At 44.6% G+C, this 144,179-nt stretch overlaps 4 protein-coding genes, 1 long non-coding RNA gene and 1 pseudogene across 8 annotated transcripts in view; 2 read left to right on the top strand and 4 right to left on the bottom strand.

Annotated features, from left to right (window-relative positions):
• GASK1A (golgi associated kinase 1A) overlaps window positions 1-41,127 on the bottom strand; it is a 59,993-nt gene extending 18,866 nt beyond the window's left edge. The window contains exons 1-2 of one of the 2 annotated variants that reach the window (XM_030329573.1): window positions 40,763-41,127; window positions 684-1,955 (exon numbers count right to left, since the gene is read on the bottom strand). In XM_030329573.1, the coding sequence (XP_030185433.1) occupies window positions 684-1,955; window positions 40,763-40,765 (1,275 nt within the window). In that variant the 5' untranslated portion in view covers window positions 40,766-41,127. Of the gene's footprint in view, window positions 1-683; window positions 1,956-20,951; window positions 21,128-40,762 lie in introns of those variants that run through there. The other variant, XM_030329574.2, reaches the window with a different exon arrangement.
• A 38,461-nt stretch (window positions 41,128-79,588) lies between these two features.
• ZNF662 (zinc finger protein 662) lies at window positions 79,589-99,701 on the bottom strand. 3 transcript variants are annotated; one of them, XM_030329434.2, is made up of 5 exons: window positions 99,590-99,701; window positions 88,914-89,040; window positions 88,173-88,286; window positions 86,026-86,127; window positions 79,589-85,035 (listed from the first exon to the last, which is right to left on the bottom strand). In XM_030329434.2, exons 2-5 carry the CDS (start codon window positions 88,945-88,947, stop codon window positions 84,005-84,007), a joined length of 1,281 nt encoding a protein of 426 aa, XP_030185294.1. In that variant the 5' UTR covers window positions 88,948-89,040; window positions 99,590-99,701; the 3' UTR covers window positions 79,589-84,004. The 3 variants fall into 3 exon arrangements, with proteins under 3 accessions (XP_030185294.1, XP_030185292.1, XP_030185293.1); XM_030329432.1 differs by lacking the exon at window positions 99,590-99,701 and adding an exon at window positions 90,652-90,741; XM_030329433.1 differs by lacking the exon at window positions 99,590-99,701 and adding an exon at window positions 90,340-90,616.
• A 65-nt stretch (window positions 99,702-99,766) lies between these two features.
• Window positions 99,767-101,609, top strand: LOC116738306. The gene is made up of 2 exons (XR_004344075.1): window positions 99,767-99,880; window positions 100,477-101,609. It is a non-coding gene; the product is annotated as an uncharacterized LOC116738306 (long non-coding RNA).
• An 844-nt stretch (window positions 101,610-102,453) lies between these two features.
• LOC115523413 (5-beta-cholestane-3-alpha,7-alpha-diol 12-alpha-hydroxylase) lies at window positions 102,454-104,583 on the top strand. Its single transcript, XM_030329431.1, has one exon. It carries the CDS (start codon window positions 102,454-102,456, stop codon window positions 103,957-103,959), a length of 1,506 nt encoding a protein of 501 aa, XP_030185291.1. The 3' UTR covers window positions 103,960-104,583.
• Window positions 104,584-104,590: 7 nt separating this feature from the next.
• ACKR2 (atypical chemokine receptor 2) lies at window positions 104,591-143,441 on the bottom strand. The gene is made up of 3 exons (XM_032594657.1): window positions 143,385-143,441; window positions 137,121-137,313; window positions 104,591-110,055 (listed from the first exon to the last, which is right to left on the bottom strand). The coding sequence occupies exon 3, from the start codon at window positions 110,024-110,026 to the stop codon at window positions 108,866-108,868; it is 1,161 nt and encodes a 386-aa protein (XP_032450548.1). The 5' UTR covers window positions 110,027-110,055; window positions 137,121-137,313; window positions 143,385-143,441; the 3' UTR covers window positions 104,591-108,865.
• Window positions 116,328-123,160, bottom strand: LOC115523770 (annotated as a pseudogene).
• Window positions 143,442-144,179: the final 738 nt, after the last annotated feature.

The following is a 144,179-nucleotide window of genomic DNA, read 5'->3' as shown; positions in this document are numbered from 1 at the left end:
CCGACTGCGCCACCCAGGCGCCCCTCCTTTCTTTTTTAAACTAGGCAACCACCTTCAATCCTAGTTGATTCAAGGATATAACGTTATCAACAGTGATGTGCAGATAAATGTTTAACAACCAGCTCTTGGAAGTAGTGGGGAGTCCATATTTGTAGGATTTGCTGACTCCCATGGTGTAAATACTCCCACCCTGGCCAATTTCAAGCTACCAACATGACCGAATATGGAGTCAACAGGAGATGTGCAGTAGCTCACCATCATACAATATTTACTATATAAATGCAAATAACCTAAAAAGCATAGGTTGTAGTAAAATACAGTGAAATCATTAGGAATTAATGGGTTCTGAGCATTTATTACCTTTTTTTCAACAATAACTTATCATATTGTTAGTTGATGGAATTTAATGTTTAATAATGCCTGTGTTTCTCAACCAGCTCACAAAATTCCTGAAAATTTTAGCAGTCAGCTCTTGTAAGCCCACATAAGCTGGTTCCAGCATACCACTGGATGAATAAATGCAAAAGCAGAAAAATAACAAAAACAGGTGCGTGGTGGTCAAAACACAAAGGTTGGAGGGGGAGTCACCAACCATCCTCAAGCGGGCAACTCCAGTGTCTCAATTCATCCCCAATCCCCTGCTTCTGCTGCTCTCCAGCCTCACCATGCCCAGCCCCACCTACCTGCAGCAGGAAGTCGAAGAGTGCCAGGCGTGCCCACTCGGCGTGGTGGAGGCCCAGGCAGGGGGCCTGGCTTGGCCAGCTGCAGCCACGTGCCAACAAGGCCTGGTACTGGAGCCAGCCCAAGGACAGAGAGTTCTGGTCATCGTCTGGATCACCCAGGTGCTGCACATCGGGCGCCCACCAGATGACGGGCCTTGTGCTGCCATCTGTGTATCGGTAGGGCAGCAGGGAGCTCCGGAAGTTCCGGGCCACAGCAGGTAGGCTCCGGTGCAGCCCCAGCACACGGTCCACGTGGAAGGCCAGGACCTCCAGCAGGTCCCCAGGCCTCTTGATCAGGCCGCAGAGCCCCTGGGAGCAGAGATGGCTGAGCCCAGAAGACATGTCCCGAGAGGCACCCGCATTGGAGAAGCCAACCTGCAGCACCTGCCCATGGCCAGGCACCCTGGCTTTGCCCACCACCTCCCCCTGGGCCAACAGCCGGAGCATTTGCACATCATGCTCTGTGAGCCACGGGGGAGCCTGCCCACTGGTCCTCAAGCCGGGCAACAGACCAGGGGTCTCAGCCTCACACCAGACAGATCCTTGCAGCTCCCCAACAGAGCCAGGCCACCGACGAGCCCCTGCAGATGGTGTGGGATGCCCTGTTTGTCGCCCACCAGTCAATCCTGGAAGATTCCTGCCTTCTGCTGGGTGGGACCGGAGGGTCGGTCCAGCGGTAGCTTTCCAAGCCTGTAAAGCCGTCATGCCATGTCCTGTGAGGGGGCCAACCAGGGTGCCAGTTTCATTCTGTGCCTCTCTGATGAGACCATCATGCCAGGGGGGACCCAAGTCTTTGGCTCCTGGACTCCTAACTTCATCCTCCCCCAGGAGCACAAGACGCCGGGTACTGAGTCTCAAATCTCCTAGAGATGCCAAAGTAATGTCCCTCCTGACCCTCCCTGGACGCCTGCTGTCCCCTCCCAGGGACTTCCTGCTTCTGTCCACTGGCCCTCTGTGGCCTTGCTCCCCAGCACACATGGGGCTAGGCAAGGCCCAGCCTCTCCAGAGCCCTAGGTCTCTTGCCCGCTGCCTCCAGCTGGAGCTCAGAGCCTGCCGGCTGTGGGGGCCAAGGGCACCCGTTACCTCCTGGGGCTCCATGGGACCAGGGTCTGGGCCAGTAGCAGGATGCTGTGGGGGGAAGCGAGTGACAGCCACCGCAGACAGAGTCATCAGGAGGCAGAATGCCATCACCAGCCGCCTTTTGCCACGCAGCTTTCTCCAGAGCCAAGACGCCTAGGGGACAGGATAGAAAAAGAGAGTCTGAGACCTGGGAAAACATCTGGCCCAACCCACAAAACAACAGGGACAGTGAACGAACATCTTGGGGGCACAAAGAGGGCAAAGATGGCGGAGTACACCTAGCTGTCTTCGAGGCCGGAATGGGCAACCACAGCCAAGTGCAGTCCTGCTTCAAAGCTGAGCTCTTGCCTTGCCTTCCCGGGCGGCCTTTGCTGATGCCTGCAGGCCGCCTTGGGCTCCTCCCCCTTGAATAAAGGGCCGCTATGACACTAAGAACCAAGCACCGTAAGCATCTTTTTTTCACATCCGTCCCTCACCACTGAGTGCTTGGACCCTCTCTCTTCATCTCCATGTGAATCCTAGGGCCCACTCCGTAAACCTCTAATCGTCTCCCACAAGCAAGCTTTTCCCTTTTCCCTTTTTAGGGCACAGACTGCCCCACTACAGGCGCCATTGCCCAGCCTCTCCTGCAGCCAGGTGTAACCATGTGACTAAGTCCTTGCCTAGGCACTTCTGCCTGCACCACCTGCTCAAAAGGAAGTTGGATGCCCTGGCTTTCTTGGCACATGCTCCACATGTGCGGGCAAGGACACACTCTGGGCAGTGATTTTTTTTTTTTTTCAGTTTATCTACTTATTTTCATGGTGGGGGCAGGGGAAGAAGAGAGAGAGAGGGAGAGAGAATCCGAAGCAGGCTCTGCACTGTCAGCATGAAGCCTGATGCGGGACTCAAACTCATGAGATGTGAGATCATGACCTGAACTGAAATCTAGAGTTGGATGCTTAACCGACTGAGTCACCCAGGCACCCCTGGGACAGTGATTTTTAAACACATTGTTCCTGGACCAGTAGCATCAGTATCCCTGGGAACTTGTCAGAAAGGGAAGTTCTCAGGCCCCACCCCTCTTCTCCAGACTCCAAGGTACCTATACTGCTGTGAGCCAGCAGGTAGGTCTATGTCCCAGGACCATGCAGCCCCAAGGCTGAACACCCTGCTTGAGGCACGACAGAGTGGGGACCAGTAGGCTTAATCGCAGTGGGGAAATCAGATGAAAGCAGGTTTCTGATTTCTCTCCACTCCAGTCAAGGGACACAGGGCAGGGAGACAAAGCCTAGAGAAGATCTTCCTCATAAATGTGGGCTATCAAAACCTGGAGTCCATCTGGAATCTCTCTCCTCTTCATGGTCTACCATAGGCTAAAGGTTGAGGAGAGGACTTTGTGTGCTCTGTATCTCCCCACCCCCACATATGTACACATATATACATAGACACATACATGCATCCATACACACACACTTCCACCAAAATAGCTCTGTGTTCTTTCACTAGGTAGGTTTGGTCCATTTATGTTCCTTGATATGCTGTACATGTTTAGTCTTTGTTTTGTCATAAATTTTTATGGCATATTTTCGTACTTCTAATTTGGAATTCTTTCAGTAGGTTTTCAGTTACCTTTACTTTTGTTTTGTGGTATACACCTTGTTGATCGTTTGCCCTTAATCATCTACCTCTTTGAACAGTAGCTCTGAATCCCTAGTATGAACAACCATAAAATTAGTACCTGCCCTCTCCTCTGTCCCCTACCACTCTGTTGTTATTCAATATTAATCACTTGCATTATCTATTTTAAAAATTTTTTTTTTCAACGTTTATTTATTTTTCGGACAGAGAGAGACAGAGCATGAACGGGGGAGGGGCAGAGAGAGAGGGAGACACAGAATCGGAAACAGGCTCCAGGCTCTGAGCCATCAGCCCAGAGCCTGACGCGGGGCTCGAACTCCCGGACCGCGAGATCGTGACCTGGCTGAAGTCGGACGCTTAACCGACTGCGCCACCCAGGCGCCCCATGCATTATCTATTTTAATGTTTGTCTTTGTACAATTAAATATGCTTACATTTCTACTACATCTGGCAGCTTTAAATGATATCCCTTGGTTCTCAGCTGTTATTAATGAACAGCATGTTTTTTCTTTCTGCCATCTTTTCTTGGATTCCCCCTTCCAAATTTGTATATTTGTATTATTTTTAAATTGTTAGAATATAAAACTTGTACCTTCTATCCCACTAGTCCAATACTCATATGTGTTCAGGTCTTAGCTCTTCAGTGAAATACATTCTTTGCATGCTCCTTTCTCCTTTGCCCCAGTTTTTCATTATTTCTCGGTTAGCTGAAGCCAAAACTCCACAATTTTCTTAAGCAGTGCGCATGTGAACAAAATTCTCTGAGTTCCTTCATGTTCAAAATCGTTTTTCTATAGCATTCATACCTGAAGGAAATCTTGACTAGAAATAAAATATTTTGTCACAGTTTCTCTGAATGGCTTGTGGGTCCTGCTCCACTGAATAGATGGATGTTTTACTCCGCCTAGTTGCCATAAGAATTTTCTTTTCCTCTGCATTTTTTCCAGCTTTATTGAAGTATAATTAACAAATAAAACTATATATATTTAAAGTGTATACTTTGATATACATATACATTATGAAATGATCACCACAGCCAAGTTATTTAGCACTCCTGTCACCTCACATAGTTACCTTTGTGTGCGTGTGTTGAGAATGCTTAAGATCTACTCTCTGCAAATCTGAAGTGTACAATATGGTATTCTTAACTACAGTCACCTGCTGTACATTAGGTCCTCAGAACTCAGTCACCTTACAACTGAAAGTCTCTATATTCTTTGACCAACATCTCCCCATTTCCTCCCTCTCCCAGCCCTGGCAACCATCATTCCACTCTGTTTCTATGAGTTTGACATTTTATTTTTAGGTTCCACATACAAATACCATATAGTATTTGTCTTTCTCTGTCTGGTCTATTTCACTTAGCATAATGGTCATGGTCCACCCATGTTGTCACAAATGGCAGGATTTCCTTCTTTTTTTATGGCTGAATAATATTGTGTTGTGTGTGTGTGTATGTGTGTGTGGTGTGTATATATATATATATATAATATATAAAATATATAAACATAATATATATTATATATATATATTTTTTCTTTATCTGTTCATCTGTCAGTGGACACTTAGGTTGTTTCCCTATCTTGATTATTCTGAATAATGCTGCAATGAGCATAGAAGTGGAGATATTTCTTCAAGACATTGATTTCATTTCCTTCAGATATATACACACAAGTGAGATGCCTGGATTGTCTGATAGTTCCATTTTTTTTTGGCTTTTTGAGGAGCCTCCATTCTGTTCTCCACAGTGGTTGCACCAATCTACAATCCCATCACCGGTGCAGAAGGGTTCCCTCTTCTCCACATCCTCCCAGCATTTGTTATCTCTTGTCTTTTTGACAAGAGCCATTCTGACAGGTGTGAGGTGATCTTCTGTTTTCTTTGAGGTCCAGTGATGTTACTAGAATATATCTTGGTGTTGACTTTCCTGGGTCCGTTTTTCTTGGTGTGATACACTTTGTTAGAAAAGGTAGATTTAAATAGTTTTTTTCGCCAAAGTTTTCTTAGACTAAGTTTGAAGTATGATTTCCATTCCACTATTTTATTTTTATTTTTTTTGTCAGGCTCTTTAATTACATATATGTTGGATCTCTTTCTAACTATTTTCATTTCAGTTTGTTCATGTTTCTCATGTCTGTATTCTGTCTGGCTTATTGTGTTTTCTCCTTGAGTACTTTCTCTCTTTTTTAATGTTTTTATTTATTTTTGAAGGAGAGAGAGTGAGAGACAGAGCATGAGCAGGGGAGGAGCAGAGAGAGAGGGAGACAGAGAATCCAAAGCAGGCTTCAGGCTCCGAGCTGTCGGCACAGAGCTTGATGTGGGGCTTGAACTCACGAACCACGAGACCATGACCTGAGCCGAAGTCAGATGCCCAACCGACTGAGCCACCCAGGCGCCCCTTCCTTGAGTACTTTCTAATTTCTACTTAATTCCAGTTAATTTCTAGTTTTCCCCATTTCTTCCCAGATCATATTTCACCTCTTCCTGCTATCTTACCATTTTTTTATCTCTCTTTTTCTCAGCTTCCTCTTTTTCCATAACTTTATCTTCTAGTTCACCTATTCTCTCCTCTGCCTCTTCAATCCGAGCCGTGGTGGTTTCCATTTTGTTTTGCATTTCATTTAAAGCGTTTTTCAGCTCCTCGTGACTGTTCCTTAGTCCCTTGATCTCTGTAGCAAGAGATTCTCTGCTGTCCTGTATACTGTTTTCCAGCCCAGCGATTAATTTTATGACTATTATTCTAAATTCACTTTCTGTTATATTATTTAAATCCTTTTTGATCAGCTCATTAGCTGCTGTTATTTCCTGGAGATTCTTCTGAGGGGAATTCTTCCGCTTGGTCATTTTGGATAGTCCCTGGTGTGGTGAGGACCTGCAGGGCACTTCCCCTGTGCTGTGGTGTATAACTGGAGTTGGTGGGCGGGCCCGCTGTCCGACCTGAGGTCTGCCCCCAGCCCACCGCTGGGGCCACAGTCAGACTGGTGTGTGCCTTCTCTTCCCCTCTCCTCGGGGCGGGATTCACTGTGGGGTGGCATGGCCCGTCTGGGCTACTTGCACACTGCCAGGCTTGTGATGCTGGGGATCTGGCGTATTAGCTGGGGTGGGTAGGCAAGGTGCACGGCGGCAGGGGGGGCAGGCTTAGCTCGCTTCTCCTTAGGTGATCCACTTCAGGAGGGGCCCTGGAGGCAGCCGGAGGGAGTCAGATCCGCTGCCAGAGGTTTGGCTCCGCAGAAGCACAGAGTTGGGTGTTTGCGCGGAGCGAGCAAGTTCCCTGGCAGGAACCGGTTCCCTTTGGGATTTTGGCTGGGGGATGGGCGGGGGAGATAGCGCTGGCGAGCGCCTTTGTTCCCCACCAAACTGAGCTCTGTCGTCCGGGGGCTCCGCAGCTCTCCCTCCCTTTGTCCTCCAGCCTTCCCGCTTTCCGAGCAGAGCTGTTAACTTATGACCTCCCAGACGCTAAGTCGCGCTTGCTGTCGGAACGGAACACAGTCCGTCAGGCCCCTCCGCTTTTGCAAGCCAGACTCAGGGACTCTGCTTGGCCGGCGAGCCGCCCCTCCGCCCCGGCTCCCTCCCGCCAGTCCGTGGAGCGCGCACCGCCTCGCCGCCCTTCCTACCCTCTTCCGTGGGCCTCTCGTCTGCGCTTGGGTCTGGCGACTCCGTTCTGCTAATCCTCTGGCGGTTTTCTGGGTTATTTAGGCAGGTGTAGGTCTATCTTACCATTTTTTTCGTGAGTTCTTGCATTTCTCTTTTGTAGTGTTCCTTCAGAGAGGATTTTTTTTTTCATTGAATTTTACAAATTCATAGTGAAGCGATTGCTCAAAATTTTCACCTGTTTCAGGGTGACTGACCTTCATCTGTTCATAAATTTTGCTGTTCATTGTTTCCTTTTTTCCTTACAGTGTCTCCATATGGATGCCAAACTCTTCTTATAAGTTGGATGAGTCCATTGAAAGAGGTTCCTATAGACGGGCCTGAGGTGAAGTTGAAATCGTGGCCAGGCTGCTTCCTGCAAATCAGCCTTGTGAGCATGGTTCTTCATGTGTCCTCTCCTCTGCCTCTCTCATCTTAATGGTCCAGGTGGAACTGCTGGGCAACCACAGTCACCCTCATCTTCACAGCCTCTTTTGCAGACAAGACGAGATAGAGACCTTGCTTCGCAGCTATATTTGTATCGGTGCTTTCTGGGATCTGCCACCCCTGGGCTCTCTCCTCCCCTCTCTCACGTTTCCCAACACTGCTCTGCATGAAATTGACCACTTTTTTACACAGCTCCCAAGGATTCTGGTGTCTCCTGAGTTAGCCTTAAAAGGAATTTTCATTTCGTCTTCCATTCTCTTTGTTGCTTTCAGATGGTTTCCAGGAGACAGTGGCAAGTATGCAGTTTATGCAGCCACGTTCATAGTAACAGGCCTTGGTGGCACATTTTTAAGAAGAAAGGAACATGCCCTAACAGAATGCAGTGACTAGGGCAGGCCACAGAACAACCAACTTTTTCCAATGTCTATGGTCAGGAGCCACAGTACCCAAACAGCTCTGGGAAGTCCAAGAGTTTTGCTCCCTCTGTACATTTTCACAAGATCTATTCACTAGCTTTGTGGAAACTGAATGCCTCCTCCAGGTATGCTGACCACTTAGCACCCCCAAGACACCACCCTTAAAGAGTGCCGTGGAACAGGAAGAGAGGTGGCCCACCTCCCACAGATTTCTAGAAGTCAGAGAGAGGGGAAGGGATCACTAGGTCAACCAGAAGTTCTCTACTTTATATAATTTACTCACCATCTCCCCCACCTCTAAACATGTCCCTCCTTCAGTTTCCAACCTGCTGAAAGGTAGCACCATCCCCCCAGATATCCAAGCCAGAAATGTGGGCCTGATCTCCACTCCACCCTTGCCTCTGCCTCCTATATCCAAGTCCTGCAAATGTTCCCTCCTAAACATCTCTTGAATCAGTTCAGTTCTCAATGGCCACTCTGTCTACCTAGGCCCAGACACCCTCTTCTTTACTAGGATACTTAATCGGTCTCTCCCTCCAGCTCTGCTCCTCTGCAATCCACTCTCCACACACTGGGTCACATCCTTCAAAGCCTCTTTGGAGAAGGTCTAAGTGCCTGGAGTGGTTGAGCCACACTGAATGTCTTTCATTTCCTAGACAGTGCCAGACCCTCTCTATCTACACTTTACCCATGCTGTTCCATTGCCTGGAACACTCCTCTCCCTCCATTCTCATTATTTAGGTCTCAGTTCAGACACTACCTCCCTGGGAAGCCTTCCACAGAGGCCTCTCAATGGGCTGGATGCCTTAGCTATGTGCTCCCATAATATGCTGCTCCTCCCTAAGCACACCCTTTCATTCTTTACTATATTTGATCATATAAAGTCTGCTGATTCACACAAGTGAGACATTGGCTCATGTGCTGTTGTGTCTTGGGACTATCACAGTGCCTGCCACACAGGAAGCTCTGTATGAAATGGGCCCTCAGACAAGAGGGGTTTTCAGAGAGGGACAAACACCGCTCCCTGGCCTAGGGCACTGCATGTCTGCTGGTGAGAAGGGCTCCTCCAGTTCTGGGGTTCTTCCCTGCTTGGGGCTCCAGGAGCTTTCTCTCTATGGAAGATGCTTTTTGTGCCCCATGTTATGGTCCTCTTGGCCGACTGATGACTGATTCCAGCTGCCCCCTACAGTGGACAATCCCCTTGCACACTGCCAGCTTCCCACCTCAAGTGCCTGATTCACTCTCGATGTTCTTGCCTGCTCTCAGGGAGGCACAGGGGAAGTTAAGGCCTTTGGTGACAACCCTCAGCCCAAATGGGACAAAAGTCAGTGGATAAATGCCCAGTCTCCATCATTCAGAGGGACAATTCTGAGAGGCATTCTACATGGTTCCACAGAATGTCTCCAGTGGAAATGAGCCTTTTTTCCATGAAACAAATGATTCTTGTCACCCCCTAAGATGTCTTTATCTGATAATCCTTTTGACGTGAGATTCTAAATTTTGTCCTGATTAGATATATTTTAATTTGGTCTTTATTACTATTTAAAAGACACACACACACACACACACACACACACACACACACACACACAATACATGCATAAACACTGTGAAAAACCCAAGTAGTATTAAGACAATCAAACAAAATGTGAACATCTTTTCACCTCCCCAGAGGGGAGCCACAGTCAACAATCTGGATGTACCATCTTCCCAGGTCTGTTTCTTTTCTTTGCATCGAAACGTGCACATATGTCACGGTGTATTAACTTCCTGTGACTGCCATAATCAACATCCACAGACTTGACGGCTTCAAACATCAGAAATGTGTTCAGTATCAGTTTCACGAAGGTGAAATCCAGGTGCCAGCAGAGCCATGCTCCCTGTGGAGGCTCTAGGGGAGAACTCGTCCAGCTTCTGGAGGCCGCTGGCATTCTTCGGCCTGATTGATGCGCCATCACTCTGATTTGTGGCCATTGTGCGCCTCCTTTTCTGTGTGTATCAGATCTCTCTTTGCCTCCCTCTTAAAAGAACACATGCGATGTCCTGGGGGCCTGCTTGATAATAGGCTCCAGGATAGGCTCCCCATCTCAAGATGCTTAACTGAGATATGCAGAGAGTCTTTTTTTCCAAATAAGGTAACAGTCACAGGTTCCAGGGATTAAGATATGGATGTCTTTTGGGAGATTATTTTTTCGTCCACCATATGTGATAATTATTTTGAGCATAAAAGAGAAGACCGATCCACAACTTGCCTGTTGACATAACAATATGTCCTGAAGCTTTTTCTGTATCTGTCTATGTAGAGTTACTTAACTTGCTGCATAATAGTTCACAGGGAGAAGATGCCATAATTTCTTTAATCGTTTCTCTACAGGGAGAATATTTAGATCATTCCCAATTTTTATTAGAGCCAAACAGTGCTGCACCGACCACACAGGACATACAGCTCTGGGGAAACTATGAGGATTTCTATAGAGGAGACACCAAGAAATGAAACCATTGGGTCCCACTTCTTACTGATACTAACTTTTCATCGTGTATCAGTTATTATCTCCTTTAATCCTCATGCAGATGAGGAACATGGGAATTATTTCATTCCTAATTTACAGCTGAGAAAACAGAAAGATCCAGAGTGCTAACACTTGCCCAGGGTCCCACAATTGGCAAGAATACCAATATTTTTAATTAAAATGAAAAAGACAAATGGGCAGAGAAAAAGAAGTCTGTTTGGGTTTTTTTTTCTCTTCTAAAAAGAAAAATATGTTTTCATGTTGGATTCATAATCTGTATTCTTAAACTTTTGGATACCGTTAGAGAAAAATAAATCATCTTTTAAAAAATGTTTGAGGGGCTCCTGGGTGGCGCAGTCGGTTAAGCGTCCGACTTCAGCCAGGTCACGATCTCGCGGTCCGTGAGTTCGAGCCCCGCGTCGGGCTCTGGGCTGATGGCTCGGAGCCTGGAGCCTGTTTCCGATTCTGTGTCTCCCTCTCTCTCTGCCCCTCCCCCGTTCATGCTCTGTCTCTCTCTGTCCCAAAAATAAATAAACGTTGAAAAAAAAATTAAAAAAAATTTTTTTTTAATATTTTTTTTACTATTTTACATTTTTCTCATTTACTATTTTACATTTTTTTAAATTTTATTTTTTATTTTTTAAAATTTACATCCAAAGGGGCGCCTGGGTGGCGCAGTCGGTTAAGCGTCCGACTTCAGCCAGGTCACGATCTCGCGGTCCGTGAGTTCGAGCCCCGCGTCGGGCTCTGGGCTGATGGCTCGGAGCCTGGAGCCTGTTTCCGATTCTGTGTCTCCCTCTCTCTCTGCCCCTCCCCCGTTCATGCTCTGTCTCTCTCTGTCCCAAAAATAAATAAACGTTGAAAAAAAAATTAAAAAAAAATTTTTTTTAATATTTTTTTTACTATTTTACATTTTTCTCATTTACTATTTTACATTTTTTTAAATTTTATTTTTTATTTTTTAAAATTTACATCCAAAGGGGCGCCTGGGTGGCGCAGTCGGTTAAGCGTCCGACTTCAGCCAGGTCACGATCTCTCGGTCTGTGAGTTCGAGCCCCGCATCAGGCTCTGGGCTGATGGCTCAGAGCCTGGAGCCTGTTTCCGATTCTGTGTCTCCCTCTCTCTCAGCCCCTCCCCCGTTCATGCTCTGTCTCTCTCTGTCCCAAAAATAAATAAAAAACGTTGAAAAAAAAATTAAAAAAAAAAATGTTTGAAGAAGGCAGACTGTTTTGATCCTCTTTTCGGCCTTACTTGGCTTCCGACAACCTGGGGAAAGTTGGCAATTGTGCGGCTGTGCACAGAGAAAGTTCAAAACGGCCATGAGCAGATGTCCCCGCAGGGCCACCCAAGTAAAGCTCTGGGAAAAGAAAAGCAGCTTTGATCAAACTGAAAAAACTTTCTGAGAAGAGAAATATCAAGCTGAATAACAAAGACTACGGTAGAGAAGGGGAAAGGGGAATGAAGCAAGATACGCCAGGAAGTCCGCTGATGGGACCCGACCAACGGATGCCCTTGCTACATACTTGCCAGCTGAGCCCGCCCCCAAACTCCCCATCCAAAACACACACGCACACACCCCACCTCTTCTGTTCTGCAGTGATGCTGGCGGCCTGGAAAGAGGAATGGTGTGACCTTCACTGTCTATTTCTACAGCTGCTCTGTTTCTCCTCCCCTCCGCAAACCTCCATTCCTCACTCGTTATTCCTTGGAGAAGATGCCCGCTGGCCTGGCAGTCATGTCCACTCACAGCTGCAGAGGAAGAGGACTGAAAAAAGGGGGTAGCTAAACAGGAGGATTTGGGGAAAACACAGCTGAGTTCTAAATCAGTTTCTGCCCTTTTGAGCTGTGTGACAATGGGCAAGTTATGCAACCTCTCTGCCCTGTTTCCTCAGTCACAAAATGTCAGAGAATGAGATAATTCCTCTCTCCAAGGACTGCCATGAGAAATAAATGAGTCAAAATATGTAAAGGGTCTACTACATGCTTTGGTACATTTATTTTTATTTATTTATTTATTTTTTTAACGTTTATTTATTATTGAGAGAGAGAGAGAGACACAGCATGAGAGTGGGAGGGGCAGAGAGAGGGGGAGACACAGCATCTGAAGCAGGCTGCAGGCTCCAGTTGTCAGCACAGAGCCCGACGTGGGGCTCGAACTCTCAAACCGTGAGATCATGACCTGAGCTGAAGTCGGACGCTTAACTGACAGCCACACAGGCGCCCCTGGTACGTTTATTTTTTAAATTTATTTTTTAAAAATGTTTATTTATTTATTTTTGAGAGAGAGAGAACACAAGCAGGAAAGGGCAGAGAGAGAGGGAGACATAGAATCTGAAGTAGGCTCTAGGCTCTGAGCTGTCAGCGCAGAGCCTGACGTGGGGCTCAAACCTATGAACGGTGAGATCATGACCTGAGTTGAAGTCAGATGCTCAACCAACTGAGCCACCCAGGTGCCCCAGCTTAGTACATTTAAATGAGTCGTGGGATCGATGTTTCTGCCTCCACTCTCTGAACACCCTTTACCTTTCTGGGATCTGGAAAATATACCCATCCCTTTTCCTGCACTTGGCATATTGTAATGTCAGAGTAAGAAATGGGATATTTGGGAGCACAGTTCAAGGCAGAGGCTGAAAGAGAAACTCTTTCATCATAAAACTACAAATGTAAGTTAAGAGGAGACCACCTTGGCAATGGGAAAGGTCTTGTCCATCCAAAGATATCAAGGATGGAACAGGAAGGAATTGCTTGGCTTAAAAACACATTGGAAGGGGCACCTGGGTGACTCAGTCAGTTAAGCGTCCAACTTCGGCTAAGGTCATGATCTCACAGTTCATGGGTTCAAGCCCCACATCAGGCTCTGTGCTGACAGCTCAGAGCCTGGACCCTGCTTTGGATTCTGTGTCTCCCTCTCTCTCTGCTCCTCCCCCACTCTCTGTCTCTCTCTCTCTCAAAAATAAATAAACATTAAAAAAAAAAACAAAACATGTTGGAAGGTGAGGAGAGAAAGGGTAGGAGCCAGAAAGGAAATATGTAGAGGGAGTAAAAGGAACAGACTGAGATTTTGACAAGAGTGGGGGTTTGGGTTCCACAGCAACTGTGGGAAGGAAAGCCAGGAGAGTAGAAAAGAGCTCAGGCCACTGAAAGCCAGGAGAGTAGAAAAGAACCCAGGCCACAGGAAAGTGCTGTGCTGGGGACAGGAGCCACCCCCAAACTCCCTATCACTGCCTCCATAGAGGGTGGAAGATAGCCCTTCAACATGAAAGGCAGTGATATTGGTGATATTTCTTCACTATTCTTCCTTCCTCCTCACCTTGCCACGGTTTCACTGAAAAGAGAGTATACCTCCCCACCCACCGTCTTTGACTTTGGCCACATGACTTGCTTTGCCAGTGGAATATTAGTGGACATCACATATGCCACATCCTAATAGATGCTTCGAATGTGCTTGTGTGGTTTGACCTTCCTCCTTGCAAACTTGTCCTCCAGTATGAGAGGCATAGGCCCCAGATGAGGCACCTGGAAGGGACCTGAACCCCTTCCCCCGCCTGGAGCTAAACCAGCCATACCCACTGGGCCTAAACTACACATAGACCTTGAACCAAGCTGTAGGTGTATATCGTAAGCCATTGAGATTGTAAGGTTGTTCATTATGCAGCATTATCACAGCAAAACTTAACTAATACATATTTTTTAGTGGTTTCTGTTGGGCTCCATGTGTGCCCCTGGTCAGATAACAGCAAGGCAGTTTAGTAATGAAGTGCAGTGCTTTTCCCTTGACTAATAAGGGCGTAGTGCTGTCACTACAGATGGACTCAGGCTGTGATGAAGATAATGACAGTACACCCTGGTCACAAACACATCCCAGGAACAAGTTTATTCCATAAGATGGGCAGATGGCATTGAGGGAGCCTTCTGTGAGATGGAAACCGGAGAGACCTTTGAGAAGGACTTTTTTGAAGAATTCCAGTACAAACTGGTGGCCTTTGCACAGAGTCAATTTCAGAAACAAGGACACTAGAGGAAAAGACTCGATTACGGTTTGTACTGTAACAGCCAGCAGGAGACTTTTTCTCATTTCTAAAGGGTCACAGAGAAAGGAATGTTCTACTTTGAGAAAATCCTGTCAGGATTTACTTTTGGGCCCTAGCCCTCTCTACCCCAGACCACTTCCCAGAATTCCCCGCTCTGAACCCTGACGTCCCCCTGTGCTTAACAACTGTGATTCCCACCGGCTGCTGCAAGGGAACCAACTGACAGAGACAGAGGCAAAGCCATCTTTTCTCAACTCCCAGATGTCAGAAAAGGACGACAAAACCCTGGTCCTCCACTCAACTGCCACGGGTGATGGAATAACATACTGAGCAGGAGAGGTGGAGAGAAGACAGAAGTCACAGGTTCCTCTCTCCATCAAAACAGATAAAATTACAGGGGCGCCTGGGTGGCGCAGTCGGTTAAGCGTCCGACTTCAGCCAGGTCACGATCTCGCGGTCCGTGAGTTCGAGCCCTGCGTCAGGCTCTGGGCTGATGGCTCGGAGCCTGGAGCCTGTTTCCGATTCTGTGTCTCCCTCTCTCTCTGCCCCTCCCCCGTTCATGCTCTGTCTCTCTCCCAAAAATAAATAAACGTTGAAAAAAAATTAAAAAAAAAAAACAGATAAAATTACAAAGTATTTGTAAAGTGTTCCTTGGTGGGAGAACAGGCAGAAGGAAGCCATGTGATTGTGTGTGTGTGTGTGCGTGTGTGCATGTGCGTGTGTGTGCACACGCACCCATGCGCACGTTTAATAAAACTCATGTTTGGCCCTGGTTCCGGAATCATTATTAAAGGTGTGAGGGGCGCCTGGGTGGCGCAGTCGGTTAAGCGTCCGACTTCAGCTCAGGTCACGATCTCGCGGTCCGTGAGTTCGAGCCCCGCGTCGGGCTCTGTGCTGACAGCTCAGAGCCTGGAGCCTGCTTCAGATTCTGTGTCTCCCTCTCTCTCTGCCCCTCCCCTGCTCATGCTCTGTCTCTCTCTGTCTCAAAAATAAATAAAAACATTAAAAAATTAAAAAAAATAAAAATAAAAATAAAATAAATAAAGGTGTGAAAGACCCCTCCATTCTGCCCTCCGACCTCTGCTCTCTTCTAAACGAAACGATCCCTACTGGCTGATCACTGATTCATCATCACTCAGGCTCTGAGTTAAGACTGGCAGAGATTTTGAATTTGGAGTTTCTGTTCCATTTTTTAAAGAACAGTTGAATAATTTTCATAACAAAACCATGAGTAGAGTGAAAGGGAATACATAAGCATATTTTCAGAGGGCCGGATTAAAACCACATGTCAGTCCTGTGAGTCATACTGCATGCTAGACCTGGTCAAATTCTGCTTTCCTTGGCTGAACCCAGAGTCAGGCTCCAGGCGGGGGAAACTGATCTGGCATAAGTCTCTGGGGGCAAAGGCGACAGGCACAGCCCATTAGAACTTCTAGGCACACAGCGTCCCTCTCCCAGTAAGATCTGCTAGGTCCTGGGGGCCTGGAGCTCTTTGTACCACTGTGGGCAGAAGCCCAGGTTGCCTGTCTCCTAAGCCACCACCTAGCCAGGCCCCCTTGCTCAGCTTCATTGGAGAGTTGTGATTTTCCTTCCACATCAGCAACTTCAAGGCAAGAAAGCACTTTTGCCCCTGTAATTTTTGGCCCAGCCAATTTCCAGGAAAAAGAAAAGAAAAAAAAGCAATGATGACTAACATTTATTCAGGGTTCACTGTGTGCCTGGGGCTGTGTGAGGAACTTTACTTCTCTTAACTCATTTAATCTGTATGCCAGTCTTATAAGATAGGTATTAGTATTACTGTCCCATTTTACAGGCGAGGAAAACAAGGCATAGAGAATCAGGGTGACCCAAAGCTCACAGTGCCAGCAAGGACAGCACCAGGACGTGAACCCAGGCAGTCTGGCTCCAGAGCCACTGACCTAATCACTGTGCCACTCTGGGAAGAGGCTGCCACCTAAAGCCTCTGCTCCAGCCCGGGTCGTAAAAGACTGCCTTTGGGTCCCTGGGGCAGGCCCTGCGTTCGAAGGAGGCTCACCCCTTTGAGACTGCTCAGTTCATCTGTGAAATAAGGCTTGTGTGAGATCAAGGGTAGATGGCAGCCTTTTCTCAATGGGGAAAATTAAGGGAAAATAAAAACATTTCCAGGCTACGTTTACTTTTCTTTCAAAGTGAAAATAACTTTATCTCATGTCCTACTTCGTTAAATAAAAGAGTATCAGTGAGAGAATGCCACCATTTGACCCACTCAGATCTGTGCATACTTGAGAGGGAACATCAGAAGCAGTTCTCTAATAATTTCTTATTCTCAGGGCACCTGGGTGGCTCAGTTGGCTAAGTATCTGACTCTTGATTTCGGCTCAGGTCATGATCCCAGGGTCATGGAATCGAGCCCTGAGTCGAGCTCTGTGCTGAGGGTGGAGCCTGCTTGGGATTCTCTCTTTCTCTCCCTCTACCCCTGCTCGGCACTCTTTCTCTCTCTCTAAAATAAATTTAAAAATAATAAAAAATTTGTTTTCCTTAAATTAGGTCTATGGCTTAACCTCAAAACCAGACAGGTTCTAAGCCTCCTGCTCCTTCCAGAACCAGGTGGTGCCCACGTTTCTTCCAGCTCAAGCTTTCTTAGGAGTGTAGCTAGGAATACGCTTGAGGCGAGCATAAGGGATAGACTTGTTGAGGCACAATGGTGGGCACCTGAAACTAACATAACATTGTGTGTCAGCTATATCTCAAGTAAAAAAATAAAAGACTATAGCCAGGAAATTGAGCATATCTGACTTGAGAGGTGAATACAGTAGATTCGATTAATAATAGCCACTCCCCACAGTGTATGTACTAATGTGATGATTTTTACAATTATAGAAATTGTACAGAACGGTAGAGAAAGATTTAGAGAAGGACCTTGCTCAAGGTCACAAAGCCAGTCAGTGGCAGACGGGATTTGAATTTTTCCCAAAACCCACGTACTTTTTCACTCTACCACAGAATGATGAAGGAGGCCCTGGGAGATAGAAGTGAGTTTAGGGAGGGGATAAGCATGGCAAAGGAACCTGGGATTTTGTGCCCCTTTCAACAACGTCCTTTGGCTTCACACAGTCTTTATTTGCAGCAGTTCGGTGGATGTGAAGTCCAATAAGCCAGCTTAGTCTTGTAAGTGGTGGTCTACACAGTGGGTTCTTAAGGACGGAGAAAGGTCCTTCTTCAAAATGAAAATCTCTTTTTATGTCCTCCCACCCTTCCTTAACCTGCCCAGGTAAATGCTCTCCTTGGCACCTTTGAAGAAAAGCATTTTTTTTTTAAATTTTTTTTTCAATGTTTATTTATTTTTCGGACAGAGAGAGACAGAGCATGAACGGGGGAGGGGCAGAGAGAGAGGGAGACACAGAATCGGAAACAGGCTCCAGGCTCTGAGCCATCAGCCCAGAGCCTGACGCGGGGCTCGAACTCACGGACCACGAGATCATGACCTGGCTGAAGTCGGACGCTTAACCGACTGCGCCACCCAGGCGCCCCTGAAGAAAAGCATTTTGAACAGGTAAAGGCACCATAGATATTTGACCTTGGGGGATTTATGGCTGAGATGGGGACTGAAGGTTACTTGGAGGTGACTTGAAGCTCTTGTGAGGCTCGGATTTAAGTCTAGTTCGCCCCAGGCACATGATTCCATGAATGTCTGGCCAGTTCTGCTGCTTAGCTTCCATAACATAACTTCAGGGATGCAATCACCTTGCGATGTGACAGAAACCTCCTGGTTGCACGAATAACAACAGCTTGTGCTTGGGATGGGAATGAAGACCAAATAAGTTGCAACAAGTGATGGTTCTCAGCTAGGAAAAGAACTGAAACAGGGAGAAGGGCCCCAGAAAACACAACTTACAAAAAAAGTAAAGAGAAGAATGTTAAATTTAGAAATGGCAGACATTAGTCCTCGGTGAAGATATGCTAAGCACTAAAAGACCATCTTGGCAAGCCCAGGAAAAAAGGCCTCCGTCACTCATTCTTTCACCCCCAAACACCTCAAGTCCTGCCAAAACTTCTGCCAGCCATGAGGCCGGTAGGAAAACAACAGATTCAGAATCCAGGCTCCCAGAAGTCAAGTAAATTACGGGACCAAAGCAACAGCTGCCTAGTAGATCCTCAAGAATGAATGAATGAATGAATGAATGAATGAATGAATTGCATATATTCAGAAGAGTCACTAACACAGTGGTGGGATTCAATGTACACTAGGGGGGAAATTACCTTCTTTGGACCAGTAGTCTCAAAACCTTTTGATGACATACACTTACTAGTAAACATTTTGAGCACATCCCTCTAATACTTCCCACATTAGTTTACCCAATATTTACAAACTGTAAGCAGGTAGTGCTAAATGAATATGTTCATTGTAAAACATGAACAAGAAATGAAAAATTTGAAAAGGATCAGGTAAAACAAATGTAAACAGAAGTTTTAATATTTTTTTATACTGTAATACAGTGAATTATCTAGTGTATCCCTGAGGTGCATAAGCCCCGCCCTGGAGACCTCTAATCTAGAAATAGTCTGTTTCTTCGTACAAAAAATGACTCTGGCAAGGAGTGATCTGAGTTTGACTACGCTCATCTGTTATTTTTTAAAAATGCATACTTACCCCCCAGTGTACTGAAGATGATTTGAAGGGGATATGGGACCAAATAAAATAAATATTTTCTTGTGTAAATCAGGCAAATCACCAAGATTGAGGTCAACAATCTAGAGACTCTTGTCAGAAATAAATGAATCAGAGAACAGGTACATTTGAATGAGAAAATCAGAGTCTAATGAACACCTGTAGTCCTCAAATGTTCAGAAATGAAAATCAGGGGAAACAAGGTTAGGAAACAAGAGATTGGGAATTGTTGGCTTTGACTATTAAGAATATGAGAACTGGGGCGGTTAAGCATCTGACTCTTGATTTCAGCTCAGATCATGATCTCACCATAGTGAATTCCAGCCCTGTGTTAGGCTCCGCACTGAACATGGAGACTGCTTAACATTCTCTCTCTCTCCCTCTCCCTCTGCCCCTCTTCCCCGCTCACGCACTCTCGTCCTCTCTCTCAAAACGAAAATAATGGAAGAACTGAACAATGAGATTCTGCTGTGAGCCAGTGTTTATTCAACTCAGCACTGTCTAATAAGAATATAATGCTAACTGCGTATGGAATTTTAAATTTTCTAGTAGCCACATTTTAAAAAGGGGAGGGGCACCTGGGTAGCTCAGTCAGTTAAGCATCCGACTTCGGCTCAGGTCATGATCTCGCGGTCCGTGAGTTTGAGCCCCGCGTCGGGCTCTGTGCTGACACCTCAGAGCCTGGGGCCTGCTTTGGATTCTGTGTCTCCCTCTCTCTGCCCCTGCCCTACTTGCTCTCTCTCTCTCTCTCTCTCTCTCTCTCTCTCAAAAATAAACATTAAAAAAAATTTTTTTAATAACTAAATAAAAAGGGGAAAGAGCCAGGTGATACTGACTTTAATAATATTTTTTACTTAGCCAAATACATCTGCAATATTATCATTTCAACATTTTATCAATATAAAATTGAGTTATTTTTACATTTTTCGTAATACATCTTTGAAACCCAACGTGTATTTCACACATACTGCACATCACAGTTCAGACCAGCCACATTTCAATATGTGTCTGGTGGCTACCATCCTGAACAGCACAGATCTGAACTGAGGCATAGATTCTTGGAACCCCAGGAGTCTACAGTGTTAGAGAAATGCTATACTAAAGGACAAACAGCACCGTATCACTTAGATCAACACAACTGTAAATCCAAACACAAAGGCAAGCATACAATTTGTAGTAGGGTGGCATTCCAATTTCCAGGAAAGTTAGATTCTAATAGAGCAAAGTAGGCAAAAATTAAGTCTTGATCAAAATTACCCTTGAAAATCCCTTAAGAAGGAAACTAATACACATCAGTTTTTCCTTCAACATTAGAACAGATGTTGAGTGTTTGGTCTCAAGTTGGGAAATTCTTGTAGCACACTCAGCCTTGAGACACACACCAGACCATCTACAGGGGATTCTGGGAGAGGAAAGTTTGAACATAGACCTACCTCGTTCCATTAACATTTGGAAGGAGATTAGCAATAATTAACACCAGATTTCTAATCAGCAAAGTTTCTAGTAGTAAAAAGAATCCAGAACGGAAAGGAAGGTGTGTGTAACAAGAGAAAAACAGGTCAGGGAGCTGCATCGAGAGCGGCAGGAAACAATTCAGGTGGGAGAGAGGGTGGCTGAGGGGAGAGGCAGCAGGCCTGATCCCTGCAGCCTCCAGGGTAAGAGGACCCAAGGTGCGGAAGCCTCCCCAGCTCTCAGAAATTCTTTCTCCAAAGCAAGTTTGGCTGCCCTCTCTTTGTCACACAAAATTTAAAGTACATGTACGATTGCCCCAAAGGTCCCCAGTGCCCACGGTCTAATTACACCCCCAGAGGCCCACCTGTTCCCACCTTCGCCCCTACCTTCCTCACCTTGTCTAATTTCTCACCGAGGCTTTTGGCAAAAGTAGGTGTTCCTGGAAGTCAGCTATACACCACCAACAACCCCTCGCCTCCTGCAACTTGAATCTCAGTTCTCCTCTTGTGAAAGGGATCGGGTCGATCAATGTTTCCCCATCTGCAGCTTTCTGTTCATAAGTATATAAACAACCACTGTATCCCTGCCCATATACTTGCTAAGGGCTATGTGAGCCCTCTGAGCACAGAGCAGTATTTCGTAACATCTGGCTCCTTTTCCTCTGTCCTGGCCTCCTGCCCTGGTCTGGTGGGGCCAAACCCATTTCGGGGTTGATGTGACCGCATGCTGTTTGGATTGAGTTGCATCGAGTGTTAGAAGGAATGATCTCTTATCCTGGACTGTGTATCCCCACCAAGTTCCACCAAGAAGAGACACTGGAAAGGTTCTGCTCCTCTCCTGTGTCATGAAGTACAACTTCTCTCTGCATATGACCCAGGACAGGCTTTCTGGACTGGTCCCACAATGCCAGAGCTCTGGTCAGACAGAGTTCTGTCAACGTGAATATCCAATGCTGGGCGTTCCCAACACTGGGGCATCTGGAATGGTGTATCTGGTGGGCAGGGGAGGGGCAGAGGTGGAAAGGGGGATGAAGAGCCAAGGAGAGAGCTCTCCCAGGCAGGAAAATGTAGGCTAAACTCCATTTGTCTCCTGTGACAGGCATCTACTGGGTACCTCTACTGGTGCACTGTGGTGCTGTGGGGTCCAAAAGAATGGAAATTTCCCTGTCTTCAAAAAAAAGTAATATTCAGTTCAGGAAATGGGTCCAGAAGAAGACTTTAAAAAGTAAAACTATGAAACCAAGAGAAAGTAGTCTTCAGTATCCTCTCTGCCCCGTTTTGCCCCCCAGTACAACTAAAACTAAATTGTCTATAACCCCAGACACTTGTTGGACGATTATACAGTTAATCTCATGGGAGTAGCACTGTAAAACAACAAATGTTAAGAACGGCAGTGTTTACCAAGTATTAATGTGTTTTTCCTATTTGCATTCCTGAGGACCTGTGTGAAGCTTATCCACTTACCTGGGAGTGTCAGAGCTAGCAGGAAAGCCTCCCTAGCTCTCAGAAATTCATTGTGTTACAGAAGAGATGCAAATGGCTGGACCAAAGTTCACTTTCTGACATGCAAAATAGAATTATGTGGAAATTCATGGACTTGTATGCATAGCTTCTGTCTTGAGAGATTTCCTAGGCTCCTTCACCTCCCTCTTTAGCATCAAAGGCCAAACCTGGAGAATCTAGTTGATTTGACCCAGGGGCCACCAGTTTGAAACCCCTGGATTATACAAGCTCTAAATTATTTCCACTTCTGAGATTCTGCAGCTCCCTGTATTTCCACAGACCCGAAAAGGAACTTAATTAAAGAGCTATAATCCTAACTCTGGAAGTAGTAGAACACAGCATTTATTTGTTAAATAACGAGTAACTATTGATTTGCCTTGTTTTGGTATATGGGAGTGGGAAAGCATCTGAAGGTCACATTGGTCTCACTTGACCCTCAGGAGCACACAGCCCTAGCCCGACCACGCAGGACTGGGCCAGCTGATGACAGAGAGTAACTCACGGTCCTCAAAGTGGAGGTTGGATGACTACTGTGGTAAACGTGGTAATGGCCTCCTAAGATATCCAGGACCTAATCCCTTGAAACTGCGGAGTTTGTGTTGAAAAGGGGGACTTTGAAGAAAAAGAAAGAAAGAGAAAGGGCTTTGCAGGTGTGATTGAATTAAGGATCCTGAGATGGAGAGATTATCCTGGATTACTTGGTGGGCCCTAAACAGAACGGCAAGTGTCTTTACAAGAGGGAGGCAGAGGTAGATCTCACTACAGAAAAGAAGGCAATGTGATGAGTGAAGCAGATAGGAGTGATGCTATCTGAAGGTAGAGGAAGGGGCCACAAGCCAAAAAATGCAGTGGCTAAGCGAAGCTGGAAACGGCTTCTCCCCTAAAGCCTCCAGAAGGAAGCAGCCCCACCGACACCTTGACTTGAGCCCAGTGACACTGATTTCAGACTTCTGACCAGAACTGTAAGAGAACAAATGGACGCTGTGTTAAGCCGCCAAGTTTGTGGTAATTTGAGACAGGAGCAAGAGGAAATTAATACAACCTCCACACTGTCTGCTGTAGAGATTGGCCATATGGCCTTCCTTAAGATGTCTTCCCACTGCAGAAGTCCCTGGGCAGCCCAGTTCTAAGAAGGCCATGTCCAGCATGCCCACCTTGGGAATCTAAGTGTCTCTGTCAGGGTAGGCAGTTGGTGGAGGCAGCCTAGAAGACTCAAAGGACCACCTCCTACCCTACCGCAGATGGAACAGCAGGGAGGTGGCCTTGGCCCTGACAGCTGGTCCAGGTCAGGGGCTCCTGACCACCTTCACCCTGGGGTTGGCTGCAGGTGGAGGGCACTGGCCCGTGGAGAAGCATCAGTGTGCACCAGCTCCGTCCAGAATGCAGAGTAGATGTCAGCAGGGTGGCACAGTGATTTGAAAATGCAACAACAGGCACATTGCCTCCAAAATTGGCCTCATTCCTGGGAAACTAAACCAAGCTCAAGAAGGGGGGAATGGCCATATTAAAATGAGGGGGGAGTTCAATAGACTGTCACCTTGTGGGCTGAAATCCATGTAGTGTCTGGGTCACTATCAGATTTTGTTTTTAAGGAAAGGAAAGGAATAAAAGAGAAAAGAGAGAAAGGAAACATGAGTTAATGTATCTCACAGGGATAAGTATCATTTCAAAAAACCTATGAGTTACACGCATACACACATGTGGAGTCGCAATGCAAAATATATTGCTAAGCACATCAGTAAAAGAAAAGTCTGAAAGCCAATGCGTTCAATGACATAGTTGTGGCAGTCAGGACGCGGTAAGAAACCACAGGTTTTTCCCTGAGTTCATGTCCTAAGAAAGCCGACAATGATGGTAGAGTCCCCCTCCTGAAAATCTGGGCATCATCGATGGCCACAGAGACCAAATCAGGGCCAGTCATGGCCAGAGAGCTGGTATCAGGTGAATTTGCACCAGAAACCCCCAGGTTAGCACCAAAGTCATGGGGAGGGTGTGGTGAACCAGTAGAGAGGAAGAGCCATCAGTAGGAGTCACCCTACAGAGCCATGCGTATCACATAAGCCCTCAGGCCCAGCTGGGGGAGAAGGCCAGGGTGTCCTAGCTCTTCACTTGTTTCTACAACAGTAGAGACAATGGCACCTATCTCCCAGGACTGATGAGGGTGTTTAATGAGCTAATGTGTCTAAAACTCATAAAGAAATCATAGGGACACAGCAACAGTTCAAAAGATGGTAGCTGCCATTATTGTTATCCTGTGAAGAACGGACCACGACAAAGGAGAAACTGGGCTGAAGAACTCCCTACAGGTCCAACCTCTAGATGCCATGCAGCAGCCATTACCTCTCTCAGGAGGACTGGTTTCAGAACCATGCCTGTCCTGCTGGCACTGCCCCTCCCCACCTCTCCCCTGCCCCCCACCTCTTCTGCCCCTCCCCTCCCCTCCCCCTCCCCTCTCCCATCCCCACCTCTTCTCCTACAGCCTCTTCTCATTCTGGGGTTCAGGTCCCCAGGACAGTCCACAGCTGGTCCTTCATCCAACCAACTCCTGAAATTTTGAGTCTTCCAGGTGTTCCTTCTACAGAATTGTGCTCACAGCCAGCGTCCTCCCACAGAGATGAACAACCAGGAGATGACCAGGACCATTTAAAGGACTTCAGAAGTGATCAGTAACAGCACAGCAGTTCAGCACAGAGGCTCCGTCATCCCAGCAATACTGCCTACTTGCTGTGTGGCCCTGGGCAAGTTACTCACCTTCTTTGCTTCTTACCAGGTCCTGACTGCCACAGCTATGCCATTTGCCCGCTGGCTTTCAAACTTTCTTTTCACCAATATGCACAGAAATACATTTGACAACGTGACCCAAAGTGTGTGGGTGTGTGTGTGTATAACTGAAATAAAAGCTTCATGAAATGACACCCTTAAGCAATGGAATGACTCATGTTGTCTTTCTCCCTTCTCTTTCCTTCTTTTCCTTTCCCCTCTCTTAAAAAATAATCTGGTAGTGACCCACTAATATGGAACTTGCCATTTTCTCACCTGTAAAATGGGGGAAATAGACATACCTACCTATAGTGGGTGCTATCCGTGCCTTGCCCATATCCCCTCCCACAAGCGGCTTTGACTCTCTGCCTTCAGGCTTGCTTTGGATGCTGGAATATGCCCGCCAGGAAGTTAATACCCCCCCAGGATCAGCCGTCAACCCATGACAGACAGGAACTGGTGGGTAAAGTTCCCATCTGCTTCAGCTGTCAGGTAGGACGACTCTGAGGCATGTTCTACACAGTCCCCCTGAAGTCCCCAGCAGGAACAAGCTCCAGCCCACAGCGGTAACCTGCTCCTTCCAGCACCCTGCATCAGCTGCCTCCTGGTCTCACTCTCCATTCCCCACCCCCTCAGCCTCACCTGCTGCTGTCTTATACTGCCATCTTCCAGATAAATTACTCACATTGGAATCCTTGTCTCAAGGTCTGCTTTGGGGAGAAGCCAACCTAAGACACGGCCTTATAGGGCAGTTAGGCAAATTCAATGAGACAAATGTCAAATGCTTACAAGGATTTCAGGCTCCTAGTAGATGCTCAATAAATGTCAGCTGGGAGGAGGGGGAGAAGTGTTCCCTGGGCAGTGTCACGTGAGGTTCAGCTGGAGAGGGAAGAGTCTGTGGGGTGAGGGTCAGAGCAGCCCATGGACGACGAGCCCAAGGGAGTGTATTTTTGGAAAACAATGTTGTTGCTCAATCTGAAACACTTCTGTGGGTCACACACAAAACTACATTCCTGTGACCCTCTCACAGGTGGTTGCAGTTGGTCACCTAAGGTACGGATCTTAGAGGGCGGAGGCTGGACAAGAAGGAAAACTTCTGTGCCTCCTGCCCCAAGCAAAGAACCCTGGCTCACGGAGCTGCCCATCACAGGGACCCTCAGCCCTGCCCCTGAGGGAACAGGATTCTAGCCCAAGTTCTAACCTCAGCTCTGACTCACTGCTCAGCATATGAAGGAAGCATGGAATGTGAGGTTCCACATAGGGTTGTAACACATGCAGCCGCCAGGTCTCTGCTCCAGGGACAGAGTGACCTATCTGTCATCGAAAGACAAACAGTCTCTCAGGGTTTGTGCACATTCTCCAGGGACTCCACAAGTCCTCAGGCTCGGTATGGATGGCCCCAGACCACGGGCATAGGCTAAGAAAGGGACTGAGCAGCCCACGTCCAAATGGTCCCCGAGACCCGCACTCAGCCCCTAACCGCAGGACCAGCCCCCAGAACAAATGTGCCCACCACAACCTTTCTCGAGTCCCCAAGCTGTTTGACAAGTGTCCTCTCTGGGCCCAGAGGGAGGCAACCGTTTACCAGGCTGGCCTGCCATCACCAGTCTGTTAGTAACACATGGGCTCGGAGCCAGACTGCCTGGATTTTGATTCCAGCTCCACTGTGTCATTGCTGTCACCTTGGGCCTCAAGTTCCTCATCTGTATAATGGCAATAAGAAGACTACCTCCTTTGTAAGGTGGACGATTCATTAGCTCATTTAGCAGAACCTCCTGAGCCAAGTACTCCTCCAGGCAGAAGAGACAGGCCGTGACGGAAACAGACAAAAGTCACTACCCTTATGATGGTGACATTCTGGTGGGAAAAGAATGTGACTTCGTAAAAATAAAAACACTCCACTGAGCACCGCGAGAGTTATATGAGCTGTTGTAGGCAAAGCATTCAAAACAAAGCCTGACACCTAGCTATGTTCGATCAGTGTTAACATTCTTACTATTACTAGTCTCATAATTTTCTAGCAACAGCCATGGGGTTACCTCCATGGTAGGGCTTCTGGAATCTGCACGGAGAATGCATGCCCTATAGGTTGGGGTGTAAAGCCTCTGCCCACTCCTGAGTTGAGAGGGAGTTAAACATAGTCTTTTACCTCTCCCTCCCTGCTCGCCCTTGTTCTGCTGTCTCTACATTGATTCTACGATGGGGCCTTTGCAGTCCTGCTGGCCCCAGGAGTCCTCTCTGTATCCATAACTGAATTACCATTTTGTTCCAGCTCACAAGAGCACCAGTGTGGGAAACACCACAGGCCAGATGGAATTTTGGAGACCCTGTCATTTGTTAGAAATTTTCTCTGGCTGCCCTTGTATTAACTGCCATATATTTTGCTCTCAGGCCCAGGAGTGGAGCTGGGGTGGGAAAGGAGTAGGGATTTCTTTCTTTTTTTTTTTTTTTTTTTTAATGTTTATTTTTGAGAGCAAGAGAGACAGAGTGTGAGTGGGTGAGGGGCAGAGACAGAGGGAGACACAGAATCCGAAGCAGATTCCAGGCTCTGAGCTGGCAGCACAGAGCTCGATGCTGGGCTCGAACCCACAGACCGTGAGATCTGACCGTGAGCCGAAGTTGGACGCTTAACTGACTGAGCCACCCAGACGCCCCGGGAGTTCTTGCTTAAAAACATACATCAAGTTTTTCTCTAGGCCATCCCATTCCAGCCTTCAAGAGTATTCTACTCCCTGGCTGCTCAGAGGACAGGACACAACCCCAGAGAAGGGGCAGAGGTGGGGGGTGGGGGGGAGTCGGTTTTCCAGACACACTTCTCCCCTCTCTGGCCAAACCCATGACAACAGGGGAAACTGAGCCAACAAAGACACCAAGGGAAGACTCCACCTCAGTCTTGTCTTAAATCAATCCCAGTTGTAGCAGGTCAAATGGACGTCTTCAGGATAAGGCGTAGAGGAGACTTTGTAAACTGGGACCATGGGCCAAATCTGGCCTACAGATGTGTTTTGCCTGGCCTGAAGTATTTTTACTAAATTCAAACCAATGTTTAAAAACCAGGATATTTCACATAAAAAATCCAGATTTGGGGCTTCCCTTGAAAAGAGGAAGTTCCAGCCACAGCTTGGGCCCATGTTCTCGCACAGATGGAGTAGAGTACGGCTCGCTTTCAACAACATGCTCTCTACAGTTCGTTGCAGGCCCCGCCATTCCCTATTATCTCCTAACACCGAGGAGGAAAGACCTTTGCCTTTGGGATCTCACTAGCTTTATTGTCTTTCATAGAAGATAAACACTTCTTTGACCATGGCTCAATAAAACTTGAGAATACAAAGCAGATTGATTTTTTTTCCACTATACCCAGCTTACTTCATTCACTGTGCCAGCAGCCTGGGTTCTATCTGCACATCAGTTTATACTTATTGGTTCAGAGCTGTACCACTCAATATAAGAGCCATTGATCACATGTGACTGTTTACATTTAAATTAATTAAAATTTGAAATCTTCATTCCTGGTCACACTAGTCACATTTCAGGTACTCAACAGCCACCGTGGGTAGTGGCTCCCATGACGGGCAGCACAGAATAGAGGATTTTCATCACCTCCAGAATTTATATTGGACAGCTCTGGAAAGACTTAAATGTGATATATGGGAGGCTACCACCCAATTAAAACACTTGCTGAGCACCTCCTCTGCATCCACACTGGGTGCTACAGGAGAGCTGCTGTCTTCCTGGGGCTCACAAACTAGGCAGAAAGCCATAGGCAGGGACAAGAGACAACAGGAAGTGCCCAGGGGTGCCTCAAGGACCCTCTCAGTGCTCCAGAACAGGAGCAAGTCTCACGATACAAAGAAACACTCTGCTTGTCCATCGCACGTGCTCTTGGTCCAGAAACAGGGATTCCCTGTGTCCTCGTGGAGATGCTGCTTAGATGTTGGGGGCTCGGCCCCCCATGTTCTGGAGGCTCCTCAAGCTAAACACACAGAGAGAGTCGAGTTGGGCTTAAGAGCTCCCCCTCAGTGTCAGGGCTCCTTCGCTCAGCACTGGCCTCCCTTATCCCCAACACCCTGCTCTAACACACCTGTGTCTCCTGCCCCCACACACCATTCCCCAAGGCGGTCCTGCTCCCAGGCCTTCCCAAATCCGCACCCAGCCCACCCTCAGGGCTCTCCTATATTTGAAGACGATATACCTGGGACTCAGATTCTCAGCACAACGCTCTCCACAACGAACTAATTTCCAAGGATATTTCCTTTTAACAGAAAATTTCCAAAGACCAGGTATCAAGGTGAAACATCTAAATTGTGAAAATTTTCAGGCTAATCGATTGGAAACAGTCGCATCGGTGGTTGGAGGGCCCGCTGTGAAGTCCTTCCTATTGGTAACTGTGTGACCTGGCCATTACTCAGCATCAGTGTTCTCTAAATTACTCTATTACTGATCTCTAAAATGGGTTTAATGACACCAGCCTTAACAGTTGAAGGATTAAGGATTCAATGAGATAATCTATAAGAAAGCCACAAAGCCCAGTGCAAATATATGTTGTTATTAGTACTGAGAGGAAATTATATTTTGACACCCAGGAGAGTGCCTAGTACACACAAGAAGTTTGTTGAAAATTATTTTTTAAGTGATCCTGGAGTAGAGGCCGAGAGAAGATACTTTTAGGCAAAGGGGGCCGTTAGCACACTGCCAAGATCAGATCACACAGATGAATGCCTACACAGAAGCAGGAGTTCTGAATCTTTTTAGCACCAAAGATGCTTCTAGTCACCTAGTGAAGCCATGGATCCTTCTCAGGATGCTTTTTTTAAATGTACAAAATAAAAGATATAGGGTTCCAAAGGCAATCAATTATATTGAATACATTGTATTGAATATACTATATGCTGAAATAAAGTTAGGACAGTCACCTAAAAAATAAATGTATGGTATAATAATACACGTTCTTCTTTATCGATACGTTAAATAACATATCTACCAGCACATCTAATAACAAGTGCACTTTCAAAGCAGTCAGGAGAAAAGAATATGCTTCAAAGTCCGTGTCTCCACTGTCATGACATGAATTATCCGTGATTCCTCCTGGTGACAAGGTCACATGTCCTGCTAACACTATTCTGGTTCGTGCCTAGATTCCTTATTAAAGAAACACTGCATTTCAGTTAGGGGTTTCCTTAGTAAAAGTAAAGATGTAACTTTTCTTCAGTCAGGTGTAGGGCTCCCCTGAATTCTATGTATGGACTCCAGGTCAAGAACCCTCGAACGACGTACCCTTTTACTTCTACCACTTGATTCCATCTTTCTCTAGTTCACCACTGTAGGGAGGGCTGATATAATGGAATCCCCTTTATAGCATATACCCCCCCATTCTAGAACCCTTTATGCATTGGAGCTAGGGTCCAAGGCTACTCTCCACTCCTACTCCCCTTGAGGCACTGAGGGATCCTACTAACAGTTGTAGAGGCTCAGGCCTCTGCAGCCCTGTCTGTTGTCTAGGAACTATGTAATCACAGCTCTCATTAATTGCACACTTGGTATATGCTGATGACCATGATATGAAATGCTTTTTCCTCATTATAGCGTCAAACACACAATCTCACAAGGGGATGGTATTATGTTCATGGGGAAACTGAGGCTGAGGTTAAAGGTCCAGTGACTTGCCCAAGGTAGTAAGCAGGGTTTGAATTTAATTCCGATTACAAATCACCTTTTGAGGATACAAAAATACAAATTTGAAGGGATACTTGCACCCCGATGTTTAGAGCAGGATTATCAAGAGCCAAGCTATGGAGAGAGCCCAAATGTCCACCGTCTGATGAATGGATAAAGATGTGGTGTATATATATATATATACAATGTAATTACTCAGCCATCAACAAGAATGAAACCTTGCCATTTGCAATAACATGGATGGAACTAGAGCATATTGTGCAAAGCGAAATAAGTCAGTCAGAGAAAGAAAAATACCATATGATTTCCCTCATACATGGAATTTAAGAAACTCAACAGATGGACATATGGGAGGGGGGAAGAAAAGAGAGAGGGAAACAAACTTTGAGATATATATATATATATATATATATATATATATATATATATTTTTAGAAACAGAGGGCACAAGTGAGAGAGGGGCAGAGAGAGAGAGAGGCGGGGGAGAGAGAGAGAGAGAGAGAGAGAGAGAGTGAGAACCCCACAAGGGGCAGAGAGAGAGAAGCAGAGCTCACCCGAAGCGGGGCTCAAGCTCACCAGGGGGACTCAAACTCATGAACCATGAAATCATGACCTGAGCGGACATCAGATGCTTAACTGACTGAGCCACCCAGGCATCCCAACCATGAGACTTAACAATAGAGAACAAACTGAGGATTGGTGGAGGGAGGTGGGTGGGGGATGGGCTAGATGGGGGATGGGTATTAGGAGGGCACTTGTGATGAGCACTGGGTGTTGCATGTAAGTGATGGATCACTGACTTCTACTCCTGAAACCAATATTGCAGTGTATGTTAACCAACTAGAATTTAAATAAAAACCTGAGGGGGAAAAGCACCCTTTGAACCCTTCGTGCTTTAAAACCGTATCAAGTAAGCTATTGCGACAATTACAGTTTAAACCCATCCACCCTGGGAGTGAGCGCCACTGCAAGGGGGGTGAGTGCATGTGAACAAAGGGCCAGGAGCCTTTCCCCCCTCTCAGTGAAGTGACTAAACAGAGTGGCATTGCCCAGTCAGCCATCTGCACCCCCACCCCAAAGGGAAATGATGGGATTTTAACTAGAGTTTCAAGAGAGAATGTTCTGGGGGGGGGGAAGAAAGGAATACAATAGCGTCTTTGTAGTTGCAACAGGATCTCTAGAGTGCCAGGCGAAGCGAGGGTAGTAGGGGGAGGAGGGCGAGACAGAACTCGGTGACTGACTGCGTGAGCTGACTGGGCCCGGGGCCCTGCAGACAGTGGCTGGTGCACAGGGAGGCCGGGAGGGAGTGCTCAGACTGTCTAGGAGGCCACCCCCGCCGCCAGCCAGTCCCTGAGCCGGGGTCCAGTTCCCCCAGGAGGTACACACTGAGCCTCTGTATGGACAGACAACAGAGCCACTCTGTCCTAGAGAAAGAAGCGTGTGTGCCCTGCCCACCTTCCTCAGGGCACAGGGATGGACGCCCAAATGGCCCATTCACTAGCCACCCCAGCCTCGAGCCCTCACACCGCCTACAGCCTCCACCTCCAGTGCGTCCAGAATCCCAGACAACACAACCCCGAGCCCCACCCCAGCCTGGGCACAGCTTGAGACTTTTGCTCCTCCCTACCTGACCTCCCCCCCCTGCTTCCTTCCATCTGGGTGGTCATCGGTGATCACGTTTTCCCTGGGGCTGGAATTCGCTCATCTCCTTTGGGGAAAAGAGTGAGCCGGTGCCACGCTCGGTGCCCTGCTTTTTGAAATTATGACCCTCTGATATTGACTATATTTGATTTGGCTATATTTGGGTCTTCTCTTCCCACCTCAAGCATGGCACCAAGCATTTAAAAGTACTAAAGCGATCTTAAAAAGTTTTTGAATTATTGCCCTCAGTTTACAGTCCGGATGGGAAGATGGCCATAGACAACACTGCCCGCCTAAGTACTTAGCTGGATTGTAGAGATTATTGAAGGAGGTATATGCTGCTCGTTTATGTATATGAAAGAGTAGATTCACATGGACAATCTCTTTCCAGGAAATGTGGAAAACGAGATATAAGAGACAGAATGTCTTGGCAATTCGCCAGTGCCTGATGCATTGGGAGTGAATGCCCAGCACTGGTGCAAAACCAGTCTGGACGGAGGCAAGGCCAGCCACTGGATCAGCCGGGTTTGCTCTGCTGTTAACGCCCCCGCCCCCGCCCCCCACGGCAGGAGCACGGGGCTGATGCCCGGCATGTGAAGCACGGAGACAGACGGTGTCGGTGAGACTTCGTCGGCCAGGACAGTGGAAAACATCACTGCTCTGCCAGAGGGCAACACACTGCTGAAAGCAGCCCAGGACACCGTGCCCGAGACAGCCCCAGAGCCCTGCGTCCCCTGAGCGCCAGGATCACAGGCTGTGAGGAGCTCTTGCCTGCTCCCCCATGGGGCCAGTCCTTTTTGTCTCTGAGCCTCAGTCCCCTCATCTCACATCCACACGTCTCTGGCGTTGACGCTTCTCTTTTTCTCTCCCTTTCTCTCTTCTAGTCCTCTCCCCTCTGATGTCTTCCACCAGTTTTCTGGCTGATAACATTTCTGAAAGAATCCCTATCTGACTTGGCTTTTATACATGGAGCCATGAACCTGTTGCCCGAGCCAAAATGAAAGCATTTGAATTCTCCAGATGGCTCTCTGGAAGAGGCTGTTTGCTCATTGCAAGCAAACACCCTCGAAAGCCAAACAAAAACTGCCCACAAGTAAACAGCATGTGACATAGCCCCTTCCTGCAGCCACTTAGTAGAAACCCAAAGTCAAGCCCGTGGCAGGAGGGGAAGTTGGGGACGGAGAGATGAAGGAGCCACACACTGGCCGGCAGGGAGCACTGAGGACCACAGGCAAGGTGGCGGGGACAACAGAGCCAACACCATACTCATTTATTCTTGCGACTGCCCCTACCCTACTTTGATGATTATAAGGGCAGAACCAATTTAGAAGGTTAGGGGAGAAAAGTCAAACACTTCACTGTAGGTCTTAGGAATATAACATAGTAATCTGTTTTCTAGAATTAAAATGATTGGCATCATTTTTAACTCAGTTACTTCTACATCATGATTACTTCTGAGTGTGACTAAAGGGCACCATCAGATAAATAAAAATGAAAATGAAGAGAGAGAAAGACGGCAGACAAGAGGCCTGTATACCTACATGCCTGGACAAGAAACAAGTCACTCCTGACCTGCCCAGGCTCCCTATCTGAGGTTACCAAGGACTAGCGGTTCTCCAGCCCAAATATATCCCTCTCACCTGTTCCCTCCCGGCCAGTCACAGGGTCCATCCTCCCTCATGTCCTTCCAGATCACCTTCCTTTCCCAGACACTCCCCTCCACTCCCTGTAGCCTCCCCTCCCTCTGAAACTGCTCTCTAAAATGCAAACCCATCTCACCTCTCCATGCTCAAAAGCTCTTCCATTGGCCTCGCTGCCCTCCGCTGCCCTCCGGATAATTAACACAAATCCACCCATGCCCAAGAGCCAAACTCTGTCTCCAGCCCTATTTCCAGGAGGTTCCCCCTAACTCACTTTCAGCCAACTTTTGACAGCTCACTTTTGCCTCCAGAGCTTTGCACATGCTGTTCCTTCTGCTAGACTGCCTTCCCTTCTTGTTGTTCTGTTATTTTAAGGTACAGTACAACTAAAATCTTTGTGGACAGTTCTAGGAGTTTTCACACACATGTATAGAACCACCACCACAATCAGGAGACAACAGTTCCGTACCTCCAAAGGCCTCCCTCGTGCCCTGCCTTTGGAGTCACAGCCTCTCCATCCCCAGCCCCCGGCAGCCATCACCTGTTCTCTACTACCTGTGGCTTCATGTCGCCCAGAATGTCAGATAAATGGAATCACACAGTAGGTAACCTTTTGAGATGGGTTTCTTCCGCACAGCAAGTGCCTTTGAGACTCATCCCGTTGTTGTGTGTAGCAGTAGATTGCTGTCTTTACTGCACAGTATGGCTGGATCTCACCCTGTTGGTCCAACCTACAGTTGAGGACATTTGGTTTGCTTCTAGTTCGGGGAAATTATGTATAAAGCTAGTGTACGCATTTGGATCCAGGTGTTTGTGTAGACATATGTTTTTCATTCCTCTGGGGTAAATACACAGGAAGAGGGTTGCTGGATTCTGTGGGAAGTGCGTATGTAACTTTACAGGGAACTGACAAGCTGTTTTCCGGTGTGGTTCTATCACCGTACATATCTACCTTTAACGTGTGAGCATTCCAGTTACTGCGCATCCTGGCCAGCACTTGAAATTGTTAGGGCGTTTTGCTGTTTAGCTATTCTAATAGATAATCATGGCTTCTCTTTTCTTCAGCCATCCTTAGACACTCCCCCTGCCTCCCCACTCCTCAGAAGCGCCCTTCTCTGCCTCCGCATCAGAGCATTTAGCTCACAGGACAGAAACATTTCTTTGTGCCTCCCTCTGCCCTGAACTTACCACCTGCTGTGCCCCACATATACACCCACATGGGCACGCACACACAGATGGCATCACCAGAACACATACTCCCCAGGGACAGGGTCTCTGTCACTCGTCTTTGAATTTTCTGCCCTAGCACTGTGTCTGGCTTACAGCGGGTATTTTCTGAATGGATGGATGAACGGCACGGCAGCAAAGAGAGAGGGAGAACACGGATACACTCGTAACAGAAGATTGTGAATTCCTCTTTCATGGCCTTCTAGATGGGCCACTTGAGAATTCCAAAGCCACTGGGACAGACTCAAGCCCTGCCTAGAAGAGACACATGTTCATTGAGAACCAGTCAAGGCCTAGAGAACAGTGTAAGGCTCCTGCTGTTTCCTCACCCTCCACTTCCCCTTCTCCCTCCCTTTCACTCTTAACACCCAGTCACCACTGAATTCACCAGCTGCTATCATAAAGCACTTTCCAGCTTCCACTCAGTGAGCAGTTCCAGGGCCACCTGGCTGGGCCCCCGGGGAATACAGCCATATCCCAGGCCACCTCAAAGAATAGGGTCTGTATCTGTATGTGTGTGTTGGGGGTGGGGGCCCACACAGAGAAGAAGGGCAGCCGGGGGCTCACCCACAAACCACTGTTTTATCCTCACTCTCGGGCCAGATGGTCCTTCAGAGGCAGACTTGTGTAGGCCCATCCAGACAACAGGGGGATGACACCCCAAGCTCCCCAGATGGAAACACATCCACAATCACATCAAAAAGGGATCCAAGCAAAGACGGCCCAGGTTTCTCACAGCACCTGGGCCTTGAAGAACCCTGATGCACTCTGTTTCTACACTGGTACTCTGGGTGGGAGGGAGGGCTGGGCCTCCCAAGTCTGTTCTGAGGGGGCTGTCGCCATCTTTGAAGCCTGTTTGAAGCACATTTCTTTCTCTGGCCCTTGAAACAACTAATGAACTCATCTCTTTGTGAAGCTTATTCCCCACCCCCACTCCCAACCGACTGCTTTGTGAACCAGCCTCTTCTTCAGCTAATTAGGGCCAGTGGATTATTTACAACCCTCTGCTCCCTGGCCAGTCCTGTGCAGAGCCTGGCTCATCTATGCAGCAGGTTACAGGGGTGCCCACAAGAGAAAGGGTATCAAATTCCCCATGGGCTCCAAGGGCTGGAATGTCACTGTTCCCAGTTCTGATTCCAAAATGAGTTTCACCTCTTTTCTTCAGGTGAGCCTGAGAAACTTGGGCCAGGTGATTGGCTGGAGCACCCCAGCATTAGACCTCAGGGGACTGTGGCTGAGTGGGGACTGCATGCTCATCCAGTGTTCAGCAAGGAGGCCCAGGGCACACAAACTGGGCAAATATCTCCTGAAGGCTGGGTATTTCCTCCTTAAAGGAGCAAGAGAACTGCTTTAGAATAGAATCTGTCTGCATATGATCCATAGTTACAGAAGTGTCCCAGTAGCCCCTCTTTGACTAGTCGTGGACGAAAATGCATCAGCAACTTCCTTACCATTTGTTTTATTTAGGTTCTGACAAAAAGAAAACTATTTTGTGGATCTTCTTTAAGGCCCTCATTCTTAAAGCACCTTTGGGGCATCAAGCGTTTTACTTTTGTTGATTCCATTTGCTCCTTGTAATGATCCATTATTTTTTTTTTAATTTTTTTAACATTTGTTCATTTTTTTTGACAGACAGTGAGTGGAGGAGGGGCAGAGAGAGGGAGACACAGAATCCGAAGCAGGCTCCACGCTCTGAGCGGTCAGCACAGAGCCCGACACGGGGCTCGAACTCACAGACAGCGAGATCGTGACCTGAGCCGAAGTCGGACGCTTAACCGACTGAGCCACCCAGGTGCCCCTGTAACAGTCTGTTATTATAAGCCATGCTACAGAGGGGCCTGCAGCTCAGAGTACTGGAGTGCTTACCCAGGGCCGTGTGGTAGCCTAGCCTGGCACAAACCTCATTCTGATTTTAAACCCTGTGTCCTTTCCTTTGCCACTCCAAGCTGCACCAAATGCCTCAAGTACATGAAGAGGCTATGGAGGACTAGGAGAACTGGGCTCTAACAGAGCTCTGAGTAACCCTGAGAAGGTCACATCCCTTCTCTGATCTCAGCTCCTTCCCCTAGAGATTCCCTTCTAAGTCTTAACCACCAGCGATTTTAGCTCTTGGTTCCTTTGAGGAGAACTGACCCATGTGTGAGTTCTCCTGGGACCCTCTTCCCTCCATGGCTGCCTGTCTGATGACATACTGCAGTGTAGAGTGAAGACAGACAAGAGGAAATGCCTCCCACACCCACACTCTGGGCCCTTGAAGGTAACTGCAGTAAGATCTTTTCTAGAGAGGCTAAAATAATTTGTTCTTGTGAGCTTGTCTGATTTCCACTTATCCAGGCACTCAGTCCTGGATATCCCCAAGTCCACGGATAATCAAAAGCTGGCCACGCACCACTGAAAACAGCTCCAAAGTGGGAACAACTTAAAGTCCACAAGCAGAGAGATGATTATCAAAACCGTGGTGCTGAGCATTGAAAGTATGGTTCTGAGTATTTTTTGGAGATGCAGACATGGAATGTGTTTTGACAAAAAGTGGAGTAAAACAAATCAAACTAAAAAACTGCATGTTTGGTATAATCTCATCTCTTTAAAATAATACTCAGGGGCGCCTGGGTAGCTCAGTTGGTTAAGTATCCAACTTCAGCTCCCGTCATGATCTCAGTGAGTTTGAGCCCCAAGTCCGGCTCTGTGCTGACAGCTCAGAGCCTGCAACCTGCTTTGGATTCTGTGTCTCCCTGTCTCTGTCCACCCCCCCCCCAACCTCCCCACCCCCCACTCATGCTCTGTCTCTTTCTCAAAAATAAATAAACATTTAAAAAATAATAATAATAATCAGAGTAGGAAATATGCCAAAATGATACATGGTTACCTATAGAAATTGGCAGTATGGGCATATATATGATCAGGAAGAAAACGGTTTATTTTTATTTTTTTTATTAAAAATTTTATTTAATGTTTATTTATTTTTGAGAGAGAGAAAGACAGAGCATGAGCAGGAGAGGGGCAGAGAGAGAGGGAGACATAGAATCTAAAGCAGGCTCCAGGCTTTGAACTATTAGCACAGAGCCCGACGTGGGGCTCAAACTCATGAACCACAAGATCATGCCCTGAGCCAAAGTCGGATGCTTAACTGACTGAGCCACCCAAGCACCCCAGGAAGAAAACATTTTTTAAAGTTGGCAATAATAATCTTAACTTCTTCTATCAATATTTTTCATCCGAGTTCTGAGTCGTGACACACACCAAGTCACCTGCCATCATTGTAAGGAAAGATAGCAAGTGTCTCCCAATCTTAGACCCACACCCCTTCAGGATGATCAAAAAATACCCTCACAGGTCCTGCAGCTCAGTGTTCACTTTGGCAAAAAGACATCTAAGGACACCAGACTTTCAGCTTTATATTTCTAACCCGGAGTTTCTCGTTTGACGTGCCTTGGATCAGTAATATGACAGTGTTAAGGAATTACTGGATAAAGGCTACCATATTCAAACACGTTGGGGAAGTTCACATCTCGGTTTTAATGAATTATGAGAGGTTTCTCTGTGGAACGATCCTGCAAGAGGGACATATTAGATGTATCATTTGCAGATGAAGTTCACTGACACCTTCTATTTTAGGACTATCTCAAGGGATGGCAGCTCTACAGATTCAGGGATATCTGGGGAAGTGCAGTTCCTATTCCCTCAGCCTTCTAGCCCTGTGCTTTTCAGTCTTGGCTGCACACTAGGGTCACCTGGGCAGCCTTAAAAACAAATCCCTTGGTCTGGTTCTGGTCTGGATTTGGTCTGGGGAGCAGTCTGAGCCAGGGCTGAGAGCCACTTCTCCCTAGCACCATAGCACCATAGCACCATAATTGTACATGTTGAGAAGTCAACATCAGATTGGGATCCAACCTCAAAATGATTCACGTACCATCTACTTTTGAAGCTAAATGGAACTTCAGAGGACATCTACTTCAATCTCTCATTTTACAGAAGAAGAAACTGAAGTTCCCAAAGGATCAGCCCCCCACCTCCTCCAGTGCTTGTTCTGGTCAGTGATGGGCTGTACCTTGGGCCCCCAGCCTCTGGACCACAGGACCCTTCCTTCAGAGGTTGAAGCAAAAGAAACCTTCAGATCTCCAAGGCCATTTTGCTGCCAGAGGTTGCTTATCAGGCCACCCCCTCTCTCTGGCAGGTGGACCCTGACTCAAATGAAATTCGGACTCAAGTCCTCTTCCTAACTAAGGATGAGAAGCCAGGAGACTATAGGCTTGCAAGGATAGGAAGCCCACACGGGCAGTGGAGCAAACATTGATGCATCCTTAGGCTGCTAGAGCAGACAGCAGGTACTTTCTCTCTCTGCTCACCTCACCTCCATCGCAAGCAGCCTGAATGCTGTCACACACACCTTTAAAATCAAGAGACTCCTGCAGACCTGTAACAACCCTCTGAGTTGATGGCTTTGGCCCCTACCCTCTTCTGGCAATACTTTTGCCCCTGAACGTGGAATTTTGCAGTAAAAAAATCTCCATACTTTTCAGTTTCACATCCTGTACCTCTGATTACACCTCCTTTTCTTGTTTTCTTTACGTTTATTTATTTTGAGAGATAGAGAGTGCACACACGTGAGCTGGGGAGAAGAGAGAGAGGGAGAGAGAGAATCCCAAGCGGGCTCCACACTGTCAGGGCAGACCCCAATGGTGGGATTCGAACTTACGAACCATGAGATCATGACCTGAGCTGAAATCAAGAGTCAGACGCTTAACCAACTGAGCCACCCAGGTGCCCCAACTCCCCCCTTTCAACCTTAAGATTCCATTATTTCTTTCTCTTTAGCAGCTTGAGGAAGAAACCTATGAGCATTGGAGAGAGTGCAACCACCTATTGACCAGCTCTTGGCCTCTGGTCCCCACAACTCCAGGACACCTTTGCATCCAGGGGGCTGTTCCCTCAGAGACCCTCCATCCTACAGAAGAATCTCTAGGCGCCCTTCTAAACACCAGGCCCACAGCTAAGCTCCCTGAGAAGCATCTCCAGTGAGCTCTAATCTGACCTCTGTGTGCTTACGAGCGGGAAGAGGGAGTGAGTCATAGCAGACAGAAGAGCCCTGTGGGTTCCTTCAGAGTTCAAACTCATTCTGGTGTCTGATACCCACCCCCCCACCCCAGGCAGGTTGGGTGGGGGCTGCAGGTCGCTTCTACCTGGAAGCAGAGCTAAGCAGCAGCCGGTCCTGAGGGAAGCCCCTTTCCTAAGGCTGCACAAGTAGCCTGGGTCTCACGCTCAAAGGGTCTATCTTTTCCGCCTGTTGGTGTCTGTGAGTTTTATCAGTGGAAAGGCAACGGTTCACAAGTTCTTCAACTTCCTGAATAACATCCCAGACCAACCAGCACTCCCACACCTGCCCTGCGGTCCAGGAGATGGCGCCAGGAACTGGACCCTTACCAGGCCCAATCTATTTCTGCGTGGATTAAGGTTCAGCCAGGGTGTACGGGTCCATAATGAAAGCTCCCTTATTACGGGCATCCCGCCTAGGGAAGCAGCAAAGCTAATTGCCCAGCTTCTCGATGCCCCCCTCACCGCCGCCCTCCCCCCTTCGCCCCCTTCGCTTCCTCCTAGGTGCAGAAATAAGAGCCCTTGCAGCCCCCAAGCCACCTTCCGGAACAATTCCAGCTCCGGGAGGCCACGCAGGCTCCACGAACCCAGAGCTGTGCGCACTGTCCGCGGCAACCTGCCTGGGTGCCCACCCCATCCGCCCACCCGAGGGTCCCCTCTTGAGATTCCTACCATGGCCCCCGCAGTGGCTGGACCCGCTTCTGGGAGCTCTCAGCTGGCTCTCCGGCTCATCCCACCGCCCCGGGGTCGCCACTTGCTCCGTGACTCTCCAGGCTTCCCTAGACGCGGCTTTCCCGGACGGGACGTCCACAGCTTCCCAGCAGCCAAGTGGCCCCGCGACTCCTGGGTGCGCAGCGCGCTCGGGGATGCCCTGCAGGTGGGGTTGTTAGAGGAGCTCCGGGAGAATGCACGCTGAGTCTGCGTGTCATCTGAGGATCTGAGGTTCTGCAGGAGCCGTTCCACAGCCGGGAGCCTCCGCGTTCAACTAGGGGCGTTTGCAGAGTTTGCGAAGTCCCTGCTGTGCGTCCCGGCCCAGCCTCCCCACTTCCCCGAAAGCTAGGGAGGGGGAGCTCCTTTCACAATAAAAGCCCTGACCCGGGCTCTGGCAGCCACAGCCGCCTCGAGCAGGGGCCCAGGTGCAAGGAAGGAATGGGTCCCGCCCGCCCCGCGCTGATCTGAGGCAAGGCGCGCGGAGCAGGGTCTGGCAAGTCGCCTCGATTCCTCCTCCGAGGTGTGAGGGTGCTCCTCCAGCCCGGGCAGTCATGGGAGGGAGAGGGGAAGGAGCGGGGAAAGGGGAGGACGGGGCCGGCCCATCGAGGGTCGCCAAAACTATGCTCTTCCTTGCAAAGCCAAGGAAAGATAAGTCTTTTCCCTGGCGTCTCCTAACCTTATTTGGGCTCAGCCCCAAGGGCGTTTTGGAAGGAAATATGGTAGGAAAATCCTTTTATCACTTTGGACGTTTGTCACAATGGACATTTTCCCCCTTGAGAACTAATCAGTGTATAAGTCGCTGGAAGTAAGCGGCTGATACCGATCCCTCTGCTATGGATGCATAGAGTGTGTGTGTCCCCTGGGCCACAATCGAAGCAGGACCTAAGGGCCTGCATGCTCCTTGTTGGAGAGAAGGCTAGGCTTGGAGTCCATAGTCCTGGAATGGGGGGGGGGCGGGGGGGGGGGCGGTCCCCCTGTTAACAGCTGAGTGACATTTAACAGCTGAGTCACCGTTAACTGGTGCCTGGATGTCTTTGAGACCTCTGTCCCTACGTAGTCCAACATTTGGATCTCAGGATTCTTAAGAGGGAAGAGTCAGCAGCAGCACTGACAGAATCTGGGAACCAGCTGGAAAAATTACCCTCTGAGATGGAAACTAACAAGAATCATCACTAGATGGTCTGAAACCGGCTTCCCAGGAGTCACCTGCCATGCTTTGAGGTTGTCACTGATGACAGTGCTTCTAAAGGAGGACAAATATTGAGAGGGTTTCCTTAAATTGTGTATGATGGTCAGGAAACTAATGGAAGGGAAAGGATTTCTTCAGTCCTTTTTATGTTCTGGATGCTTTCCACAGATTATTTCATTTCATCGTTACAAACAGTCCTAAGAGAGAAAATTTATCATCACCATTTTACAAGTGAGGAAACAGGATTAGGGAGCTGAAGTGACTTTCCTGAAGCCGGATAGCGAGTAAGTCGTTTTTCGCAAACCAAAAAGCCTGTTCCTTAGAGCATGAGAGGAAGAGGAAGAAATTGGTAAACCAGGAACAAGAGGCAGGATGCAGTGCTAAAAACTGCAGCGTTCTGGGGATTAGGGTGTAAGGGGAGCACAGAAGAACCTGAGCCCTGGATGAGGACAGTGAGGCAGACTGTCTCATGCAGACTGCTGAGGAAATAATGTGGTCTTTTGAGTCTCCTTTTCTGACTGCAATGTACATTCTAGGGGCACCTGGGTGGCTCAGTCGGTTTCAACTCAGGTCATGACCTCATGGTTCGTGAGTTCAAGCCCTGCGTCAGGCTCTGCACTGTCAGTACAGAGCCTGCTTGGGACTCTCTCTTGCTCCCTCTCTCTCTGCCCCTCCCCCATATGCTCTCTTTCTCTCTCTCTCAAAATAAATAAACATTAAAAAAAAGAAGAAGATGTAGATTCTTGGCTGTGACTCTTTACACACATTTATGTATAGATGTCATTAAAACCAAGTTTTATAAAACATTATTACATGTGATGCCCTCTGATGTTTTCTATTCTATTCCATTTTAATTATTTGTAACAGTGGGCTCAAATAATTATGTTAATTTCAATAGTATCCACTAATAAGTACCGTATGAAAAACACTACACTAGGGAGTGGAGCAGACATATTCCTTTAAATTAATGTTTTCAAAGGGTTTTGTGGTATTCTTCAGAATTTATCTGTTATGTATCAAAAGAATTTAAGAGGGAGGGATTCTGTTGGCCAAGTTTGAGAACACTGAGCACAGCTAAACAGACTCTCTTTTTGGCAGTAGGACTTGTCAGAGCCTTTAATGCGACTACTATGCATTGAGATTTTCAGAGAAAGGAGGAAAGTGCCCAGTTTTTTCCAGATTTACTGGATGCTAAACTCTTTTTCTGTGGATTCATGGGACACACTTGGGCACAACGGTTCTAGGACCTGCCCTAGCCAGGTGAACTGTCAACATAAGAACAGAGAGTCAAAATCCTGCATTCCGAAGGGAGACTCCCAAGTTCGGCCTTATTTTGTTCACCTGATACTCTGCTCAGCTAAGGAAGCGCCCAGATGGTGAATGTAGGAACTCCATTTGTGAATGAACAACTGCCACTTTTGTAACCCAGACTGAATGGAAGCAGTCAGTAGTCCAGGAAGACCCACAGCCGGGTAAGCAGATAAAACTGAGTTCTGGCCCTGCTGAACTGAGGACACACCAGGATCTGCAGTGACTCCAGGGGCCCTTCACAGAATCCTGCCTAGAAAAAGCACCTCCAGCTCTGAAGTGCTATAATTCAGACCACTGGTCCATAGTACCTTAGATGTGATCATTTACTTCCGTGATAACGTGCTCCTGCATAGGGCCATGCCCATGGCTGTGATTCTGTGACCCAACATGTCTACGTGCTGACAGCCTCCGACACGCACGTTTTTGTTCCCTGTCCCCCCTGCTTCCTCACTCTCCATGCATTATTCGCCGCACACTCTGTGATTGGTGTTAATGTCAAGAACAAGTAAGAGGTCCCACTGCATTAGAAAACTGTCTGGCTATCTACTTACACTGCGTATACATGAGCCCTGTGACCCAGCAAATCCTAGACCTTTACCCAACAGCAATGCCTACACATGTGCATCAAAAGCCATGTAAAGGAAAGTTCACAGCAGCATTATTTGCAATGGTCCCATACAAGAAACAACCCAAATATCCATTAATAGTAGAAACAATATGTAGATTGTGGTGTATTCACACAACAGAGTGCCTTATAGCAAGGGCAATTTGTGAACAACAGTCACACACAAACATTCTGTGGAGGGAAAGAAGCCAGCCAGGAAAACAGGCCTACGTAGGCTTTCATTTACATGAAATACACAAACAGGCAATGTTGATATCTGCTGTTAGAAGTCAGGTGACTGGTTACCTAGGGGAAAGTCAGGACTGGGAAGGAGACATGAAGAGGGCTTTTGTGGCGTTGCTAGTGTTTTTTGTTTGTCAATCTGGCTACTAATTTTGGTATCAATTACAAATGAAAATAAATCAAGCTGTAGCACTTAAGATATGTGCATCTTTCTGTATGTACATGAAACAAAAATTAGCACATACTGTCTCTAGCCTCAAAGGACTCATAATCTATCCTAGGAGGCTCCAAACTTTTAATATTATTCATCTCAGTAGCAATAAGTTTTTGAATATATCCCCCAACATGTGCATTACCTACCTACAAGTTACTTAAGTGTACCACTTTGTTTTCTACCTATTATTAAATGTACAACAACAAAAACAACAACAAAATTTTGAAAGGGTAAGGTTAATATAGCAGAAACAGAAATGTAAATGTTTCTTTTCACACCTTAAGGGGTCTTTCTATAACATGAATGGGCTGCTCACGTCTCATTCTGAAAACCAGTGGCCAGCCTGATGGGAAAGGACAACAGGTGAATATTTCAGTGCAAGAAAAGGTAAATAGGAGAAGCTATGGAAACTGCAAAGAAGTAAGCCTTCCACCTTCTCCCCCACCTGAGGGGGACTTCCCAGACCTAAGGCCTGTGCCTGGGGACAGGGCTTTCCTGCAGAGCTGCTGGAAGTACTGACAGCATCTCATACCTTGAACTTGAGACTTAAATCAGACTCAGCCTTCTGGGCTTTGAAGATTTGATGACAGCAAAAAAAAAAAAAAAGGTCATTTTAAAGTTCTGAACCAAACTTAGTTTTGTGGGAGGTGGAGATTTATAACTCTGGGTCTAACTATTCTTTTCTGCCAGGAAAACAGGACTTCCCTTAAACTCCACACCCCTCAATCTCAAACACACACACACACACACACACACACACACACACACACACACACTACCCATACATATGTACCAATGGAACTCTTAGTCATGAAGCGCTCTCTATGAAAGGGTAGCTTTGGCCAATGAGATGTTAAGTAGAAGTGCCATCACTTCTGGCTGGAAGCTATAAAAGCCAGTGCATGACTGGCCACGTTCCTTCTCTTATGCAGTGACTGAAAAGTTTATGTCAAGGTGGAGCCCCCGTCAGCCTGGGTCTCTGGGTGGCTATGACAAGCAGAGCCTCCACAAGACCTCACTGGATATGAGAGTGAGTGAGAAATAAACTTATGCGTTTAACCATTAGACCCACTAAGACTCAAAAATTGTTGCTATAGTATAACTTAATCCATCCTGGTCACATGAATAAAATTACTTTGGAGAAGAGTTGCTTGAGAGAACAGTAAATCAGGTTTTGTCTCTCCCCTGCTCAAAACCTCCAGAGACTTACATCTCCCTCAGAGTACAAAAATCCCAGGTCCTACAGGAGCCCGGCAAGTCCTTCCACACTCTGCTTGTCTATCATCAGGACCTGCACTCTCTCACTGCCTGTGCCCCAGGAGACACTCTCCTCATTATTGTTTCTAGCATTCTCCAGGCCCTATGCCACCTTATGATCTTTGCACTTACTCTTCCCTCTGACCGAAATGCCGCGTATTTGCTCCTTATCTCCTTCAGGTCTTTGCTCATGTAACCTCCTCAGTGAAGCCTTCCCTGGCTGCTGTATTTAAGACTACACATGTTGATCCCCCTTGGGTTTTATCTTGTAACTTTTTTTTCTGAGATAGACAACTTGTTGAGTGCTATGTTAAGAGTTTTTCAATTTAGATAACCAATACACCCCTCCTTTCTAGAAGCAGCACTCCATATATTACTTTCTTTCAGAATGTAAGCTGCCTGGCAGTTGGCCCTTCCCAGGGTGCTGGTAGGGCCTCTGGTTACACAGTGGATCTTGCAAGTAGGAAACATTCAGCTGAGACAGGTTGGTGCTAGTGGGGAATATTTTTACTATTTCTACTAGAGAGCCCTTCCTACTTCATCAGGAGTGAGTCTATCTTTACCCTCACCAGTTCTAAGGAGTCAGATTTCCAGTTTGCTCTAATGATGTTTTAGGGTCCTTATAAATTTGTAACCCAGGCAGCTGCCCAAGGGGTACACTCTTTACTACGGTTCCATGTCTAGCTCCATTCCAGACTTACTAAATCAGAGTTTCCAATGCTTGAGAATCTGTATTTTTTAAATTCTAAAGCACACTCAGGGCTGAGAACTGCTAAGCTAAGCAATTCTTCTTCCTTGGTTCTCACATCCAAATGGCCATTCTATTTTTTTTATTTATAAAATTTTTTTAAGCGTTTATTTATTTTTAAGAGAGAGCTAGAGTGCAAGTGGGGGAGGGGCAGAGAGAGAGCTCTCACACTCCCTCTCTCTCTCTCTTTTCTCTCTCTCTCTCCCTCTCTCTCAAGACACATGTCTGAAGAAGGCTCCAGGCTCTGAGCTGTCAGAGCAGAGCCTGACGTGGGGCTCGAACTCATAAGCTGTGAGATCATGACCTGACCTGAAGTCGGAGGCTTCACCACCTTGTGCCACCCAGGTGCCCCCCCCCCAAATGGCCATTCTAAATGACTACGGAATCTCCTTCTATCCATTCTCACTACCATTTCTTTGGCTCAAACTTTTGTCTCGTTCACAATACTCCTGGAGAGACCTCAGAACTAGTGTCCCAGGCTCTGCTTTTACTCCCTCCAATCTATCCTGCACATCACAGCGGAAATGCGGACTCACCACTGGCCTATTCCCCTGTAATTCTCAGGATTAAATGCAAATTCCTCAGCATGGCTTTCAAAGTCCTTCAAGGTTTGACTCATAATTACTTCTTTAGGGCACTTACATTTCTAAATCTTCTTAAGTGGTTTTCTCCATCTAAAAGCCTTTTCTCGATACACTCTTATTTCTAACCTGACATACTTCCACCTCTCACCCATTCACTTCCACCCTGAATCTTCTCTATCCTGAAGACGTGGAACAGCAGGTTCCCTGAGATTACTCTATTGCAAATATGATCTTGTTAGTGTCTCTCATGGACCCCGAACTCCCTAGAGGAAGGGACCATTCTGGGTCTTCATCCTCCATTTGCCTAGCAGCAAGTAGTTACTCAGCAAATGCTTCTGAGTAAAAGAATAAGACAGAAGACTGGAGTTCAATGCTGAATCTACTGCTCACAAAGCATAGGTACTCGGGAGAGCAACTTCTCTCCCACAGGCTTCAAAGTTCCTCATCTGACAAATCAGAACCCTTAACCCTGTCCAGTCCACCTCCTTGGGTTCCTGCAACCATGTAACATGTTCATATAAATTACATCATCAAAACAAGGCCTGTCTTGGGGCGCCTGGGTGGCTTAGTCGGTTGAGCGTCTGACTTTGGCTCAGGTCATGATCTCACCCGGTCTGTGGGATCGAGCCCTGCGTTGGGCTCTCTGCTGACAGCTCAGAGCCTGAAGCCTGCTTCAGACATGTGTCTCCCTCTCTCTCTGCCCCTCCCCTGCTCATGTTCTGTCTCTCTCTCTCTCTCTCTCTCTCTCTCTGTCAAAAATAAATAAACATTAAAAAAAATAAAAAATCAAAAAATAAAACAAGGCCTGTCTCATATTAAACTTTGAAAAATATTTGTTTAATTCACGAATGAATGAGAAACTTCTCTTGCAGCAGAGAATTCTAACATCCAATTTACCTTCTCTCTTTTCTTTTCATTCATGGAAACCCTATATTTTAGGGGGGCAGCAGTGTACTCAGCCCCCCAAAATTATGTTTCACGACCTCCTTTGCAAAAAGGGATAGCCAATGAGAAATAAATGGAAGTCATTGAGTGGGGCCCACAGAAAGCTTTTAAAGGAGGTGGGATCCCTTAGGTTACAGCAAATGTTAATTCTCCTTCCTTCTGCTGTGAGCTGAGCATGTATTTTTGCTCCACTGTTGTTAGGCTTGGCCATGGACTCATTTCAACCACTACAATGTAAGCAAACAGAGGTACTGTATATACTATGCAGTATCACATGGCTTTCGTTCTGGTGATTCACCATGTAAAGAAGAAGCCTTGGGTAGCCACTAGCCTCCAGTCTGAGCCTGAAAGCAAGACATGTGGGATAGAACTAAGCTCAACTCACTGCCTGGAGCCAAGCCCATTCAACCCACAGGCATGAGAATAAATGCTTATGGTTGGAAGTCACTGAGGTTTGGAGAGCTTTGTTACGAAGCATTATTGTGGCAAAAGTTGAGTGATATAGGTAGGATGGCTAAGCTTTTAGAGAGCCAACCCAGGACAAAAGCGTTGTCAGGCCAAAAAAAGGTATGTTGCACCCCCCAAATCCCATAGTAACATGATAGATAACAAATAATTATGTATGTATGTGTTATTACTTCAACATAAAAATATGGAAATCGGTGTTTGTTAAAAATTATGTACTATCTACTTTTGTTTCATAAATGCTATTTTGTTCTGGCATTTATTTAATGTCAGAATATGTCCCTTTTGCATATAACAACATGAAGAGACACCTCTACTTGCACAGCCAAAGTCAACTCCTGTCAACAAGCTCTTATAATCAAGACAGAATTGCTACTTTGTGAAGTTCTTTTAGAATCTTCAGTCAATGTCTTTAACATGGTGAAGAATTTCTTTGCCAAACTCAGGCGGAATAAAAATCTTGGCACTCTGGGCTCAGACAGAGCACCTGTGATGCCTGGCGACACATCTGGCTTTGTTGCTTTGGTGAAGAAACATGCTCCTCATCTCAACCTGCAGCCGTGTCACCTGGTGACTCTGCCAGCCATCCTGAAAAGATTGTGTCTATTTCTACAAAGTGTTGTCAACCTCCTGAAAGCCAGGACAGCCACACTATTTCAAGAGGTTTTGTCAAGAAATGGGAGCATAAGAGTAAGTTCATGGCTGCAAAAGACGTTAACTAGCTTTCCAGAGGACCTGTCTGAAACATTTGGTTGACTTTCAAATGAAAGTTCTTCCCAAAGAAAACAAAACACTGATTCAAAAAGATATATATATATATATATATATATATATATATATATATATATATATATACCCCTATGTTTCCTGCAGCATTATTTATGATAGCCAAGATATGGAAGCAACCCAAATGTCTATCTGTAGATGAAGGGATAAATAAGATGTGATGTATATACAAACAATGGAATATTACTCAGCCATACAAAAGAATGTAATCTCACCATTTGCAACAACATGGATGAACCTAGACAGTATTATGCTAAGTGAAATAAGTCAGACTAAGAAAGACAAATATCATATTAGTTCACTCATATGTAGAATTTAAGAAACAAAACGAAGAAAAAAGGAGACACAAAAACAGACTCTTATGGGTGTCTGGGTGGCTCAGTTGGTTAAGCCTCCAACTCTTGATTTCGGCTCAGGTCTTAATTTCATGGTTCATGGGATCAAGTCCCACATCAGGCTCTGCCTATTCTCAGACTCTTCCTATTCTCTCTCTCCTTCTTTCTTTGCCCCTTCTCCACTCGCTTTTTTTTTCCCCTCCGTCTTTTTTTCTCAAAATAAATACATAAACTTAAAAAAAAACCCTCTTAAATACAGAGAAGAAACTTGTGGTTTGTTAAAGGGGAGTTGGGTGGAGAATAGGTAAAACAGATAAAGGGGATTAAGAATATACTTATTGCAGCGCACCTAGGTGGGTCAGTTGGTTAAGCGTCCAACTTTGGCTCAGGTCATGATCTCATGGTCTGTGAGTTCGAGCCCCGCATCAGGCTCTTGCTGACAGCTCAGAGCTTGGAGTCTGCTTTGGATTCTGTGTCTCCCTCTCTCTCTGTCCCTCTCCACTCACTCTCACTCTGTCTCTCCCAAAATTAAATAAACATTAAAAATTTTTTAAAATAAAAATAAAATTACTGCTCCAGAAAGCAGTAACTATGGGCAAGCCATTTACATTTATTATAAAAGCAAATATGAAATGATGCCTTCCCTCTCTATCCCATAGTCTTTGTGAGAAATGAGAGGAAATAATTTACATAAGACATATTCTTTTTTTTTAATTTTTTAATGTTTTATTTATTTTTAAGACAGAGAGAGACAGAGCATGAGTGGGGATGGGGCAGAGAGAGAGAGGGAGACACAGAATCTGAAACAGGCTCCAAGCTGTCAGTGCAGAGCCCAACGCGGGGCTCGAACTCACAAACTGTGAGATCGTGACCTGAGCCGAAGTCAGACGCTCAACTGACTGAGCCACCCAGGCACCCCTATGTAAGACATATTCTTTAAGCTTATAAGTATTTAGGTAGCCAAGGATCCATACTTAGTTTACTGTTATGAGTAAATGAACAGTGTTAATAATTATATTTATTTAAAAATGTTTTTAATTCCAGCATAATTAACACAGGCGTTATATTAGTTTTAGGTGTACAGTACAGTGACTCAACAGTTCTATACATTACTCAGTGCTCATCAGGATAAGTATACTTTTAATTCCTTTCACCTATTTCACCTATCCCCTCCCCCACCTCCCCTCTGGTAACCATGTTTGTTCCCTATAATTAAGAGTCTGTTTTTTCGTTTGTCTCTTTCTTTTCTTTAGAAAATATTTGCAAATGATATATCTGATAAGGGGTTAATATCCAAAATGCATAAAGAACTTATACAACTCAACACACACACACACACACACACACACACACACACACTCCAATTTAAAAATGGGCAGAAGACATGAATGGACATTTCTCCAAAGAAGACATATAGATGGCAACAGACAGATGAAAAGATGCTCAACAACACCTATCATCAGGGTAATGTAAATCATAACCACAATGAGATACTACCTCACACATATCAGAATGACTAAAATCAAAAACACAAGAGAACAAGTGTTGGTGAGTATGTAAAGCAAAAGGAACCCTCTTGCACTGTTGGTGGGAATGCAAACTGGTGCAGCCACTGTGGAAAACAGTATGGAGGTTCCTCAAAAAACTAAAAATAGAATTATGACATGACCTAGTAATTCCACTACTGGTTATTTACCCAAAGAATATGAAAACACTAATTTGAAAAGATATATGCATCCCTAGGTTTATTGCAGTATTATTTACAATAGCCAAGATATGCAAGCAACCAAAGTGTCCGTCCACAGATGAACAGATTAAAAAGATGTGGTATATATATCCAATGGAGTATTACTCAGTCATAAAAAAGAATGTAATCTCACCATTTGCAACAACATGGCTGGACCTAGAGGATATCATGCTAAGTGAAATAACTTCAATCAGAGAAAGACAAATACCACATGATTGCATTCATATGTGGAATTTAAGAAACAAAACAAAGAAAAAATAATTGCATTTTTCTCTGGAATTCTAACTCTAGTTTTCACTCATAAAACAGTCATAGTACAACCAAGCAGAACATAATCACACTTAAAGGTTAATTCCCTGGACTAACCTAAAGAGTGAAGAACGCCAGTATCTTGTTTTTGTACTTATTTATCTAGTGTTCCAAGTGCATGCAACAAGGTAAGTATTGACTATTTCAGTGAATATTAAGGTTTATGATCTTCTCACCATTACACACTTTAGAGACATTGTAATAAAGAGTGTCATTCCATTAATGATGTTTGATTTGCTGATAGCTTTCAAACATGGGGACAGCCCCATCCCTCCCTCTTCTCTTATTGATCCGCAGCTGGACAGGCCTATAAGAAACCCTGCAGGCTCTCTTCCAGGTGACAGTGAGAAGTTCAAACTATGCAAGCCCCTGAGGCATAGTAGGACCCCTCACCCCAACTTTACTCCCCACACAAAAAAAGAGTATCCAAATGGCCAATAAGCAGATGAAAATGGTACTCAGCCTCATTAGACATTAGGGAAATATAAATTAAAACCACTAAGCTACCTCTGTACTGACACCAGATGGTTACTATTTAAAAAAAACTAAGTAAAGGGAGAAGGTAGAGAAACAAAGACTCTCAGACATTGCTGGAAGCAATATAAATCATTACAACTATTTTGTAAACTTTTGGCAGTATCTGCTAAAGCTAAACATATATCCAACTTATGAAGCAAAAATTCCACCCATATAGTAATTAATTAGTTAATACAAATTTATATAAATGTAGATAGATAGATAGATAGATAGATAGATATAGATGAGCAAATAGTTCAGCCAAAGGCATGTAACATAATGTTCGTAGTAGGTTTATTCACAATAGCACCAAATCTGAAACCACCTAAATATCCATCAACCAGTGGTATAGTCAGTTAATTGAATAGTACTCAGCAATTTTCAACGGTTATTTATTTTTGGGACAGAGAGAGACAGAGCATGAACGGGGGAGGGGCAGAGAGAGAGGGAGACACAGAATCGGAAACAGGCTCCAGGCTCTGAGCCATCAGCCCAGAGCCTGACGCGGGGCTCAAACTCACGGACCGCGAGATCGTGACCTGGCTGAAGTCGGACGCTTAACCGACTGCGCCACCCAGGTGCCCCATACTCAGCAATTTTAAAAGCCTCTGTTAACTTCTTACTTGACATGTCTCTGGAGGCAAAGAAAACAAAAGCAAAAATGAACTACCAGGACCTCATGAAGATAAAAATCTGCACAGAGAAGGAAACAATCAGCAAAACTAAAAGGCAACTGATAGAATGGGAGAAGATATTTGCAAATGACACATAAGATAAAGGGTTAGTATCCAAAATCTATAAAGAACTTATCAAACTCAACACCCAAAAAACAAATAATCCAGTGAAGAAATGGGCAAAAGACATGAATAGACACTTTTCCAAAGAAGACATCTAGATGGCTAACAGACACGTGAAAAGATGCTCAACAGCACTCAACATCAGGGAAATACAAGTCAAAACCACAATGGGATACCACCTCACACCTGTCAGAATGACTAAAATTAACAACGCAGACAACAGATGCTGGCGAGGATGCAAAGGAAGAGGAACCCTCTTGTACTGCTGGTGGGAATGCAAACTGGTGCAGCCACTCTGGAAAACAGTATGGAGGTTCCTCAAAAAATGAAAAATATAACTACCCTATGAGGCAGCGATTGCACTACTAGGAATTTATCCAGAGAATACAGGAGTGCTGATTTGAAGTGGCACATACATCCCCAATGTACACAGCAGCACTATCAACAACAGGAAAATTGTGGAAAGAGCCCAAATGTCATTCCACTGATGAATGGATAAAGAAGATGTGAGATATATATATCTGGCTACTATATAAATGCCATATATGTCCTTTATATATATATGTATAATGGAATATTACTCAAAAAGATTGGAATCTTGCCATTTGCAACAACGTAGATGGAACTAGAGGTTATTATGCTAAGCGAAATAAGTCAATCAGAGAAAGATAAATATATGATTTCACTCATATGGGGAACTTAAGAAACAAAACAGATAAACATAGGGAAAGGGTATCAAAAATAAGATAGAAACAGAGAGGGAGACAAAACATAAGAGACTCTCAAATACAGAGAACAAACAGGGTTGCTGCAGAGTGTTGGGTGGAGGGATGGGCTAAATGGACAATGGATATTAAGGAGGGCACTTGTTGAGATGAGCACTGGATGTTATATGTAAGTGATGAATCACTAAATTCTATTCCTGAAATCATTATTACACTAAATGTTAACTAACTTGGATTTAAATTTAAAAAGTAAAACTAAAAAAGTAAAAAACAATTAATAAAAAATAAAAGCCTCTGCTATACACAACATGGATAAACCTCACAGACTAAATGTGGTGAGGGCATTTAAACATTAAAAAGTACATATTAAATGATTTTATTTGTATGTAGAACAGATGATACTAACTTATAATCATAGCAATCATTAGCATAATTAACCCTTGTGGGAGGTTGATCAGTAAGAACCACAAGGAAGCCTCATACCATCTCGATCTGGGTGGTGGGCACAATCCATCTCACTGCCTCCACTGAAGACTACCTTGCTATTCTCAAGCCTCCTTTTTCTCACTTAGCAATATATTGTGAACATTTCCATGTAAATAAAAGTAGCTTTTATCTATTTTAAGTTGCTGTCACCTTTTTTTTTTATTAAACATACTTTTAGGAATCTTATCTCCTTAAGTTAATTATAAATGTTACAGGTGTGGGAGCTTCATCTTGCAAATCACATGAAGAAAAGAGAAGTTGGAGCTGTACAGATAGTCAAACCTAGGTTTAAAACTGCATTTTATCACTTATGGCTGTGTAACCTTGTACAAATAATGTACCCATTCAGCCTCGGTTTCCTCATCTTTAAAATGGGGATAATGTGCACCTTGTGAAGTCTGTTACAAAGTCTTAGACAGTGAATGGAAGGAACTTAACTCTAACAGATGCTCATTGAATGACAGCTTTCTTCTCTTCCACACTTGCCAAGGGCTCATAGAGCCCTCAATAATGACTGATTATTGAGTCATTATTGAGTCATATAATGTATATGAGGATTCTCTTTACCTTGCTCTTGTACCCAAATAGAAGTATAGAGAATGAATGAAGAGCAGGATCAACTCAACATGCGTCCTAATGCCAATCACTGCTTATCAAGCTCAGGAGACTGTTTGGCTGACCACATCATTTAAGGTCTGAAGATGAATTCTGAGAACTCATAGCAATGGATATCCTGAATTGCTCTTACCAGTCATGGACAGCAATCCCCTCAGAATAAATTAAAAGGAGCCAATGCACTGAGCTTCAAGGATGGCAGGCAGGATTGGACAAAGGCTAGTCCCTGAACCAAGAGTAAGAGAGAAACATTTTAAATAATGAGGGTTTGAAGAAGTCAAATAGTTTTACTGTGTGATCAATATTCCATGGGGAAAGCTATTATATGTCTTGAGTCAGCCTTGGGTTTTTTTCTAGCTGCTGTAAAATGTCCTGGCTTCACAAGGGTGGAGACAGAACTAAGACAAATTCGGGGCAATGAGTACAGTTGATGTCACAATCTGTTCCTCCCTCAGAAGATCTGTGCCTTTAGGGCCTCCTACCTTCCTAACAGGCTCTAACTCAACAACCCCTTGCCATAGGCATCTCACAAACCTTACCCTGAACAAGCCCATCCCACTGTTTTTTTACCACCAGCTGATCTTTCTGTGGGATTCATGAAACTATATTTCCTACCAGAGTCCTTGCTTTACCCCATATATGGTTGCCTATCTTCTTATGGTTTTCCTGAGCAACATGAGGACAGATGCCATGACTAACTTATTCACAGTTGTACTCTTGGCATCAATTGTGATGCATGGTACAGAGAATGAGCTTAATAAATGTTTGCTGAGTGAACTAATGTTACAATGATTGAATTGTCCAATATATACCATATCTACTAAGTACAGAAATCACTTCACTCACTCATTTCTTAATTCAATGTTTATTAAGCATCTGCTATGTGCCAAGATCTGTGTGAGGGGCCAGGGTGACAAAGTTGACTAGAACACAGTCCTCTGCCCACAAGGATCTCCAGATGAGAGAGAGAATGTGTGTGGAAGTGAATAATATGATGATAGCTATCAGGAAGAAGTGACCAGGCTGCTCTTGCCACCCAGAGGAGGAAGAATTAAACCTTCCTGACTAGATGAGCTAAAGCGTCTAGGACTTGTGGCCAGTGGAGTGTTTCAGGATGAGTAAAATTTCTCCAAGTGGGCAATAGGGGAAGGGGAGGTATTCTAGTCAAAGGGAACTAAATGATGTGCATCTGGTTGGATCTGGACTTTGCAGAGCAGAAAACTGGGTTTGAATTGGATTTGAAGGACACAAAAGGCCCATCTGCATATGGGTAGCATTTGGAGGCATGGCAGGAAGTGATAGGGAAAAGACTTTAAAACTCTCTCCAAGGGGCGCCTGGGTGGCGCAGTCGGTTAAGCGTCCGACTTCAGCCAGGTCACGATCTCGCGGTCCGTGAGTTCGAGCCCTGCGTCAGGCTCTGGGCTGATGGCTCGGAGCCTGGAGCCTGTTTCCAATTCTGTGTCTCCCTCTCTCTCTGCCCCTCCCCTGTTCATGCTCTGTCTCTCTCTGTCCCAAAAATAATTAAACGTTGAAAAAAAAGTTAAAAAAAAAAACAACTCTCTCCAAAAAAGTAATAATTTTTTTCTTGGCAACTGGGAATATTTGAAAACATTGTCAAAATAACATCTCCTTTTCTTCCTCCCTGGCAGTCTTTTGGCAGCTAAGCCTTCCTGATCCTCCCTCTGTTTCTCTGTTTCCTCTATTTTCTAACCAACTTGCAACTTTCCCTTTCACAGTCTCAGAATCCCTGCAAAGGTCAATAGGAAAGTATTGCTGCCCCAGGTTAAGGGGAAAACACACACACACACACACATACACACACACACACACGCACACACGCACACACACCTGGACTACAGAGGCATGGGGTCTATCCACCCATCCACACATTAATAATGCCTATCCAGACCCATGAGGTGCTATACACATCTGGAGATATAGTCTCAAAGTTTACTAAGCAAACAAGAGAAAATGGACGAATCCAGAAGCACAGTATGAAATTTTAAAATATACCTCTCAATAACTGGCAAAACAGACAAATATTAGTCAAGGTATAAAATATTTGAAAAATACAAAAACAAAGTTGGCCTAATGGCTCTATGTATAATACTGCAACCACTAATTACAAAATAGATATTCTTTTAAAGTCTGGAGTATTTCCCAAAATTGAGTATCCATTGTGCAGTACCAACATATTTCAAAGGACTGAAATCAAACAGAATATATTCTTTGACAACTACTCAACCAAGCTAGCAATCAGTAACAAAAAAATCCTCATGTATTCAGAAATTAAAGAATATACTTTTATGTAATTCACAGGTCAAAGAATATATCACAATATAAATTAGAAAATTATTTTGGGGTGACTGGGTGGCTCAGTCGGTTAAGCATCCAACTTCAGCTCAGGTCATGATCTCACGGTTCATGAGTACGAGCCCTGTGTCAGGCTCTGTGCTGACAGCTCAGAGCTTAGAGCCTGCTTCAGATTCTGTCTGTCTCTCTCTCTCTCTCTCTCTCTCTGCCCCTCCCCCACTCATACTCTGCCTCTGTCTCTCTCAAAAATAAATAAACATTAAAAAACAAACAAAAAAAAGAAAAATATTTTGAACTTAATAAAGATGAAGATAATAAATTTGAAAATGTAAATAAAGAACTGGGAAACTTAGAGCATAAATTCATATACTAGAAAATAAAAGGGTAGAAAAGTCCAAGCAGTCAAAAAATTAAAAAAAAAAGACAAATAACAAAGTGTAGAGGAAGAAAATAGTAAAATTGAGAGTAGAAATTAATGAAATATAAAACGAACATACAATAAAGAGTATTAAAGTGAAAAGCTGGTCTTTTGAAAAGACTAATAAAATTGATCAACTTCTAATGAGACTGATAAAAAAAAAATGAGAAGTCACAAATAACCCACATTATGAATAAAAAAGATATCAGTACAGATTATGTAATCATTAAAAAGAAAATAAGAGGATATTATGAACAATTTTATGCCAGCAAATTTGGAATTTTAACAGGAAAAGGGAAGTTTTCAGAAAACTAAACTTAACCAAAATGAAAACAAATAAAAAGAAAATCTGAAATAGTCCTACTAAATAGGCTTAATTTGTGATTATGATCTTCCTACAAAGAAATCTCCAGATCCAGATGCCTTTAGTAAGTATTCTACCAAATAGATATGGAAACAAACAATGTTAATCATACATAAAATCTTGTAGAGAATAGAAGGAAAAGGTTTATTCCAACTCATTGTGTGCGGCTAATATAATCTTGGCAAGAAAACCTGATGAGGACTCTACAAGAGAAAAAATTTACAATCTCGTTTCATTCATAAACATGGATGCTAAAATCCTATATAAAATACTAGTAAATCAGGGGCACCTAGGTGGCTCAGTTGGTTGAGCAACAACTCTTGATTTCGGCTCAGGACATGATCTCACCATTCATGGGATCAAGCCCTGCAAGGAGCTCTGTACTGATAGCACGAAGCATGCTTGGAATTGTCTCTCCCTTTCTGTCCTCCCTGGCTCACACACTCTCTCTCTCAAAATAAATAAATTAAAAAAATTTTTAAATACTAGTAAATCAAATATAGCAATATGTAAAAAGAGGGAATGAAGGCTAATATATCATGACAAAAATGAGTTTATTTCAAAAATTTTTTTAATATTTATTTATTTTTGGGAGAGACAGAGTGCATGAAGGGAAGGGTCACTTAGAGAGAGACACACACAGAATCCAAAGCAGGCTCCACGCTCTGAGCTGTCAGCACAGAGCCTGATGCAGGGCTCAAACTCACAAACCATGAAACCATGACCCGAACCAAAGTTGGAGGCTTAAACAAATGAGCCACCCAGGTACCCCAAAAATGAGTTTATTTCAGAATGCAAAGTTGATTTAACATAACACATCAATCAATGTAATTAGCACATTAACAGATTAAAGGAGAAAATTCATGACCATCTCAGACTTAGAAACAGCACCTGATAAAATTCAACCTTCTTCTATTTCTTAATTATAAATTAGGAAAAACTTGGGGCACCTGGATGGCTCAGTTGGTCAAGCGTCCAACTTCGGCTCAGGTCATGATCTCGTGGTTTGTGAGTTCAAGCCCCACTTCGGGCTCTGTGCTGACAGCTCAGAGACTGGAGCCTGCTTCGGATTCTGTGTCTCCTTCTCTCTCTGCCCCTCCCCCACTTGTGCTCTGTCTCTGTCTATCAAAAATAAATAAATGTTGGGGCGCCTGGGTGGCGCAGTCGGTTAAGCGTCCGACTTCAGCCAGGTCACGATCTCGCGGTCTGTGAGTTCGAGCCCCGCGTCAGGCTCTGGGCTGATGGCTCGGAGCCTGGAGCCTGTTTCCGATTCTGTGTCTCCCTCTCTCTCTGCCCCTCCCCCGTTCATGCTCTGTTTCTCTCTGTCCCAAAAATAAATAAACGTTGGGCGTCCGACTTCAGCCAGGTCACGATCTCGCGGTCCGTGAGTTCGAGCCCCGCGTCAGGCTCTGGGCTGACGGCTCAGAGCCTGGAGCCTGTTTCCGATTCTGTGTCTCCCTCTCTCTGCCCCTCCCCCGTTCATGCTCTGTCTCTCTCTGTCCCAAAAATAAAAATAAACGTTGAAAAAAAAAAATTTAAAAAAATAAATAAATAAATAAATAAACATTGAAAAAAAAGTTAAAAAAATAAATAAATAAATAAATGTATTAAAAAATTAAAAAGAAAAAAGAAAAACTTGCCAAAATCAGAAACAAAGATATCTTATACAAAATTATAAATTACAAATATAAATCTACAAATATTTAAAGATCATACTTAATGATGAAATTATTAAGATTGGGAATGAGGCAAGAATGCCCACTATAATACTACTGCTATTTAATATGGTACCAGAAGTTAGAACTGAGACTGTTGGGACATAATCAAGTGTACCAAACATGCATCACAAGAGGCCCAGAAGAGAGAAAGGGGCAGAAAAAATATTTGAAGAAATAATGGCTGAAAACTATCTAAGTCTGATGAAAGACATGATCATACACAACCAAAAATCACAAAGAACTACAAGCAGGATAAATTCAAAGAGATCTATAATAAGACACATTACAGTCAAATCATTGAAACCTAAAGACAAAGAGACAATTCTAAAAGCAGCAAGACAGAAGTGATTCATCACACACAGGGGATCTTCACTAAGATTAACAACTGATTTCTCCTCAGAAATATTGGAGGTCAAAGGCAGTGGGAATTCTTGGTTGAACGTTTCTTTTTTTTTTTTTTTAAACCTATATCTTGCAAAACTATCCTTCAAGAATGAAGGAGAAATTAAGACATTTCCAGATAAACAAAAGGTGAGGGAGTTCATTACTCGTAGACCTGCCCTACCAGATTTGCTAAAGGGAGTCCTACAGGCTGAAATGAAAGGACGGTAGACAGTAACTTGAAGCCACAGAAGAAATAAAGAACATTATTAGAGAACTACGTAGGTAAATATAAAAGCAGTATTGTACTTTTGATTTATAATTCTTTCTTTCCTATATAATTTTTAAAAATGCATAAAAATAATTATAAATTTATGTTAAAAGGACACACAATGTATAAAGATGTAACCTGTGAAAATAACAATATAAAGGGAGAGAAATGGAGATGTACAGGAGCAGAGCATTTGTAATATATTGAAATTGAGTTGGTATTATTCAAACAAGATTGTTAGATTTTATTATTTTTATTTTTATTATATTTATTTTTTTTTAGAGAGAGAGAGCAAGAAAAAGTAGGGGGAGAGGGGCATAGGGAGACAGAGAGAACCTAAATAGGGTCCATGCTCAGTGTGAAGCTTAATATGGGACTCAATCCTACAACACTGGGATCATGAACTGAGCCAAAATCAAGAGTTGGACATTCAACCAACTGAGCTACCCAGGTATGCCTTAACCAGATTGTTATAAGTTTAAGCTGTTAAGTGTAATCCCCTACGTAACCATTAATAAAATAAATAAAAATATATAAAAGAAAAGAAATAAGGGAATCAAAATAATATATACAAATACATACAAAAAAGCAGCAATGAAGGAATTGAGAAACAACAAAACATATGACACATAGAAAACAAATAGCAAACTAGCAGAAGTAAACCCTTCCTTATTTGTTAGGGGAGATCATTGAGGGGACTTGACTGCCAGTTGACTTGTGAGCTGAACCCCAATGATCAGAAGCTCCCCATCCGCCCATCCTTGGAATGTGCAACAAAAACAGAAAGAAAAATGGAAAACTCACAAATATGTGGAAATTAAACAATATACACAAACAACCAACATGTCAAAGAAATCACAAGGAAAATAAGAAACTATCATGAGACAAATGAAAATGAAAACACAATACATCAAAACTTAGGGGTTATGGCAAAAGCCAGGAAAAAAAGAGACTCAAATTTCTAACATCAGAAATGAAGGAGAATCATTAAAAACAAATAAAACAGTTAAAAAATAGACATAAGGCTTGAAGAAACACTTCTCCAAAGAAGATATACAAACGGTCGATAAGCACATAAACAGATGCTTGATATTATTAGTCATTAGGGAAATATGAGTCAACACCACCATGAGATACCACTTCACATGTATTAGGGTGGCTGTTACAAAAAAAAAAAGTAAGTGTTTGCCAGGATGTAGAAGAATGATAACCTGCACACATTTCTGGTAGGAATGTAAAATAGTGCAGCTGCTGTGGAATACAGTTTGGCACCTCTCAAAAAGTTAGAATTGCCCTACAACATAGCAATTCTACTCCTAGGTATACACCTAAAGAATTGAAAACAGGGATCCAAATGGATACTTGTACACAAAGGTTCATAGCAGTATTATTCACAATAGCTAAAAGGTAAAAACAACCCAAGTCCCTTCAACAAACAATGAATGAATATAAAAAATGTGGTATATACATGCAATGGAATATTATTCAGCCATAAAAACACAATGACATTCTGATATACCACAACATGGACGAACTTAGAAAACACTATGCTAAGTGACTCACTCTCTAAAGTAGCCCTTCTTCATAGCACTCCCTTTATAACATATTCACAGTTCATTTAAGAGCATATCTTTACTGAAGTATAACAATCCGGGAGATACAAATTACACAGTTCAAATAAAACACAATAACACAATCTTAATCAGCACAGGTCTTACACAAGAAGAGCTCTTAATGGCTCCAACTATCCCTCTGAAAATTTTACACTACAGCCCAGCTTCTAACTCCTGACCCTCTTGTCCAGTCACTACTTCTTTTCCCAAGGCTTCATAGCATCATAAGAAAACTACAGACCAATATTTCTTATTAATATAAATGCAAAAACCCTCCAAAAAATGCCAGCAACATATAAGGATTGTATATTACTACCAATCACAATAAGCAAGGGATGCAAGGTTGATTCATCATACAAAAATCAATCAATGCTATATATCACATTATAGAATAAGGGACAAAAAAACACATGATCACCTATACTAAAGATATAGCAACAGAAATGAGTGCATGTGTCCACGAAAAGGCATATACAAGAACGTTCACTGCATTCTTACTCACAGAGTTTAGTAAAAATCTGGAGACAATCAAAATGTCCAGCTACACTAGAATGAGTAAATAAAATGTAGTATGATCACATAATGAAAACTATTCAATAAGAGACAAGAACCAAATGCTGCTATATCTGAACAGGGGTGAAATTCAGATATAATGTTGAACAAAAGAAGGCAGATACAAAAGAGTACCTGTTGAATGACTCTGTTTATATGAAGTTCAAGAACAAATGAAACTAATCTATGGTGACAGAGGTCAGAATAATGGTCAACTTCAGGGTGGGGCATGAAGTAGTCTTTTGAGATACCAATAATATTCTATGTCTTAATATGAGTGATGGTAATACAAGTATATGTATTTCTAAAAAGTGAGCTATACAGTTCAGATTTGTGCCATAAACAAGTTATACCTCAGTGGGAAAGTAAATTTATATATTTTATAAATGCATATATAAAAGTATGTTACATATATTTTTATATATGCATGTATATTTACATATGTAGGTATGTATATATGTATATAACTTACATATGTATATAACTTATATACATGTATATTATATGTATGTTTGTATACGCATACATGAAAGTATACATGCATATATAAATATATATATGTATATATACACGTATATGTGCAGAGGCAGAGGAAACCCCGCTTATCTGGAGCCTGGCTAGTAAGGACACTGCCATCCCCATCTTGGGGAAGAGTAAGTCTCAGGAGTGAAGGTAAAGAAAGAAGCATTAGTAACAGTAACTCTACTGACCATAACTCCTGTACACAACATCTGACCCACCCCGTTTGAGGCAACCTGAACAATTACTATTCATCAATTACTGCCTTGTATCAGTGGCAATTCTCATCTCACAGTGATAAGATAGCAGGGATAGAGGGAAACACAGAAAAGAAACAGAAATTATCCCAAGAATGTGGACTGAGAAAACTATAATTTTGGTAATCCAGAGAAGACATTGTAGGAAAGAGGACAGAAAAGGAAATTAGGGTAGTCAGCGGATAGAATGTAATGGGCTGAAAAGAAAGCTGGAGCTCCAGTTAAGATCCCTAGAATCCACACAGTACAGTTAGTAATGAGTCATGTACAAGGAATCCATCAAACACCAGAAGACCTCAGGATCTGTTTTTCCCCTTATGTTCTTTAAAATATTAGACAGTTTTGGAGCGCCTGGGTGCCTCAGTCAGTTAAGGGCCCGACTTCAGCTCAGGTCATGATCTCATGGTTCATGGGTTCAAACCCCACATCGGGCTCTGTGCTGACAGCTCAGAGCCTGGAGCCTGCTTTGGATTCTGTGTCTCCCTCTCTCTCTGCTCCACCCTCACTCATGCTCTGTCTGTCTCTCTCTCTCAAAAATAAACATTAAAAACATTAATAAAATAAAATATTAATTTTATTACATAAGTAATAAGTCAAAACAGAGTTTGAAAATAGCATATTAGGAATAACTTTATGTCTCCTCACTACTATTTTTTCCTCTAAATAGACTGATTCTAAGATCTTCATTCAATTTTATAAGTGTTGGGGGAAGATGGTGAGAAAAACAACTTCTTCCATCAACTTCATGGCCTATCTCAAATACTCCAAGTTCTAAATATTATAAGAGAAGCAAAGCAATTTCATTCTAAAGTCGTTCCAACTGCATTTCTGGGTCAGTTAACAGTTCATTAAGAAGTAAGCCTTCTGCCATTCAATAGAGTGAATTAGCAAGGTTTACACATTAATGGTAACACCTGAAATACAAATAGCTGCCATCAGGTCAGAAATATTTAACAAGCATAAAAGTGCATGCCCTTGTAGGCAGACCTTAAAAACAACTTGCATTTCAACTCCATATTTGCTGTAAGTCTCAGGATACGACAATAACATCAGACGAAACACTTTATATATTCAGTACACTGCTCCTTCCTCCACTGACCCTTCTTAGTGAATCCAGAAAGCCATCCAGGAAAGTAGAAGCTGAGGCTCTCAGAGAAACAGAGCTGTCAGGAGACACTAAAAACCATGTTTTGGCAGGGGCACCTGGGTGGCTTAGTTGGTTAAGTGTCTGCCTTCGGCTCAGGTCAGAATCTCACAGCTTGTGGGTTTGAGCCCCGCATGGGGCTCTGTGCTGACAGCTCAGAGCCTGGAGCCTGCTTCAGATTCTGTGTCTCCTGCTTTCTCTCTCTCTCTCTCTCTGCCTCTCCCCTGCTCATATTGTCTCTCTCTGCCTCTCAAAAATGAATAAACGTTAAAAAAAGGGGGGGGGATGGAAACCAATTTGTCAATAAATTTCATAAAAAAAATAAATAAATAAATAAATAAAAAATAAAAAATAAAGTAAAAAAATAAAAAAAAAGGGGGGGGAACCACATTTTGGCAATTACAGGGATTACAGTAAGGAAAGAGTAGTTGTAAGTGCAGAACGTAAAAGAAAACACAATGCAAACACACACAAATAATGCTGGTAAATTTAAATTCTGTCCAAGGGTAATGAAAAGCAGTGACTCATACTGAGTAAATGGGTACCCCTGATAGTTGTGTGTTCTAGCTCTCTTAAATCATACTGTCATCATATCTTTGTAATAAATGTCCCTCATAGTGGATACTTAATAATATTGACATATTAAACAAAAGGACTGAAGCAGAAAGGCCTGATCTGCACAGTTGACAATCTGTGAAGAGCAAATCCTCTGAAAATACAACAGCAGCAGAGACCACCCTACGGAACACTCCTTCCTACTTGCCTAGGAGAAAAACCAAAGCTGTGGACTTGAAGCATAGATAACAAGCTTGGGTTGAGAACAAATCATAAACCAACACACTTCACTAAGGACAGGAACAAAATGTTTAATCTGATTGTTAGGAACCCTAACAATTAGGTTATGACAATGAGTGAAAAGCTAAGAGAATGTAATGAGAAAGTATTTGTAGTGACAAAGGATGTGACACAGGTCAAGAAATCTCTCCATATCTTCAATATTGTATATATGAAATTATACCCGAAACACTGGACACCCATTAGGTGCTAAGCGGATATGACTCGTCACGAGATTTTTAGATTGAACATTCATATGGGCCAATGCAAGTCCAGGGCTCCACATTTTCTAATCGGTGGAGTAAGTAAGTAGCCTTCACCCTGGGGGTAAAAAGACTCAACCATTTCATTATTCTCAAAACTTTGCTCTACGGACAATAATAAGCTTCCAGATGGGGGTTACACCAGGCAAGGCAAGTAAAGTAAGTGACCACAGAACTACTTCCTGGGACCACCCAGAAAGCGAGAAAGAGCATTAAGATGTACACAGGCCAAGGGGTAAGACTGAAGTCTCTACAGCTGGAACAAGAAGGGGCTGGAGTGACCGTGAAGTCATGTTCTCTATTGATAGGGTGTCCTGGAGTGAAGACATTTAAAACTTTTTGAGGACCTCAGGGTCAACACTCGAATTTGTGTCAGTACTCAAATCTGAACAGGCCGCAAGCTGTCCTGGGGACGAGAAACCAGCGGGCAAGACCCCAAGATCAGCCCAAGGGGTTGGGGGAGGATCCCAGTAGCAGCAGTAGTCGCGCAGATTTCCTGCAGAATCCTTTCTGTCCTCAGGACAAGCCGGACCCGCTCATCGTGGGTTTTGGGCAGCCTCTACAGCTTTCCAGGAACAGGTTTGGGACACAACCACTGTCCTCACAGACCAAATGCTCACACGTTAAAAAAAAAAAAAAAAAAAAGGCTGCACAGGAAGTACGTCATCACACTGCTGTCACACTGCCAACCCACACTCCAGTAAAGTTGGAGGAACCCATATCTCGGTAGCCCTCCCTTTTAGTTCCCGTGAGACACTCCCGAGAAAAAGGAGGTGGGGCAAGGTATAGTTCCAGCCTCCTTCACGGCCTCGAGGTCTGAATCCAGGGCCCTGCAACCAACCTTCTTCCATTGACCTCCTCTGAAAGGAGGTGGAGCCTATGGCTAAAGCAAGAAGCGGGGTACTCATTCCATTGGCTATAATGTGAAGGGGTGGGGCCTAGCCGGGCCAATGAGCAGTGGAGCCTGCTTAGGTCATCCTTCCCCTTGGCAGCAGGAGACTGTTCCCTGCCCAGACAGGCCAAGCCCTTGCCTGGCAGACTTCCCACCTAGAGGTGAGTCTCTCTAGACCCTGGAAGAGCAGTCCCGCTGGAGAAGGATCTGAGGCTCTCAGGCCAAGGGCTGGTCTGGACGGGGTGGGAACCTCAGAACAGAGGAGCCTCCAACATGTTTGCTGAATGAATGAAAGTCGATCTTATTGTATACCCAGAAGACAGGATGTCAAGAAGGCAGTGCTTTTCGGTCCTGCACAGTAGGGAGAGCCACCACGAATAAGTGAGGGAGGGTCAGGAACAGGAAGAAGTGAGTCTAGGCCCCAGCTAGGAGCCTAGACTCAATCCTGCATACCTTTCTTAGACTATCTTGATTGGTTCAGCGAGCTTTATTTGTCCACCACTGCTGGTTGTCCAGTTCCTACCATCCCTACATGTGACTCGAAGTTTACAATTCTTTTATCTCACACTCATGCTCAACCATTGTCTCCCACAAAACTACCACACTGCCAAAAAGGCTGGCTCCAGAGGAACTTCCAGCTCTCACCCATAGCCTACTGAAGACAACACTTGCCCAGGATTCGTGAGAACCTTGTGTGGAACCCAGATCACATCTTTTTAAGGTAATTTAATCTCAAGTCCTCAATGGTTTGCATAACCCCAGACCTTTATAAGAGTTCCTCTGATCACTCCCAAAAGACCTTTAAATAAGGGAGAGGAAAGGTCAGGATTTCACTCCCTACTCAGAATAAACTGAATCATCACAAGGTATATGGCTGGGTAGATATGCTACGGCAAGGGGCATGTGGGTGGCTCAGTCAGTTAAACCTCTGAATCTTGATTTCAACTCAGATCACGATCTCTCACAATTCCTGGAATCCAGCCACCTCGGGCTCCATGCTCACAGCACAGAGCCTGCTTGGGATTTCCTCTCTCCCTTTCTCTCTCTGCCCCTCCCCTACTTGCATGCTCAAGCACATGTGCTCTCTCAACATAAATACTTAAAAAAAAAAAAAAAAAGGATATGCCAAGGCAAAATCAAAAGAACCTATTCCATAGTGGTTAGTTTAATATTCATTTTAGAACAGCAATTTAGTTTCAGCAAAACATCACTGTCCCTAATATTAAATAAATGCAATTTGAATACCGATTTGAATGTTCAGTTGTAATTGTCTAATAGCCTGTAAACATAAGGAATTTATATCAAGTTTTAAGAACACACATATCTAAATGCTTTTACATATTTTGCAAATTCTTACCCATCCAATTGCTTTAAATACAAGCATATTTTTAGCCATATAGAGATTACCTGCTTTGCATAACCCATGAAACTGCACCTAACATCTGGTAGCCATAGATAAGACAAACTCTATGGCTATAAAAGATCCCAAACCATTGCTTCCCTTCAAAGCTCTCCAACCCAGAGACTCCCACCTTGCTGCTGAGTGACATTGCCTAGACAGGTAAACCTCCTTTCTAATCTGTCCCCAATTCCCTTACCTGCTGGGTGGTCCCCTTCTGTTAGGGACTTCCCCTCTTTGGCAATCCCAGTGTGGAGCTATCCAGTAAAGCCTGTTGAACAATACTGCCATCTCCTGGTCTTCTTGTCTTTTTCTTTTTCTTTCTTTTTGCTTTGCTTTGCTTTGTCTTTTGCTTGACCAGCCTTGAAATCCTTGAACTCACCACAGTATTGAACAATATAGATCTTTTTGCCTCTTCAGTTCTCTAATACTATTTATTTAATACCAGCTACATCATTACCAATGACATTGCAGCATCATGCCACGCACAAGTATAGGCTTCTAATGATATCGTCAAAGTTTGTTGCAATGACTGCAAATGTAAGTTTTACAAAGAATATGGAGGAAAATGTGAATTGTAACACAGTTTCTGGCCATGTTAAATCTACCATTTAGAATGTTATAGCATAATCACTAAATAACATGTTTTATAACCATGACTTCTCTTTTTTGTTGTTGTTGTTCATTTATTTTTGAGAGAGAGATAGAGAGTGCCAGTGGGGTAAGGGCAGAGAGAGGGAGGGAGAGAATCCCAAGCAGAGAGTGCAGAGCTTGATGCAGGGCTCAAACTCACAAACTGTGACATCATGACCTGAGCCAAAATCAGGAGTCAGCTGCTTAGCTGACTGGGCCACCTAGGCACCTCCAACCATGACTTCTCTTGAACTGCTTGTCTTAGTCTATTTGGGCTGCTATAACAAAATACCACAGACTGGGTAATTATAAACAAATCTATTTCTCATTGTCTGGAGGCTGGGAAGTCCAAGATCAAGGGACCAAAATGATTAAATTCTGGTGAGAGCCCTCTTCCTGGTTCATAGGGTCTCCTCACCGTGTCCTCAACTGGTGGAAGGGGGCTGAGGCGGTCTGTGGGTTCTCTTTTACAAGAACACTAATCCCAGAGAGTTCATCAGAACTCTACCCTCATGCTTAAGCGCCTCCCAAAGGCCACCCTCCTAATACTATCACATTGGTATTAGGATTCCAACATTTGAATTTTGAGGGGGACACAACCATTCAGACTACAGCCACTACAGTAATTACTGCATTCCTAGAATGTGTTGTCTTTCAGTGTTGATCACACCTCTCCCTTCCACACACCACCACCAGTGGGGAAGATAACAACGGGCCCATGAACAGAGTGAGAAGAACAGTTCAATTTACCTAAAAAATGTCCATCCCCGTCCAGGATGCTTAAGGCAGACCCAGGACAGCATAGCATCACTGCATCAGTAAAGATGAGAGAGGACATCTATCCAAAAGCCTATTGAAAGCCCTCAGAGGAGACAGATGTGGCTACCCCCAGGTGGTGCCAGAGCCTGTGGAGGGGGGACAGTGACCACCCTGGATGCCAGCAAAGGGGGTGTCACAAGACAAAGCACATTTGCTATGACCTCCATTGTCCTTGGGTATTGTAGACATAGGCAGCACTGCAGTAGGAACACAGATGAACAAGGCCCACATGCGGCTCATACCCAAGGATTAGCAGCGGACCTACGGTAGCCCAGAGCCCTGGAGTCAACCTGTGAGTGACATGAATTGCTGTCAACACCCAAAATCACTGTCACCATCATTCTGATGGCCCAGCCTCATGTGATCTTGCAAAAGAAAAACCATGTCAGCCACCCTCCTGAAACTGCGGCCCAGCCACGAGACCCTGGAACAACCTTATAGGTGTGTACCTGGTCAACTCCACACACTAGGTAAGAGGTCAGAGAGTGCCCCAAAGAGGAGAAACAGAGCCCAGGGCTTACACAGGTCACAATCTGTTCTTGGACCCAGCCACCCTCAGGCAGCAGTAGATGACTTAAAAAATGTAAAGGAAGTCCAAAGTCCAAGAACCGCTGCATGCCCTGGGGTGGGATCCTGTTTTCCTTTGTCTAATGGGGGTACTGGACATATATTTAAGTGCATGGCCAGAGAGCTGCACATACCATTTCATCACGATGGCCAGAATGTTTGGTCACAACATACCTACAGGAGAAATCAGGAAATTTGATAATTTCTAGAGGAGTAAAGAGAATGGAGACCAGGAGTCTGTACCATGATCATTGTAAGAAAGAATGGAAGATAGACTAGAAAACTGAATGTTTAGCTTCTCCGTACTCTATAGTGAAAGAATGCAACAGAGAAAGGTGCTGTTCTCTGAATGCAACAGAGAAAGAATAGCCCTTCTGGCACCACAGTGCCTGTTAGGAAAGAGTATCCCCTAAACAGATATAATCTCATGGATGTGGACAGGACAAGGGGAATTAGGGCAGATTTCAACTCCCCAGTTGAAGGCCAGTTACGCTTGTCATGACACAACTATCACAACCATACAGGGCAGACCTGAAAATGGCTCTGAGGTCAGCCAACCAGTAACGTCACACACTCCCATCCCTTGTCAACAATTTGGTGCTCTTTCCATACATTTCCCCTTATTAACACAGTGTATTCAAAACATATAGAGGGTCTGATCTCTACCTCCTCCACACAATGAGAAAGGCTCTAACTCCCTGTGCCACTAGGCAAATACTCCAGGGAGAAAGTCTGGGTGAATATGATGTTCATGTTATGTGCCTCCTCTTTCCCCAAAATCGTCACATTGCACTAGTTGCTACTGAGTATCTGCAAACAGCTGGTTAGTGTTTTGTTTTGTTTTGGTTTTAAGTGTGGTCCACTTTGAAAAATAAAAAAAAAATCAAGAAATCCACCTCTTCTCAAGAGGCTGAAAACTGAAGAGGATGGCTGTACCCTTACAACAAAAAATAGCTGGATAATCTGAAAATTTCCCTTGAATACATCAGAGAGTTGAAGCCTCAGGGCAAACAATTTACCTAAAATCTAAGGAAAGAAAGTTACATTGATATCACCATTCTTATGTGGATGACATCTGTCTTTTGAAAGATCTTAAGTTCTTTTTAAAAATATTTAAAATTCAGCAGATAAAATGGTACCTGGTATTAATTGACACCATAAGAAATATAATTGGTAATCTAACATGAAAACACACACAATCTCACAATTAAAGAAATATTTTTAAAAACATACCCTGGAGCACCTGGGTGGTCCAGTCGGTTAAGCCTCCAACTTCAGCTCAGGTCGTGGTCTCACGGTTCATGGGTTTGAGCCCTGCATCCGGCTCTGTACTGACAGCTCAGAGCCTGGAGCTTGTTTCCAATTCTGTGTCTGCCTTTCTGCCCCTTCCCTGCTTGTGCTGTCTCTCTCTGTCTCTTAAAAACAAATAAACGTCAAAAATAATACCCTGAGATTCCATTTTACACTTACTAAATTAACCATCTCTAAAGTAATTATAATATCCACCGTTGGTTGCAAGCAAAAGCTAACTTGCCAAACTGCTGGAAACAGAATAAATGGGTATGAACTAGCCATTGGTATGGCTATGTTATGACGTTTTCTAAACAAAAATCTTCATACTCCTGGATTCATAGTCTCATTCCTAAAAATTCATCCCAGGTATATAATACAAAAGAAGGAAAAGAGCTACAATCACCAAGCTGATTATAGCAATATTAATATTAACAGCTAACAACAAGAATTATCCTAAATGTCCATCAAATAATTTCAAATAACAAGAAGTTACTACCTATAGTGTGTCAGACACTGTGATGGATGTCTTGAGTTTAAAAAAAACAAAAACCAAAAACCAAAAAACTAAGATAAAATCACTGCCCAAAAATTTAATTTAACATTTGATGAGGGGAACAGATAATAAAGATACATCTACTCGCTGACAAATAATAATCATGAAAATCGTATGGAAATGGGGGAGAGGGAAGTTGTCCAATATAACAGTCATTAAAATATTAACATTTTGTTATGACTAAGATTATAAAAATTATGTTTATATATGGGACAAGGACTAAAAGTGGATATATAAATATGAAAACACGATCTCTTGAGATAGTGAGATTGCAGGAATATTTTGTCTTTATTACTTGTGCAATTCTGTGATAATATTTCCCATTGGTATTTAAGAAAATTCATACTATGTGAACAGTCTCTGAAGGCTAAGTCACATGTCATAGATAAGTAAATCTGAAAGGCAAACACTCATCCAAAGACACACATCAATGGTAAATATTAGTGTAACTTTTAGTGAGTCTAGATGGCCTCTTTCTCCTTCTTTGCATATATGCCTGGTGATCATTAACTACTTCTTTGTGCATTAAATCCTAATTACACATACTCATTAATGTGCATTTCAATCTCCAATAAGGATCTCTACCCCAGGTTTGTCCCTAGTGACTCTCCCAATGTGAATACAACGTGCTCAGGGCCATAATGGTGCCATCTGTGTACCTGTTCACTGGCTATAGATTACCCATGCCCTAGAGGGTTCTTTCCTGCTTGCCCAGCAAATATAAACTAGCTCTGGCCTGAGCAAATCAGAACTCTTCTGCCATCCAGAGGACTACAGCTATACTTTCCCCAACAAGGTTTGAACCTCAGCCTTGGAAAGAAACCTCCTTTCCAAGTTTGTCCTTCAAACTTGGAGGACAAGTTTGTCTCCATCAGCCCTATGATACCATATAGAGCTCTCTTCCATCTTATAGGCTACTTTTTCATCATATTTTGATAATTCTTTTTATTAAACTTCTCTTGTTTAAATCACTGTTGGTATCTGTCTCCTAATTGGACACAGACTGGTACAATCCTCACTGGTCATTCCATTCATTCATCCCTTTGAGGAACATTACAACTTCCTGAACTGTCCTGCTCTAGAAAAGCTTACAACAGCAGAGTTGGAAATGATATTGAGTCAACTGGAGGGAAAAGAAAAGATAAAAGTATAAAACAATAACAAAAACTCAGCATATGTATTTGAAATAGAATAAGTCTTTCTTTAAGAAAACAGAGATGAAGGAGGCTGTAGTTTCAAAAGGTCCTAAGGCTAGCTAGGATCAAACAAAGGGGAAGAGGTGGGCAGAGGGTACCTGGGGGAGCAGAAAAAGCAAAGGCCCAGAGGTAGAAACTGAAATAGTACGTATTGCAGACAGAGAGCAGAGAGGAATGGCTGGAGCACAGTGAGCATTCTGGGGAGGAGCAAGAAGTAGTTGGATTGGGATGATCAGGCCAAGAGAGGAGGGCCTGCTAACTTGCACTTGGGGATACACAGACCAACAATTATATTTAAAATTTTCTCTCCAGAGGCACTTGGGTGGCTCAGTCGTTTAAGCATCTGACTTTGGCTCAGGTCATGATCTCACAGTTCGTGAGTTCAAAGTCCCACAGCGGGTGAGCCCGGGCCCCACTTCAGGTGAGCGTGAGCCCTGATTCTCTCTCTCTCTCTCTCTTTCTCTCTCCTCTATCCCTCCCTCTCTTCCCCTTGCTCAATTGTGCCCTCTCTCAATAAATAAATAAATAAATAAATAAATAAATAAATTCTCTCCAGGATGAATTCTCCAATGGTAAATAAAATTTGAGTTCCAAATGAAGATTTCCCACATTCCTTACCTTCATTGTGTTTTTCTCCAACATGGAGCCTCTGGGCCTGCTTCATCCTGAACTATTATTGAAGCCTTCCCACACTCGGTGCACTCATGGGGTTTTGTCTAAGGGTGGATCCACTGATGTTGATTTGAGCTGACTTTGCTTGAAGGCTTTGCTGTAATCCTTACATTGATAGGTTTTCTCTGGTGCTGGAGGAGATGTGAGTTCTGAGTGAAGCCTTTTCCACACTGCTTGCAAGTTAGAATCTCTCCCCAGCATGCAGTACTTGGTGCTGAATGAGCTCTGAGTTCAAATTAAAATCTTTACCACATCATTACATGCATAGGATTTTTTCCCAGTGCATGTCTCAGATGTAGAACAGAGGTAATTGTCTTGTCTTGTCTTTTCTTTCTTTCTTTCTTTCTTTCTTTCTTTCTTTCTTTCTTTCTTTCTTTCTTTCTTTCTTTCTTTCTTTCTTCTTTCTTGTTTGTTTGGAGAGTGAAAGAGACGCAGGGTCAGGGGATGGACAGAGGGAAAGAGAAAATCCCAAGCAGGCTCCGCACTGTCAGCGCTGACAGAACCCGATGTGGGGCTCCATCTAACGAACCCTGAGATCGTGACTTGAGCCAAAACCAAGAGTCAGACACTTAACCGACTGAACCACCCAGGCGGCCCTAGAACAGAGGTGATTTTCTGACTGACGGTCTTGCCTCAGTCCCTGCATCTGAGGGGCTTCCCTCAGGTGTGGAATTGCTGGTGCTGAGTTGAAGCTAAAGGCTTCACTCTTTACACTCAGAGGGCTTCTTCCATTGTGGATTCTCTGGTGTGCAGTGCGGTGGGAGCTGCAGCTAAGAGCCTTGCCATATTCTCTGCACGTGGAGGGCCACTCTCCTGTTGCGGGTCCTTCCAGGGGTTACCCTGCTGGTGAACATGGATGGATGCACTTCTGCCTTCAGACCCAGTTGCAGAGAAGTGCCTGAACAGAAGTAGAGTTGAAGGCAACAGCTTTGCCCCAATCCTTACTCATAGGACTTTTCTCCAGGGTGGATTCTCAGTGCTGCAAAAAGTCAGAACTGCAATGGAGATGTGTGTTACACATAACACTTATAGGAGATCTCTTCACCTGGAAATTAAAGATGTGTTACGTGATAAGAACTGATTTTTTTTTTCTGATTTCTTATGTGGATGACATCTATTTTCCATAGGAATTTTCTCATTATTTACTCCCTTCTTTGCTGAATCTCTCTTATTTTTCTTCATTCCATCCCCCATGAGATTTCCTGAATGTCTATCTTGTCCTGATTCATAGGCGACTTAAAAACTAGGTCCCTGAAAAGGTTGCTTAGATGTTCTTCTAAAAGAAGGCCAAAAGCTCAAATTCAGCTATTTCACAACCTGACTAAAAAAAAAAAAGAAAAAAGTAAACATCACCTCTTAGCAATGTTAGAGAGGGAACCAGGTCATCAAGGATATGATTGTGTCCTATAAATACACAGCTTTTGTATATTTACAAACTGGTTTCACAGAACATAGAGGGTAAAGAAAGACAAGGAAAAGTCCTAGGATTTTAAAAGGAAGGGGCCTTAGTCTGATCCTATGGTCAGAGACACAAAGGAGACAAGAGGGTAGCATTGCTGAGCACAGAAATCTCATATTGAAATGACTTGAGAAGACTAAAACAGAATGGAAACGTGAAGACGCTATTACATTGGGCAGGCTGGTGGGGAGGGGGGTACAAATTGAATGCATTAGTAAGGAGATTGACAATTAATAAAAAAGAAAAAAAAAGATAAAATTAAGTGAGATTCCTATTATTTAATCAAATATCAAATAAAAAATAAATAAAATAACTTGGATATTCCAAGTTAGGGGTACAGGAACAATGTGTAAACTCAGTGCTATCAGGAAGCTTGCATGTTATCTGGAAACATAATATGCAAAATTAGAGAAAACCACATTGGGCCAGGAGAACACAGATCAAACCTGCTAGCTACACCAACTAAATAATGGTAATTGTAAGGTAGCAACATTTTGCCATCACAGTTTAGCTCTAGGACATAACAAAATACCACAGACTGGGTGATATAACAAAAATGTGTTTTCTTATAGTTCTGGAGGCTGGAAGTCCAAGATCAAGGTGTTGGCAGGTTGGATTCCTCTAAGGCCCCTCCTCGGCTTGCAGACAGCCAGCCTCCCATTGCCTCTTCACGTGGTTGTCTCTCTGTACATGTGCACTCCTGGTATGTGTGTCCTAATCGCCTCTTCTTAGAAGGACATCCCTAAGATTAGATTAGGGCCACTCTAACAACCTCGTTTTAACTTAATTATATCTTTAAAGACCTCGTGTCCAAATATAGTCAAATTCTGAGGTACTAGGGGGTTAGGGCTCAACATAGAAATTTGGGGAAGAATAGATCAACCCACCTCCCATATTCTGAAGCCATCCCACTTTTAAGCAATGTTGCCTGTCTTCCTATTTACACACTCCAGGCATGTTCTCTCCTGCCTCAGGCCCTTAGTGTTTGCTCTCCCCTCTGTCTGAAATGCTCTGCTCCTCAATATCAGCACATCTCACTCCCTATTTTACTCTCGTCTCTTGCTCAAATGTCCCCTTATTGGAGTCTGTTCCTGATAAGTCTTATCTATCCCTTTTTACACCTTTTCCTGTTTTATTGTTCTTTGTAGCATTTATCATTACTTGGCATAATCATGTATATATTGTGGGTTTTATCCTATGGTTAAAATGTACTCTGGATTAAAAAAAATCAGGAATGGCAAGGAGACAACTGCATTTGAAAGAAGCTTATTACTTACAATTCCTGAAAAGATGGGGGCATGTCCTACCACACAAGGAAGTACCAAGGTCAGTCAAGAGAAGGAGTGAGCAGAAAACAGGTAAAAGCCTTTATTACTATATTGGGGAGAAGCTGTCAGGTGGGGATGGTCTACTGGGCAGAAAGCAAAACACAGAAGTTGGGTCTGTAGTTGGAGCATTTGTAATATGATTTCTGCACACCCATGAAAGTGAGACAACAGGGGAAATGTAAACAACTTTGGCTATTACTTTGGCCTTGTGATGGATGGATGCCAAACATTACAAAATCTATAAATGTTGGTTAAAGTACTCCCACATCGGGGTGCCTGGGTGGCTCAGTTGGTTAAATGGTTAAGCATCTGACTCTTGGTTTTGGCTCAGGTTATGAGCTCATGTTCATGAGACTGAGCCCATGTTGGGCTCCGTGTTGAGTGTGGAGCCTGCTTAGGATTCTCTCCCTGCCCCTCCCCACCCCCACCAAAATAAAATAAAATAAAATAAAATAAAATAAAATAAAATAAAATAAAATAAAATACTCCCACATTTTTGGTGTTATGCCAATATATTTAAATGCTGCCTAATAGAATAATAGAATAGAATAAGGGAATGAGTTTCCATAACTTCCTTCAAGTACAGTTGACCATTGAACAACAGGGATTTGAACTTCAAGGGACCATTGATACATGGATTTTTTTTATATAAATACAGTAAAGTATTGCAAATATATCTTTTCTTCCTTATGATTTTCTTAGTAACGTTATCTTTTCTCTAGCTTACAACTCTGGGACCATGGCCCTGAGACCACGACCTGAGCTGAAATCGAGAGTCGGACACTCAACTAACTGAGCCACCCAGGTGCCGTTGTAACAAGTTTTTAAAGGCTCAAAGAAATGTCAACAAACTTCCAAATGAGATTGGCCTATACAAGATTTTTCATAACAGCAGCACTATTCGCATTTGGTGCCAGCTAATCTTTGTTGTGGGGGAATGCCTGTGCATTGTCGTATATTTAGTAGCCTGCCTCTAACACAAGATGCCAGGAGCAGCCCTCTCATCAACCGTAACAACAAAAAATGTCCCTAAACATTGGCGAATTGTCTGGGAAAAGGAAACAAAGTCAGCTCCTGATGAGAACTACTGATCAATACAGATATATCCCTCATTCCTTGAAAGAGAAAAACATCGTTCAAAGAAACAAAAAACCCACATGGTTAAACACTAGAAGCAGAGAAATATGGCTGTAGTTGAGATCTAAGTTGGAGACTGATGCAGGAATACAATAAAACCATCAATTAAAGCAAATCAGTAATATAGTTCTGAATATTCACCTAAGGAATTTGGATTTTGTTTTTTAGGCAACAGAAAATGATTACAGGAGTTTTAGAAAGAGAGTGATACAATTAGATTTTCATTTTAAGAACAGCTTCTTGATCTCAGAGACAGGATTGAAAAGACAATAGCTATCACAAACTCTGAGATGGTCATTATGTGAAATAAAGCCAAGGAGGCAGAAGGGAATGAATGGATCACGCCTACCTCTCACGTATGCTTTGAGTTGATTGTCAGTTTCCATATTAACATTGCCATGGGTGGCTTCCCTCAGGTGTGTCTGTTACCTTTTCAGAATACTTTCACTTTATACATCATGGGTTTTTTGGTCTTTTGTGTTATTTGTTACCAGTTCCCAGCATGTTCCACTCCCCTCCTTCTCTATTTCCTCTTCACACAGACTCGCATTTTCCAAAGGAACATCAGAGAATCTGACCTGCCACCCCCAGGGCAGACATATCAGAGGAGCTTAGTCCCATTTGCCTGAGTATCCTTTGAGTCTCCCAGGAAAATAGTAAAATAAACTTGGGGCCTAGTGGTCAGATTCCATGCATTCAGAATTACTATGTTCTCAAAGAGAATGGGGCAGAGTCAAAAGCCTGTGTCAACTTCTCCATAGGGTGCCTTTGGTGGGCAGGAAACACATCTGAAAGGAACAGCAGCCTATAGTATAGGACATATAGTCGAGGATACAGGCAACAATTGATCGTCTGATAGACAAATCTGCATTGTCTTTCTCATTTCTTCTTGTATTATCAACAAAATAAAATGTTATATACTTGAAAATTAGCAACAATTGATTGATAGACAAATCTACATTTTCTTTCTCATTTCTTCTTATATTACTGACAAAATAAAATGTTATATACTTGAAAATTAGCAACAATTGTCTGATGGACAAATCTACATTTTCTTTCTCGCTTCTTATATTATTGACAAAATAAAATGTTATATACTTGAAAATTAGCAACGATTGATTGATCGACAAATCTACATTTTCTTTCTCGCTTCTTATATTATCGACAAAATAAAATGTTATATACTTGAAAATTAGCAACAATTGATAGACAAATCTACATTGTCTTTCTCATTTCTTCTCATATTATCAACAAAATAAAATGTTATATACTTGAAAATTAGCAACAATTGATTGATAGACAAATCTACATTTTCTTTCTCATTTCTTCTTATATTACTGACAAAATAAAATGTTATATACTTGAAAATTAGCAACGATTGATTGATCGACAAATCTACATTTTCTTTCTCGCTTCTTATATTATCGACAAAATAAAATGTTATATACTTGAAAATTAGCAACAATTGATAGACAAATCTACATTGTCTTTCTCATTTCTTCTCATATTATCAACAAAATAAAATGTTATATACTTGAAAATTAGTAACTTTTTATCAACTTTAGTGTGTACAACGTACTAGAGACCAGAATGGAGCTCACTTCTCATTCATGCCAAGCACACTTGAGTTCAGCCTGGACTAGGTATGCTGGAAATGGGAGTGGAGGCTGAAAAATGCAACGCCTGTATCACTTACACCAGGGAAGTAGTTCTTCTCTCGGGGGAAAAAGAAAGTTCAAAGCAAGTCTTTTTGTTTTCTTTTTGCTAAAGTAAGGAAGTAACTTTTCACTTACTTCTCAACCATTCAGCAGAGAGATGACTTTCAATTTCAGAGAATATGCTGTAGGAGACTCTACCTCTCCCTAAGTTTTGGAACACTGTTCAATAAAACAAAGTCTTTGTGGATATGAAAAATATCTGGTCACTTCACAAGAATTTGACGTAAAATATAGGGGACATAGCAAACCCGAATTTCATATACAGCAGGGGAGGGGAGGCTAGAAAATATGTCAGAGACAGGAAGTTATCCACTAGGGAATCTGGAACTGAAAGTATTATATTCAAATTTGGAAGGTATGCTAAGGTATGACAAAACATTGGTCTGGTGGTGTTCATGAAATTAAGTTTAGGGTATGAGAGGTACCTATTTAGCCATGCAAACTCCAAGCAACTGAGATGAGATACAAATGAACAGCTTGTGTGACTACTGAGGAAGAGAAAATGCGACATTAGGTGCTGTACAAGAAACCAGTGCTTTCAAATACAAGCCTGTATCAGTATGACGAAGCTGCAAATGACAGAGAACTCAAATCCAACTAGTTTAACAAAAGATGTTTATTGGCTCACATGACTGAAAATTCCAGAGGTGAGTCTATTTCAGGTAAGGCTTGGGCTAATGGCTCAAATGTCACCAGGGACCCAGTTTTTCTCTGCTTTGCCACTCTCTCCTTTGGTACTGACTTCATCCTCAGGCTCCACATGCTAACACCAGGAAGCTCCAGACTACCTCCCTCTTAACAGAATAAAAGTGTTGTTGCAGTTCAAGGCCTCATATCTTCCTATATACCATCCACAGGAGGACAGAATATCTCCTTTGGTTGCTCTCAAAGAAAAGCCTCTCTCTTTCAGGCCAGGTGAATATCTCCTCAGATCTCATTGGCTCTGTGGTCAACGTAATAGGGTGTTGATGCACCTAGGCTAACCAGGATCCACTTATGAAGTTGGGGGTGGACCCAAACCAGGTGGCTGAGAAAGGATGCTTTCCCAAAGAATACTTGGGTTACTGTTCCCAGACAGAAGAATGGATGCTGGGAACCAACAAAGAGATGAATAGTACAGAACCCTGATTTGGCCGTGACAAAGACATGCTCAGAATTGCAACCACTGGTTTGCAACAGAGTTGCTTCTAAGACAACTCTGTAGCTACCTCGGAGTTGAAAAATAGGGGGGATTTAATAATTCATTCCCCCCAGAGATTCTGGGCAGGCCAGTTAATTTTCACTATGTGAATGACTCTATACACTGTTTTTATATTTCCTTACTTTCCAATCCTATTTTGGAAAATTTGGAAGATAAAAATTTACCATAATCAATTCTTGATTTTAATATATTGCTAGTTGGGATTTATCAGAAAGTATCTTATATTTCTAATTTTTTCCTTTATATGTCTCCAAAATTTAGGAAATGAGTACTAATCATTCCTCTTCTGACTTCAAGATGTGTGGAAAGTATTATTACAAATTGGAAAATCTTCCATGTTATGATTCCTTCATCACACATTACAGTCTTTGATATAGGCTCAGGACTTCCAAGTGCCTGTCTCTGGGTCTCTGGTAAGGAAAAGACTAGTTAGGAATTTTTTTGATAGGGGCCATCCATTTCTACGTGCTACTTCTTAATCCCTCCGAAATTTGTGTCTTTGCCATATGTGGGCAATTCTTTGTGACACTCCTAAAATTTGTCTTCCCATCCCACCACTCTGCCTACAAACATTTCCATCTTTGAGGGAGAGTTCCTAGGGTTGATCAACTTCCATGGTGCTCCTCCAGAAGTCCAAACTGTTTCTTCTCTTCCAGGTTCCATTTCTGTGGTTTCTGCTTCCTATTCGTTATCTGTCTGTCTCCCATTTTAAGATACTGACGTCATCTAGGATACACATCATCTTCACTCTGGGAGCTTATTGACATTTAGGATTTTAATGATTACCTCCTTTTAGCACTGGTCCAAGTATTCGACCTTATTTCAACTGCTGCCTGTGTAATGTGTCCACTGGTGATATTGCCAGCCTCTCACTGACCTTTTTTAGCCTCTCTTCCAGGCACTTCCTCCTGTCCAACTCCCTAAATATTGAATCGGTGTTTCATAGGACTCTATCCTGGGTCTTCATATTTTGCTGTATTCTCTGGAGGCAGTACTGTCCAACAGAACTTTTTGAAATGATGGAAATGTTCTATGTCAACACTATCCAATATGGTAGTCAACTCCCACATAGTTATTGTGTGCTTGAAATCTGGCCAGTCTGATAAGAACCTAAAACTTACAATTAAATTTAAATACCTACATTTGGCCAGTGGCTACTGTGTTGGATAATGCAGCTCCAGGAGATTTCATTCATTTCTTCCCACAGCTTAAAATACCTTTTGCTCATTTGATGACTCCCAAATGCAAAGCTCTAGATATCACTAACCCAGAGCTCAAACCCATATATACAACCACCACCTGGAATTTCTACTTGTATATCTCACACATATCTGAAATGTTAATCCAAAACAGACTTCTCGATTTCTCCCTCCCCAAACCTATTCCCATTCCAGTCTTATTCATTCCAGTAAATGGTCTGCTATCTAACTCAGCTGCTCAAACCAGAAACCGATCCCTAATTCCTGTTACTCCTATATCCAATCCTTTAACAGGTCACTGATTTTTTTCCAAACTGTATCTTAAATATATTTTCTCTCCATTTCTACAACCACCACCCACTCCAAGCCACTCTCATCTCCAACCTGGACTGCTAGCAGTCTCCAATATGACCTCTCCTTTCACTTTTGTCCCTTAACAAGCCATTTTCTACACAGCAGCCAGGGACCATCTCAAAATGTGAATCAAACATGTCATTCCTCCACTGAATGTCCTCTAATAGCTTTTCACTTGGGATGGAATTGAATGATCTGAGCCACCTATGTCTACAAACCTAACTTGTGCCCCTCATACCCTTGATCATTATGCTATACCTAAAACCTTTTGGTGTCTTGAACATGCCAAACCCTTCACACATCAGAGTCTACAGAGATGTTCCTCTGCCTTCTGTTCTTCCCCCATTCTTCATATATATGCCTTTTTCTCATTCTGAGAGGTTTAATGTTACCTCTTAGGAAAGGTAGGCCTTCCCTGACTATTCATATAGAGGGTTCCTCTCTATCATTCTCTCTCTCTCTGTACCATTCATTTCCTTTATAACACTTAGCATTTTTTAATAAATTACTTGAATTTTTTTTGTTTGGTCTCTCTCATTAATGTTCCAGAAAGGCAGGAAACCAATCTGACTTACCATTGTTCATGCAGCATGAAGCATAGTGCTTTACATGCAAGCAGGTACTCAGTGATTATTTGCTTAATAAACTTCCCCCAAATGCCTGTCCACATCACTCATTTCCATTTCCTGGTTCTGTTTGGTACAAAAGTTTTCCTACTTAGTAGAGGCACCCTAACTAGACTATGCTAGGCCAAGTTCTCCTTACTACGTCAGCAATCAGGGGCTCTAGAATTAATGTCTGTAATTTTCAGGAACCAGAAGTTTAGTCCAAGCCAGCCTCTGGCTTCTCTTCCTTGCTCCTTAGTCAACAATTATATTACCTGGCTAGGAGCTTCTAAAGCAGAATGCCTAATTAGCAGAGAGGCAAACTGCAATCTGAAATTGGTTCTAAAGGTGAAGTCTGGAATGTACGTTTCATCTGTTTTGGCCAGTGCTCTTCTCTGAATAGGGCCTTTGTTTCTCTAACCCTTGAAGGTGGTCAATAGCATTCTCTAATAATATAGCTTACTCTGGGATGTGGGCTATCATGGTGATGAGAAGGGACAGGCTGGAAGGGGATTTGGGATAGTAGAGCAATCAGAGAGGTTATAGGTATACAAATTTTTATGGAAACAAAAATCTCCCACTTGGTTTACATTTTCCTAGTCCCAGATTCCTATCTTATAACACAAGGGCAGTCAGGTCTCCCACAACTGCATAACCCAGACTACTCTCAGTTACTTTGCTTAAGTCATCTTGGTGATCTCAAAGTAGACCACAACTTCCGAGGAAGAGAAAGTTCTGGAGTTGGCAATGTAACTGCACTATCATCTGCGTCAAATGGTTTTCAGTGAGGTAGACTTTTGAAAGCAGTATTAATAAGCACTTGTATACAGAAAGAATATGCCCAGGAAGACACACAGCCAGTAACAGTGATGGTCTCTAAGGAGGTAGACTGGGAGACAGGAGTGACAAGATTTACTTTTCAATGAACACCTTTTTGAACTATTTCAACTTTTTTTTTATCATGAGCATATTATATCTAGTAAAAAATAAGTTAAGTTTCAAAATTTGAAAAACATAAAAGAAATAGTGTTGGTCCTCAAAGAGCCATTTAGCTGGACTAACACACATGAGACATTAGAAAAATATAAGACAGCACATAGTTAAATACCAATGTGGACAGTACTGACTACAAGTAGAAGAGGAACAGGGGTCTGTCCAGTTAAAGGAGCTGGGTCTTAGATGAGGAAGGGAAATTTGTAGCCCAGGGAAACTTGAGCAAATAGAAACGAACAGAAGCAGAAATGTGTACAAATAAAGAACAGAAAACTCTGGAGTCAGATAGGCCTGATTCCAATCTCTATTCTGTAACATATTAGCTGAGTAACCTTGAATGAGTTTTACAACTTCTTTCAACCTCAGACTTCCCGTTAGTAAAATGAGGATAAGTACCTACCTTAACAGGATTAAGGAAAACAAAAGAATGTATGTAAAGTGGTTAGCAAGTGCCTGACAGAGCAGATGCTCAACTAAAAGTTGCCTAGCATGAACATAGTTGAACAGTGGGACCATCTTGCTAGAGTACAGGGTATCTGTTCACAAGGGGCAAGATAATACCGACTATTAGAGTTATAACAAACCGTGGACAGTCATCTCGTTTTGTCTCTGGGGCTCCTGTAGCATAAGAATTATAAACAAGCATCACCCTTATGCCTTCTCTAATGTTCAAGAAGGTGAGAGGTGTGATAATTACAGGGTTTCTCTCTAGCATGGCGCCTCTGGTGCTTAATCAAAACAGAATTCTGACTGAAGGCCTTCCCACAATCATTACATTTATAGGGCCTTTCCCCAGTATGGATTCTCTGATGTCGGATAAGGTGTGCCTTGCAAATGAAGCTTTTCCCACAGTCAGTACACTCATGGGGCTTCTCCCCCGTGTGGACCCTCTGGTGCTGAGCAAGATCTGAGTTCCACATGAAACCTTTTCCACAGTCCTTACATTCATAAGGCTTCTCCCCAGTGTGGATTCTCTGATGTCGAAGCAGGGCTGGGTTCCGAGTAAAGCTTTTCCCACATTCCTTACAAGTATATGGTTTTTCTCCAGTATGGATTCGCTGATGTTGTGTAAGGCTTGTGTTCTGACTAAAGCCCTTCCCACATTCCTTACATTCAAAGGGCTTCTCTCCAGTATGTATTCTCTGGTGCCGAATCAGGTTTGACTTCCAAACAAAGGCTTTAGCACATTCTTGACACACATAGGGTTTCACCCCAGTGTGAATTCTCTGATGTGCAAGGCAATGTGATCTAAAACTGAAAGTCTTCCCACATTCCTTACAACCATAGATCTTCTCTCCATTATGAACTCTCTGATGTTGGTCAAAGTCTTCAGTTTGATCAAAACACTTGCCACATTCTTCACATATACAGAATACCTGCTCACTGAGAATCTTCTCATGTATAACAAGGTGAGTATTAACATCAGTATTCTCTGAACCATCTTCTCCTGAGATCATCTCATCTTTGACAATCACTTCTATAACATCATTTGCAGCGTTCTCCACACTTTTCCCATTGGAGTAGTTGCGCCACCTCCCTAACCTGCTTTTTCCCTCCTCACAGGTTTTCCCAAACCAGAATTCCTGGGAACCACACCACCGGGGTCCACTTGATAGCACCATGTGGTCTTTTGCCTCCTCAAAACCTTCCTCCTTCAGAATAAAATCTTCTTTCTCACTCTTCAACACACCCTCTGAAAGAAGAAATCAAAGCTGCAAATGTCATCATTACCCATAATGGGGCAAACAGCATCACCAAGTGGTACTCATACATCCATTGCACTTCAAGTGTTACCTCTATGTCCCAGTGGCCCTGTCCTAGCTGAAAATGGCACCACAGGGCGAACACACTGAAAGCGACCAAAGTTTATGCTACAGAAAGGCAAAAACTAGACAGAGTCCCTGAGGGCTAGGATTCCCAAGCACCAGACCAAGCACAGAGGGAGCTCTCCAGGAATAGTTTAATTGAATCTAAGGGAGACAAGTAAGAATTTCTTCTAGGTAGTCTAGTTTATAACATGAGAAACAACATGTTCAGAAATAAAGAATCCTTTGTGGTATACCTGGGGAACCTGAACTTGTCACACACAGTGGGGAGCAATAAGGAGAATCTTCCTCATACTTGTCAACACTAAAAGGAAATGTGGTCTTTTCATTCAATCCAGTCACCAGGTCCACCATGAAAAGGGATTCCCCAAACTACTTTATACACAACTGGGCAAAGACTGCCTCCTCTTTGTTCCCATAGTGTTTTATCCACACTTCTGTTTCAGTATCACACCTTAAAAACTAACAGAATGAATAAAACACAGCATTTTCTTTTAAAATACTGGTTGGCCATAGCGGCCAGTAGGCCATCTGTTCAGTTACAGCCTATGATCCAACACACCCGAATTTAATTATAATTGATGATGACCAAATGGAAGCTGGAAGCTTAAAGTTTAACTTTCCTCTTATGGTTGACTTGGGGATTTTTAGAGGGTTATTTATTTATTTATTTATTTATTTTAGTATATGAAATTTATTGTCAAATTAGTTTCCATGCAACACCCAGTGCTCATCCCAAAAGATGAGAGGGTCTTTTATTTAGAACGTACGTGGTAAAATGGAATTTTAACATTTTACAAAGGAAAGACAGAGGAAAACATGTGCCTGGGAGAAAAGTGTTCATTCCCCTCACTTACCAGTACAGATTAGGCTTGGACCCTCTCCTTGCAGTTTCAGGTTCAACGGCTCTTCCACCTGTTCAAGATGGGAGATCGCAGCAGGCTTCAGAAATGGATATCCTGCCCGGGTCAAGATATAAATAAGGCTAGCTCAGTGAGAGGAGTGGGGCCCATGAAGAAAGGAGCAGAGATGGAAGTGGTAAGGGAGAATGAAGGTGGGTGGAGAGATCGGTACACAGATGACCTGAAACTGGAGGAGGTTAACAATATAAAGGACAGAAAACAGACCTTCAGGGAAGATGCGATTCCATCAGTTCCCTAAAACATGAAAACGCATCACTCATTTTTAAGTGTCAAGAAAAAATAGGGGACTAAGTTTTCTTCTTCACCTCCCCTAGGAGGTGAACTCCAGTTCACATGGAATAGAATTAGGAAAGGATTGAACTGCAAAGAACTATTCCTGAGGCTATGTTGGGAAACCACAGCCTCTAAGCTTAGCTTCCTTCCCGTCTGTCCATCTATTGCCTTCTCTTTCTACAAAGGATCAATGATGGATCTCTCCATGGCATCCATTAGAAATGGCCTCACAGCCTTCACTCAGCCATTTCCAGAAGTCACTTCTTATTCTAATGACAGACACCTCAATTGCAAAGGTCCACTCTAATAAACTCTTCTTCAGGCTTAGCTAAGATTGGTCTCTTCATAACTCCCATCCAATGCCTTCTAAGAAACAGATCAATTTTTCATCCTCCAAATGACACTCTTTTATATTGCTGAAGCCAAGACTGTGTGTCCCCTGAGTATTCTTTTCTTTAAGACAAAAATGGACTTTGAATAGGGACATGTCCTCAAAGGAAGTTTGCTGCAGGTCAGGGAGTTAGGGTTTTACTCAAGGAATGACTTAGCTGTTGGTTTTCTGCCTAAAGCAAAGACGAGAAATTCCTTTGGGTGGTGGGAGAGTAAGCACTGAGATCCTGAGAGAGTGCAGAGGACAGTGTAGTTGTCTCTCTACATCCATTCTACCAGCACCACCAACCCCTACCCCCACCCTGCCCATTATGGAGAGCCCTGCCTTTTGGGGGACAGCGATCCCAACTCCAGTTCCTAGTGTACCCCTTACTGGTCTAAGACAAGCAGGTTAGCCCGCCCTACTCACTACACGAGAGACGGTTTCAGAAATCGGCAGTCTAGGCCAAGACAATCAGCGCATGCTATTTCCCTGGCCATAGTGATTGGTTTAGAGCTGGCATAAGACTTAAGATGGTACATCCCAAAGGCCTGAGGAAGGCCTGCCCTATTTCTCTCCCTAGGTACAAAGCAGCAGAGCCTTGGTTACAACTACCAATCACCTTACAGCCACAAGAGGAGCCAGGCTGCAGGCAAAGCCAGCATATAAGGAGACAAGAAAGAGCAGAGACTGAAACTGATCAAGCTGTAGCTGCACTCTATGAACTTCCTACTTACATGAGATAGCAAATACCTTTTTTGTTCAAGCCAGTTTGAACTGGGTTGTTACTTATAATCAAGGATATCCTAAGACTCTGGAAAGACAGCCAGACACAGCAAGGAACTGTGAGAACAAGGAAGTTGAGGGCACAGCTCAAGTTCCACTGTGCCCACAGAAGAGCTCCTGTGGGAAGAAGATGGAATGGTGCCAGGGAGGCCATAAGGGGCATAGATGTCACTAGCAAATTAGGAACAGGAAAGCCCTATGTTCCTAAAGGAATGCCAGGGCTTTGCCCACCAGAAATCCCTGAACTGGAAGTATATGGCTCAGAATTATTGAGACTTCTTGATTTCTAATGATAAAGATGACCATGATAGCCCAAAGGGCCGTCAGAATCTTCTTCTGGAAGATGATAAGCAGGCTGAGAAAGTAGAAAGGCCACCTCAGAGTGTAAACAGAAAAGTCAGGGAGTACAGATAAATGGTGGCCATGATAAGAACAGTGGAAATGAGGAAGAGGCAAAAGAGGTAAATGAAAAGGAGCCAGGGTGAACAGACTCAAGAAGAGGGAAAACCATGGGGACACAGGAAAAAAGGGGGGGAGGGGAGGAATCCCACTGGTGTCTATAGCACTAGGTTAAGAGAACACATACCTACTACACTGTAAAGATCAAGACAAGGGAACTGGTCAGATGACTGGCACATGTACCCTCACTCACCTGTGGAGACGCCCCTCGGGCACTCTCCATCCAGAGCTCCCTGAGGAGCCTTGCACCAGGGCGCTTCCCCTCGCTCCAGCTGGGAAATCAGAGCCGGTTTGGGAAATGGAAATGCTGGTTGAGGGGGAGGAAATGGGACAGGCAGGTGAGTGGGGTGACATAGAGCAATCCCAAGGCTCCTCCCAGGCTTTGTCTTCAGGGGCAGGAAGGGAAAGAAGGGAATTAACCAGGGAAAGCGAGAAAAGAAAGTCCAGGGGAAGGGCCAGGAGACCCAGGGCAGCAGGGCCAGGAGGCTGACAAAGGTCAGGAATTAGACCAAGAGGTGCTCAACAACAGTTTGAGTGAGCAAATGGATGATTCCACTCGTTGAGAGATTGAGCTTTTTTGTTCTCTCCCTCTCTTAGAGCGCTCAAGTTCAGACATCTGCGTCAGGATGCTTGGTATTGGGCTGGGTCTCCCAAACTAAGCGGGTGGGAAACTGAGGGTTTGGTGGGACACCAGGAATCTGCTCTCTTCCTACTGTACCCATTAGCACCCTGGGGCAAGAAAGGCTGATGTGAGGCCCAAATTTACACCAGGACTTCCCACTTCTTAGCAACCGCTGAGGCTGGCTCATTAAGAATCCAAGAGTCTGAAGTTGCCACTCAGGTGAGGCTTATCAAAGACTCCAGAGTTTCTGAGGAAGGAGGAGCCGGGGAACTCTGGAGGGCAGAAGCAGAGTCCAAAAGGAAAGACCCTTACCCAGGGAAGCCACAACCCCATAATTCTCCAGCATCACGTCCCTGTACAGGACCCTCTGAGCAGGGGCCAGGCCAATCCATTCGTTCTCAGAGAAGTAGACGGCCACATCCTCGAAGGTCACTGACTCCTGAAACAACATGTGTTTAAATGCCCTCGGACAATTCCAGACCCAGGCCTACAGTAGGGTAGATGAGGCACCAAGTGGTACTGGAGGGGATGCCCATTGAGTTTCTGCATTCTGAATGTCTAAGGGAACTCTCAGCGGATCTGTGTCTCCTACTTACAAAGATATGAGGGATCAGTCATCAATTTCTCACATCCCTTCATCTTAACTTCACCACATCACCTTTTTCATGAGTCTCTGCAAGCTTCCCCTTTCCATCCTGTGCCCAGAACAACTATGTGTGCCCTAGGTGCCATCCTTTCTCCACAATGTACACTCCTCCAGAGGTCACCAACCCTTCATAACAAGTACAATCACCATTTACCCATTTGAGCCCATGCCAAGAACTTTACATATATTACTTTGTACGCCTCACAGCCTATGAGGAGGGTATCAGATTCACTTTATAGAAGAGGAAACCGAGGCTCAGAGTTACAGAACTGAGACAGAATTCAGGCCTGTCTGACTCTCTGGCTCTTACTTACTGTACCACACTGCCTTCTATCCTCACTCCTGCCACCCCTGCTGCCCCTGTGTGAGATTCTTTCTCTTCTCTTCCTTCCTGTCACTGCCACTAGCCAAAGAGGCAGCTAAGGGCACCTGAGAACACTCAGGTTGCTCTGGAGGCTGGACTTCAAAATGCAGATCCAAACTGACTTTGCTCCCTGCACTCTGCCCCTCCAACACACTCTCTAAAACACCCCACCCTACTCTTTCTTCCCCACTTCCCAGTCTTAATGTCCCCTTTTCCTGTATCTCTGGGAGGCCCAACCTTCTGCACCTTCTCTCTCACTTTCCTCTGTAAGAAACACAAACAGTGCTAATGGAGAGCCATCAAGACTTACTTATAATTCCCAGCCACTGCCTCATTTAGGATCTCAATCTCCATACTATGGAGGGGCTGACTCTGTTCCATTTCACATCAGTCCTTGCCCTACAAAGTCCCCACAGAGACTTACCCGACACTCCAGGGCTCAGACTGGCGGGCCGGATCACCCTCACCTACCTCAAAATGTCCAAATCCTCTGCACGCAGACCATTCCATTCACTATTCAGAGACCCAGTTTACCTGCCAAAGATCATCTCCTGCACCACCACCCTCATCCCCTATCCTGTCACCATCCTGTTACGAATCCAAACCCTTTCCTTGCCCAAACTGCACCTGCAATCTGTGCCATTGCACCTGCAGCCCCCCTCCCCCCTGCCTGGAGATCCAGTTCCTCCCTCCAGCGCCAGCAACCTCATATTCATCTCAAGACCCACCTCAAACATAAAACCAGCTCTCTTAAAACCAGTGATATGGAAATTCTGGACATTCGTCGCTGCGCACAGCACTCTGTGAACACCTCCTCCCCAGCACTTAGCTCATGCCTGTGCAGCCGCACGTGTGTTTCCCCGGCTGGCGCAAGTCTGGGGGATGTCGAATTCATTCTGCTCCCTGCCTGTTCCTCCGGACCCTCCACTCTGGGCTGCACCCCGATTTCCCGGCCGCCGCACTGCCCCCTCCGCCCCTTCTCTGGACCTAGAGCACCGGGCAGGGCCGAGCCAGCTTCGTAGCGCCGGCCCCGCACTCACCGGGCGCGCCCGGGCCGGCGCGCGCAGTCCCGGTAGCAGCTCGAGTGCAGGGCCGAAGGGGGCGCCGCCCGCCAGGGCCGCGGCCGCCATGGCCAGGGCCGCCCTCCCGGGAAGCGAGCGCGCGCCAGGCCTTACTGGGGGCTGCCCGGGGTCGGGAAGGGACGCTCCGGACCGGGGCGGGCCTGATATAGCGGCCCAGGAGTCGGGCGCGCAAGCCCCAGGCTCCACGCCCCGGCCAGTCCCACGCTCAGCTCCCCACGCTCCGCACCGGAGAGGTGGAGGCTGTTGCACTCTTGCCACTCTGGCTTCTCTAGGACGGTGGAGGGCGCCACGTCTCTGTGGTCCTCCCTTCTGGCCCCGCAAAGAATCAGGGAGGGCAGAGCGAGTCCAGCTCTCCCACAGACACCGACTGCCTCAGGGCGCTGCTGTGGCAATGCGGGGAAGCGGGCGTGGGGGGGGAGGCTTTCTCTGGGAATCCTTTCCCAGCCCTCTTCTTCCCACTGACCACTCTTCTTCGGTATTGCACTGCACCCTTGTAGGAGGGATGCTAATATGAAGCAGCAAATACTTCACATAGCCGCATCCCTTTACTGGGTTCTACATTCCCAGAGAGCAACTAACGTCCTTGATCAACTTTGTGCCTCGAATATTCACCCAATGTCTAGCAACTCTTATGGCCCAGCTTCTTTAAGTGCCAAGGAATATTTGCCGAATAAAGGAATGAATAAATGTTGAAACGATTTTTCAGTTGAAGAAAGTAAGGCCCAAAGAGAGGAGATGGCTTATCTAACATCACATAGCATGTCGGGAAAGTTAAACCCTTTAAATGAAATTGTGGAAATAAAAGACCACCAACATGAGAACAAGCAAAGGCTGTTTATTCAGAGCTTGCTCTAAGCAAGGGAGTCAACCACCATCACTTGCATTTGGTAGGCTCTAAGTCAGGCAGAGAAGTGAGAAAGCTTTATAGTTGGGGGGGGGGGGCAGGGAAGAGACTTCAGGTATGCTCTGATTGGAGACTGTTGGCCTGGGGGGCTAACCAGTAGCAAAGCATCTTATGTGATTGGTTGGGAGAGGATATTAATCAAATTCTGGCCGTGTGGGGCTGACTGCTACAGGGTTTATTTTGGCTTCCCGAACTATTTGCCACAGATACTAGTTTGACTTCCCAGACTGGTAACTACAGATAATGGGTTGGCTTCCTGGACTGGTTGTTACAGACTGCGGGTCAGAGTTATATTTTTCTATATGGTCTGTCCATTTTCCATTTGTACATGTAGTCTCTTGGGATGAACAAATTAGGAAGATGTCTGCTTCACAGAAATTCCAGCCTAGAGGCTCATATTCCTTTTAGGTCCCCAGGTACTGAAAGCTTACAGATACCATACTTGTGAAAAATCACAGAACAAAGGAGACCTCAGATGAGCTCCAAGGTATGTTTGTTTCTAAGAGGATGCAGAAGAAGCTCACAAATGGACACTAGTGAATAGTCCACGAGCACTGAGAAGGAAGCAGTGAGCCTTACCCTACGACAGATCACTAGGAAGGATGAGCACACAACAAATGCTCCCATGATTTTCTTCGGGAAAAATGGAGAAAACTGCACTGAGTGCGAAACAATTATGGGAGTTTTGGCTTCAGAACAAGGAGCCCTCAGATACCTGATTATTAAGTCATGGTCTTAAGGAAGACCATAAGGAAGGTCTCTTATGGCTCTGACCAGTGTTTTGATTCAAAACTAAAGAGGAGAGGGATAGTCTATCATATTTACCCATATCTTTTTACTGTTTCTATTGTTCTTCCTGTTAAACACACAGCAGCAGGCAAGGTCAAGGCCATGTCCTAAGTGACTCAGCCAGTAGATACAATAAGCCACTTTTAGATTCATACAATGTATTACTTACACAAACAGCAAAAGGAAGAAAGAGTACCCAAGCATGCCGGTCTCCAGCTCCTTGTCCCATACACCAAACACAATGACACCAAAACAAAAGGGGGCTCGATGACTGCAACATCCGTGGTGAGGAGCCAATTTTAGACTATAGCTAAGCAGTCACAGTATGCAGTTACATCCAGAAAGCCTCATGCCTCTTCAGAATCTTAGAGGCAATGAGAAATTGTCTCATGACAGCCTCCCATAAGAGATAGGGAAGGGAGTGGGAGATGGGCTTGAAGGCCAATAAAGCTCCTCTCATCCTCTCATGTTCTAGAAGGATCACAAGGTGATCTGCCATGGCTCAGAGTAGCTGTAGTTCAAGGCTTTGTGAAAACTTGCCAGGGCATGACGGTGGAGCCATTCCCCTACAACTAGACCTCTCAACTTTTACACATAAAGATTCTCAGGAACATGAGCCACCATGTAAGTCATCAGATGCTCTAATTAGTTGTAATGCTAAAGGCCTGGATCAAATACATTCCATTTGTCTTAGGCAACATTACACGAAAGTGACTGTGATAGTGACACACAGTAGTAGAGCCAGGCCCACTAGAGAATGGACCATAGTCAGGCTCCTCATGCAGAGCCAAGCCAGCTAAATGTGTCATTATTCTAAGTGAGGCAAGAGATACTGACAGTGGCACATACCCCACCTAAACTGGCCAGCAAACAATCCAGGTAGTACAATCTCCATTACCACTCATGCTAGAGAATTTAGAACAATCAGTATGTAAGGGTTAAATTGTACTGTAGGGCTAACGCTTAGCTTGAAAGATAACAACTTTGTTCTGACACTGAAGGTCAAAAGATAACAACCTTGCTTTTACTCTTGTAAATCATACTTCATACTCTTGTGAATCAGGCTTTACCAATGAAGGAAACAAAAGCTCAAAAAAGAACATCAGAGACAAGGTCAAGGAGATCCACTGGCTGCAACTTTGCGGCAGAAAGTCTAAAATAATCACCTCATTCGATAACTCTTTCTGACATATCTGGCAACTGTTTCTAACTCATCTGGGAATTGTTTATCTGTTCTGTTCCCAGATAATGATAAAACGATGTGATCGGCTTTAAAAACTCTGTACCCAGGCTGTTCGGGGCCGCACTCTTATCAAGAGTGTTGGTCCCGATCGGTCGGCCTTGCCTCTCATTGTAATAAACTTTGTTGCAACTGTCACTGGTGCCCGTAGCATTCTGTTTCAGGAGTCGTGTGGATGCAACAAGTAGTCTGTGAAAAATGTACAAAAAGTCCAACAATAACAGGATAAGGCTAAAGGGAGGCATTTCAATGTCCAGAAAGTTCATCTTATTCTGTTGTTTCTTGCTGAGAGTATTTCTTTCTGGAGTCAGTGGCTGTTGGGAGATTCTGAGAGTCTTTAAATTAGGATTGTTTGTTGGTCAGTAGTCAGATTGAGGGTGGTGATGGTGGAAGCTTGGGTTAAGTTGGTAAGATATCCTACAGACAAAAGCTAAGAGATTCATGGTCCCTCCCTCTGCCCCTGATTTCCCAGGGTCTAATTCTTACCAACCAGGGTTGTCTCTCTCCTTACACGGCCATATGACCATTATGACTAGTCTCTGCAACAATCACTGCACCTTTCCCCCAATTCTCTCCATATCTAACCCACACCATATGCTTAGACTCATCCCTAGTTAGCTCAGAAGTTCCTTTCTTTTATAATTTAGAACATTCTAGAATATCCCCCACCCCCTGACATGTGGGCCATGCCAAACACCTTAGTAGTTTTCACCTTATAATTCATGATCATTATGATCATTATCTATAATTGTCCAAATCCAGCAAGCATGGGTGGGGTGAGGGGATACACTAAGTTCCAGTCTCCAAGTCCCCAGCTCTTTTTTCCTACTTTCAAATTCTAGTAGTCCAGTTTTCCAGGGATAGGCATAGGAGGGAAAAAATAGAATTATATGGGTTATTATGTGGTTTGGGTTTCCTGCAGCCAGTTAGGGCTTTCTTCCACTCTTGAACCTCATAATTAGACATTATGCTTGAATGGGAGGTACTCTTTTAGGTAATTATCACATTTGGAACCCTAACAGACTATCTTAATTTGTACACCACTAAAAGCTTAGGCTTGATTGTCCAACTATCTTTTTCAGTTTTTCAGAGTTCACTCTCTTTTTTAACAGCACCTGCTTCTTGGGGATGATAAAGGTCATGAAAGGTCCAGCTAATGTCCCAGGTAGTTGTCCACTATTGTACTTTTATATATTTATATATATATATATATATATATATATATATTTTTTTTTTTTTTTAATTTTTTTTCAACGTTTATTTATTTTTGGGACAGAGAGAGACAGAGCATGAACGGGGGAGGGGCAGAGAGAGAGGGAGACACAGAATCGGAAACAGGCTCCAGGCTCTGAGCCATCAGCCCAGAGCCCGACGCGGGGCTCGAACTCACGGACCGCGAGATCGTGACCTGGCTGAAGTCGGACGCTTAACTGACTGCGCCACCCAGGCGCCCCTATACTTTTATCTATAAAAGTACCACTATTATCTTATTGGGAGTGTTTGGGGAAGCTAAATATGGAACATAGGTCATCTAAGAATCTTTGAATGGTATTGTCCACATATGCCTTGTGGAAAATGGTAGTGCCATACCCTGAAAGGATGTCTACTGTAGTCTATGCCCAGCAGTATTCTTCATATGAAGGTAGGGAATCCATTCAGTCTATTTGCCAGGACTTGCCAGGTCCAGTACCCCCACTTATGTGCTTCAGAGTTTCGTTTCCTATTCAACTGTGTGGCTGGCAGTCCAGCCATATTTGTCAAGCTTCTTCTTCTTTTTTTTTTTTTTTTCCTCCGAGAGAGAGGGAGAGAGAGAGAATGAGAATGGAGGATAGGGACAGAGGGTGAAAGAGAGAGAATATTAAGCAGGCTCCTGATTCCTGCTTTTACGGTTTCTTTTCTGTTTGTAGAACTTCCTTTAGCCATCACTTTGGGGTAGGTATGCCAGTGACAATTCTCTTAATTTTCCTTCATTTGAGAATATGCTGATTTTACCTTCCATTCTAAAGGATATTTTTACTGGCATAGAATTCTGAATTAACAGTTCTTTTCTTTCATCAGTTACCTGATAAACTTTGCGCCACTTGCAAATGATTTTCACGGTTTCTGGTAAGAAATCCAAGGTCATCTGAGTTGTTTTTCTATATGTGATATGCTGTTTCTCTCTAGCTGCTTTCAAAACATTTTCCTTGTCTTTAGATTTTTGAAGTTTGATTACATTGTGTCTGGACTTGAATTTCTTTGGGTGTATCCTGTTAGGGGTTTGTACAGCTAATTTTGATGAAATCCGATTTACCTATTTTTTCTTTTGTTGCCTGTGCTTCTGATGTCATCTACATGAAACTGTTGCCAAATCCAATGTCATAAAGATTTTCTTCAATGTTTTCTTCTAAGAGTTTTATGGTTTTAGATCTTGTTTAGGTCTTTGATACACTTTAATTTTTGTATGTGGTGTAATTTCATTCTTTTGCATGTAATATCCAGTTTTCCCAGCACCACTTGTTGAAATGGTGTCCTTTCCCCCTTTGTCTTGGCATCCTTTTGGAAAATCAATTAACCACATACGTGAGGGTTTATTTCTGGACTCTCTATTCTATTCTATTGGTCTTTATGTCTGTTCTTATACTAGTACAACAGTGGGGGTTTTTTTACTATAGTTTTGTAGTTTTTCAAAGTCAGGCGAAGTGGATCCTCCAATTTGGTTCTTTTTCAAGATTATTTTGGCTATTTGGAGCCCCTTGCAATACCACATGAATTTGAGGATCAGCTTTTCCATTTCTGCAAAAAAAAAAAAAATGCTATTGGAATCTACAGATCATGTTGTGTTGAATCTATAGATCACTCTGTGTAGTATTGACTTCTTAACAATGTTATGCCTTCCTCTCCATGAACATGGAATGTCTTTCCATCTTAATTTACAGAAGTGTAATTTCTTTCAGCCATGTTTTGTATTTTCAGTATACAAGTCTTTCACCAACTTGGCTAGATTTTTTTCCCTCAGTATTTAATTCTTTTATATGGTATTGTAAATGGAACTGTGTTCTTAATTTCGTTTTTGAATTGTTCACTGCTGGTTCATAGAAACACAGCTGATTTTTGTGTTGATCTTGCACCCTGTAACTTTGTTGAATTTATTAATGCTAGTAGTTCTCTTGTAAATTCTTTGGAATTTTCTATAGATAGGTCATGTCATCTGTAAATAGATATAGTTTTTGCTCTCCTTTTCCAATTTGGCTCTTTTTATATTTTTCTTATCTAATAGCTCTGGCTAGAACTTCCACTATACTGTTGAATAGCAGCAGTGAAAGTGGGTCTCCTTGTCTTGTGCCTTCTGATTTTAAAGGGAAATTCTTCAGTCTTTCACCATTGAGTATGATAATAGCTATGAGTTTTTCATAAATAATCTTTATCATATTGAGGAACTTTTCCTCTGTTTTTAGTCTTCTAAAATATTTTATCATAAAAGGATGTTCAATTTTGTCAGTGAATTTTCTGCATTAATTGAGATGATCATGTAGGGTTTTTTTCTTTCATTCCATTAATATGTTGTATTATATCGATGTTGTGTTCAACCACCCTTTTATTTCTGATATAGACCCCACTTGCTTATGGTGAATCATCCTTTTAATATGCTATTGTATTTGATCCGCTAATATTTTGTTTTGAGGATTTTTGCATCTATGTTCATAAGGGATACTGGCCTGAAATTTTCTTTCATGTGATGTTCTTATCTGACTTTGGAATCATGGTACTACTGGCTTCCCAGAGTAAGTTATAAGGTGTTCTCTCTTAAATTTTTTGTAAAGGTTTGAGGATTGGTGTTAATTCTTCTTTAAGTGTTTGGTAGAGGGGCGCCTGGCTGGCTCAGCTGGAGGAGCAACTTGATCTTGGGGTTGTGGATTTGAGCCCCACATAGAGATTACCAAAAAAAAAAAAAAAGCTTAAAAAACAATAAATGTTTGCTAGTGTTTGCCAATGAAGCCATCTGGTTTAGGGCTTGTTTTTGTTGGGATGCTTTTAATTAGTGATTTAATCTCTTTACTTGTTATAGGTCTGTTGAGATTTTCTATTTCTTCTTGAGTCAGTTTAGGTTATTTGTATTTCAAGGAATTTGTCCATTTCTTCTAGGTTATCTAATTTGTTGATGTACAATTATTGATAGTGTTGACATAAAATTATTAAAATGCCCTTTTATAATCCTTTCTATCTCTGTAAGGTCAGTAGCTATGTCTCCACTTCCATTTCTGATTTTCATTATGTGTATCTTCTCTCCTTCTTTTCTTAGTGAATCTAGCTAAAGTTTTTTCAATTTTGTTGAACTTTTCAAATAACCACTTTTGGTTTCACTGATTTTCTCTATTCTCTATTTATCTCTGCTCTAATCTTTATGCTTTCTTTCTGCTAGCTTTGGGTTTAGCTTGTTCTTCTTTTCTAATTCCTTACTGTGTAAACTTAGGTAATTGACTTGAGATATTCTTTTTTAACGTAAGCATTTATAACTATAATTTTACCTCTGAGCACTGCTTTCATTATATACCATGATTTTTGGTATGTTGGTTTTAATTTTCATTCATCACAAGGTATTTTGTAATTTCTGTTATGATTTATTCTTTCAAGAAGAAAGCTTTAGGAAGCTTGCATGTGGATTCTTTCAGACTTCTTGTGTATCTTTTTCCCTTATGATCTGGCTATGTATCCTTAGTACACCACTGTAATAAATCTTGGAGTACAACCGTATGCCAAGTCCCATTAGTTCTTCTAGGGACTCTCTGAATGTTAGGGTGGCCTTGGAGCTTCCCCATAGGTTGATGAGGATTAGATTGCTTAATACATGTAAAGCATCTAGCATCTTCGCTCATGGTAAATTCTCAAAATAAGAATAGTGATGTTTATAGTCACAATGGGGATGACCAGTACAGAGACATGAACAGGATAGGTGCTCAAGGTCAATCAATCCAATTCCCATCCTATCCCTCCATCTTCTCCCACTATATTCCCTCATCTAAGTCTCTTAGCAAGTGCACAGCCCAATATCTTTATAATGGCATCTCACTGCTGGCAAGTACCTCAAGTTTAGCTTCCTGTTTTACACAGCATAATAGTAAGGCCCAGAAAGGTAAACTGAAACGTCCTGGGTCATGTCATGAGTTGGTGACAAAGTTGTAACAAGAACCCAAGTTTGCCCTTTAAGTCCCTCATTGACTTCACTGACACTTGGTATATGTGATACAGACTAGGAGTAAAATAATTAACCTGGGGCCAGGCTGTCAAGAACCCAGCTGCTGTGGAGGTATTTCCTTCTCTTCCTAGAAAAATAAGAAACCTTGAAAGCTAGGAATTAAGAGAAGCCATAAACAAGTTCAGCCCAAAATCAAATGAGACTACTATTTGATCTAAAGGCAGAGTGAAACAATTTCCCCCCTGCATCTCCATTTCTACAGTACTGTTGTTGACTTCTGGGGGTGAGGTAGTGGGCAGGAAGCAGGAGGCACCGAGGGAGCAGTGAATACCATCAAGCATTGGAACAAAGGGCAAACAAGAGGCAGAGAATAGCCAGTACAGCTGCACTAAATAAAGAACACCCCAAAAAGAATCCCAATATAGAAACCACAGCAGGTGAACGGAACCCTCCAATGGGTGCACGATTGCTCAAAATTCTGGGCCATATATGGAACGAAAAGACATGAGACCAGACTGGACCAGAGACCCTCTCGAGCGCTGTCTAGAGGTCTCAAACCACAGCCCACCACCCCTGCCCACCACGGAATGGGCAAACGAGGTGTGCAAGAAAGGAGCACAAAAAAATGTTGAAGGACAGCCGAAACAATGCTCCTGCCAGGTCTCCGGGGTGAGAAGTCTCAGGAATACGGACCCACGTGGCGGCTACGCTCAGCGACCTCGTCGGTGGCAGTGAAGGAGGCAGCCCTTGTCCGCACGCCTTCCCCCAGCCCCACGCCCTTACTGACCAGCTCCGCAGACGAACTGACAGCCACACAGCACCTCTACGTGAAGCCCAGCCGACGGACGGACAGAGAGCGCCTCCGCGCGGAGGACTGCCCACACACCACCCTACAGACTCCGTCGCAGAGACTGCAAGGGCGGAAGTGCGTCACCGCCCCTCCCGCCCTTGGGCCCGCGCCCGCTCTAGCACGCCCGGAGGCCATCTCTGCGTGTCGTTGGTCCTTCCAGGGCTCTGAGTTCACCTGTGTAACTCTCTGTCCCACCCTCCTGCGGAGCTGCGACCCTATTTGGGAATGGTGAGGCGTGCCTCTGGGCTCCTGGGGCTTCCTCTGGGTAGCTGGCCCCCGGCTACTCGGGAGGGTTGTGAGGGCAGCCGCATAGGCCGATTTCGCTGGGGCCGGCTAGCCTCTGCCCTTGGCAAAGCCGGTGATCGCTGCCCTCCATCAGACCGCCCTTCGGTGGCTATAGGTGGACTGAACCAGCTGGCATGAGAGGAGTTGAGTGCAGCGCGATAGGTTAAAGCCCAAATTCGCGCTGAGCCTGCCCAGCCTGCACGGTGCTGAAAACTCCTCGGCTTCCACTGAGCCCTCCAGCCACATTGGCCCCGAATGTGTGTGCACCCCGTTCCTTGGAACGGCGCTGCTACAGTACGTTGGGCGGCACACCCCAAAAGCTCTCAGACCTTCACCTGTGGCACCACCACCATACAACACGCATTGACCAGACTTTGCCTTCCTCCAGGCCTCCATTTAATTACCACCTAATCAGTGTGGCCTTCCTGACTCCCCACCCCACTTTCCGCTCTGCTCCTCTCATTTGCTGCCTTTAACACAATTGTAATTACATACTTCTCTGGGCAATGATTTAATATATTTTTCCCTTCCTTAAACAGGTACTAAAGGTATTTGGCGACCGCTCCGTGCAGGGAGACCACCGGATGATACACTCTGCCAGCACCAAATACCTCATGGGGGATGGCTTGAGGACAGGATCTCAACAAAACCATGCTGGACAGCCTGTCCTTGGTTATACTAGGGCCCACGGGCCAGAGTCTGGATGCTGGTTGCTTCCACTTCTGCTACCATGTGTTGTTCAAGGCAGGCTACCTGAGCTTATTTGGCTGTGCAAAGAACCAGGAGCAGGACCTACTACAGGCAGAGGAGTTATTTGTCCAGTTCCGCAAGTTTGATCTCTTGTTCCCCAGGTTTGTTTATTCCTTGCTGGGGCCCTGGGAGTGGCTAGAAGTGGCCCGGCTCCAGCGGCTCTTCCACAGGATGCTCTCCGTGAACCACCACCTGGAGAAGAATGGCATAAGCAACTGGATCTCCTACATGCTTCAGTGTCTGAGGGAGCAGCAGGGGCCATATCTGTCTCATTCAAAGTTGGTTATAGCAGAATTTCTGGCAGTAGGTGCCAAGTAAATATCTGTTGAATGGATATATGGGACTGTTCCAAGGAGGGAGGGAATGAAATGAATCAAGGTAAGAATGAATGTAACATGGTGCTGCCATCCATTAAAAACTGGGGAACAATGTTTAGCTTATGCATGTTGGCCCACAGACAATTTCTGACTGCAGATTCAGGCTGGGGAGAGTGGATGATTCGGAGTACTTGCTGTGGTTTCCCTAAGCAATCAGAGAGGACTTCATGGAGGCAGAGTGTGGACATTTCCAGCTCCCTGCAGAGGGGAATGGCACAAGGCAAAGGGAACTCAAGAGCTCATGTGGAAATCAGAGGAGACAAAGTCCCTGTTTGCCAGTCAATTAGGAAGTTAAAGAGTAACCTGAGGTCGCTAGAACTGGTTGAATTGAGTCTGAACCTCACCTTATTGCAACAATGGCCTTAGAGTCAATGGCAGAACTTTCTCCTTCCTGGGCCTGCTGGCAGGGACCTAGCCTGACACCTCACAGAAGGCCCCCAGTAAATGGTCAGCTCACCTCACGCAAGCCAGGACAGCAGTGAGAGAAAGTTCCCACTATACTCTGAGACTACACCCTTATCATGAAATAAAGTGATTGGTTTGAAGTCCTTCTCATCTCTGACATTTCATAATTCCAAGATTCCGAATCTGTCTTTCTTGCTAGAGAAGTGTGCAAACTAGGCCAGGGGTAGGGCTCCAGTCCAGAGGCTCAGGGATGGTAGTCTGAACCTCTGCTTTAAGAGTCATCAGTCTGGGAGGCTCTCTGGGTCATTTAATAATGAGGAACGGACAGGATGTGAAACTTTTCTTTTTAATTTAATTTAATTTATTTATTTAGAGTGGAAGAGGGGCAGAGAGACAGGGAGAGGGAGAGAGAGAGAAAATCCCAAGCAGGCTCCGTACTGTCAGTGCAGAGCCCAGGACAGGGCTCAAACTCGTGAACCATGAGATCATGACCTGAGCCAAAATCAACAGTCGGACACTTAACTGACTGAGCCACTGAGACACCCCTAAATGTGAAACTTAATAAATGAGTGTTGAATTTATGCTGAGTGAGGTAGTAAACTAATGAATAAATGAATCCTTGAAAAAATACAGGTGTGAATGGTCAGTAAATCGTGGGGATGGGGTGGGATCCATGAGAGCTTTGTAGATACCATTCTGGGGCTGGGTCTGAAAAGATTACAGCAAAGCCTAAAGCTGGTGAGGAGAGGCTTCTTTCTGGGCTTCCTTCTGGTCCCACCCCCTCCTTCCACACGACGAGGTTGCAGCAAGTGCTAAATCTAGGAGAACGTTTTGCTCCTAGGTACTGTCTTGCCAGGGATTTTTGGTATAACTTACTGCCACAGGGCAAGGTCCAGGTCCACCCCCAGCTTGTCAAGGCCTCTCAAAAGCTCTCTGGCACTTAGAGAACAGTGTGTCCAGAGCTCAACCTGGAAGAGCATAGCCATGGTGCTCTGGGGTCTGGTGCTGGGAACCCTGCTGGTGGCCGTGGTGGGGTGCCTGTGGCTGCTGGGGCTGTTCCGGCAGCGCAGACCCCAGGAGCCCCCTCTGGATAAGGGCTTCATACCCTGGCTGGGCCATGCCATGGCTTTCCGGAAGAATATGTTTGAATTCCTGAAGTATATGCGGGCCAAGCATGGAGATGTGTTCACAGTGCAGCTAGGGGGCCAGTACTTCACCTTTGTCATGGACCCGCTCTCCTTTGGCTCCATCCTCAAGGATGCACAGAGAAAACTAGACTTTGTGAAATATGCAGAAAAACTGGTGTTAAAGGTATTTGGCTACCGCTCCGTGCAGGGAGACCACCGGATGATACACTCTGCCAGCACCAAATACCTCATGGGGGATGGCTTGGAGGATCTCAACAAAACCATGCTGGACAGCCTGTCCTTGGTTTTACTGGGGCCCACGGGCCAGAGTCTGGATGCTGGTTGCTGGCGTGAAGACGGCCTCTTCCACTTCTGCTACAATGTGTTGTTCAAGGCCGGCTACCTGAGCTTATTTGGCTGTACGAAGAACCAGGAGCAGGACCTGCTACAGGCAGAGGAGTTATTTGTCCAGTTCCGCAAGTTTGATCTCTTGTTCCCCAGGTTTGTTTATTCCTTGCTGGGGCCCTGGGAGTGGCTAGAAGTGGCCCGGCTCCAGCGGCTCTTCCACAGGATGCTCTCCGTGAACCACAACCTTGAGAAGAACGGCATAAGCAACTGGATCTCCTACATGCTTCAGTGTCTGAGGGAGCAGGGAATGGCCCCAGCCATGCAAGACAAGTTCAACTTCATGATGCTCTGGGCCTCTCAGGGGAACACGGGGCCTAATTCTTTCTGGGCCCTTTTGTTCCTCCTAAAGCACCCGGAAGCCATGCGTGCTGTGAGGGAGGAGGCCGCCCAAGTCCTAGGGGAGGCCAAGCTGAAGGCTAGGCCATCCTTTGGCGTTGAGATCAGCGCCCTGCACCACACGCCAGTGCTGGACAGCGTGATGGAGGAGACGCTGAGGCTGGGAACCGCACCCACCCTCCTCAGAGTGGTGCACGGTGACCATATGCTGAAGATGGCCAGTGGACAGGAGTACCTGCTCCGCAGTGGAGACATCGTGGCCCTCTTCCCTTATCTTTCAGTGCACATGGATCCTGACATCCACCCGGAACCCACTGCCTTCAAATACGATCGCTTCCTCAACCCCAACGGTAGTCGCAAAGTGGACTTCTACAAGTCAGGCAAGAAGATCCACCACTATACCATGCCGTGGGGCTCGGGTGTCTCCATCTGCCCTGGGAGGTTCTTGGCCCTCAGTGAGATGAAGCTTTTTGTCCTGCTCATGGTCACATACTTTGACCTGGAACTGGTGGATCCTGATACACCTGTGCCACCTGTGGACCCCCGGCGCTGGGGCTTTGGCACCACACAGCCGAGCCGTGAGGTGCGGTTCCGCTACCGCCTGCGTCCTGCCAAGTGAGCTCCGCCAAGGGGGCCGCAGGCCTGGCCAGGGAGGCTCCCTTAGGGTCTCCGCCTCCTCTCACCCCTCTGAAGCCCCACCCTCGCCTCCGGTTCTGTGATATCTCCTACCTGTGTCCTAGTCGCCTTCCTTGCTCTCTGGTTTTCCTCTAGCCACCTGATGGGCTTATCTTTCTCTCTTGAAACACTGTCTGTCACCGTGGGTTCCGCAGAACCTTCCTCTCATATGAAGTCCAGGGGAAGGGGGGGAAATCTGGGGGAAACTTAGTTGGGGAAATGATGGCATAGCTTGACGAGTCTTGCCGTACAGAAACCAGTCATCATGAGTAACACAGTGTCCTGCAAATGTTAACCTCCACCCTCCCACCTCACTGTATTATCTTCCTCAATGTTTACTCCACATCCTGTGGAATTCAGGTTCGTCCAAAGCAATACGAGGCAAGCCACATGTGTAATTTTTAATTTCCTAGTTGATACATTTTTTTAAAAAGTAAAAAGAAACAGGTGAAGTTAATGTTTATAATATACTTAGCCCAATAGATCAAAAATATTAGCATTTCAATATGTCAATATAAGAACATTAGTAAAATATGTATTTTTTAGTAACATTGGGACAAAATATATATATAAAACATTAGTAAAAAAAAATATATATATATATATTTTTTTTTTTTTTAATTTCTTTTTGTGTGTGTGTTGCCTTCAAAATCTGGTATGTACTTTTTACCCTTGCAGTGTATGTCACTTCAGACTAGCCACATTCTAGTGCTCACCAACCACATGTGGCTAGTGGCCCCTGAATTAGATAGAGCAGGTCTGGAGAAACGCTGCCTTTCACATAGGAGTTATTCAAGGCCCCCCCACTTCAGTGCCCTTGTCTCCCCTCCACACTCCCACCTCAGGGTGGTCTCAATCCCTCCTGCGTTCTCCACAACCACAGCTGAGTTCAGAGCTCTCTCCTACTTCCAGACCCTCAATCTCCCCGCTGGGGTCCCACAGCACCTCTGACTCAGTTTGGCCCACACAGAACTCAGCATCTGTCTCCCCACCTCTGTCCTGAACCACCTCCTTCTCCGGATTACCCTGCCTGCCTCTGCTCAGGACACCACCACCCACCCCATCCCCCCAGGACAGATCTGGGAGAAACCGGATCTCCTCCCCACTCTCACCCACATACAGTCAGGCCCCAGTTCTGTCAGTTCAACCCTCTGTCGTGCCTCCGAAACTGTCCTCTTTTCCCCAGCCCCACTGCCATTCCTATGACTCAGCACTCTGCACACCAGGCCTGCCTGGCCCTCTGTGCACCCAGCTGCCAGAGACCTTTCGCCAGACCTTTTGCCTGTCATACTTTCACTTTTCTGGTTCCCCATCGCCTCCGTGCACCTAACATTTAAATTTTGCCACAGTTGAGCCCAAATGTTCAATCCAGTGCAATTCAGCCTTACCAACTTTCTCCAGTGGAACTGCCTGGAAAGTACAGTTGCTTGCTTTTTACTGCCACCCTGGAGGCCTTCCTGGATCTCACCCATTCCAGCCTCTGGCCAGAAATGGGCTCCCTCCCCTGAGGTTCCCCTGACACAGCTTGTGTCCCAGCACATCTGTTACTTGTTGTTGCTCTCTGTTTCCTGCTTTCCTCCTCCTGCCCCCTCCCCCGGACTGCAGCCCACAGGGCTTGGTATCTTATTACTTCATCCCTGACCCCCAATTCCCTAAATGGAGATTAAATGATAGAAAATTGGCTCAGTCTCAGCTACTTTACTTCATGTCCTCAAATCATTCCTTCCCCTCCCTGGCCTCACTCAGCTTCCTGGCATGTGAAATGGAGGCAGTCCCATTGCCAGGCCTGCCTACCAGGGCTGGAAGTGCTGCTACCAGAGCCACAGCTGGCTGATGGCAGGGCCTGGCTGTGGCTGGGGCTGGGACAGGAGGAGCAGTGACTGGGAGCTGACGTAGGGTCCTGGAGAAGGGAGGCTGGGCAGCAGAGACCCCCTGCAAGGATGCCTAGTGGGGCTTCTCTCCACTCACCTCTCCCAAATCTGTGACTGGCCTCCTGCATTTTTTTGAGGCTGGCTGTTCTGCCCTGAGTTTTGCCAAGATAACAGGCTATTAGAGTAACTCAGGCAAGGGCTGGGGCTGGGGCTGGGGCTGGGGCTGGAGGCAGGAGTCTGTCCCCACTAGCTATGTGACTGTGGGCCAGAGTCTGCCTTCCTCTGGGTCTAACTGCCCCCAAATGACAACCTCTGTCTAGAGCCTGACAGAGCTCTGACTGCCTTGGAGAAGCCAGGATATCCTAACCTATCCCACAAGGGGCCAGGAGCACAAGAAGAGACACACAGGGAGAACAGGGGAGGGAGAAGGGGACTGAGAGGCTGGAAACCACCATGGAGAGCTTATCAATGACCTCCCCACACAGCCAGGCCCTGTGCCAGAGCAGGTATTGGGATACAGGCAAAGATGCAGGGCCTTCACACACCTCCTGGGCACTGCTCAGGTGCTACACCCCCTCATTTTCCCTATACCCAAAGAAATCTGGACCAAGGGCCTGGCCTGTCAACAGGCTGGGGGGCAGGACTGAGGGCCCAAATCCATTAAGTCAAGACCAAGAGGTCTCAACTGAGAGTGATCTCCCAGGAACTGCATGTTTGAGGGTATACCTGGGACCAAGGGAAGCCTCAGTGGGTCAGAGGTGTGGGGTGACTACAAGTATACCGTCCCACAGCCCATAACAACAGGCCTCCCAGGAAGCAGTGAGCACCCAGGATTATAGTGTGCAGGTAGGGGCCAATGCCCAGCTGCGGGCACAGGAGGGGCCCATGGCACCTGTAGTCCTACGCCCCTTGCATGGGGACTGGACACACTCTCTGCAAGGGCCACCCTTCCTTCCCTAGTAAGGACCTTGAGGCAGTAGGAAGATTGAGACCCCCAAGGATACATCTAATCACTACCTGTCCTGACACAACAGTCCTGACCCCCAAATCCTCATTTCTGCACCAAATTTTTTCTCCCTCAAAGAAAAGCCCACTATGTGTATTCTCTAAGGATAGCTTATAACAAAGTAAGATCAGAGATGGCATGCCAAAGGTGGAACTGCAGGTACCTGGGAAAGAAAAATATTTTTTCCATAGGCAGTAATAGCTGTAAACCCTCAAACCACATTTCACAGGGTAGAGGCAGAGCCATGCCTGTCCCTCTCCCTGGGTCAGCCAGGGGAAGAGTCCATCTTGCCGCAGAGTCTGAGGACCAAGAGAATCCTGGGAGCTTTCCTGGAAAGGCGTGAGCAGTGTAGCCAGCGAACTAGGCCTTTGGGTGGGCAGACGGAGAGCAGCAGGAGGAACCGAGGTGCGGACTGGGAAGTAAGGTCAGGATGAAGAAGTCTCTGTCCTGGCCTGGGCTGTGAGAGCCCAGCTCCAACTTGCTTCCTGAGCAGTGCCTTCCGTGCTGTAGTCAGAGCCCTCGCCATGGTCAGTTGCAGTACATGGCAACTAGGACAGTGAGAGGGACCGAGGGGTCACTGGTGGCCACCCTTTCCCCTGCCCCTTGGGCACCGGCTTCAGGGCACTTCTTATATACCTGTTGTTTGCAGAGCACATACCCACACTTACACAGCTAGAGAAAGACACATAGGAACACACAGACACAAGGCCCAGGGGACACGGTGACACATTCATGTCAGATCCACATAGCTATATGTACTATGCACAGCCCACACAGCAACACAGACATGTGCACATAGACTACACGCACACACATCTGCCAGTGCTGGGGATAAGCCCTGCTAGGTGTCCCTTGGCTGGCATACCTTATCCCATCTCATCTATGCATCATGGATACGATGTCAGAGACTCTGGGTACCTAGACCCAGTTGTTACAGCTCAGGCTGTATCTCACCAGTCAGGCTGCTATGTGGGCAGGACTGAGGTCCCTTGTGCACCAGATTTCAGGAGCTCCAAAATAGAACCCCACTCCCCCACCTCCTCAAACAAATCACCACCTTCAGATACAGAGCTTCATTTCCCAGGGCACCAATGGAGCTCAGAGTCCTTCCTGACAGTGGGACTCTGGGGCCTTAGGAGAGACAGCTAAAGAACAAGGATGAGGGGACAGCTGGCTGAAAAAAATGATCCCTGTTACACAAGAAAGTGGGCAAGCACAAAACATAGAGGTGGGAATGTGTAAGAGACAAGGGGTTCCTGGTGTCCAGGAAGTGAAAAGGAAGGACGGACTATAAGGGTAAGATGGCGTATGGGATTCTACATGTGAAAGCTCCAGCCCTGAAGCCAGACAAAAAATTTAGACTTGATTGTGCGGCCCCAGGGACCCTTGAAGGCTCCAGAGTGGGGCATGGGAAGCACAAGAAGGAAGAGCCTCCTGGACTGCCATGTTCACCTGGCATCCCACCTGCTGACTCTCATGTTCCTGGGAAGTTCCCCAGGTGGGGCACTTCCAGGCCCTCCGGCTTGCCAGACCCTTGGCAGTGCCATCAAAGCTGTGACATTAAATGATACTGCAACAATATTTTCCCAGCTGAGCTACAGGGAAGAGGGCACACTGGTGGGTGGCAAGCCTTGGACTACTCTGAGGAAGACGGCAGTGATGGCTGAGGGTGGGTGATCATGCTGGCTGCTGGGAGCAGATTAGATGACAGGACATAACATGATGATAAGAAGCACAGAGGTCAGTTAGGACACTACTGTAGCGATTCATGCAAGAGAGTATGATTTCCTGGAAGGCAATAAAGAAAGTGAAAGGAAGAGACAGGAGTAAGTAAATGCTGCTGATGGTTGAGAACTGAGAACTGACCACTGGGTTTGACAACATGGTCCATGAGGCCCTTGAAGAGAGGACTTTGGGTAGATGCCCAACTGAGCTGGGTCCCATCCACTCTCACCAGACTGTGGTATGGCCACTCAGGCTTCATTTTCTCCCGTGTCATTCATGTCAGGGGAGTGCTCAGCCTGCCTCTCCCCAAGGTCATTCATGCCAGTCATTTCTTCTTGGGCAGTGAGCCTGCTACTCTCAGAACAGCTGGACAGTGGGGCCTGTGCAGGGCGAGCAGCCTGGTTGTGCCGGAGCACAGTGATGAGGAAAGCCTTCAGGTACCCGCGGAAGTGGCGGCTGGAGAAGGCATAGAGAATGGGAGTGAAGCAGCAGTGAAGGAAGGCAATGCTCTCTGTCACCTGCAGGGCATAGTCCAAGTGCTGGCTAACCTTGCAGTCCCCAAAGATTTGCAGGTCCAGCAGTGAGTGCAGAAACAAGGTGAGGTTGTATGGGAACCACAGCACAAAGAAGGCCACCACGAGGGCTACGACTATCTTCAGAGCCCGGCCCTGGCCTGGGGGCCTCAGCCTGACCAGCACAGAGCCAATGCGGGAGTAGAAGAAGATCATGACAAGGAGCGGAAGGAGAAACCCCAGGAGGTTCTGCTGGAAACGGAGAAAGAGCTTCCAGATGGTCCCATGTCCTCCGAAATCTGCATAGCAGTTCCACACGCCTGTAGGGTTTTCATGTGTCTGCACAAAGACCATGTCAGGGATGGAGACAGCCAGGGCCACAGTCCATACCATGGCAGCCAGGAGCAGGCTTTTGGCCCGGGTCCTCAGTCTGTGGTGGGGCTGAGTGTGGACGATCTCCAGGTACTTGTCCAGGCTCATGCAGCTAATGAAGAAGATGCCACTGTAGAAGTTGATGGTATAGAGGGTGCTCACCATCTTGCATAAGAAACTCCCAAAGACCCAATGCCAGGCCACAGAGATGCCCCAGAAAGGCAGTGTCACCACAAACAGGAGGTTGGAGATGGCCAGGTTCAGCAGATAGACCTCAGTCATCCGCCTGCGAGGCATGTACCGGAGCAAGACCACTAGAAGAAAGAGGTTTCCTCCCAAACCCAGCACAAAGATCAGGCTGTAGAAGACTGGCAGGAAGATTCTGCCAAAGGACATCACCTCATCCTTCCGGCAGAGCATGAAGGCCACACTGTCCAGGTAGTACTCGTAGTCATAGAAGGAGCTGCTGTTCTCAGAACTGGCAACCTCAGTGGTAGGCGGCAGAGGGGAGGCGGTGGAGGCCATGTCAGGAGGACACGCCCAGTTCTGGAGCTCTGTGGACCAGAGTACCGTAGGAGAGAAATAAGATGAAACCAGGCACTCTCTACCTCTCTCCAAACCCACTTTTACTGCTGCTCTGGGAGGCCCAGCAGACTCTTCACATTGACCTCAGTGCCTGTAGGTCAGCGAGGAAGTGCACAAGTGTGGGGAACCTGAGCCTACCACTTTAGCCATGCCACCCTGTGTGGGTAGCTTAACCTCAGATGTTCTCATAGTACTCACTTGTTTCATTATGGCTTCTCCTCTTTATTTTCCCCTTCATCATTTAAAAGAACTGATACGACCCAGTAATTGCACTACTAGCTATTTATCCAAGGGATACAGGTGTGCTGTTTTGAAGGGGCACATGCACCCCAATGTTTATAGCAGTGCTATCGACAATAGCCAAAGTATGGAAAGAGCCCAACTGTCCATCGACAGATAAAGAAGATGTGACGTATACACACAATGCAATATTACTTGGTGATCAAAAAGAATGAAATCTTGCCATCTGCAATTATGTGGACAGAACTAGAGTGTATTACGCTAAGTGAAATTAGACAGAGAAAGACAAATATATGACTTCACTCATAGGTGGAATTTAAGTTACAAAATTGATGAACATAAGGGAAGGGAAGCAAAAACAATATAAAATAGGGAGGGGACAAAACATAAGAGACTTTTAAATACAGAGAACAAACAGTGGGTTGTGAGAGGTGTTGTGGGTGGGGAATGGGATAAATGGGTGATGAGCATTAAGGAAGACACACTGTATTCTACTCCTGAAATCATTATTACACTATATGCTAACTAACTTGGATGTAAATTTAAAAAATAATAAAAATTTTTAAAAAGAACTGATAATATCTTTCAGATTTTTCTTTATTACTTAGAGAATACCAATTCACCTATGTACTGTATCACCATACTTTTCCTCATGTGTGGCTTGTGATTGTTTTTTTTTTTTTTTTAAACAAATGCTTGTCTTCAGTAGGATTTGTTTTATCCATAAATGTCTAGTGTGCCCACTCTGGCTTTTAATTTTTTTGACCTCTGTCGCCTAAGGATTTCCCTCGCTTTTGTTATTTTTAAAATATTTTAAAATATTAAAAATATTTTATTACAAATATTTAGTTTTATATCAATATTTTTATTTGTAAGTATTCAATAGTTTTAACATATTTTATCCAGTATATCTAGGTTTGTAGCAGAAAGGTGTGAGCCATCATGTTGAGAGGCTCAGAACCTACTAAACCTTTCCATTCCTCAGTTTCCCCATCTGTAAAATGATAATGATAATAATAATAGTGCCTACTTCATGGGGTTCTTGTGAGGCTTAAAAATTATCATTCACTTCAGAGCATTTCACACTCCATGAAGAGTGCCCAGAACGTAGTAGGCCCTCAGTAAATGTTAGCTTAAAATGTTGCTTTGTTGAGAACAGAGTCCATCATCTTTCCGCCAGCCTCTTCTCTCCTGCGTCTACCTAACTGAACGGCACCACTGACTCAGTCACCTAAGACTGAAACATAGGAGACGTCCCAGATTCCTTCCTCACTCCCTCACCACCATCCTGTGAGTCTCTACCTCCTTACTGCTTTTTGAAAATGTCCAACATTTCTAAGACTCATAAAAATACATACATGATATTCTTTTAATAGAATTAAAACAAATGAAACAAAAATACTTTGAAGGAGTTCAAAGAGATGAATGCGAAAGCTTGGGAATGATAGGGACAACATTCAAGATGGTGGCTGCCTGGGCGGAAGCCCAAAGCATGGGATGAGGGCAGGTCAGTGCAGTGGTTTCCCCTCAGAGCAGTGGTTTCCCAGGTTTTAACTGTATTATTAAAAATAATTTTTGGGGTGCCTGGGTGGCTCAGTAGTTTGAGCGACTGACTTCAGCTCAGGTCACGATCTCACGGTTTGTGGGTTCAAGCCCCACGTCAGGCTCTGTACTGACAGCTCAGAACCTGGAGCCTGCTTCAGATTCTGTGTCTCCCTCTCTCTCTGCCCCTCCCCCACTCATGCTCTGTCTCTGTCTCAGAAATAAATAAACATTAAAAGAAATTTTAAAAAATAATAATTTTTAAGGGGTGCCTGGTGGCTCAGTTGGTTGAGCTCAGGTCACGATCCCAGGGTCATGGGCTCTGAGCCGCGTGTGGACTGCTTAAGACTCTCTCTCTCTCTCTCTCTCTCTCTCTCTCTCTCTCTCTCTCTCCTCCCTCTCTCCCTCTCTCTCTCTGCCTCTCCCCTCCTCACATGTGCATACTCTCTCTCTCAAAAAAAATAGAATATATAAAAATAATTTTTAAGAGAGACCTTCACATGAACCAGTGATAAGAATTATGCTCAATTCTGTTGTGTGTTCCAGGAGAGAGACTTCAGGTTCAACACATTAGACTGTTCACCAGTGAAGAAGAGGGTTTTGAAGGAGAGAGGTAGGAGATAAAAAAGAATACATGACTCTGGCAGCAATCATGCACGGCCTCCAGAGTGGGGCCTAGAGGCTGGTGACAATGGTTCATAAACCAAGAAATACAAATCAAGCCCACTTTATACCTTTGTGTTTTATTTTTTATTCTTTGATTAAAGTGAGGTTGAACTTTTTAATATGTTCAGTGCCAGTTTGTATTTCTTTTGTGAATAATTTATTGTTTTAATGGGTGGGATTCTCATTTCATAAGAGGTTTTATATGGTAACGATTTAGCTTTTTACATATATATGGCAAACATTTTCCTCAGTCCTTCCTGGAAGTTTTGTCTATTTTTTTTTTCCAGGTAGAATTCTGCAGGAAATATTGACTCAGGCCCTCAGCTGACTCTTCTAAGTATCCGCAACACTGGGACCTCACAGCTGATGGAAATATACAATGCTGCTGAGGCAGAACTTCTCCCAGGGAGTCCCTGAAGTCCTCCTACTCATTGAGCCTCTGCACCACCCTTGGGCTCCTGTGAAATGGAATCTGGGCCAGATTTTGGGAAAATCACACACATGTCCTGTCCCCATCCAGGAGCTCAGCCTGGGCAGCTTTATATAGGGCTGGGCTCCTGACTGGCCAGAAACTTCACCCTATGCCTTCCTTTCCTGGTTCTCCACTCCCCTCCTGTGCATCTAGGGCCTCCGGTCCCTGAGCCCCTCCCTTTCCTGGGCAGCAGTAAGGACTAGCACATGGCTGGTGTCAGGAGTCCATGAGCTGCTGTGGTGGGAGGAGGGAGTACTCTTCTGCACTTGGAACTGATTAGGGATTATTTTTTTAAATATTTATTTTTATTTTGGGAAGAGTGCAAGTGGGGTAAGGGCAGAGAGAGGGGAACAGAGGATCAGAAGCAGGCTCTGTGCTGACAGGCTGACAGTAGTAAGCCCAGTGTGGAAATTGAACTCACAAACTGTGAGATCATGACCTGAGCTGAAGTCAGACGCTCAACCACTGAGCAACCCAGGTGCCCCTTAGGGATGATTAATCAGAAGTTGTCGCTAATTAAATATCGGCTCTTCTGGTCTAGCATTACTGACGTTGATCGTGACCTGGCTTCTCAAAGTCCCTGCTTTAATAAACAACCAAGTCGGATGACTGCTTTGATCAAAGCCAGAGGTCAGGGTCAGCAGGCTCCAGGCTGGCCCAGGCCACCTTTACAAGGCTCCTTCCAACTGAAACACTGTTCCCTTCCCTCTCGGGGCCTCTGGCCTCCTGATCTTTCACTCTGGGAATCTTTCCAGGTCTTCTTGACCTCTGGGACCACCAGCCCCTCCCATAACTCTCACCAATAATGCTAACAACAATGACAGCATCAGGGAACACCCCCATGTGCCTGTGATAATTGGTCAGGCACCTTCACAGCCACTATGACCGGCCTGTAAGGCAAATCAGGAAGGAACTGTCAGCCCCATTTAATCCAGGAGGGGATTTCTTTTCCACAATCACATAGCTGAGCTGTATCTGAATCCCAGGTTTTAGACACTAGAAACAGTGCCTTGACCCTGGTGCCATCCCATCCCCGTCCTCTGTTTTGCCCTATCCAACAGTCACCAAAAGGGGCCACTTGAGAAATGTGTGATTTGGTCTCAGGAGATCCTGACTGCCCAGGATACTGCCCTCAGTGGCTGGTCTAGCCTCTGTAGACTTCACTATTAATACCCCCAAGGCTTTACTGAACCTCTTGTGAAACATAGCCTCCCTATGGTCAATGGAATAATGGCCTCTCAATGATACCCACATCCTAATCCCTACCTGATATGTCAAAAGGGACTTTACAGATGTGATTAAGGCAGGCCCAATGTAATCACAAGGGTCATTATAAGAGGGACGTAAAAGTGTCCAAATCAGAGAGTGAGGGTGGAAACAGGTCAGAGCGATGCGGTTATAAGACAAAGAATGCAGGCAGCCTCTAGAAACTGGTAGAAGCAAGGAACAGATTCTTGCTGAGCCTCCAGAAGAAACGTAGCCCTGCTGACCCATTTTAGACTTCTGACCTCTAGAACTTTGAGATAGTAAACGTGTGTTGTTTTAACCCACTGAATTTGAGGCGATTTGATACAGTGACAATAGGTAATACACTTCCTGTGACCCTCTCTTTTCCCATCAGTTTCTCAGACTGAGGGAGTGAGTGAGCATCGCATCCACCTCCTTCAACTCACAGGTGGGGAACTTGAGACTCAAAGAAGGGGAACAACTTGTACAAAGCATACAGTGAGTGACCAGTGGCCACACTGAAACATGACCACCATGTTCCTGACTGCCCTTCAGGTCTCTGTTAACTGACCCCTACCTGTCCCTCTGGACTCACTTGATTTTTTCTTTTCTTCTTTTCACTTTTCCTTATTGTATGAATTCATTTGGTGTATCCAGCAATACCTTGAGAGGATTAAATGAGGGTATCAGTTATTCACATCCAGTATGAATTAGCAGTGTGAAGTTCTGCAGTGGAACTTTTGGGGGAATCTAGGAACTACCTAGAGAGGGAGGATTTAAAGAGGAGGGAGAAGGGCGAGGTGAGCAGAGCTTCCCATACACTGAGGACAAGGGCACAAAGGCAAACTACACCTTGTCTCTGGAGCAGTAACATCATCCTCTTTGTGACTTCCTGAGGCTGCTGGCCTGGACTGGCACCAGCTTTGACTCAGAAAGAATGTTTGGCTGGAGAATAATGTCTTCTCCTGAGGATCAAGGGCTCACCTCCCAAGGCCTCTCAGAGAAGTCATAGTTGAGGATGTCAAGAGAGAGGATATTGCCATGTCCATCTAGACAAGAAGGCAGCCATGTTAGTTGAGCTCCTTCCATGAGCTGAATACTCAGATGCAATTTTCTCTTTTAATCCTTACCATAGTTCTGGGAAGCAGTACTGTTAGGATTCCCATTTTCCAGATGAGAAAACTGAGGTTTGGAATGGTGGAGTCCAATTGCCCACGGCTTCAGATCAGCAAATGATGGACCCCAGGTTGGATGGCCCCCACAGTACAAGGTAGAACGGGTGACACTTTCCCTCTAGCTCTCCTTTCAACACGGACCAAACCTGAATTTGAAGGATGGGCCTTTGGTAGGGGGACTTCTGACCTTAGCAACCAGTGGCAGAGAAGATTCAAAGTCATTAATGTGCTGAGGCAGCTCCCACAGGCTCATGAGAGCCAGTTATACAACATCTGGGAGGCATCCAACAAACAACCATGAAATTAACCAATTCTTCATTTGGGGATGAGTTGGTAGCTTGAAATTAGTCATGGTGGGAATATGTACACCGCGACAAATGCTACGAATTGGAGCTTCCTCTCCTTGCACGTGGCCTCCACCACTACCACTACCACTGAGAGCTGGTTATGAAACCTTTACTGGCACACCCCTGATCAGGACCCCATGAAGCCTGACCTAATCCTGCCCATGTCACTATGTCCCTGTCTGTGTCTCCCATCACTTTTTCCCCTCCACCTGCCACATCACCCCATGGCTGCCCTCCTCTCCAGCCAAGAACCCTTGGAGACAGGGCCACCCTGTCCCCTCTCACGTGCCCACGGCACAGCCATGCTGAGTGTGCTGCCCACAGTGCAGCTGTGACTAGCAAACAAATAAACAAGGTCAAATGTGACCCCAAAAAGGCCACACTAGCTTTCAAAATGTAAAACCAAGAATAACATCTGAAATCACTTCTAGCGAACAAAAATTATGCTGGCTTCCTTACAATTTGGAAATCATATCCTTTAAAATGCAACCTAAATTCTTCATTCCCAGAAGCCTGCCCGGGCCACTAGCCTGGCGTAACCCTTGCCCCAGCCCCCAAGCACTCACAGAAGGTCACTCCTCAGCCTTGGTACCTACCTCCTTGAGTACAGTTCCCTTTAGAGAATCGCTCACCTCCTCTGCTAGACTGGGGACACCCAGGGGTTGGAACTCACCAGTACAGGGCTGGCACTTAGAGGCAGTCAACAAATGACCATGGACCTCATCAGTACTGTCACCTCTTTTCATCCCTTCTTTTCTCGCCTCATTTGTCCCTTGCCTCGTTTCCTGCCTTCCCTTACTGGTGCCCTGAACACAGCAGAGGCAAGACACTCCTTCTGTGGGTCATTTTCCCAGCCTGGACCAGCCCTGCCACAGTGGCCTTGGGAGCTCCTGGCCATGCGGCATGTCCAGCCCACTGCTTCCGCTCCAGCCATGTTCAAGTGCTATCTCCAGCTGGCACAGCCTCCCTAGACCCAGTGTCAGAGGATGTGCCCTCTGGCTACCCCCAGCTTCCTCCCTCAGGAGCTCCCCTAACTGCTCTGGGAGGACTGGGATGGAGACAGAGTCCCAAGGCCTGGACTCTACCCTGGCTCAGCTTGGAGTGAGCCCTCTGTGCCTCTAACTCTGGTTTTCCCATTCTGCATTCCTGGCCTAGCTGTGGCTGGAAAAGTCGAGGCAAGGGGTTATGAAGTGACTCACTCTCTGACCACAGGGTCTGGCTGCGGAAAGTGCTCTGGCCTTAGGTTACAGGTAGAAGAAAACTTGCCTTTGGGGGAACTGGTAACGGTGATGGGATCACTCCAGTTTCCTCCTCCATTTGGAAAAACGCCAGATTAATTAACCTCTACTGTGTAATGACAATTACAACAATAGTAACACATACCCACCACTTACAGAGCACTTACCTTGGGCCAGGGCCTATTCTCAGAACTTGGCACGCACCCATTCATTTCATCCTCGCAATACCACTCAGAGGCAGGTACTATTATTATCTCAATTTTACATACAAGGAAACATAGCCACAGAGGGGCTAAGGAACTTGCCCAAGGCCACACAGCTAGTTAGTAGCAGAGCTGGGATCTGAACCCAAGCTGAGTCTGGGCTAGCTCATTAAAAGACAGGGGTGAAGGATGGGGACTAGAGATGAAGAAGTGACAGGAGACCAGACTGCCATTGCTCAGCGTGCCTGAATGGAAGACTGGCTAGGGGGTTGATGGCACATGAATGAAAAACAGGAAAAGAACCAAGAGCCACACAAGGAGGACACGAGGAAAAATGTCTAGTGCCTCAGGAATGGCACACAGGAAGAGAAATCATGAATAACCTATGGCGGGCGGGGGGGGGGGGGTGGGTGGTGGGAAACTGGGACTCTGCTTCACCGCTTCATTTGGGATGCCCTTGGACTTAAACTTCAGGCCCTGCCAGCCCTAACATAAAGTCAAGGCTTCCATTCTGGAACCCGTGACTTGCACAAGCCTGTCTTCTCACCCATAAAATAAATAGCGCTTACAGCAAAGAATGTCGCGATGAATAAATCTCGTGCCATCTTTTTTTTTTTTTAATGTGTATTTTTTTTGAGAGGGAGAGAGAGAAGAGCTCAAGCGGGGGAGGGGCAGAGAGAGAGACGGAGACACAGAATCTGAAACAGGCTCCAGGCTCTGAGCTGTCAGCACAGAGCCCAACGTGGGGCTCGAACCCCAGAGCGGGGAGATCACGACCTGAGCTGAAATCGGATGCTTAGTTGACTGAGCTACCCAGGCGTCCCTCGTGCCTTCTTTATAATAGCTAACACCACAGAGCCCTGATGGTGTGCTGGGTGCTGGGGCAAGGAGCTATACATGTATTAACTTATTTAATTCTCACATTTACCTTACAGAAGTTAAATATTATCATCAGCCCCATTTTCTAGCTGAAAACACTGAGACACAGAGAGATTAGGGAACTGGCCCAATGTCACCTGGCAAGGGAGTAGTAGTAGGTCCAGGAACTGAAATCCAGAGTCCATGCTCTAGAACACTAAGTTATACTGCCTCTCAAAGAAAATAACAGGCCAGTCGTAGACTCCCTCCTCCAAACTTTCTAGTATTCATGTCCTCACTGCTCACAACAACCTTAGGAGATAAGCACTATTGTTATTTCCATTTTGTAAATGAGGAACTGAGGCTCAGAGAGGGGGAGTTACTTGCCCAAGGATACTCAGCAAGTGTGCTGCAGAGTCAGAAATTGAGTCCCTGCAGTCGGCTCCAGGGCCAGAGCCCTGGACCACACACTGGGAGCTCCACTGTTGTGAGCTCTCGTCTCAGACTCACGGGAAAGGACAGATGCCCTCTTCATGGTCCACTGTGGAAAGCACTGCATTTAAATTCATTGTGATGCACAAAACACTGTGGAAACAATAGCAACCGGTCCTGACGTGTACACGGGGCCCCTTACTTCTCCAGGCGCCTTTATATCCTGGCCCTCCAAGTCCTCCTGGCTCCCTTGTTACAGGCAGCATGTGTCACCTCCCCGGTTTCACAGAAAGCCCAGAGCCACACTCACTACAAGTTAGGCAGAGCTGACCTTAGAGCTCTGAATCTCCGAGCAGTGGACAATTACATGCTCTCCTTCTCTCTTTACTTTTCTAACATGTATTTTTCCTGCTTACAAAAATCATACATGCTCAATGTAAAATGTGGAAATGTAAGAGAAAAATAGAAAAGAGGCTAGCTGCCTCCAGGAATCGTCTCTGGGAATATTTTGGTAAATCTTGTCTGTTTTCATGCCCATGGCTCCATCTGCTGCACTAAACCTCCCCAGATTTGTGGAATCACAGAGAGCCTGGCTGGAAGAGAGTGGCCTTGTCCGGTCCCCTGCAGGGCGTGAGTGCCTTTGAAGTCTCCTGATAGACTCCCCAGCTCCTGGCCCCTGGGATCTGTGAGGCCCTCCTGTTCCCCATGCTCCCTGGGACCCCACATTACTCAATGTTTCCTGGCTCTTATCAGGGAATGGGGATGTTGGTGTCATTGAGAAACTCACAGGGCAACCCCTCCTCCCAGAGCTTACTTCAGTTAATAAAAACTCAGCAAGTTTAGAGCCCTACTCTTTAAAGAGCTGCTGTTGCAGAAGAAGGTATGATTTTCACATGTTTCCCAAATCATTTTTGCATTTCTTTCCTTTGTCTCTCTCACTGTTGCCTGCATTTACATTTCGGCATTATTCTTGGTTCAAAATGAAACACAATCACCACCTCCACTACCCCCAGGGAGGGTGGTATACTCAGCATGGTGCAGCATGGAATAGACAGAAGAGATTGGTCTACTTCTTAATGGCTGAGTAACCCCAGGCAAATTACTTAGCCCCTCTGAGCCTTAGTTTTCTCACCTGTAAAATATCTCCTTCCTGGAGGTTTTATAATAATTAGGTGAGTGCCTGACATAGAATTATTCGTTCCCTTCCAGGCCCCAAAATGACTCTTGGCTTAGCTTAAGAGGGATAAGAGGAAATTCTGAGACTATCTGGGGCAAGAGGGGGCTCAGAACTTGGGTGAGGGGTAACAAGAGAGAGCAAGGCGGCATAAGGAAAGAGTGTTGACATGCAAAGAATAACCTCAGCCCTTGGAGGGGGCCCTGAAAGACCTTCTCATCTGTCTCAGCTGGGGAACCAGAGACCCAGAGACAAAAGGGAATCCCTGAGACCACACAGCCATGTCTGACACCAACTTTCAGGGTCTTACAGAATCCACAAAGCAGATTCTCAGAGCTGGAGCCAAAGAGGTAAGGAACCAGCAAATGCCGTACTCCCTAGTGCTGAGGCACTTGTTCCAAGAGTTGTCCCAGAGAGAAAGCTCCACACTGACCTGTTAGTGCTTCCCTCTCCCCACACCTGTGGCCACTCTCCAAGTCCCTGGATGCAGTCTCTCCCCTCTCCCCTGGGTAGAGTCCACCCCATTCCAGCAGTGGCCATAACCTACCAGAGCCAGACCAACTTGCCTGGGGATGTCCAACCTTATCCAGGAGAGCAGCAGCACCCGGGTCCTTCTTCCTCAGGGAAGTGTAGAGGGAGTGCGAATCTCCTGTCTGGACAGTGCCCTGCACACATCCTGTTCTGAGGCTGGAACAAAGCATCCCCTTTGGGCCTGCCCCTGCCCCGCCTCACTGCAGAGCCATAAGCTATTTCCCCTCATTTGAAATGAGTCAAGCTCAAATGACCGCCCCCCTGAAGGAGCAACTCCCCCCACCCAAAGACAGTCTAATGTCTTTGGAAAACATGTGTCCCCAGCCACACCTCTCTGGACCATTTCCCCAGCAGGGGAGCCAAGCAGATGATGAACAGCCGCAGTTCAGAACTCCAGGCCTTTGCTAGGCAGCTTTCCCCAACCTCCAGCTGCATTGATTTCAGACATCTCTCCAGTACCATCCTACCCCATCCTGCCCCTCATCTCCTCTGGCCTTAACTCCCAACAAGCCCTGCTGCATCTGCCCCCCAAAGTGTCAGCAATATTTTCATTTCCTAGACTTTCCAAACCATCTTCCCTCTCCACCCCCACTCTTCTCCCTCTGCCTACTTACTTGTCTGCTCTCCTACTGGGTCAGGAACTCCCAGGCAAGGACTATACCGAACCCACCAGCCTAAGCCTAGGGCCAGAAAAGAGCAGAAACTGAATGAATATGTGTGTGTGACATTCTGCCACCATATGCTTGCCAAGATGAAGGTACTTCTCTTCTGGGACAGTACCTGTGGCCCAGGGATGATGTCTAGCCACCCTTACCTCCAACCCCCTGCAGCCTGACACACAGCAGGTGCTTGGTGAATGCCTGTTGTCTCTACTTGAATTAAGCAGTAACAGAATAATGCCAGGTGGTCACAGGCACTGGCATTGGGGTCAACACACTGCCTGGCTTGAACCTGGCTCTGTGTGTACCTTCTATGTGATCTAGAGATGGTGTCTTCACCTCTCTGAGCCTTGCCATTCAGATCTGTATTGGGGGTGGGGATGCTGCCTCCCTCAGACAGTAATGATGAGAACTGAATGTCCCCAGAGAGGTGGACATGGCCTTAAACATTTGCCTTTCCCTGAGGTCCACGGGCCACCTAGAGTGGAGGCCAGGCCATGATGGGTTCTCACTCCAACAGAAGGGAGCAGAGGACGTTTCAAGCGGGGGGTCTCCAAGTGTCTCCAGGCTAAGTGCTGGTTACCAATAGGACAATTAGGAGTAGGGAGATGCCCAACAGAAGCCACAGAGCCCTGGTTCCATCCCAGGGATGGATAACCTTTTAAGACTGGCTTGTTTTCATTCCATATAATTCTCTTGAGAGAATTAGGACAGCTAAGTTCTAGAACCTAGGCTCCTTCCTCATCCTCCCCTTCTCCCAACTTTTTATTTTAAAATAATTTTTCGATTTGCAAACTTAGCGCACAAAATTCTTATATGCCTGTCAGCCAGCTTCCTCTAATGTTAACCACAGAACCATAGAATAATGATCCAAAGCAAGAAACTAACATTGACACAATACTATTCACTAATCTACAGACCTTATTCAAATGTCACCAACTGTCTCACTAATGTCATTTCTCTGGTCCAAGATCCGAAGCAGACTCCCACATTGCTTTTGGTTGTTATGGCTCCTTAGTCTCCCCATTTCTAGGGTAGTTCCTCAGTCTTGCTTTGTCTTTCATGACCTTGATAGTTTTGAAGAGAACCATAGAACATCCCTAACTTTTGGTTTGATGCTTCTTCAAGGGTAAATTATGGCTATGTATTTTAGGCAGGAACACCACAGAAATGATGTTGTGTCCTTCTCAGTGCATTATACCAGATGTGCATGATTTCAGTATGTCTCATTACTGGCAACATTAACTTTAATCACCCGGTAAGATAGTGTCTGCAGGGTTTCCACTGTGAAATTACTACTTATTCTTTTGTAATTAAGAAGCATCTTGTAGGGAGGTACTTTGAGACTATGCAAATACCCTTTCTTATCAACTTTTGCCCGCTAATATTAACATTCATTGATGACGCTTTCTGACAATTATTACTGTGTTGTTTCCCAAATGGTGATTTTCTATCTCTATCATTCTTTGTGTGTGTGTGTGTGTGTGTGTGTGTGTGTGTGTGTGTGTGTTAGTAAAGTTTATTTATATCACATTTTATCATGTCAGTCACACTGAAGTCCTGGAGATTTGTATGTGCATACAGAATCCAGGACATTCTTGGGAGAATTTTTTTTTTCGAAAACAAAAACAAAACAAGATGTAATTAACGTGACAGTTGGGTAGCTTAATGACCATCATGCTCCTTTGGGGTCTCATCTGGGATTTTATTTTATTTTTTAATGTTTCACTTAGGTTTGACAGAGAGAGTACAAGTAGTGTAGAGGCAAAGAGAGAGGGAGACACAGAACCCAAAACAGGCTCCAGGCTCTGAGCTGTCAGCACAGAGCCCAAAGCGGGGCTCGAACTCAGGAACCACAAGATCATGACCTGAGCTGAAGTCAGACACTGAACCAACTAAGCCATCCAGGTGCCCCTCATTTGGGATTTTAGAGTGAACTGTATCCAAAGGCTGCCAGTGGCAACTCAAGAGAGAGCCATAGGTCCTTACTTTTCACCATAAACTCCTTATTTAACTCTTCAATAGTCAAAAGAAGATTTGGATCTTCCAGTGGGTCTTCATCCTGCCTTTCTGCCAGAGCTGTGCTTTCCTGACACACGACCAGAGTTTCAGCTCGGTGTCCAGAGGTTCCATGCACTTCCATCTGCTGCATAACCAGAAAGAGAGTAACCTCTGTGCTATTGCTCAAACCAGTTGCCCGAGTGGTAACCCTGGCAGGTCTGGAACACTGGCTTCACCCTTTGCCAGTACGAGTGATAATTACTTTTGCTGAGCTATGCCAAAACTTGCAAAACTCTCCCGCCCAGCCATTTACCCAGAAACTTTACAAAATGAGGCCAGTTTGAATTTCTGCATTAAAAATTCCAGCTCAGGGGCTAAGACCTCTCACCTTCTCACAACTTCTATCGTTCTTTTTACATTTATTAATTGGATTTTGCTGTAAGAAAGACTTGGCCCTTCTATTTATTTATATCTATCAGCATGGACTCATGAGTATTAATTTTATTCCATTATTATCATTGATTTTGCTGTTCAAATCACCTCAATTTTTTTTTTTTTGAGAGAGAGAGAGAGAGAGAGAGAGCATGAGCTGAGGGAGAAGGACAGAGGAAGAGAAAGAGAATCTTAGGCAGGCTCCACACTAAGTGAGAAGCCCAATGCAGGGTTCAATCCCACGACCCTGGGATCATGACCTGAGCTGAAATCAAGAGTCAGATGCTTAACCTACTGAGCCACCCAGGCACTCCTCTCATCCTCTTTTGAAATATCTCAGCCCATCTGCTTCCTGTTGAGTTGAATTTCCACCCATAGCACCTCAAACACCTACACTCTGGTATGCAGGGCAGGTTGTGAGGGTTCAGAGCCCTTGCATGGGCGGCCAGGTTTCCCTGGAATTCACTGAGGCATCTTCCGAGCAAAGGCTGGGTCCTCCTGGAATGGGCAGTTTCCAGCTAGAGGAAGTCAGTCATGGTTCTGGGGGCAGGGAATTCCAGGAAGGTCTGAGCCTGGCTAGGTAGACTCTCCCGGAATTACCCTGCCCTCCATAGACCCACCCCAATCCTGGCCCAGGAGCAGCACCGGCCCACCGCTTGTCCTGCGCTTTTCCTTCTTGACCCCCTCTTCTCTGCCCAGGGATTGTTCCTGAGAAGTGCAGGTGGCAGACAGCTGGGCAGCACTTGCCCAAATTCTCTTCTGCAGAGAAAGCGCTCTCCTCCTGGGGTTTAGTTACTCGCTGTTCTCCACCAGCCCAAAGCAGCCAAAGAAGAGACAGCACCAGTCAAGGACAAAGGGGACTTCCCCATATCAAAGTGGGCTGGGGGGAAGAAGTCTCTGAACTCCTCTTCTTTGCTCTCTTCAAGAAGTGCAACAATTATTTGCCCTGGGAAGAGTGTGGACCCAGCCCCCGATGACAGGCAGCTGGGATGCACAGGGCCTCTCCTACAGGATACAGTGCTGCTTCAACTTCAGAATGGAGACCTTAAAATTCATACTGTCCTGACACACTCCTAACACACAATTTTAACACACTGGACACATTTACCATTACAGCAAAAAGTGGCATCACATTTTCAAAACATCTGCTTCTATTGCCAGCCAAGGACCAACTGTGAACCTGTGGACATTTTGCCTGCAGCCTGACCCTTCCTGTCCTCTGCCAGCCAACTCTAAGCCCATCTCCTCCCCAGAAGCTTCCTCAAGTCTTTCCAGGCCTCTCCAAACATCCCTAATGCCCTGCTCTGAGCTTCCTGAGTCTGTAAGGGAAATATTGTTCAAGGACAAATCTGTCTCCCTACCAGACCACAAATTCCTCACAGTCAGAGTGGTTCATCTGCACACAGAGTACCTGGTGCTACCCTCACAGAGCAGAAGCTAGAAAGCCAGGCAGCTAATTTGCTGACATAACCCAACCAGCACTGGACAAGCTGACGTTCTGACGGACAGGCCCCAATTTGGCCCTGCCTCATCCTCTGCCTCACTCTCGATCTCTTTCTCTCCATTTCTCTGTCTTCCCTGGGCAAACTTCACCCCATTCCGGGCTAAGCCCGTGACAGGGTCAGTCGGACCCTCTCTAGGGTCTTGAAGTTGGAACTCCTAAACAAACTTGCCCCCAAGTTTAGAAGTTCTGGTAAAGCCCATGTTTACTTACTTTGATTAGATGTCAGGCCAGACCAACTTCTTCCTATCATGCTCCATTGACGGCACAACAGGAAGGAAATTTTACTCATCTCACCTCTTCCATTTCCTCTTTCTGTGCTGCCCCCACCGGCTGATCCCTTCCAGCCACCCAGACATGTCTCTCCTTTTGTACATCTGCCCAGCCTGTCATGTTCAGGGCCCTAGGAGGGGGCTGCTTTCAGCCTGGGGGGGGGGGATGTGTAACCTTTGTACCACTTACCAGTCCCTTGCTACAAGCTTATTTGTTTGAAATCAATGTATTTGTTCACTTATCAAAACATCTTCAACCACATATTACATGTTAGCTTTAATATAGCGCTTACGTTACGGCTCAGAGAGCCTTGCCCAGAAACACACGGTTGACGAGAACCCACCAGGGTTTTCTGGCTCCCATATCAGTGCTCTCTTGCCTACAATGTACGTGAATATTCTGTTTGATTTTTTTCTCCTTCCTGCTCTCCAACCGTTCCAACTCAGATCTAGTTAGCTGTTCCAGGACAGAAGTTATTTGTCACCCATCTGAGGATCCCTCGCACCATAGTCTGGCCAATGGGATGGACACACTGCAAACACTCAATAAAAGTTTACTGAGGGAACACATGCTTCTATGTAGAAAGCCTCCCCAAGAATTACCTACTCTTATCTAAGGCTGGTACTAATGTTTTTTGTACACAGACTCCAGTCCCTGAGGCTTCTTCTGTCTATAGAGGAAGGTCCACACACTGTGAATGGTTGGTTTATATATTTTTTTAAACCTATAGGTTCTTTCTCCACCTCCATCTTTTTGCTTTTCCTCAAAACTTATTGAGGAAACTGGTTGTTCGTCCTGTATGTCAGGTTTCCCATGGTCTAGACTGTGCTGATTGCATCCTTGTGGTGGTCTTGAATGTTTCTCTGCCCTCTTGTTTTCCTGTATATTGGAAGCTAGAGATCTGATCAGATTCAGCTCTTATACTTCACAGGTGGTGCTATTCATCCATCGGGAGGCATGTACTGTGTGGTTGTCACTCTTCTTGTAAGCTGAGCAGCCACTGATGCTCAATGCCAACGCCCATTCATTCTTTAGCAGTTGCACAATGGTGGCTGGTTTACCTCTGATGACTTATGGTCTCCTCCTGCAGACTCTGATGCACCCCTGACCTTTCTGTAGCATCTTTCTCCTAAACGGCTTCTTAGCTACTGACATTCCTTGGTACTTAGATATAGCACGAGCTTCCTCCAAAACACCCCAGTTAGGGGTCTACTCTTGGAGGACAGAGGTTCAGTGGTCATCACAATGTGTGCCCTGACTCCTCCAACCAAAAGAGGTGAAGTCAAATGTAGATCAGTGCCAGCTGAGGTCACCGAATGAAATGGGCTTGCACCTAGCAGGAGGTTGCCTCTGCTAAAACTCCCAGCAGCTTGTGCTATCACAGTCACTCCTAGCTCTGAGTCTTTACATCCTTGAATGCTCTAGCCCACTCACAGCTCACTTCTCCCAGCTGTTCCCTGCCCCTGAAGATACAGGTATGGGACTTGGCCCTGAGACTCTGTCTCCTCAGAATCACTCACCACCCCATCGTGAGCATAACAGATGTTCCTTAAGTTTGGGGCCATGGTTGGGTTTAAATTTGTCATGTGCCTGGGCCCCTCTCTTTCTTCCGGGCCCTTCTCATTCCGACTCTCCTTTCCACAGACACACTCCCCTCATTACAGTGAAGATCATCTTGGTGACTCACTGTGGTGACAGAGACCACCTGCCTCAGGTTTCCCCCAGCAGCACAGAAGACGTGAAGCTCTGAAATAGCTCCTTCTGTGGTTCCCATTCCGACCCAGTCCCTATGGAGAGAAGGAAATGTGGAGATACATAGTCCTCTTCTCCTTTAGAACTACACTTTTGTGCCAATGGACCCCTGGGATAGTGTAACAAAGCCTTGGACTCTCTCTCAGAATAATGTTTTTAAAAACATAAAGCAAAATATGTTAAAAACCAATTATATGCCTCAGAACTTGAAACAATCCAGTTGTCCTCGGTGGGAAAATGATTAAATTCCATGCCTACCATGGAACACTACTCAAGACCAAACAGATTAGAACAAATTAGTGGATTCCAGGGTTTAAGGAAGGAAGAGCATGGCAATTGTTTGACTATGAAAGAATGGCATGAGGGGCCCTCATGGTGACAGAACTGTTCTCACGGTCACACAAATCTACATGAGATAAAACTGCATGGAACTAAATGCACACACATGCACACACACCACACACTAGTGCACAGAAAACTGGTCAGACTTGAATAAAGTAGGGGGATTGTATCAATATCAATTTCCCGGACACAACATTGTACTATAGTTTTGCAAGATGTTACAAGGGGAGAAACTGGATGAAAGGTATACAGGAGCTCTTGGAATTATTTCTTAAAATTCATGTCTATAATTTAGATAATTTTATTTTAAAATAAAAAGTTTAAAAAATTCTGAAATATAATTGTTAAAATATTTTCATTTTTTTTATTCATTTACAAAAAAGTTTTTTAATGTTTATTCATTTTTGAGAGAGAGAGAGACAGAGTGCAAGTGGGGGTGGGGCAGAAAGAGAGCGACACACAGAATCCCAAGCAGGCTCCAGGCTCTGAGCTGTCAGCACAGAGCCCGATGCAGGGCTTGAACCCATGAACCATGAGATCATGACCTGAGGTGAAGTCAGATGCTAAATGGACTGAGCCATTCAGGCATCCCATGTTAAAATATTTTTTAAACACATTTATGATACAGGAATACAGGGGCTTGAGGAAATCAAGCTTCCCTTTCTATCCTATATCAATCTAAAAAATTACTCCCCAGGCCAGGGAGAAGATAAGAGGTCTGAGAGAAGCAAGTCAATGTAGACATTAGAGAGATTCTGTGCTCTGCCTCCCAGCCAGAGTCTCCTGGGGTTTATGGGGTCCAGAGGCAGAGGGACATGGTAATGGTGAATCCAAGATGAGCAGGGCTACAGGCAGCCCCCATCCCACACCCTCACCTGGCACAGAAGCAGTTGAATGACATATTGAGTGCCCTGCCGGGGCTGAAGGTGCCAGCGGATCAGATTGAGTGTGGATGGGAGGGACTGGTGACCAAAAGGAAGGCAGGAAATGACATCTAAGTGAAGACCCCCATGGGCAGATGCCACCAAAGACCAGATGGTACAGTGTTGAACCTTGGCACTGACTGAATCTCATAGAAGTGATGAGGTTCTGGGAAATGGGTGACCCTCACAGTAACTGAGGCTTACTTTTCAATATCCTGTGGATTAGGGTCTCAAAACAGAAAATAAGTTATTATAGAAAACTATGACCATGTTTTCTTATACACTCGAGTATGTGGCCAAGAGCCAATGGCACTTTGAAAATCCATGGTAATAGCTTCTACAGCGGACACTTTGGTGATTCTCCTATCCTGTGGCCTCACCCGCAGTGGACACTTTGGTGGTCCTCCTATCCCCTGGCCTCACTCTGGCCTCACCTGCTCAATATACACTGCTGACTTCCCACTGGCAGTGCCCACACTACTTCCTCTGAGGGCTTGCTCTGGCTAACGAAGCCTGTTTTGCCCCTGCCCAGCCATATGGTCCCCCCTTCCCCTCAAGACTCCTTAACAAATGACTGGGGTGAGTTGGTACAAAACTACCCCACCAACCTTGCCCCTGAGATGTGTGTTGTATACTACCCTGAGTTTCTCCAGGTTGCAGCTACCCACAGGGTAACAGAGGTAACATAACCTTTATTGGCGTCCTTCCCTCCCCTACCTCACTTCCCTACTCTCCTGCCTGTGTCTCCTAAATAAACTACTACTTGAACCACATGACCTTGCCAATCGCCGATCTTCTTGGACTTATTAAAACGGCAATTTCATATAGACCAAACTAAAATGTACACTCAACCCTTTGTCTTAGGGTCTGCCAACACAGTTATCTACGTACTCTATCCAAGGATTTCTCCCTCAAATTACCACCCAGTCACCCTTAGGGAGATCAATGGGAGACAGTGCTAAGCCAAATCGGGGGGCTGAACCCCTTGAGATCTATAGAGGACCCTCTGCCTCCTCTGGTTCCCCAGGATGGCAGATCCTAGAAGAGGTGGGGCAGAACAACGCAGAGGCTGCTTCAGGATGAACACATCCTCCACCCAGATATTGCACATTGGAGTGGGAAGTGTGGCCACAAAATGAGGAAACCATAGGAGATAAAGAAATGCTGTAACTGGAAATGTGATGGAATGTTTGGAAGCAAAAGACCTGGGTGTGAGCTGAAAATCTGGAAAGAGGAACAACAGGCTGAGATCAGGAAGGTGACACTGACATTGAAAAGCTCCAGGGGCCTATTTGGCCTGGTCCCAGTCCTCCCTCCTGGAGAACTCAATCCCTCCAAAATAGAGGGCTCTGGATATAGAGAGAGGCTCAAGGGTTATAGAGAGAGGCTTGGGTTAAGGCAAGGCTGTTTCCACAGAGCAGATGCTTTCCCCTGTAACCCACTGGAGGAAATGTATTTTGCCTGGCGGTCCACAGCATAAGCATCACAAAATAATAATTACCCTAACTACCCACAACATGCTTTGATATTTTCTACTCTGTTCTATTTCATATTTTCTAAATGCTGGACGTGGTCCCTTAACTGATTTCACAACCCGCTTCTGGGTGGTGACCTACGGTTTGAAATGCTGCCCTTGAGTGTATCCAGAAATAAAAGGGTGTGGACCAGGATTGCTGAGCTTTTCCTAAATACCGTGTATTTACGTCAGCCCCCGGTCCCATTCAGGGCTGCAGGGACTGCTGGGCTGAACCAGAAGAACCTCTCAAATTCTGTAAAATGAAAGTGATTCCTATCTCCTGATCCAGTGATTCAAAACAGGATTGCTACCACTTTCACATTTTTTCCACCTCTTAAAAAAATTGTAATGTTTTATTTATTTTGAGAGAGAGGGAGAGGGAGTGTGTGTGAGTGGGGGGGGGGGAGCAGAGAGAGAGACAGAGAGAGAGAGACAGAGAGAGAGAGACAGAGAGAGAGAGAGAGAGAGAGAGAGAATCCAAAGCAGGCTCTGCACTGATAGCAGAGAGCCCGATGCGGGGCTCCAACTCACAAACCACGAGATCATGACCTGAGCCAAAGTCAGACAGCCACTTAATCCACTGAACCACCCAGGTGCCCCCTGCCTTTCACATTTTTTGCCACATCCCCGTACCACCTGTACTACGTATTATTGTATGAATATTCTCTCTAAATCAACTCATCACCTTTTGGAAACTTAAATACTCATACCAGCTCTGTCTCATGGAATACTTTCGATAAAAGCAAAGCTTTGATGCTATTCCCTAATGCAAAATAAAACCAAAACACAATTATGAAAATAAAACATGCCTTCTGTGTTCTACCTTATATCATTCAGCCAGTGGCCCTCCCTGGTCTGCTCCTTTCACAAGAAAACAATCTAGGCTCTGCATAGCTCAAGCTGTCCCTGTTCCCAGAAAGGGATCCCATTGGGATCCCCAATGGACCCAGCCTAGTATGCAGGAGATCCAGGTACTTAGATAAGAACACGATTATATCCTTATTTTCACTGACCTCTGATGGAAATTCAACATTTCCTTCAAACAGAATGTGATACATGACTTGTCACCAGTGAAGTCACTGATAGTTTTATTCACCTCACCAGTGTAGCAGACATTTCAAAATATTTACACTCATCACTTTCTGAAAATTGTTTTCAGACCCACTTTGTATTTAAGACATCAATAAAGAAACACATAGATAGCACATGCTATGCCACAATTGAAAATTGTGGTATATGTGTTTTAATAAGATCATCAGTTCTTGGCAATTTCAATAGGATCGCTAATCTTATGTATTTTTTCCCTCCCCCATTCCCCCATATGTATTTTATTTTATGATTTTTAAAACAGTATTCTGAGATGGGTCCATAGGCTTCACAGACTTCCAGAGGGAGCCATGGAACAGAAGAGGTTAAGACACTACATAGAGAATCACGGTTTAGGGCTGGGTTTGGAGCTAGACAGACCTGAGTTGAAATCTTAATTCTGCTATTTACATAAGCCAAACTACCTGGGCCTCAGTTCCCTCACTTCTAGAATGGCAATCACTAGATTAGCATATACCTGAGTAAAGCTGAAGTCCAAACCCAGCCCAGACTGCCTCATGGGGCAGATAAAGCCTGGATGGAGATAGGAGGGCTGGGGTAGGGTCCACCTTTCCCTGGGCTTCCTAACTTTCCCTTCAGGGAAGTCATTTGTCCCTCCTCAGCCTGGCTGAGCCCAGATTTCTGTAGCAGGACAGAAATACTGATTTCAGGTCCTACTGACATACTCTATCCCATTTATGAGCCCAGAATCTTCACCCCACTCCCAAAATTGACTGACACTATGAGGCATCCAAGAGAGGCCTGTCATGTCCTGCTTTTAAGCATTGACATGGCATATCCACATTTGGCCACTGGATGGAGCCAGTTCACATTCTTAATCCTTCAGCCCCAAAGGCCAAGCCAGACCTCGTCCCTCAGAGCTGAGAACATTCCCTCATCCTGCTCCGCTTTTATTTTTTTTCCAAATTGAGCCTGACATTCAAAAAAGCACCCACTTTGTGCTCCTTTCCAGTAACCTACTACTCTAAGAATGGTGGTGACCATCCTGACTTTTAACATAGGTTAACTTTGCCTGCTCTTACCCTTTATTTAAATGCAGTCATAAAGAATATATTAGAAAATGAAGATGACACAAATGGAAGGATATTCCATGCTCATGATTGGAAGAATTAATATTGTTAAAAAGTCCATACTGCACAAAGCAATCTACAGATTTAATATGATTCCCTATCAAAATACCAATAGCATTTTTCACAGAAACTAGAACAAATAATACTAAAATTTGTATGGAACCACAAAAGATCCCGAATAGCCAAAGCAATCTTGAGAAAGCAGAACAAAGCTGAAGGTATTATGATTCCAGATTGCAAGATATACTACAAAGCTACAGTAATCAAAACAGTCTGGCACTGGTACAAAAATAGACACATAGATAAATAGAACAGAATAGAGAGTCCAGAAATAAACCCACAATTAGATGGCTAATTAATCTATGAGAAAGGAGGCAAGAATATACAATGGGGAAAAGACAGTCTCTTCAATAAATGGTGTTGGGAAAACTGGCCAGCTACGTGCAAAAGAATGAAGCTGGACCACTTTCTAACACTAGTCACAAAAATAAACTCAAAATGGAGTAAAGACCTAAATGTGAGACCTGAGACCATAAAAATCCTAGAAGAGAACATAGGCAGTAATTTCTCTGACATTGGCTATCAATAGACACATTTTTCTAGATATGCCTCCTGAGGCAAGGGAAACAAAAACAAAATAAACTATTGGGAGTACATCAAAATAAAACACTTGGCACAGCAAAGGAAACCATCAACAAAACAAAAACGCAACCTACTGAATGGCATAAGATATTTGCAGATGATATATCTGATAAAGGGTTAATATCTAAAATATATATTTAAAAAAAGTATACAACTTAACACCAAAACAAACAATCCAGTTAAAAAAAAGGTAGAAGACTTGAATAGATATTTTTCCAAAGAAGACATCCAGACAGGCAACAGACACTTGACAAGATGCTCAATATCACTCAACACCAGGGAAATGCAAATCAAAACCACAAAGAGGTATCACTCCACACCTGTCAGAATGGCTAACATAAAAAAGACAAGAAATAACAAGTGTTATAAGAATGTGGAGAAAAAGGACCCCTCATGCACTGTTGATGGGAATGTAAATTGGTGCAGCCACTGTGAAAAAGCAGTATGGAGATTCTTCAAAAAAACTAAAAATAGAAATACCACATGATCCAATAATTCCACTACTGGGTATTTACTCAAAGAAAATGAAAACACTAATTTGAAAAGACACGTGCACTACTATGCACTATGTTTACCGCAGCATTATTTACCATAGCCAAAATATGGAAGCACCCTAAGTGTCTACTGATAGATGACTGGATAAGGAAGATGTGCTGTGTGTGTGCATGTAAGTATATACATATACCCATGTTTATGTATGTATACACACACAATGAAATATTACGTAGCCATAAAAGAGGATGAGATCTTGCCATTTGTGACAACATGGATGGACCTAGGGTATTGTGCTGAGTGAAAGCAGTCAGACTGAGAAAGACAAATATCATATGATTTCACTCATATGTGGAATCTAGAAAACAAAACAAATGAATACATAAACAAAAAGCAGAATTAGACCTATAAATACAGAGAACTGATGGTTGCTGGAAAGAAGGGGGGTGGGAGATGGGCAAAATGGGTGAGGAGGATGGGGAGATACAGGTTTCTGGTTATGGACTGAATAAGTCGCAGGAGTAAGAGGTACAGCATAGAGAATACAGTCAATGATATTGTAATAACATTGTATGGTGACAGATGGTATCTATACTTGTGGTGAGCATAGCATAATGTATGGAATCACTATGAATCACTATGTTATACACATGAAAATAGTGAAACATTATGTCAACTACACTCAAATTTTAAAAAATAATAATAAAATAATATATTCTTTTACGTTGGTTCCTTTTATTAAACGTTGTAAGATTACAGGAAATAGAGGTTCATTTATTCTTACTGCCCTGTAAGTTCCAGTGGGTGACTATGCAATAATTTATCTGTCCATTTATCTGGTGGCTGGGCATTTGAATAGTTTCTACTTTGGGGTTTGCTTTGTGGTTGCTCCGTGGAGGGTGGTATCCACCCATCCAAAATTGGCTCGGAGCTGGAGATGGTGATGCAATACACTCACCAAGAGGGTCTGAAAGATTCATTCTCATGTAGTGAGGCTTTCAGGGACAAGCATGGCCAACACTCAAGCCAGTCTGTTTGGCTGGAGCATAAGGGGCAAGTGGCTTGGGTTTTTATAGTGACTGGAGGTGGAGGAGGTCCAAAATGAGGACTCCCTCTTCCACAGGCTGGGGTTTGTGTGGCTTGGATTCCCATCCACACCAAGGAAACCTGGGTTTTCTTAGCAGCATGTCCAGGTGTGCGACAGGACGGAAAAAGGGAGTGATGGGGCTTGAGGGCTGTCAGCAGTCAAACATCAAAAATGGAGTCAGACTAGGGCTGCCTGGGTGGCTCAGTCGGTTGAGCATCTGGCTCTTGATTTTGGCTCAGGTCATGATCTTTGGCTTCACACTGATGGCACACGGAGCCTGCTTGGAGTTCTCTCTCTCCCCTCTCTCTCTGCGCCTCCCCGCCCCCCCCCCCCAAAAAGTGTGCTCTCTCTCTTTCTGTCAAAATAAATATAGACTTAAAAAAATTTTTTTTAATGGAGTCAGACCCTTTATTACAGGGTTATTACAAGTAGTACTGCTATGGACATTGTAGTATAAGACTACTGATAAACATATTATACATTTCTATTGGGTCTCTAGATAGCAGTGCAATGGCTGGGGTATATGCTTGACTTTGGTAATCATAGCCAAACAGTTTTTCAAAGTGATTGCACCAAATTACATTCTTTCTAACAACACTTATGGATGTGCTAGTTTGTTTATCACTCCACAGCTGAAGGACATTTGGTTTGTTTCCATTTTTTGTAATTACAAATAAAGCTTCTATAAACACTATTGTACAGGTTTTTGTGTGAATATAGGTTTTCATTTCACTTGGGTAAATACTAGGAAAGGAATGGCTGGGTTGTATGGTACATGCATGTTTAAGAAACCGGGCATTCTGTTTTCCAAAGGTACCTGTACCATTTTGAATTTCCACCAGCAAAATATGAGAGTTTCAATTGGTCTTCATCCTTTTAAGGACTTGGTATGGTCAATCTTTACTTTTAGCCATTCCAGTAAATGTGAAGTAGTATTTCACTGTGGTTTTAATTTGCATTTCCTTAAGAACATACTTTCATATGCTTACTTACCACCCATTTATCCTCTTTGGTGAAGTGTCTTTTCAAACTTTTGCCCATTACAAAAAAATTGGGCTGTCTTCTTACTCTTTGGTATATAGGGCTTTTTATAGGTTATGGATACAAGTCCTTTATCAAGTATATGATTTGCAAATATTTTCTTCTAGTTTCCATTGTCTTTTTTTAAAATTTTTTTTTTTTTAACGTTTATTTATTTTTGAGACAGAGAGAGACAGAGCATGAAGGGGGGAGGGGCAGAGAGAGAAGGAGACACAGAATCGGAAGCAGCCTCCAGGCTCTGAGCCATCAGCCCAGAGCCTGACGCGGGGCTCGAACTCACGGACCGCAAGATCGTGACCTGAGCTGAAGTCGGACGCTTAACCGACTGCGCCACCCAGGCGCCCCTAGTTTCCATTGTCTTAATAGTATCCTTTGAAGAGCAGAAGTTCTTAATTTTTGTGGCATCCAAAGAATTTATTTTTTTCTTTTATGTTGTGTGCTTTTTGTGTCTTATCTAAGAAATTTTTGCTTGCCCTAAAGTCACAAAGATTTTCTCTTATGTTTTCTTCCAGAAATTTTGTAATTTTTGGTTTTACACGTAGGCCTATGGTTGATAAACCTATATTAGCAAAGTTCAGAATGCTGTTTACAAGAGGGTTCTGATAATGTACATTTTGAAAGAGGTCAGAGTTTACATCCAGTAAAACCTTTAAGATATATAAGGAGGGTCATAGTTTCTGTGCATGGAGTCAGATGCTAACAATTTATGCTAATTCAGAGTTGATCTTTCAGAATAAATGACATGAAGTTCTGGAGTTGATGGGACCTTTTTTTTTGCACCCTCCCTTTGATAGGAGTACATCCACAGTGTATATTTAGTAGGCTATAAAGATGTATTTTAACACTATATATAATTTCACATAGTCTTGGCTTTGTTCCTCTGTTCTTCAGAGGCTCATTTGTTTGGTCTTTCAAGAATTAAGAGTTGGGAGTGAGGCTTACTTAATGTAACATGACAAGCAAACCCTAAGTAGTATAAAAAATACATAAGAGTTCATCTTACAATCAGCATAATCTGTAATAACTTTTTAAAAGTCTGTTTGTGAGAGAGAGAGAGAACAAGGGAGAGGGAGAGAGAGGGGGAGAGAGAGAGAATCCCAAGCAGTCTCCATGCTGCCAGCAGAGTCTCCCACATGGGGCTCAATCTCACAAACTGTGAGATCATGACCTAAGCTGAAATCAAGAGTCAGACGTTCAACCGACTAAGCCACCCAGGCACCCCCAGTAATTAATAACTTTTAATAATTGTCCACCAATGTCCAGGATCTACCCGAACCAACTAATGCACTATTCCTCTCTTATAAAGTAAAGAAACTGGAATACTTCTTCAATTGTAAGGTTGTATTTTTCTATCTTCCTTGAATCACAGTTAAAATTCCTGAGCTATTTTAGTCTTCCTTTACAGAGGTAAGAGACAACTCCTTGGTTTGTAGAGCCCCAGTGGCATCCCTAGTTGCATTAGGCCTTTTTCTAGAATCCCCACAGGTTTTACAATGGGTCTAATTCAAAAATCCCAGTTCCAAGGATTAGAGCTAGAAAAAGGATATAAAACCAAATGTCCCTAAAGATGAGGAGCCCTTTATATTCCAAAGCAGCTCACTCACTCACACACACACACACACACACACACACACACACACACACACACACAATGTCAGGGAGGATCCATGTCTTAGGTAATCTTTAGGTGGCAGAATTTTTATAGTATCTAGCACATTGCATCCCTAGGTGGAATATGCAGCCAAGAACTATACAGACAACGTTAAGGTCTGTTGTGTACCAACTACTCAGTGGCCATGAATTACCACTGCCAAAGACATTTGAAGGAGAGAGCTACGATGGAAAGGGGCAGGGAAGATGGACCTTCTTGATATGCAGCAGTAAACTATGGTGGTAAGCAAGATGAGGACTTAAGAATCCTGGTTTAGCCCAGTCTCCCATCTCATACACTAGACCTGAGGTTATTTATCTGGTATCTCCATACACCCTACAAAATTTCTTTGTGGTCTTCACTTAGTCCATCTTGAATGCCACACGGTAATTCCTTTTTTTTTCTAGGATAAAGTTGCCATGAATTGTATCCAGACTTACCTTATTTGCTACAAATTTTGATGTAGTTGTGGCTTGTCACTCTTGTATCCTCAAGGATGGTCTAGAGCCCCATAGAGTCATGGGGATGGTCAAGAGAATGTCATAAGACTACTGCCATCTGGGTTCTTTCTTAAAATTCCTTTTCATATCCTGCTAGAACATATGTGCTGTATGATGTCCAGGGTGACCTGGGCTGCAAAGGAACCCAGGATATAAGTGAGTACTTGACAATAAGGAGGCAACAGACAAGAAGGAAAGCTCTCAAGGTTGGAGTGACACTATTGGAATACCAGATAGATAATAATATTGACATGGACTGAGTCCCAAGATCTGGTGGATTGTAGAACTGCAGCATTAGAGTTCATCTTGATCCTTAGTAGAGCCTCAGGACACATAAAGCCTGCTTGCTGAAAAGTTTTATATAGTTTTGCTTAGTGCCATAGTTTTGCTTCTGTCTCACCAGTGATTTGGAGGTTGGAAGGGATGTGTGGTTTGTAATTTAGGCACATGTTGGACAACTTGTCCCATAAAATGAGACATCAGTCTGAGTTTAGATAGGAGTCTATCTTTTTCCAGGAAGGAATGCATTTTCGGAGTTCTTCTGACTGTGGTAGCATCTGCCTTCCAGTAGGGGTCGCCTCAAGGCTACCCAAAGAATAAGCATAACAGCTCTGGCCCTGTGGATGCTCCTAATGCTGGGACCATCTCTTCTAGGGTGCTTTCCCATATTACAGCGGCAGAAGAAAGGCAGTGCACACAATGAAAAATCAATATATGGCAAAACCCAGGTGCATACCTAGCATTTTTCATTCTATCATGCTCCTTCATTCAATTGTGTGTTAAGATGCTGGCTGGCTTTGATGAGCAGGGAGGGACTTAGAGACCATAAGTCCGTAAGTCGCCCATCTTGGTGGAAGCTATAAATACATAGGACAGGCTAGCAACCTGTTAGTGTCCAGGCAGCTTTTCTATATTGCAGCCCCATTTTGTAGGCTCTGTGGTCATTCTTACATTGGAAAGTGACAAGGGGCTAGGGATTGGAAGAGCGTGCTTATAAATGTATTCACATAGCGGACTGCTTCATCTCCAGCATTTCCCTTTACATACTTCAAGTGCTTTAACTTATAATAAGCAAAACTTTCTGGGTAGAAATTCATACTCGTAAATCCAATGCCCTAGGTGTATAAATATTAGGAATCCAAAGGTATCTTAGATATTTCAAAATATTAAGAATAATTTAATAAGGTTTCATCTTAAAATAAAAAATCTGTATTGCTCAAACATTCCAAATTAGTTACAAAGCTACCAGTCCAAACCCATCCTCCTGTGACAGATCTATAAAACATCAAATATGCAGGGGTACCTGGGTGGCTCAGTCAGTGAAGCATCTGCCTCTTGATTTCGGCTCAGGTCATGATCTCGAGGTTCGTGTGATCAAGCCCTGCATCAGGCTCTGTGCTGACAGTACACAGTCTGCTTGGGATTTTTCTCTCTCCCTCTCTCTCTGCCCTTCCCCTGTTCTCTCTTTCTCTGCTTCTCTCAAAATAAATAAAAACTTTTTTTCTTTTGTTTTAATGCTTATTTAGTTTTTTGAAAGATAGAGTGTGAGTCGGGGAGAGGCAGAGAGAGAGGGAGACACAGAATCTGAAGCAGGCTCCAGGTTCTGAGCTGTCAGCGCAGAGCCTGATGCAGGGCTTGAACCCATGAACTGTGAGATCATGACCTGAGCCGAAGTTGGACGCTTGGCCACTGAGCCAAGCAGGTGCCCCTAAATAAAAACATTAAAAAAAAAACCATCAAATATGCAAAGCAGCTTTTTAAAAAAGTTTTATTTATTTGTTTTTGAGAAAGAGAGAGAGTACACACAGAAGTGGGGGAAGGGCAGAGAGAGAGAGGAGAGGGAGAGAATCCTAAGTAGGCTCTGCACTGTCAGCTCAGAGCCTGATGCCCAGGTTTGAACATATGAACCTTGAGATCATAACCTGTGCCGAAGTCAGACCCTCAACCAACTGAACCACCCAGGTGCCCCGAAGCCACTTTCTTAACACAAAAAAATATTGATACTAATGGTATCTTCTCTTTTATATTTCTATGATTTATTCTAAGGTTAGAACATGCTTACCCACCTAAAGAAAGCAATTAGCATACCAGTGAACCGAAGCTATTTATTAGCAGATACTTGGGCTGCAAGGTTAAGAATCTTATTTGAGACCCCATCAGCAACCCTAAACTCTATATATGATTATGTTAATGACTTCATAATGTCATGGGGTAATAACTGGGTGAAAAGATATGATATCTGGGATTTGCTTTAAAATACTCCAGGAAAGGGGCGCCTGGGTGGCGCAGTCGGTTAAGCATCCGACTTCAGCCAGGTCACGATCTCGCGGTCCGTGAGTTCGAGCCCCGCGTCAGGCTCTGGGCTGATGGCTCAGAGCCTGGAGCCTGTTTCCGATTCTGTGTCTCCCTCTCTCTCTGCCCCTCCCCCGTTCATGCTCTGTCTCTCTCTGTCCCAAAAATAAATAAATGTTGAAAAAAAAATTTTTTTAAATACTCCAGGAAAAAAAAAAGAAAATATATACCTAAATATATAAATAGAGAGGTGATCACCTAGCCCACTTCCCCTGCTCAAGTTTTTCTCCCTAAGAAGTCTGTAACTCCTAGTCAAGTTGATTACTTGAGTTTTTTTCTTTTTAATGTATTTATTTTTGAAACAGAGCATGAGTTAGGTTAGGGGCAGGGCAAGAGGGAGACACAGAATCTGAAGCAGGCTCCAGGCTCTGAGCTGTCAGCACAGAGCCTGATGCAAGGCTCAAACCTACCAACCATGAGATCATGACCTGAGCCGAAGTCGGACGTTTAACCGACTGAGCCACCCAGGCGCCCCTTGATTGAATTTTGAAATCTTAAGATATATAAATGTACATATGTTAAGATATGTAAATATCTTTCCATTAAAAAGTAAAGATATGTAGATGTATCTAGAGACCCTTAAACTTGAGGTTCCACAATAATGTCTTTTGAATTTAATTTTAAGACACAAAGACCTGATGAAATTGTGTTCTGTCATATTCATACAATGTAACTCCTAAGGATCTTTAAAATTAGATCCAACTGGATTTTGGATATTTCACATGGCTTCCCCTGACTCAAGGTCAAGTCAAGAACTTACAGTTTCATTCTACTAATTATGCTTTGAGTCAGAAAATGTCTCCAAACTGCTATTTTTAACAGTTTCTGTAATCTTCATGCTACCAAAAAGTGGGTTCAGATCAACAGGATTAACAGGAGTAACAAACTCCACAGTAATGCCCAACAGTGTTCCCAACCTAGATTCTTAATTCTGTAATTGCACTTCCTTTTCTTTTATACTGAAATTCTTGATTCCTAAAGTAATACACATCATCACTACTACATTTATTTGTATCTAACACAAAAAATGGTTTAAAATACAATATTAATAGGTTCAATAAAGCTATAGAATAAAGTCCAATATTTTTTATGCAGTTCCTTTTTTCTTAAACTGTGTCCCAAAAAGTCACAACTTAAAGTCCCTCCCGTGACCTCACATGGTGGTCAACCCATATTCAAGAGCTGCACTGTCCAACAGAGTGGCCACTAGCCATATGTGGCTATTGAGCATTTGAAAGGTGACTAGTCTAGGGTGCCTCAGTGGCTTAGCCAATTAAGCATTCGACTTCAGCTCAGGTCATAATCTCGTGGTTCACAAGTTCAAGCCCAGTGTCCAGCTCTGTGCAGACGGCTCAGACTCTGGAGACTGTTTCAGATTCAGTGTCTCCCTCTCTCTCTGCCCCTCCCCGCTCATGCTCCCTCCCTCTCTCTCTCTCTCTCTCTCTCTCTCTCTCTCTCAAAAATAAATAAACATTGAAATGTGACTAGTCTACACTGAGAAGTTTTACAGCATAAAGCACATACCAGGTTTCAAATACTTGGTACATATAAAAGAATGTAAATATCAACAATTTAATGTTAATTAATAATTTAATAATGATTATTATCTTGATAATATTTTCACTACGTTGGATTAAATTAAATATATTGGGTTTTTAAATTAAAAAAAAATTTTTTTATGTTTATTTATTTTTGAAAGACACAGAGACACAGAGTGTGAGCAGGAAACAGGCAGAGAGACAGGGAGACACAGAATCTGAAGCAGGCTCCAGGCTCTGAGCTGTCAGCACAGAGCCCAATGCGGGGCTCAAACTCACGAGCCGTGAGATCATGACCTGAGCTAAAGTCAGCCACCCAACTGACTGAGCCACCCAGGCGCCCCTAAATTAAATATATTGTTAAAATTAATTTTACCTGTTTCTCTCTTTTCTTTAATGTGACCATAGAAAATTTTAAATTACATTTGAGGCCTACCATCTATTTCTACTGCACAGCACTGGTCTAGAGTCAGTCATACATGTTGTGTGTGTGGCAATGGAATTTCTTAATCTGATGGACAGATTGGGGAGGGTTTTTTTTTTTTTTTTCCAATTTGACAGAACTGGATATCTAACATCTTAAAAGATGGAGACTTTCTGCTATTCTGGGTGCTGATGCTACTCAAGGAAAAGGGAGAATCACTCTCTTATTCCAGAAATCTCAGTCTCCAAAATTTTGTTAGAGTTCATTTCACTACCATTAAACCATACAATGATTTAATAACAATTCTAAATATAAAATTCATAGATATGACTTCCAGCTGAATAAAACTCATTCTGACTCATTTTGTATAGTTTCTAGTAATATTAGGACCGATGTATTTTCACATGTTCAATGGATTTTGAATTTATCAAAACCTTGACCTACTAGGGTACCGTCATTTACCAGTAATTGCATTTTCAGCATCAAGGCCAATGAAAGGACATTCAGGAGATAGCAATCACAGTATTTTGAGCAGGGACAGTTTAATATAAAGAATTATTAACTACTTAAAGGGAGCTAACTACTATGAGGGAATAAAAGAGAACTCTAAAGAATACCCTAAGGCAGAGGGAGGATAACCAAAAGAACCTACTTGAACGGGGGGGGGGGGGGGGGGGGGGGAGGCAGGGGGCGGGTGGAGCCTCTCCCTAAGGCTGGGACACTGACCTCACTGGAGAGGGTGTGACTACAGCCACAAGTCATCAGATGACACAGTAGTACACTAGATCGCCCTAGCCAGAGCTGGTACACAGTAGCTGAGGCAGGAAACTGTGGGCATTGGCTGGCAAGCAGGACTCCCCCACAGCTGGGGTACTAGTAAGCAGAAGCCAGAAGGAAGAAACCACTTGCTTATGTAGATGAAATCGGCCTTCCAGCACTCTCTACTGATAAAGCTCAACATTGAGCTGTAAGGAAGAAATGTTCTAGTATCCCAAGCAAAGCAATGAAGGATAGATCTGAAAAAAGGAGGTATTAAGTGATAACTGGCACACCTCCTCTAAACGTAGGAGGGCTTGATCTTTTGCTATCAGGGGCTTTGTGCAAGTATATAAAAGACTTTCCAGAAAAGAATTTTTAGAAATATCCTTAATGAGATGTTACAACTTCTAGGTGGCAATTAAGGATTTAGGCTTTTACTTTTTAAGCCTCCTTTTCTCACAGATCTCTGACCCAATCTGGTCATGATGAGAGTTTCCTTTTTTTTTTTTTTTCCTTAAACATTTCAAGATATTATGGTTCCAGGATCAATCTTGGAAGTTTTGGGTCATCTCTTGTACACTAATCCCTAATTATACATAAGAGGAACCAAAGTCTTTGAAATTAACGGATTTGGGGACACCTGGGTGGCTCAGTAGATTGAGTGTCCAACTTTGGTTCAGGTCATGATCTCATGGTTCATTAGTTCAAGCCCTGCATCAGGCTCTGCACTGGCAGTGTACAGCCAGCTTGGATTCTCTCTCTCTTCTCTCTCTGCCCCTCCTCCACTCGTGCTTTCTATCTCTCAAAATACATAAAACTTTTTTTTAATGTTTATTTATTTTTGAGAGAGAGACAGAGAGAGACAGAGTGTGAGCTGGGGAAGGGGCAAAGAGAGGGAGACACAGAATCCGAAGGAGGCTCCAGGCTCTGAGCTGTCAGAACAAAGCCTGACACGGGGCTCAAACTGCCAGACTGGGAGGTCATCACCTAAGCCAAAGTCAGACACTCAACCAACTGAGCCACCCAGGCGCCCCTCAAAATAGATAGACTTAAAAAAAATTAAAGTAACTGATTTGGGGGAAGTTGGAGTTGCCTTCCTGACCCAGACAGGAGCATCTACAGAACACTTACCTATCTAGCCTGAGGAGAAATAGGTACACTTGATTTTGAGGAGTCTGAGGAGTCTGAGACCTGAAAGGTACAACAGAGGCCAGACAGATAGTCAAACAGATACACAGCCAGCTTTAGTTTATGATGCTTACCTGAAACAACAAAGCTTTTCTGAAAAGCCCAGGGTATGAGTTTAGATGCAGCCTCTCCAGGAGTGGAAGGCTCCCACAGGCCCAGAAGAGGACACAAAAGTAAGAAATTAAGGGGTCTCATTAGCAGGCACTTGCTTCATCCTGCATTACACTTCTGCTCCTCTTGGAGTCTGTGTTCTTCTATACTTCATTGACTAGGCCAAATTTTGGGAGAAGGGGGTACAGAAAAGATTTAAAAGCAAGATGTTTTCGCTTATAGGGACTGTACTGCAAAAGGAAGGAGGGGAGTGCTCATCAGCAGGAGAGACGAGGACTTCCAATTCTTTACATAGGGAAACTGCACACTCCCTTTGATGCTGGATTCAACCTAAGGACACTCCAAGGTTTTTTTGTGCTCACTGGAGGAAGAGAGGCCTTGGGACATTCAGGCAGGACAGATGACATTCATCAGGGGAGAGAAATATGGATCTTGTTGTAAGATAACAAACTTTTAGAAGTTTAATACAGAGAACAAACAGGTGGTTGCCAGAGGGAGGTGGGGGGGGGTTGGTGAAATAGGTGAAGGGGGGTTAACAGTACACTTAATGTGATGAGCACTGAGAAATGTATAGAATTGTTGAATCATTATATTGTACATCTGAAACTAATGTAACACAGTATGTTA

Source organism: Lynx canadensis, chromosome C2 (genome assembly GCF_007474595.2).
Source record: "Lynx canadensis isolate LIC74 chromosome C2, mLynCan4.pri.v2, whole genome shotgun sequence".
Classification (NCBI taxonomy): domain Eukaryota; kingdom Metazoa; phylum Chordata; class Mammalia; order Carnivora; family Felidae; genus Lynx; species Lynx canadensis.
This window is presented reverse-complemented; position numbering and strand designations above follow the sequence as displayed.

What these genes read in the sequence shown, in the direction of transcription:
- ZNF662 (XM_030329432.1), bottom strand. Translation starts at nt 90,741, where the DNA reads ATGGCGGCCGCGGCCCTGGCGGGCGGCGCCCCCTTCGGCCCTGCACTC. An exon ending in CCCGAGGGGCGTCTCCACAG is followed by an intron (nt 86,128 to 88,172) that starts GTGAGTGAGGGT and finishes TGACCCGGGCAG; the next exon opens with GATATCCATTTCTGAAGCCT. An exon ending in TCCAAGCCTAATCTGTACTG is followed by an intron (nt 85,036 to 86,025) that starts GTAAGTGAGGGG and finishes TTCTTCTTTCAG; the next exon opens with AGGGTGTGTTGAAGAGTGAG.
- LOC115523413 (XM_030329431.1), top strand. Translation starts at nt 102,454, where the DNA reads ATGGTGCTCTGGGGTCTGGTGCTGGGAACCCTGCTGGTGGCCGTGGTG.
- ACKR2 (XM_032594657.1), bottom strand. Translation starts at nt 110,026, where the DNA reads ATGGCCTCCACCGCCTCCCCTCTGCCGCCTACCACTGAGGTTGCCAGT.